At 41.3% G+C, this 143165-nt stretch overlaps 5 protein-coding genes and 1 long non-coding RNA gene across 6 annotated transcripts; 2 read left to right on the forward strand and 4 right to left on the reverse strand.

Annotated features, from left to right (window-relative positions):
• Window positions 1–2299: 2299 nt before the first annotated feature.
• cpb2 (carboxypeptidase B2 (plasma)) lies at window positions 2300–7817 on the reverse strand. The gene is made up of 11 exons (XM_034177963.1): window positions 7672–7817; window positions 7509–7584; window positions 7307–7431; window positions 7114–7222; window positions 5477–5578; window positions 5264–5368; window positions 5069–5179; window positions 4847–4937; window positions 3645–3847; window positions 3481–3565; window positions 2300–3379 (listed from the first exon to the last, which is right to left on the reverse strand). The coding sequence occupies exons 1-11, from the start codon at window positions 7803–7805 to the stop codon at window positions 3156–3158; spliced, it is 1365 nt and encodes a 454-aa protein (XP_034033854.1). The 5' UTR covers window positions 7806–7817; the 3' UTR covers window positions 2300–3155.
• A 249-nt stretch (window positions 7818–8066) lies between these two features.
• Window positions 8067–17939, forward strand: LOC117517054 (GDP-Man:Man(3)GlcNAc(2)-PP-Dol alpha-1,2-mannosyltransferase-like). Its single transcript, XM_034177976.1, has 5 exons — window positions 8067–8156; window positions 11169–11390; window positions 13296–13667; window positions 16668–17227; window positions 17308–17939. The coding sequence occupies exons 1-5, from the start codon at window positions 8110–8112 to the stop codon at window positions 17589–17591; spliced, it is 1485 nt and encodes a 494-aa protein (XP_034033867.1). The 5' UTR covers window positions 8067–8109; the 3' UTR covers window positions 17592–17939.
• Window positions 17940–18824: 885 nt separating this feature from the next.
• Window positions 18825–89699, reverse strand: atp7b (ATPase copper transporting beta). Its single transcript, XM_034177982.1, has 21 exons — window positions 89426–89699; window positions 70408–71194; window positions 69052–69303; window positions 68018–68181; window positions 67772–67933; window positions 67621–67694; window positions 65234–65417; window positions 55360–55593; window positions 48627–48718; window positions 40407–40534; window positions 36062–36216; window positions 32540–32674; window positions 32261–32455; window positions 30627–30809; window positions 30349–30532; window positions 29059–29199; window positions 28826–28968; window positions 27760–27963; window positions 27553–27670; window positions 27338–27440; window positions 18825–19275 (listed from the first exon to the last, which is right to left on the reverse strand). The coding sequence occupies exons 1-21, from the start codon at window positions 89579–89581 to the stop codon at window positions 18996–18998; spliced, it is 4074 nt and encodes a 1357-aa protein (XP_034033873.1). The 5' UTR covers window positions 89582–89699; the 3' UTR covers window positions 18825–18995.
• Window positions 53806–77666, forward strand: LOC117517071. The gene is made up of 4 exons (XR_004562639.1): window positions 53806–53836; window positions 68567–68573; window positions 72464–72636; window positions 77603–77666. It is a non-coding gene; the product is annotated as an uncharacterized LOC117517071 (long non-coding RNA).
• A 2996-nt stretch (window positions 89700–92695) lies between the features above and the next one.
• Window positions 92696–106710, reverse strand: eed (embryonic ectoderm development). The gene is given in 13 exon segments (XM_034177994.1): window positions 92696–93438; window positions 95541–95614; window positions 99408–99566; window positions 99759–99864; window positions 99958–100091; window positions 100176–100267; window positions 101767–101848; window positions 102211–102323; window positions 102326–102335; window positions 102678–102743; window positions 102841–102933; window positions 105968–106120; window positions 106545–106710. Coding segments are annotated over 13 exon segments (1329 nt in total). The 5' UTR covers window positions 106665–106710; the 3' UTR covers window positions 92696–93311.
• Window positions 106711–131073: 24363 nt separating this feature from the next.
• Window positions 131074–132052, reverse strand: LOC117520726 (leucine-rich repeat-containing protein 3-like). Its single transcript, XM_034182030.1, has one exon. It carries the CDS (start codon window positions 131918–131920, stop codon window positions 131138–131140), a length of 783 nt encoding a protein of 260 aa, XP_034037921.1. The 5' UTR covers window positions 131921–132052; the 3' UTR covers window positions 131074–131137.
• Window positions 132053–143165: the final 11113 nt, after the last annotated feature.

Genomic DNA, 143165 nt, shown 5'->3' on the forward strand with positions numbered 1-143165 from the left:
CCTGTTTTCAAGACAGCAAAGGAAAACGGTATTTTGAAGTTGAACAGGTGTGAGTCGTTTCCATCTCTTCAAGGAAAGTATAGTTAAGAGTCATTCACATTAGATCACAAAAATGCAGCTGAAGCAACAAGCTTGGGAAATTCATGCACTGACAATGTTTTTTTCTTGTTATAGCTGTCTCATAAAATATCAGAGTTGAAAGCAAAGCTGTTATAACATTTTTGTCAGTGTTGTTTTAATGTTAAACTCTGTGTGCTTGGAAAGAATCCAAATGACTTTATACAAACACCCAAACACACTAAAGTTTTGGACTTTGGGCTTCGTCAAGCCAGAAGAGCTATTGCGCTAAGTTGGAAAAGTATGGAATCTCCATCACTGATAATGTGGATAAGGAGCTTCCCAGTTGTATTAGATTGGTCAGACGAGGTTAGATTGCAAAGGGCAAGTGGAAAGATTTTTGTACAGCTTTGGGAACCATGCTTGATTATCATTAAAGATGGAAATGTTGGATTTACCTGAAAGGAAATGGAGAAAAGTTGTTGGGAAAAAAATATTTTATTTTTTATTTGTATTTTATGTGTTATCAGTGCAGCTTTAGTGTGTGCGTGTGTGTGTGTGTGTGTGTGTGTGTGTGTGTGTGTGTGTGTGTGTGTGTGTGTGTGTGTGTGTGTGTGTGTGTGTGTCCAAGATCCCAACGTGCTTTATTGTTATTTCATGCTTCTTTGATAGGATATTATTGAATACACTTGGCAAGTGGGAATCGCAGATCAAAATAAGTAAATACTCGTATGAGTTCCAAATGCAGATGCATGTACCTCCTGTTGGGTGTTCTTCATCAGGCTGACTAATGTAAAGAGATGTTATTTTACCAGGGAAAGAATTCTGTCTGTTATCCACATTCTTCAGGGCATTTTGATGTACCCAAGTTATCCAGGGTTTTGTTTGATTTTTACAATGTTTCAAAGGGCAAGTGCACTTTCTTCCACAATAGAAGGTTCTTGGTTCAAGACCACCCGTGCGTCATTCTCCATGTACATCTGGAGTTGTGCCAGGAAGGGCATCTTGTGTAAAACTTGTGCCAAACCAAAGTACCATGCAGATTCATATGGGATCTACTGTGGTGACCCTGAGCAAAAAGGGGAGAACCTAAAAGTAATTACTTACTTACATTACCCAACTATTTGATTTTCTGTTACATATTTTGCAGAGTGTCTGTTTTGTTTTTCAGTTTCATTATGAATTTGTTCTGGCAATTGGAGTGTGTATATGTGTTGGGGAGGTGGGGGGAGGGGTGCAATTATTACCTCCTCCCTTATGACATCATAAGGCAGGTTTCTCTGGAATAATAAAGAAATAGATAAAGCAACTATGCCCAACCCAAAAGCAAGTTTTATTGCATGATAGTTAATGTTACAATCTTCAAATTGATTGTCATAAAATGCACAGTAACACTATTTGATTCAATGTACTTATACTACACCAAATCACAAGTCAATTCAAAGTACTACATACATACAAGAAAGGCTTAGACCATAGAATGTATAGACCTTACCCCTCCCATGTGACCGTGGTAATAAGTATAAACCCATACTATTTAAGAAACATTTGATTGTCTTGTCTGTTTGTTCCCCTGTTCCTCAGTGGCCCTTGATCTGATTTCCACCAAATTTGGTATGAAGGTGAAGCTCAGAATTGTCCTTAAAGGATTTCTTTGGCAAAGATTACAGTTACTGGGGTCAAAGGTCAAAATTCAGGTTTTTCATTCCGATTTGCACTATACTTGCCACACATACCATACTGTGCAAAAGTTTTAGGCATCCAGTCATAATAAAAATAGCTTTTAATGCCTCACCCCCTTTTTTATTGACACGCCAACTCAAAAACAGTTCCAACAAAAGTGAATATGTAAGCTATATATTTTTCCATAATAATAATAATAATAATAATAATAATCATTTATTTGTAACTGCACTGGCCAGTAGAATACCACACAAACACAGCTGCAAACGATCATGCAATATTAAAATGTTTGTTAAACGCAATTATTCATACTTTAAGCCGCATTTTTCTTTGAATAGTTTTTGACATCCTAGCTGCAACTTACACTCTGGTGTGACTCCTATATACCAAAAAAAAAAATCACATGTAAATAGAACCCAATTTTTATACTGATTATCATCAAAGTTGAAATTCATCACGCATTTAATTCATTTATGAATATTTATCAGATTTTTAAAATCATTTTTAATGCTTTTATGATGCAATAAATGTGCCTAAAGTATTTGCACAGTATTGTATGTACATGTGAGTCTGTCCTGGAATTGTCCAGGTGAGATAAAAATTTTTTTTCCAAAGGTCAATCATTGGAGTCAGGGCCATTGGGGTCAAAGTTCAAAATTCAAGTTTTTCACCTTGATTTGTGCCTTACGTGGCACACATTGGAGGTGGGTTACAGAATTGCCAAGCAAGGTCAAATTGGCCAAAGGGCAATCATTGGGGTTAAGATCATGACTGCCTGTCTGTTAGCCTACTCCACCCAAGACCTTCTGCTGACTTATACCAACCTTAATGAGTCATTGAAGGTTGACCCCAAAATTGCCGTTAAAGAATTTACTTCAGCAAAGGTCAAGGAATTTGATTTTTAACCCGATTTGGACTAAATGTGGTGCACATGTAGATGATTTCCCAGAACTGTCCTGGCATGGCCAACCACAGGTCAAACATTTGGATAAAGGTCAGGGCCACTGGAGTCAAATGTCAGACTGCTGTATCTCTTACTGGCTTTACGTCCACGGGTACTATTACATAGTAGAACAAAAGGAAAACACAGGATTGTCAGAACATGCAGTGACAGGAAAGTTGCAGTAAAGCATCTATTGACAGTCCAACATTCACATTGACAGACTGTTGAAAAGACAGCCATGAAGTGAAGATGAGAGTCCCAGTAAAATGGACTACAAATTAATAAGTCAGTGCGTGTACTACAGTGCGAGTTCAGTCACTGAACTCAGACATTCAGTTATCACCCCCAGCCCTGATGCATATCAGCATGTACAACTGATTATTACTGAAACTAAAACATTTGCATTAACATTTTCATCCATACAACAGTTTAAAAATATAAAACTCACAGCGTTACTGGTAGACAATGATGTTTAGATAGTTTGAAGCCCATCAAGAGGGTTTGTTGGATCTCTTGTTTTCTCTATGACACTGAGAGCAATGCTCTTGGCAGCAATCAGAGCTTCTTTGCAGGCTCTGGCAATATGAGACGGGGGCAGGAGGAAGCCATAATGACCGCGGTCCTGGAGCTCAAACGTGAAGGAGTAGTTCATTCCCAGTTTGTAAGCCCAGTCATCAGAAGCACCAGGAGCCAGATCTGCACAACAGAAAACAGCACCACCAAGGCAGGCGATTCAGTCAAAGTCAGATTGTTTTTTGTTAGTTTTTTTTTTTTGCCTGTACAGTAATGACACTTACATATTGTCTTTGCTCCAGCACCATATTTGTAGGTATTTCTATAATACCGTCTGATTTTCAGAGCTGCTTCTTTGGCCATCTCAAGCTTTATAAAAAGTACATTTGCACACATTAATGGTACAGATTTAAACGTATATTATACACACACAGACACACACACTTGCCAGTTCATTGTGGTTGTCCGCCTCCTCAATGGTGCAGGAATAGGGGAAGAGCAGCATTTGCGAATAGGAGTGAATGGTGAGATAGAGCTGAACAGAATCCTTGTGACTGCGCAGAAAGTCGGCCACAGCCTGTGACTCTGGTTCTGACTCTGGGAAAGCGCCACAGTAGATTTCATCGCAGGGTTCATGGGAGGCTCCCTCCGCTGGAAAAAAAATGGGATACCGTGGACTGTAACACCTCACTGACCAACCACATACTATGCTCAAATATTTGTTAAAATGAAAAACAGTCTGTTCAGCAGAAATCAATATTTTTAGGGTACAATTACTTAATTTTTGCAGCATGGCAGCTTAGTGGTTAGCACTGTTGACTCACAGCAACAAGATCATGGGATTGTTTCCTGGTCCTTCTGTGTGGAGTTTGCATGTTTTCCTTGTTTGTGTGGGTTCCCTCTGGGTGCTCAGGCTTCATTCCACATCCAAAGACATGCAGGTTAGGTGAACTGGAAACTTTAAATTGTCCGTAGGTATGCGTGCAGGTGTGAATGTGTTTGTTTGTCTATCATGCCCGATGACTTTTGGGATAGCCCCCCAGTGACCCTTAATTGGAGTAAGCAGGTATAGAGAATGAATGATTGATTACTTAAAATTAAATCACTCCACGACCGATAACCATCTGAGCCATGATCTTGACCTCTGTGGTAACCAATAACATTTGAGACTGGTTTCATGAAGAGCAGGGGGCCGAGGCACAGTTGCCATGCCAATGCCAGTTTTTAACAGGAAACTCTGATGGGTTAAGTACCAACATATCTGTTTGTTTCAGGCATTTACAAAGATGTGGGACTCATACATGAGCAGTGAAGGGTGTGCAGGAGAAATTCGATGTGGCAAAAAGGGGAATAGTGAGATGTGTGGAGTTACAGAGCTAAGTAGAATCAGAGGTACAACAGAAGTAGGGGAATACCTCAAAAGTACAGGTAAGCAATTTTTAACATTTTAATATCCACTAACATTTCTGTGTAGATCTGGATAATGATAAAGATCCAGTGGATCAGAATATATTTTCATGAGGGAGAAATTGTTATGTCCATAAACTGTGTTTTAGCGTATTTCTTGTTGTATTACAGATTCGTTTTTCGGTTTTTACTCCAGGGTGCCTTCACTGTTCCACACTTCTGCTTAGTTTTGGTACGACATACTACACCAGTTGGCATCAAAGTTTCTGTTGAGGTCGACTCCGATGCACGTGCTACCCTTACTCAAGGAGCGATTCTTCCTCCACATCCGGTCCTGAGCCAAATAAATAGATAAATAATTTAGTAAATAAATACTGAAAACAGACAGAAAAACATCCATTTCACTTAAAATGACTTCGAATTGATTTCTTCAGAAATTACTGGTGATGTTTTACGTATTCATACGGTAGTCCACGTGTACTTGTATCCATCAGGGTTCATAACGGGCAGGACATAGATGTCCATGTTGTCCAGTATTTGAGTGATGTCATAGTTTTTCCTGTAAAATGACAAAGACTAAAGGACAAAGGACAAATCTAGTGACTGATGTGACAGACAACATGAAATTCTCACATTACTATTGAAATCAAATGTACTCACATACTGCACAATCCATAAACAGAAAGCAGGGGAGATCCACTCTCGGGCATGGATCCCACAGTCAATCCACATTGCTTTCTTATTGGGTGTTTCGCCCACAGACAGCTGCATGAAGGGTTTAAATCACAGTCTTGATGTTGCTTTGTGGATGCATGCATAAAGTGACTCGTGATCTTAATCATTATTATTTGGTGTTTAGTGGAGGGGCTGCACCTTCAAAGCGTAGAGCGGTCGCTTCTCATACGAGGAGCCGATGAGAAGGACTTTGACCATGCTAGGGTGCTCCTGTGTGGTCCTGTTTATCCAGTAATAGATCTACAGTGGAAACACCTCAATCAAATGCATTATAATACAACAAATTTAGTGAATCTTACTAATTGGTCAGGGCAGATCTGGGAGCATGCACTAGTGCCGCACTTCACCGCATCCATCACATAAAACAACTGCCTTGGATCCTGAATGGCACCCAGGCAGGTAACTAGTCTATTGTTAATACTACAATCATTGTGCAACCATAAGGTGAAAGAAAGAAATGCAAATGGGATCATTATATTAAGCCCATACAAATGCTGATAATACAGAAATGCAAAAAGTCATTTTACTGGGGTGAAAGGTCAAACCAGGCATTTTCAGTTATTTTAAGATAAAAATGTTAAAATGGCACAAATAGAAACTTGGGGTCTGTGAGTATTATAAGATCAATATCTGTTTTCCGGCATCGTGGGTGAATGAGATACAAGGGTAAAAGGTCAAAACAGATGTTTCTGGTTATTTTCTTGAAAAAAAAAAGGTTAAATTAGAGCACATAGAAACTTGAGGTCTCTGAGTAATTTTACGCCAAGATTCATTCCCTAGGCTGAGTGGTTGCTGAGATAGTGCAAGGAGTCATTTAATCAGCGTAAGAGGTTAAAACAGACATTTACAATCATTTTCAAGAAAAACAATGAGTTGTAAAATATAGAAATTGAAGACAAATATCAGCTTTGTAGCATCAGTGGTTACTGAGATACACACACACACACACACACACACACACACACACACACACACACACACACACACACACACACACACACACACAGAACATGAACACAGAACACAGAGAACATGCAAACTCCACACAGAAAGGCCAGAGGTGGGTATCAAACCCTTGACCTTCTTGCTGTGAGGCAACAGTGCTAACCACCCAACCGCTGTGCTGCCACAAAATAGCAGCAACAATCCCATATTAAAATAGAGCACAAACAAACCTTGGGTCTCTGAGTAATTTAAGACCAAGATTTGTTCTCAAGCCCCAGTGGTTACTGAGTCATTTCATTGGGGTCAAAGGTCAAACAGGCATTTCTGGCCATTTTCATGAAAAAAAAAAAAAAAAAAAGAACTGCAACAAATAGAAATGTGAACTCTCTGAGAAATTTGAGACAGATATCACATCTCCAGCATCAGAGGACACAGAGATGCACCAAGTAGTGACCACTGGAGTCAAAGGTCAAAACAGGTGTATCCAGTCATTTTAAGAACCCCCGCCGCACACACATACAACAACAACCCCACGTTATAATGGAGCACATAGAAACTTGGAACCTGTAAGTAAAGAGAATGTTGTTTTTGGCCGTTACCATGGTAACTATACAATTTCTGATAAAATTACCCATTTAGAGCCTCTGGAAAGTTGTTTCCCCCAAATACTTTGACACCAAACACCAAGAATGTACAGCAGTGTCTGTGATATGACATAATGCCCACACAGTTGTGGACAGAATATAATACAATGTGTGCATGCATATTATTTTTGATATGCAGACCAGTTATATAAAGTTAGAAAGTGAAAGATAAAATAAGCAGCTTACGTCCTCCAGACTGTGATATTTCTCATAGTAATTTGAGCTGCTTCGTGGATCTGTGGACTCGTTCCTCATCTGGAGTTCAATCAACTCCTTGGTGTTGGCCAGCAAAACCCTGAAATGGTCATTGTGCCAAATGCATTAATTCCTGCAGGAGCATGAAAATAAAATGATTTTGTCTTTGTTTCCAAAAACATACTCATATGTTATAGCGTCTTTCTGAAGCAAATCTTTGACGGTCTGTGAGCTGTTTGCAGGGACAAACAGGTGGACCTGGTCCTCTTGATTAATGTAACCAGGTGCAACTGGCTGCCATAAGACTGTCTGAAAGAAATAAGGAACGGGCTGTTGAGTCGGAGGAAAACATTCAGAGGTCATCCTTTGAAATATCACATTCCCACCTCAAATTGGGTGGAAATATTCTTCAAGGTCTCCACCTGACCCTGTGTTTTTGGGGTTATGGATAGAATTTGGTCACTGGATGAACAGAAAAGTTATCTGTAAAACAGGCTGTCCAAAACTGGCATAAAACATGTTTCCGTGAAATTAATCAACATGACTTACTGTGTTTCGGTGCAGCACCCCCTTCCCAAAATCATCAAAACCACCAAAAGTGTCTTCATAATGTCTGACTCCAAACCTGGAAATAACAACAGTATGTTCCAGCACAGAGTTAGGAGAACATTATTGATTGGCATGTTGTTTATTTAGTAGTTGAACTTTACTTGTATGACTGAGCTTGGTCATTGATCAGCTGCAGTGGCTGAGAGGGGAAAACGTGAGTATATTATAATCTGAATAATTTAAAATAACTTCAGTTTAACGGCTGGTACCTTTTTTAAAAAAATAATTGGATTGCATTAGGAAAATTTTGCAAAATGAGGATTTTTTTTTGTTGTTATGTGGCGTTACACCTCCAAGCCAGCAGGTGCCGCCAGATAAATATAAATCCCACTGAGGGTGAAAGTTGAACAGTGACGTCATTGTAGTTTGATCTTCAAGATGTCGGCGCACGATCAGCTGGTCCTGTGTTTGTGTGAATTAACCAGGTAAATAAATATCTTCGTAAAATCGTTTAATAAGTAGGTAAATTGGTTATTTAGTGTTTGTACACATTGAGTTTGTGTTCAATGTAAAACTATGGCCTCTGTGTGATTGTGTATCCGGAGGATCCAGAATCTAAAAAGAGCTGACTTTCGTCCTTTGGCGTTCTTATGTATTTTTTTCATGAGGATTCAAGTCGTGAAAACAGCAAAGTGATCGGACCGATATTTTTTGAGAAATTAGTACTTTGTGAAAACAAGTCTGTTTATGTTACACTTCCACAATAAGAGCATGTATTTCAAAATAAAAGCGTGTGAGGTTGCTGCAGACATGACAGAATTTGTCAGTCTTTCCATCCTCTAACATCACAGACAGCAGATTCAAATCTGGACATTCTCTGTTTGCATGTGACCCCAAACCCAGAATTCACATGTTCACGCTCTGGACAAAACAGCAGAATTGTCTCTCAACAGCAGTGGTGGGCACAGTTCTGCTAATCTGCTAATTGTCAAACATTTTTGTTAGCGGATTAGCTTTTCAGATAACGTTGAAAACCATCAGCAGACCAACTGGCTTCTGATAAATTTAGTTCTGATAATTTTTAGACCGCTAACATGTTTTTGCGGGGATAGTAAATAAAGCTTAATAGTTAAAAACATTTGTCAAGTCTGAAATCAAAGATTTTAGTGCCTGTCTGTTATATGTTTGTAGCAGACAGACAGCTATGAGTGGTACAGCTCTAGACAGAAAGAAAAAGTGAGGAAGGGGGGAAAAAAGATCATTTCTCTTCACACCATACAGACTTGCCAGCATGTCGCACAAGTCATGCACAGGCAGACAGTTTTGACTTATTGTATTCACACTGCCATGAACACTGCCATCTGTGGCAGTGTGAATAGCATTTGCCGCCACTCATTTGCTAAAAGAGCGGAATCCACTTAACAAAATGAATTTTCAGTTTTCAAATTGCCTTTATTTTTTACAAATAAAAAAAAAAGACATATTTACAAATACAGATTTATTTGTTAAACCCACCACACGTTTCACTGTGTTATACCGGCCAGCCAACCACTCATGTCAGGAAACTAATTTACCCATAATGCATTGTGACGTGTGTCTAAACACTAAAACCTTCAAAATGAGTGCATTACTTTAAAATTAAAACATATAGCTGATATTTTCAATTTTTAAGACAACAGACATGACGTTAATTTCAGTAACTTGTCCGGAATTAGTTTGTTTAAAATTTTAATCATAAGTCAAAACTGTCTGCCTGTGCATGACTTGTGTGATATGCTGGTGAGTCTGTATGGTATGAAGAGAAATAATTTTTTCCCCTCCTTCTTCCTTTAGTTCTCTCTTTCCTTTCTTTATGGTCACCAGGTTTCTTTTGCTGAGAGAAGGCTGATCTGAGACAGAAGCGCTGGCTTGTTGTTGTGTCAGTAGCTGCTAGTGTACTGAAATCAATACTGAAAGTTATTGGTTTAGTTTTTATCTGTAACTTCCGCTAAATGTTTTAGGGGTTTATTGGTTTAGCTTTATAAAAGCTAACTTTTCAGTTAGTGGATTAACAGTTGTCAAAGGTAAGTTTTTGGTTAGTTGTGCCCACCACTGCTCAACAATGTCTCGCACTGGCCAAGAAAAAAAAAAAGAAAAGTAATTTGATCAAACGTGAACACTGTCACAGTGCAAATACAAAACTTGTGTTATTCGTAATTTCTTTACATGGAATATTGTCCTGGTTAAGCAGCTTCAGAAAAGCTTATTGATGACAAAAATTCATTTTACAAAATTGAACACAACTGAAAACAGATTAAACATTAAACAAAGACATTCATAAAAGCCAATACATTTTTCTATGTGAATACTTAAAAAATGTAGCACAATTGTAAACAGATTTTCCCCAAAAGTCAGCTGTCCACCATATATAGTACAAATGACCACATCTATAACCCGTGGTTCCCCACAGGTCAATGTCCTAGTTCATTTTTACACAGTCAACAGAGTATTTACACATTTTAGGGTGTACTTAAAAACAAACAAACATTTGCAACAGAGTAGACTTTGTGATGTCATAAGGTAAGGTTGTGTGTGTGTGTGTGTGTGTGTGTGTATGTGTATGTGTGTGTGTGTGTGCGGTGGGGGTGAGGTGGGTGATAGATAAAATGATAGTCACTCCTGACATTAAATCAGAATCAAATTTGTTGCCAAGTAAGTTATCACATACTCGTACAAGGAATTTGATCTGGCATCACTGGTGCATAAACAACAATAAAAGAAAGGTGAAAAAATAAGACATAATAAGAAAATAACAGCAGTTCCAGCTCACCACCAAAGTATGACCTACTCAAAAACAATGTCCTCACAAAATGGTAAGAATCATTGGTTATGTTTGAGATATTTTGCCCAAAAAGTCAAAGAGATGAGTGATCAGATAACCTCCTCTAGTTAGAAGAGGTAGTTAAACTCTCTCAGTGTAATAAAATCTCCAGACCTCTCAAAAATAACTTTGTTCTAAAATAATTTCAGGCAATGATTTGTATTAATATTTTTTGATAAAATACTTAAAATGCTGAATGTTTTTTTATTTTTTAAAATAATCTATACATTCCAGTCATAATATGACTCCAGCTTGTCTAGTGACACTTTAAAAAAAATCATTGTAAAATGGATAATTTTAGGTTTTGGAGCTAAATTTGTAAATTATGATGGCTCTGTTTTTATAATGTTTTACAATTTTATAGACTAAATAATGAGTTTGTTGGAAACCAGATGAATTCCCTGTGATCAGCAGGATATACACGGAAATAATAGTCTTTCAGTGGGTTTACAAAATTTCTGTAACTTCATAAAAACTACTGCAGTTCTTAAATTTTGAGTTCTGATGGATATGTGTTTGGACAAAGACTGATAGAAAAATATGAAAAGTTAATACCTGAATAAAATAACACGTAATTGTATGTAAACCTGACCATCAGTGGTTCCTCTTTTTGTGTGAACACGTGTGTGTGTTTCAGGTTGCTGTGGAAGTTGCTGCTGCCTCTGTTGTTTCTGTGTGCGCTGCTGACTGCTGTCCTGGTGCTGTTGGTGCTGGGAGTCCGGTTCTGGCTGCAGAGCAGCAGGAATGCTCGCTGGGCAAGAGACGGTTGTCCCACGGTGGCGTTCTTCCACCCGTACTGTAATGCTGGTGGTGGTGGGGAGAGGGTGTTGTGGTGTGCCATCAGAACACTACAGAACAGGTAAAAACTGATCTCGGACACAGTGAGTATGTGCTGTTTAATGTCAGCATCTGGAATTCAACAACAGCTACTTTAAGTGGATCCGTGCAGAATTAAAAGTTCATCATGTACTTGTTAAACTGAGAAACAACACTTTACAATACTTTGAGACTAAACTGGGTAAATACATTTTAGACTACAAATTAAACATAAGTGTAGTAATGAAATGCACCCAAATTCATAACTTGCACATTTTGATGCCATTTGCCGCACAAGTAATTGTGTAAAAATACATTTTGTTTCAAATCCCGATAGCAATCCAGATGTGTCAAATTGAGGCATTGAACTTTATTGGCCTACTGCTCTAGATTAATGTTATTGAACCTTCGTACGAAAGTAATGATTCAGAAATCAGGTTTAGAAGATGGATGGATGGAAAAAGAAATTTGGTGGATGTGGTTCTCAAGGACTGACTCTGGTATTTGATGTTTTGTTTTCAAGGACATTCCTGTAGGCATGAACATGAAAAAAATCTAAATTTTGGCATTAATAATGTTAGTTACATTCTAATCAGTTGTAATAAGAATAATTCCTTCAAATATCCTCCATTTACACTTATATAGACCTCAGACTTTTCTAACATGCTGTATAACAACAACAACAAGCATTGTCTTATATTATTTTCTTTATTACTAATGAATGTTAATTACAAGAACCTTAATACAAAGTGCCACCCAATATTTTGATGTTATAGTCATTGCAATAAGTGTCAGTTATCTAAGAAGTCCCTCATAAAGTGCTTATTACTATGTGCTAACAAGACTATATAAGTGTTATAACAGCATAATATACATGTTTGTTGAATAATTAGGGGAGGTGATGTTCAAGTGGTTAAGGCATTGAGCTTGAGACCAGAAGCTCCTCTGTTCAAATCCCAGCCTGACTGGAAAATTGCTAAGGGCCCTTGGGCAAGGTCTTTAATCCCTTATTGCTCCCAGTGTGTAGTGGGCGCCTTGTATGGCAGCACCCTCACATTGAAGTGAATGTGAGGCATTATTGTAAAGCGCTTTGTCTGATGCAGATGGAAAAAGCGCTATATAAATGCAGTCCATTTACCATTTGCCTATAAGAAACCTGTTAACACTTTATAGACTGCTTAAGAACATTAATAAAGGCTTGAAGAGTCTCTTGTAAATTTATAATTGCGTTACAAACATTTATTAAGTTTGTTGAAGGTTTTCAGTCATCTGGGTAAGAAATCGGAAAAGTTAAATCAACAGCAACTGGACTTCTTGATATTCACACTATTTTGCCACCTACATGAGTTAACATTTAAATATTTGTTAAATGTAACTGACTTAACATTTGCTGTTTACTAGTTTTGTTTTGTTTTTATTTTTTTGCTTTAAGATTGATGCCCAATTATCTTATTAACAGTAAACTATGCCCTTATTGACATTTAATGTGCAATGTTTTACAATCCAACTTTAAATGTTTATGAAACCAACACTTATATTGTCTTAATAATGAATAATAATGTTAATAAGATTATATAAGGACTGTTGAAGGTCTCACTACTTGATGATGCTAATTCCCTGCACTTAGCAGGGCATGCATAGGACTAATAAGCCCATAAAAAGTACTGCATATTCAGCTGTGAAGTTTTTGGTTCTGGTAAAAAAAAAAAGAGCCTCCTATTTTGGGCTGTGTTAGCACTTTTCAACTTGAGCAATAAAATAAAAGATAGAGAGGCCTATCAAGTTGCTTGTACAGCCTTGTCGCTAGTTGTGTGGTCCTGGTGGCCACTGGAGGCCGCTGTTGTTTGTTATGAGGACTGAACACAAATGTCTCAGATGTTGCTGAATGATAAACAAGTATCTTCTTCTGTCCTGAAACCACATTTTAAGTTAATGCACATCTGCACAGGTATGCAGGCATCAACTTTGTGGTGTACACAGGGGACCTGGGCGTGACCAGCCAGCAGATTCTGCAGGGGGCGCGGCGTCGATTCAACATCATGTTACCCCGACCTGTTCAGTTTGTGTTCCTGAGGCACCGGTTGCTGGTGGAACCAAGTCTGTTTCCTCACTTCACCCTGCTGGGCCAAAGCATGGGCTCCATCTTTCTGGGATGGGAGGCGCTAATGGAATTTGTCCCAGACCTGTACGTTGACACAATGGGCTACGCCTTCACCCTCCCCCTGTTCCGCTACCTGGGAGGCTGTAGCGTGGCCAGTTATGTTCACTACCCCACCATCAGCACCGACATGCTGTCTGTGGTGAGAGAGAGGAACCCCAGGTAAAGCATCGTTAACGTAAATCACGTCAAACTGTGAGCAAATGTGCACTGAATGTGATACAAGCACACTATATACTAACACATGCAGTTAATTGTTAAAATATTTGCAAAAAGATACATTTACAGAAGCAGTGGCACAACCAAATTTTGAGGCAGATTTTCATGAATTACTGAGACACGTTAGCATCTAATCCAAGAAGACATTTGGCAGAAGACAAAGAATACGAAAGAACTTTATTAATCCAGAAGGAATTGTTTTGCCAGAGTGCCGAAACAGTAAACATTGCTTTTTTTTCTTTTTATCTCTTTACAGCAATATCATTGAGTACAACATGTTTATGCAAAATGACTGAGACACTTGCACAAGATGTTTGACAGTATTGCACATAGCTCTGAGTAACTGAAAAACCCTGATCATTATGTATTCATTCTGCAGAAGGGGGAGGAGTTATACAATGTGATTGCCACAGGTAGGAAAGACCTCCTGTGGCATTCTGTGGTGCACCTCGGTGGCCTCATTCTTTGGTTGAAGGTGCTCTGACAAGACATCAGTGTGGCATGCAGGGGGTGGGAAGTGTTGTCACAGATGGTGAGCAGTTTTCTCAACATCCTCCTCTCTGACACCTCCATCACAGACTCCAGCTCCACTCCAGGACAGAGCCAGCTCTCCTGATGAGCTTGTTGAGTTTGTTCCTGTCAGCTGCCTTCAGCCTGCTGTGTGAGCACACTACAGCGTAGAAGATGATGCTGGAGACCACTGAGTGATAAAACATCTGCAACATATTTCTGCAGACATTGAAAGATCTGAGCCTCCTGAGGAAGTACAGTCGGCTCTGACCTTTCTTCTACAGCAGTGGTGTCCAAACTATTCCAGAAAGGGCCGAGAGGGTGCAGGTTTTCTTTGCAGCCACTGACTCCAGCAGGTGATTTCACTGATTAACTTCCTTTTAAGCAGGTGGGATGAGTTCCTTTTTTTTTTTTTTTGCCAGCTTGCACTCGGCCGAGACGGATGCATTTTTCTCTTCTCCCTCCCTCCTTATTTTTCGTGCTTCTGTGGCGTGTTGTCTGTGAGGCTGCAGCTTTGCTCTTCTGGAAAACGACAAAAATGGATCTGTTAAAGTGGTCTCTGAACGCAGTTGACACTATTTTTTCCACAAGACATTCGGGGGTGGAGGACCCGACCTGTCCTGCCGGGACGCATGTGATGGGTTACATGATGGACTCGTGGAGGAGATGGCAGGTCATGTGCCTTTACACGCTTTCTGTGGAGGACGTCGAAGATGTGTATATAGCATTTGGCTTGGTGGTGACCGGCTTTCTGCTGTGTGGAGCGGGCATGGCGCTGGTTTACCAGAAAATTAAGAAGGTGGAAGCAGCAATAATTGGGCCATCCAGGCTGCCCCACATGATTGATTCGATTGGGAAGGCAGTGGCTGTGCAGTCGTCGGGTGTTAACCGCACGCTGGAAAACATCTCGGGCAGGATTGCAGCTCTGGAAAACCGCTTTGACCGTCAGTAATGATCACATCCTACATTCAGATGTATTGAGAGCCACTCTGTTCTCAGAATTGTGGAATCTTTCAGGTGTCTGCTAATCTGGATATTAATTTGGCTTCCCCAAACACAGCTGCACTTCAAGGCTACTGCGATAAAAAACCTCCTCAAGAAGATCAACACTTAAGCCTCACTCCCTGGTCATCCCCCTCACCCCAGCTTCTCCAGCTCTGACGTTGACTGTGGACAGTGGACTGCTCAGGGCTGAGCCCCTCCCCCTTCCAGGATTGTCAGACAAGGCCATTGATGGCGCCTAATAGACTGCCTCCGGAGTGTTCTGATAAACTGGACTTTCAAATCTCGGTTGTCGTCCTGCGTCTTTGTTTGTCTGTGTGATTATTGTTTTTCTGTGCTGATGGGGGTTTTTTCCTCATTGCTGCTGTGTAACGCAGCGGCTATGAGGGTTTTTTTCTCTTCCTTACCTCGTGTGTGCTTTTTCTATGTGTTTATGTACCGGGCCGGCTTATGTGTGTGTCATTTGTTATGGGTCGGTCTTGGTTTGCTCAGCCCTGCTGTTGACCAAGGCAGAGATGTACATCTGGAGCTGGTCCCCGGGTGCCTAATGGCGACTTCTGCTCCTAACTGGCAATTAGGATGGGTTAAATGCAGTAGACACATTTCATTGTGCAGGGAACATGTTCCTTTGTGCATATGACAATAAAATTCTTTTGAATCCTTTGACTCCTTCATCGGTGACATCACCTGCTGGAGTCAGTGGCTGCACTGAAAACCTGCACCCTCTTGGCCCTTTCTGGAATAGTTTGGACACCACTGTTCTACAGCATCTGTGTTTACAGTCCAGTTTGTTGTCTATGTGGACACCCAGGTACTTGTAGTAGTCCACAATGTCTACCTCAGTTCCATCAATGGTAACTGGGTTCGGACGGGTCTTTTGTCGTCTGAAGTCCACCAGCTGCTTCGTCTTAGATACGTTGAGCTGCAGATGGTTGAGTCCACACCACTTCACAAATCTGTCCACCACACTCCTGTACTCAGCCTCCTGGTCACTGCCAATGCAGTCTACAATGGCAGAGTCGTCCGAAAACGTCTGCAGGTGGCAGGACTGTGGCCAGAACCTGAAGTCTGAGGTGTAGAGTGTGAACAGAAAGGGAGACAGGACCATCCCCTGCGGTGCCCCCGTGCATCAGTAGTGAAATACTGAAATGTTAATATGAGAGTTTTTACTTTGTGACTCAGTTTTCAAGAAAATCATGACTGGTGACAGCAAAATGCAATATGTAACATAACCACTCATTGACGCGATATCCCACATACTGTAGCTTTAAGAACTCTTTTTGCTGTGATTTATTTTTATATTTTGCATGAAATTGCAGAGTAGTTGGGGTGATACTGGCCGGACATTATGCACCCTAAGTGTCTCGTTTGTTTCCTCCTTTCGAGAGTTGACAATATCTCTATGTAACAGCGTAACTGTTTATGTTTCAGGTTCAACAACCCACACTTCGTGTCCAACAGCCTGTTCCTGAGTGCCTTTAAGGTGGTCTACTACTGCATGTTCGCCCTGCTTTACGGCATGGCTGGCTCCTGCAGCGACCTCATTATGGTCAACTCCTCCTGGACCCTGGATCACATCCTGTCACTGTGGCGTGCGCCCAATCGCACCACTGTCATCTACCCACCCTGTGACGTTGGCACGTTCTTGGACATCCCCCTAGAAGAGGATAAAGAAAAAAAATGTCACTCCATCATTTCCGTTGGGCAGTTCAGGCCTGAGAAGGACCACCGGCTGCAGATCAGAGCTTTCAAGAAGGTGTTAGACAAGCGAGGGGAGGGTTGCAGGGAGGGGCTGAAGCTGGTTCTCATTGGTGGATGCAGGAACCAGGAGGATGAGGATCGGGTCCTCATGCTGAGGGGTCTGTGCCAGCAGCTGGGTGTGGCTGACAGGGTGGAGTTTAAACTGAACGTACCCTTTGAGGAGCTAAAAAGAGAGATGGGCGAAGCCACAATCGGACTTCATACCATGTGGAATGAACATTTTGGGATCGGTAATATAAAACCTCGAGGTTATTACCCGATTTAGTCTTCTTCCCTGATATGAAATGCACTTCTCTCTGTTTTTCTGCAGGCATTGTGGAGTGCATGGCAGCAGGGAAGGTCATCCTGGCCCATAAATCCGGTGGTCCGAAACTGGATATCGTGGTTCCGTTTGAGGGAGGTCAGACTGGTTTTCTGGCTGATGATGAGGATGGCTACGCGGAAGCCATAGAGAGGATTCTGGCTCTGCCGCCGGCCAGCCAGCTGCAGATCAGACAGAATGCCCGTCAGTCTGTGGCTCGCTTCTCGGATCAAGAGTTTGAAACCTGCTTTCATGCTGCTTTGGAACCGCTGATGAGAACACTGGAACGATGAGGAGGACGGTCTATCCGACACCTTTAGCACTTCTACTCAGACACACTTTGGGAATATCGGCTGCATTTACACTGTAGGACTGGAAACTTTGTTTTAGTTGTGTTACACATTCCATTTTCTTTGTCATCAGTTCCATTTTTTAAATAAAATTATATTTACTGTAAGGTGCAGAAAAGGACTGAATGGGAACAAATGCATCTTTTAGAAACAACCTGACATTATCCCAACTAAGAAGCACTTCAACAAACCCCAAATGTGAAGCATTTTTGATCTGTTGTTGAATGTAATAAATCTGTGTGAGCAACTGTTTAGAAATGTAAATAATAAAATTAGTGTGGCTCTGCATCTGTTTCAAAAGCTCAAACCTGTAACCATCTTCCCGTTATTTTGACCAGCTGCTTTCAATGAATATATTCTCCAAGACAATTTCTTCAAACCGGCATCTGTCAGACAGGATCTGTTTCCTGTGTGAAGTCCTGAGCCTTCAGTCATTCTCTGACATTACCCTACATTTAACCAATGACTTGAACTCGTTTCAAACAGCAAAAAGTACAAATAGAGGTACATTGGCTATTTCATCCTGAATCCTCCTTTGATAAATTCAAGGGTTTTCAATCAAGTAACTGCTTGTGATTTGATGTCTGTCATTTATTTTTTAATCATACTAATCAAACTTTACTACCCCTTTTTGTTCCATCTTTTAATCCTCTTCCTTCTGACTCCTTTAGCAGATTATTTCTCAGTGGTCTAATAAATAAGAAGCTGCAAGCTGATCCTCTCTGAGACCTAAATGAAGAATCACATATTCATAACTGAGCATAAAATACACCCATCAGCCACTTTATTAGGTACAAGGTGCTAATACCAGGTTGGACCCCTTTTCTGTTCATAATATCACAAAAACACAATAGAGCAGCATTTTATTTTATTTTAGTTGTTTTAGATATATCAGGATTATAAAGTAATGAGCAGCGGTGCCCCTCAGTGGCCAGCAGACCAGTGGCTCCTGGAAAGTAAAGGAAGTGACAAGCTCATGTTCTGAAGCCGTCACTGTAATATGGAGCAAACTTTCTGAGGAATGTTTCCAGCACCTTGTTGAATCGATGTTCTGGATATTTAAGACAGATCTGAATGATAAGATAGCTTTTCTTGCCTCTATAGAGTTTTTACTTGATTAGTTGTTATACAGTGGGGGGTTTGAAATCACCATCTCAGTGTAGAAAATGCAGTGTTTGCAGTTTGATGTTGAACCATTTTCCAAAGAAACCAAATGCACAGATGTGACTGAGGGTTCTTCACAGTGCCAATCCAAAGTAAAAAAAAAAAAGCGCATTCACCTTTGTGTCCACAGTCTGTCACAGCTATTTACACAAGAATTGGACACAAACAGGCTTCTCTTCCCATTTAAACATTAAGATTGGTGGCTGTGGTTTGGTGTTTCAGGAGGGAGTTGCGGCCCATCTCCTGGACAGACTTGATGGACAAGTCTTGGCTGATTGGCAGGCTGGAGGTTTTGGGTTGATCAATGTTGTGTTGGCTTTGCTGTTCCTGCGTTCTTGCGAGAGGGGTGGGGCTGTGCCGCCGTCCATCCAGGCCCAAATGTGTGCTGATCTGTGATGACCGCAGGCTCTTCATCTGACCCTGCGCTCGCACCTCGTACAGCTCCGCCGAGGTTTTCTTGTACCTGGACAAAACAGGAAGCATCAATGCCCACCTCTGATTTCAAAATAAAACATACCAGAAATATATACAGACGCCTCTAGCTACGCAGTGTTAACTGAACTACTATAAATTATAGACTTTGGAAAATAAACACGTTTTATTTGCGATCCCTTTATCTCCTTCAAGTATCTGAAAAAAATAATTTAAAGCAGATTACAGCAGAATGAAATGAACCTTAACTTCACAATGTCAGTTTATATGATTTAAAAAACAGGTGTCAGGAAAGCAGCTGGTGTATTTCAAATTACACGATGTGATCCTTTGAGTCTGCAGATATTTGTAGTGACATATAGTTGTTAGGGTTAGAGGTCTGGATGGAACCGGACTGTTACAAAGATGTGGACTCAAACGCTGGGAGGAAGAACCAGAACAGCGTGTGAACGAAAAGAGATTTATTTACAATACTAAATAAATTAACAAAAGTGCTGAGCTGAGAAAGCCTGCTGAGTCTAGACAGGGCCCACATGTAGTGGTGGAAGTTCGGGAACTGCAGTGCACACTGGGACATACTTGGGAATCTGAGAACAACTGGAGTCCTGGAGCATATGGAGCTGGGACAGGAGCCAGGAGGATGCACAAAATTCATGGACTGGCACCTCCCTACATAGCTGACCTAATTAAACCCTACATACCGGCCCAGGCTTTGCGTTCTCAGGGTGCAGCACTACTTTGTGTCCCTAGGGTGAATAAAAAGTCTGCGGGTCACAGAGCTTTCTCTTATTGTGCCCCTGTTCTGTGGAATGATCTCCCTGTGTCAATAAAACAGATTCTGTAGAGATTTTCAAGTCCAGACTTAAGGCGCACTTATTTTCCCTTTTGTATGGCTAGCATACTGGTATAGTATGTTACTATGCTTCCTACCCTTTTAAATTCCTTTTATTAGTAAACAGAGCGGGCCGCGACCTCAACTTAATCTAAAGTCTGGGTCTTTTAGTGAAGCTTAGGGCTAGTGGTCGGCGATCACCTTAGTATTTCTTCTGTTTTTGTTGTTGCTTAATGCTGACAAGTTATACTGTATTTATTGCCTTTCTGCTGCCTGATTCATTTTTTTCTCTGAGGTGCGGCTCCATCCAGTGATGGGAGTGGGTGTCTTCTTCTGCAGGCCTCCCCTCCTGTGCACCAGCATGGACTCCCAAAATTTCCTGTATATTTGTATTGTCAACTGTGTCGGTAGCATAGGCCAAGCAGACGGTCACCCCTTTGAGTCTGGTCTGCTTGAGGTTTCTTCCTCAAATCATCAGAGGTAGTTTTTCCTTACCACTGTTGCCTGTGTGCTTGCTCTCAGGGTTGGTAAGGTTAGACCTTACTTGTGTGAAGGACCTTGAGGCAGCTTTGTTGTGATTTGGCGCTATATAAATGAAATGAAACTGAATTGACCATTTTCAAACACAACTTAAAGTGCACTTTTCCTTATAGCAAAGGGAATTAATACATTGTAAACAAAAATAATCACCTATAGGCATATTATTCTCATCTCTTGTCACCTCCAAGGCAAATCCTGTCACAATTTGGCCCTGATTGGGGCTTTGATTCTATTTTGGCCTCTTTCTTTTCATCACCATCTGCTCCAGCTTTGATTTATTAGTTGTTTTATTTTCATCATGTGTTCATTCTCTGTTCTATTTTGCTATGTCACTTTGTTACTTTTCATATTCTTACCATGATGCAGTTCCATTCTAGTTTTGTTCAGCCGGTTTGGCTCTTGGCACCTGTTCACGTCTTTGTCTTTTCATCACTTCACGTTGTGTTGTCTCCACCTCACTATCTTGCAAAGTGCACAACCTTTGTCCTCCAGCTATCACCCTTTCTAGATCATTTACCTCACGTGCACCTTGTTAACTCCTATTTAAACACCTCCCAGCCACCACACCTCTGCCAGTTTGTTGTCTTTAGTACACATTCCAGCTCCTGTATTCAGTCCTGTTTTTGCCAAGCCGTGTACCGTATCCTGCTCTGTTTTCCTCGACCGCGCCTTTTGCCTCTTCCTGGATGTCTGTGTCTGCTCGTGCCTCTGAACCCTGCTCGACCATGACTGCGTTCTTGCCTAACCCTGATTGTTCCTCTGCTCCGCTGATTGACCACCTGTGTACCATACCTGAGCCTGGAATAAATACCGTGATTTCTCTTACACCTAAGCCTAGTCTGGGAGTCTGCACTGCGGGTCCAGCCGCTTCGGGTGTCTGGCACCCGCCTAGCTTGACAAAACATCAATCACAGATAGCGGATACCTGTATCACTGTTACCAGCATTTGTAAACTGGACCAAATATAATAATGAAATATTACATATTTTTTACAACATTCTTATGAACTATGTTTTCAAATATACTTGACATTGACTTATGGCCTTTTTTATTACTTTAAAGCAATGAATCCTGTTGTTAATTACACTAGGCAATAACGTTCTTTTTATTAGCATACTGAGTCATTGTTTCACTGTCATCATTATGCAGTGTTTGTTTAGACTGTGCTCATATTCTAACCATGACAAATGTAACTTAGATATCCTGTCTGAGAATCGATCAAGAGAAAATCTCCCTCACCACCGAGGGATTGCCACAACGACTATTTTTTGACCAGTGGTGGGCACAGTTCAGCTAATCAGATAGCAGATAATTATCGAAGCTAATGTTTTTGCTATTGGATTAGCTTTTTAGATAAGTTTTAAAACCATCATCGGACCAATTATCTTCCAATAAATTTAATTCCGATAACATTTTTTGCTGGTAAAGTTTAACGGTCAAAAACGTTTGTGAACCCTAAAATCAAACATTTTAGTCCGTCTGTTGTGTTTTTAGCAGACTGGCTGCCTGTCGCTTGCTGATGAGGTCATCATTAAGCGCAAAACGTGATTGGCCGCTCGACGCAGGGAGCATTGTGGGTAGTGTAGTTCAGGTTCACTTTGGACATTACAATAACTTTTCCACTCGACACAAAAACAAAACAGACTAATTTTAACAGTATTTTATTTTATTTCTTTGTGGCTGTAATTTAATTGCCAAGACTCGGTGGGGGAGAGGAGCTCTCACGGCGCAACTGTGTGGACAGAGGGAGAGACTTTTCTTCACGTTTAGACAGTTTTGGATTAAATAAAGGACGCTTTATGTGGATTATTTATTCAGGTGAATCCCACTGAAACTAACAGGTAAGAATTTATATTTACTACATGTATTTTATTCTGTCAATCAATGCATTAATGGATGTATATAATACCGAGATAAACTGTGACTTCTAATACTGTGTTTTACTGCTTTTGAAAGATGATGACAGTGTTTGGGGCTTTATTTTTATTTATTTATTCATTTTTCATGTGTTCTTTGTGTTTGTGATCCTTGAATTTACCCAGCAGCCCCTGTGGCTCTTAAAGTGAAACTGGTTTATCAGAAGCCGACAGTGTAATCTGATGTGACCGCGTCCAAATCAGTACTAATAGTTATGGGTTATAGGTTATCTGTAATAAAGATACATTTTTTTGTTGTGTGGGCCACCAGAAGAGGAGGTACTGCTGGCCCACCACCAGAGGGCGCCCTGCCTGAAGTGAGGGCTTCAGGCACGATAGGGCGCTGCCGCCACGGACACAGCCGGGGGTGACAGCTGTCATTCATTATCTCATGCCAGCTGTCATCCATCTTCACTACATCATTCCACTCCATAAAAACCGGATGTCATCTCCACCTCGTTGCCGAGATATCATCTACCTGTGAAGGTAATTTCTCTGCTGAATTAATCTGAACTGTGTCTTAGTCTGAACTCTTTTTGCAGCCGCTTTCCTGTGGTGTTCCTTATCTGTGAGATTGGCGTTTGGTGTGATCAGCGACGGCTTCGCTTCACACCCCAACCAGATAAGTGGTTAGACAGGAGCTGCACGAGTGTGTGTTAGAGGTGGAGGTGGAATTCCCACAATTGTTGTTACTGGGTGTGCACGCACCCACATCTTACTGTTTTTGCTCCTCGCCAGCAGTACCAGATCTGACATTCGGAGACGGTGGCCACCTGGGGACTCGGAACTTGGCGGCTCCAGTATTCTACAGGTTCGGTGGCGGAGGAAATCGTGTGGTTCCGGTTCTTCTCAGGACAGACGTCTTCTATCCTCGAGCCTGCCCACACGTCACCTTTGTGGATTGACTGTTTGCATCAATTCCGTAATCCTGTGTTTTGGTTGTGCTCTTTCACAACAGTAAAGTGTTCATATTCGACTCTTTCATTGTCCGTTCATTTGCGCCCCCTGTTGTGGGTCCGTGTCACTATACTTTCCCAACAGGATATCTCGGCCAGCGTCATGGATCCTGAGGGTGTCAACCATCTGTTGGACAACCAATGGAAGAGCAGGGTGCACAGGCATCTGCAGGAGGCGTGATTGGTGAGTTGCAGCAAATCCTCACCGCCTTTACCGCTCGGTTGGATCTGATGACCGAGCAAAACGTCATCCTTAATCGCAGGATGGAGGCTCTCACCGTGCAGGTGGAAGCGCGCGCTCAGGGCGCTGCTGCAGCTCCTCCTCCTGCCGACCCGGTGCAGAATCTAGACGTTCCACTGGTCGTTCAACGACCCCCCCCACCATCCCCTGAAGCATACATAAGTCCCCCAGAGCCGTACGGAGGTTGTGTGGAGACGTGCGCGGACTTTCTTATGCAGTGTTCGCTCGTCTTTGCACAACGTCCCGTAATGTACGCGTCTGACGCCAGTAAGGTGGCTTATGTAATTAACTTGCTTCGTGGTGAGGCACGCGCTTGGGCTACGGTGCTTTGGGAGCAAAATTCACGGCTCCTTACCACTTATACTGGGTTTGTGAGGGAGTTCAAAATGGTTTTTGATCACCCTAACAGAGGAGAGACTGCTTCAACAGTGCTGCTGTCAATGAGACAGGGGCGCCAGTGCGCAGCCGAATATGCAGTCGACTTCCGCATCGCGGCTGCGAGGTCCGGCTGGAATAACGTTGCGCTCTGCATCGCCTTCATAAACGGACTGTCGTCGGTCCTGAAGGAGCACCTGGTAGCCAAGGAAGAACCGCGGGATTTAGATGGGCTTATTGATCTTGTTATACGGTTAGACAATCGGTTAGAGGAACGCCGTCGGGAGCGAGACGAAGGACGTGGCTGGGCACGCGCCGTCCCTCTCCCTTCCGGGTCCGAAAAGGTTCCGCCCTCCCCACGCTCTACAGCCTCAACGCTCCGTGTGGCTACAGCTCCCCCTGCTGACAAAGCTATGGACACGAGCAGGGCCACATTTAGACCACCTAACAGACAGAGGAGGCTGGCCCGCGGGGAGTGCTCTGTCTGCGGCTCGAGTGAGCATCAGCTAAGAGACTGCCCCAATCGGTTAAACACCAATGCCCGCCCCTAGAAACTGGGCTTAGGGTGGGCCAAGACATTCACGTGGGACATACACATATTTCCACACGACTCCCAGTTACAATCCTGAGCAGGGATTTAACCCTTCAAGCCCCAGCACTGGTGGACACGGGGTCAGAAGGGAATCTGCTAGACAGCAGATGGGCTAGGGAGGTAGGGCTCCCACTGGTGGCGCTCCCTTCGCCATTGCAGGTACGGGCACTAGATGGCACCCTTCTCCCTTTAATCACGCACAAGACACAACCTGTAACTCTGGTGGTGTCTGGAAATCATCGGGAGGAGATCGAGTTTTTTGTGACTCCTTCTACCTCCCGCGTGATTTTGGGCTTCCCGTGGATGTTGAAACACAATCCCCGGATTGAGTGGCCGTCTGGGGTGGTGGTTCAGTGGAGCGAAACCTGCCATCGGGTATGTTTAGGATCCTCGGTTCCTCCCGGTTTACATGCTAAGGAGGAGGTCAAAGTCCCTCCCAATCTGACGGCAGTGCCGGTTGAGTACCACGATCTTGCTGACGTCTTCAGCAAGGATCTGGCACTCACCCTTCCCCCGCACCGTCCGTACGATTGTGCCATTGATTTGATTCCGGGCGTTGAGTTCCCGTCCAGCAGGCTGTACAACCTCTCACGACCTGAGCGCGAATCAATGGAGACCTACATCCGGGACTCATTAGCTGCCGGGCTGATCCGGAATTCCACCTCCCCGATGGGGGCAGGTTTCTTGTTTGTGGGCAAGAAAGATGGCGGACTCCGTCCATGCATTGATTACAGGGGGCTGAATGAGATTACGGTTCGCAATCGATACCCATTGCCGCTGTTAGATTCAGTGTTCACGCCCCTGCATGGAGCCAAAATCTTCACCAAGTTGGATCTTAGGAATGCGTACCACCTGGTTAGGGTCCGGAAGGGAGACGAGTGGAAGACGGCATTTAACACCCCATTAGGTCATTTTGAGTACCTGGTCATGCCGTTCGGCCTCACTAACGCCCCTGCGATGTTCCAAGCTTTGGTTAATGACGTCTTGCGGGACTTCCTGCACCGATTCGTCTTCGCATATCTGGACGATATACTCATTTTTTCTCTGGACCCTGAGACTCATGTCCAGCATGTACGTCAGGTCCTGCAGCGGTTGTTGGAGAACCGGCTGTTTGTGAAGGGCGAGAAGTGTGAGTTTCACCGCACCTCTTTGTCCTTGCTGGGGTTTATCATCTCCTCCAACTCCGTCGCCCCTGATCCGGCCAAGGTTGCGGCGGTGAGAGATTGGCCCCAACCAACAAGCCGTAGGAAGCTGCAACAGTTCCTCAGCTTTGCAAATTTCTACAGGAGGTTCATTAAGGGCTACAGTCAGGTAGTTAGCCCCCTGACAGCCCTGACCTCTCCAAAAGTCCCCTTCACCTGGTCGGATCGGTGCGAAGCTGCGTTCAGGGAGTTGAAACGACGGTTCTCGACTGCACCAGTTCTGGTGCAGCCCGCCTCTGACTCAGGGATAGGAGCCGTGCTATCCCAGAGTGGAGAGACTGATAAGGTTCTTCACCCGTGTGCCTACTTTTCTCGCAGGTTGACCCCGGCTGAACAGAACTATGACGTCGGCAACCGAGAACTCCTTGCGGTGAAAGAGGCTCTTGAGGAGTGGAGACACCTGTTGGAGGGAGCGTCTGTGCCGTTCACGGTTTTCACTGACCATCGGAACCTGGAGTATATCAGGACCGCCAAGCGGCTGAACCCCAGGCAAGCCCGCTGGTCACTGTTCTTCGGGCGTTTTGACTTCTGGATCACCTATCGCCCGGGACCAAGAACCAAAGATCAGATGCCTTGTCCCGGGTACACGAAGACGAAGTCAAAACAGAGCTGTCGGATCCACCGGAGCCCATCATTCCGGAGTCCACTATCGTGGCTACCCTCACCTGGGACGTGGAGAAGACCGTCCGGGAGGCCCTGGCACGGAGCCCGGACCCCGGAACTGGACCGAAGAATCGTGTGTACGTCCCACCAGAGGCCAGAGCTGCAGTCTTGGATTTCTGTCACGGTTCCAAGCTCTCCTGTCATCTGGGGGTGCGAAGGACCGTGGCATTTTTAGCAGTTTATCATCATAAAAGATAACTTTTCTGTTATCTGATTAATGGTTATCGAAGCTAACTTTTTGGTTAGCTGTGCCCACCACTGTTTTTGACACATTCTCACACCCAACTCCTCACATTTTTACCCTTGGTTCTTGCCAGTTTCTGTCATGATGCATTTCTCTCTGACAGCAGACGGAACAATCTGCTTCACTTCCGCGTCATGAGAGAACATTCATGTTTGTTTTGGTTATGATCATGGTTAAGGTTTGGGCTTGGGTCACAGACTGACGTTCAATCAAATTGAGCTGTTTGCATCAAAATGTCAAGACTTAGGTGCAAGACTGCATTTTATGTTTTCTATGTATTACAATATTTTACTGCATCACTGTTGTCTTTTTGTATTTCCTTTTTACTTATTCTGCATCCTGTTCATTATTTTGTATTGAAAAGACTATCATCAAGACTTATGATCAATACATTGTTATCTGTCTTTGATCACTTTTCAACACAAACTCTGAGGGACTGATGGGATAGGCTCCAGCCCCCCTGTGACCCTTAACTGGAATAAGTGGGTGTGGAAAATGGATGGATGGATCTCTGAGTTTTCTGTAGCCTTACATTCTCAAGAGTAAAGATGACAGAACGACTGAAACAGACGAGGCAGCCATCGCTGCTGAGCCCATCCATGGCTGCAAAACGAGACCAGCAGGCATGAACACGCCTACGACCACAAGACATAACCTGTGAGTAGAAATCTTTACACACTACAATGTACAACATTTAAAAACACAATGGAAGTGACATGAAAGACAATTACAAGTTTGAATCCAAACCTGCAGCGATGGGGATTCCTACAAGGTTGTAAACAAGAGCGAAGATGAAGTTGATGCGGATCCTCTGTACTGTTTTCTTAGACAGCTCCACACTGGCCACCACATCCATCAGATCATTCTAACAGCATAAAAAAAAAAACACCCCGTCAAGCAGATGACATGTGACACTGGCTCTTCACTGACCATCAGACAAAATGTGCCACCTACTCGAATAAGGACAATGTCCGCCGCCTCGATAGCTACGTCTGTGCCAGTACCGATGGCGATACCGACGTCAGCACAGGCGAGGGCAGGTGAGTCATTGACTCCGTCTCCAACCATTGCAACACGCAGGCCTTTTTCCTGAAGCTCCTGCACTTTTGCAACCTTATGTGAAGGCAGCACCTGTGCAAACACCTTTTTGATCCCCACCTGTCAAACAGCCAGATGACTCTTTCATTTCTCTGTTCTTTCAGGAACTTTTAACCCTTTAATCTGCAAAGTAGCTTTCTTATGCCAGAAAACATCCTTATTTACTTTTGTTATTCCTTTTAAGATCACAACATCACCTTCTGAAAGTCTGGAAACATGCCCCTGGGTAACACACAATCAAAACAAACCAGCCCTTCACAGGATACAACACTGTGGAGTGTCTCCAAAATAATAATAAGAAAAGTAATACTCATAAATAATAGTTTATAGGCTGCTCCCTTTCTTCAGTCAGGACCACCACAGCAGTTCCAAGATGGAGCTGCATGATGAATTGGCAGAAGTCCTATGCCAGATGTCCATCCAGACACAACTCCACATTACATGGAGAAATGTAGCAGGGTCAGGGTTTGAACAGATAATCTTCTGCATTGAAACTAAGCACACTACCCACTTGGCCACCACCCGTGCTAACATACATGGCAATAAATTCAATTCTGATTCTGATTTATGTAGCATTTTAAAGAGAAAAATTTACAAAGTGCTGAACATAATAAAACAAGAGCAATTGAGATTTCCGAAGTTCACCAATCCGGATCCGGATCACCTCCAAAATTTAGTGGAGTCTTCCAAGCCATAATATCTATCTGTGGTACAAATCTGGTGAGAATCTGTGAAGTAGATATGACGTAATCCTACAAAGCCTATATAAAGTGAAATCTTGATCCAGAATCTGCATACAGATCCAGATCACGAACAAAATTTCACAGTCAGTTTCAAACAAACTGTGAGAGCGAGTTTTTGGAAATTGTCCCCTGGACGAGCTGTGTCAGATTTGCAGGAATGTTTTTTGTTTTTTTTTTACCTGTGCAGCTATAGCTTTTGCAGTGCGCCTGTTGTCTCCTGTTATCATGGCCACCTCGATGCCCATGCTGTTGAGTGTGTGCACTGCTAGAGCTGACTCTGTTTTGACTGTGTCTGCGATGGCTAACATGGCACACAACGCACCTACAGGGAACACAAGTGAAACACGGGCGTCTTTGAGGTGCTGCAGATTAGAAATAACATCACATCATGGTTTGCATGAATTATACCCACCATCTATTGCTACTAGAATAGCTGTCTGCCCTTTTGCTTCATGGCTGGACATGGCAGCATCAACATCTGCTCCAATGTGATGGCCGTTCCTCCTCATCCATTCTCTGTTTCCAATCAGCACAGTGTAAGACAAGACCTCACCTGAAAGCAAAGATAATTAATCTTGTTTTGACAGAGATGATGCAGCTAAACAACCAAACACTTCTGACCAATCAAGTGGTAAAGATCATGATGAAATGGAACACAATTAAAACCATCATAGTAAGTTGGCAGATCTGTTACTCAGAAACACTCCCCAAAGGTCCATACATATAATTCCCCAGAGTCCTCCAAATGCCCTGGACCTCAACAGTCTCCCTACAACTTCACAGTCCAATGAAGGTATGGCCAATCCATATGATCAATATATCCCAGCATTCCAAAGAGCCAAGGCTTCACGGCATCCCAGCAATGGACAATCCAAGGTGATTCACACTCGGAGAGAGTACAGTATCCAAGGATTGTCCAGAGAGGCCAGGTACACTCTAAAAAATGAACTACTGTCTCAGTGAGAAAAACTGATGTAACAATTTGCATAGACTGCAAATTATTACATCACTTTTTCTCATTGAGACAGCAGTTCATTTTTTTTTAAAGAGTGTACCAAAGACATCCAGTCATCATCTTAGGTCAGTGGTTAGCATTAAGCTCTCACAACCATACAGTCAGATAGGAAGCACCAGCACCCTGAAGACTTGGACTTTCTTTCTCCTGCATCGGTATCGCCATCACTGGAAGCCACATGCGTCTCTGTCTCCGTCTTAAACACTCACGTCTCAGGGACATTCTCAAGGACCACGGATTTGAAAGCTGGCCTTAATACATACAACCCCAGTGGTCTAATGGATAAGACATTGACCTTTTAAGACAGGGATTGTGGGTTCAAGCCTCACCTGGGGTGAGTACTTATATATATTACAGAAATTGACAAATTTATCACCTCCACTGACTGAAAAGGTTCCTCTAAATTAAGCTGCTATGTTTATATTCTGCACACCTTGGCAGAGGTGGGGCGAAGTCACCATCAATTCACTCTCAAGTCATGACTCAGCAAGTCCCAAGTCAAGTCTCAAGTCATAATGACCACCAGTTGTTTGCAAGCTGACTTGAAAATGACGACAGTGGCTTCGTCCCCCTCTGCACCTTGGGGGGTGATTTGCTGAAGTGAAACAACTGAAGTTACTTGTTTTTTTCAAACACATCATTTAGCAGTTAAAGCAACAGACGTCAGACCCACAGATTTGGTCAGACCTGCAGTCGGGTCTTCATCATCAGCCAGCAGGCTGCTTTCATCAGTGGTGGCTCCAGGCAGCAGAAAACGTTCTTCATTTTGCTGCTGTAGCAGATGTTCTACTCCAGAGACCCGGCAACTGATTCCACAGCCAGGAACTGCCTGAAACTCCCGGCAGTAGCCCAGCATATCGGAACCCAACTCCTATAAAGTGCACAAACAGAGAAGTGTGGCCATGGACATTCAGGCTAGAAAGCAAAAAAGAAAAGCTGTGATCTGTGATGTGGGGTTTTCTCACCTCTCTACAGTGCTTAGCGACCGCCATGCCCAGCGGGTGCTCGCTGTTAGCCTCTGCTGTGCCGACCACTGCCAAGATCTTCCTTAGGGGCATGCGGGTCATTTCCCACAAGACCAGAACACGTGTCACCCGCGGCATGCCATTTGTAATCGTACCAGTCTTATCAAACATCACTACACCAATCTGAGCCGTGACAGAGACGAGAAACACACACACCCACACGAAACAAACAAAACAAAAAAAACGGAATCATTGCTCGCACCTGATCATCGATTCAGCCTGATGATAACCGAATACAGGCTTCCAGAAGTCTGTCACAGTACAACTCTACAAAGCTTGAATTACATTGTTCAATATTTGTGATATTAAAAAGAGAGAGAGGGAAACATATACTGTGAGGGGAAAAATGCAGAATCTACATCGGTCCTGCAATGAACAAGAAAATTTCTGGAGTTACACCTAACTCTTAAACAGTCTAAAAGATTTAGTGAAGACTGGTTATAACTTGTTCATAATTAGGCAAATTGTTCCCTGCTCTGGTAATAGTGTGGGGTTTGGGACAGCAAAAATGTAGACAGGTGTGTGAGTGAATTACTCGCAGCCAGCTGTATGTTATCATCTATCATCAGGATGAACCCTATTGCAACTGATTTGACTTTGATGGACCAGATCAATGCAAAAAATAAAAAATAATAAATAAATAAAAAAAAAAAAAGCAACTTTACTTTGACTATATAATATCTCTTAGATTTGTCTGCCACCTGTTGGATGCTTATTTGATGCTGGATAATTTATCAAAACCTATAAACAGCTGTGTTTGAGCTTACATGTACTTTCTCAGCTCCTGAACATGGCACACTGTGTGTTAATCAGTCCACTCCTCCCAGCTATAAATTTAAGCTTTTAAATACCAGGTGAAGTAAACCACAGAATGAAAAAGTAAAATCGGAATTAAAGAATGGATAAAATATGTGGCTGGGAATGCTACAAAAACATTAATTGTGAAGGTCAACTTGTAACACTGATCAGAAATGTTTTAAAACCTCATGTTTCAAAACAATGTTTGGGGTTCCATATCAAAAGCTATGCTAAATTGGGCCTCAATGCATAACCAACCACTTTAACCCCTTAACGCCTGAATTTATATAGCTGTATATAAAAAATGTTTTGTGTGTGTTTTTGCCTTTAAGTAGATGGTAAATAATGTTGAGATTATTAATTTCACTTTTGCACAAAAAATAAATAGTAATTTTGGTATTTTGGTAATGACTTTATGTTATAATGTTATAATAATAATAATGGTATGTTGCAAATTTGCGACAACAGGCATACTGGTCAATTTGGTATGTTGCATATTTGAGTCAAATATTGTAGCATATATGCGACAATAGGCGTTAAGGGGTTAAAACAAATGTTTTGAAACATTACAGTTGATTTGCACCCTCGAGTATTGAAACATCATAAAATTATATATAATTTGTCCACCATCCATGTTTGGATCTGGTTTGAAATCTATGACTGTAATGTTTTTCCCCCCTTTCCTGAGCGTAGGCTGCCAATCCAGGAATTCGCATGTGATGTGCTACTGAAGAACAAGAGTGCAGTCACAATTCAAAATACTAATAGCTCATTGCCTTGTGTGCCATCTCCAGTGGCTCTCCTCCTTTGATGAGGATCCCGTTCTGGGCTCCGACGCCTGTGCCCACCATGACGGCGGTTGGGGTTGCCAGCCCCAGAGAACACGGGCAGGCAATGGACAGAACAGTGATGGAAGTCTGAAAGGCAAAGCGGACGATAACCTCTGCCTTGGAGATGTTGGAGTTGTAACCCTGTGAGGAAGAAGCCAGGTCATAATTTCAATTTTGAGCAAAAACTGTATGTTTGTTTGCTGAAGTTCTGATCTGCACACATACCGGGAAGTTCTCCTTCACAATGTCAAAGTTGACAAACCCGACAGCCAGCCAGACCACTAGGGTCAGCAGAGAAATGAGAATGATGAACGGCACAAAATATCCACTGAGCCGGTCCGCAAACTGCTGGATGGGGGCCTGAGCACACAATATTGTAAAAACTATAACCTTTCTTAATCATTTAGGAAAAATTTACAAGCTTTGAATCAGGACTTCTCGTTTGCAATCAAGATACTTTTTCTTTTTCAGTGTTTTATTCACAAAATTTAAGGCTGAATTTCAAATAATTGTTCTGCTCTCTGACCACTAGGAGGAGCCACGAGTCTTCTAACCAACAGAATCCACCTAAATGCTTCCACCCTTTTACTGTTGTTACTCCTTAGACCAGGGAAATACCAGTATTTCCTCAAATAAACACGGTTGTCTCACACTGAAATCTCCCAGGAGTTGAGTTGTTGCAGGAAGACGATAATATGTTTCTACTTCTTTGACCCAGCATTGACCTCAGTCAATATTGTTTTAAGACTCTTTATTAACTGATGTCATTTTTTTGTCAGTTTTTGTTACACATATTTTATAATTGTTATTCAGTGCATCCGCAAAGTATTCACAGGGCTGCACTTTTTCCACATTTTTTATGTGACAGCTTTATTCAAAAATGGTTGAAATTCATTTTTCCCCTCAAATGACTGCACAGAATACCCCATAATGATTACATGAAAAGTTTTTTTTTTATATTTTTGCAAATGTATTAAAAAACAACAACAACAAACAAAAACAAATCAAAAACAACTAAGAAAACACATGCACATAAGTATTCACCGCCTTTGCCATGAAGCTCAAAATTGAGCTCCTGTTTCCAATGATCATCCTTGAGATGTTTCTACAGCTTAAGTGAAGTCCACCTGGGGTAAATTCATTTGATTGGAGATGAATTGGAAAGACACACACCTGTCTAAATATAAGGTCTCACACTTGGCAGTGCATGTCAGAGCACAAACCAAGCATGAAGTCAAAGGTGTCAATCCTGTCTCGGAGGTCTAGTATTGGCTCCGAGGCACAAATCTGGGAAAGGATACAGCAACATTTCTGCTGCTTTCAAGGTCCCAATGAGCAAAGTGGCCTCCAACATCCATAAATGGAAGAAGTTCAGATCCACCAGGACTTTTCCTAGAGCTGGCCGCCTGTCTAAACTGAGCCATCAGGGAAGAAAGGGCTTAGTCAGGTAACCAAGAACCCAATGGTCACTCTGTCAGAGGTCACTCTGTCAGAGCTCCAATATTCCTCTGTGGAGAGAGGAGAACCTTCCAGAAGGACAACCATCTCTGCAACAATCCACCAATCAGGCCTGTATGGTAGAGTGGCCAAACGGAAGCCATTCCTTAGTAAAAGGCACATGGCAGCCCACCTGAAATTTGCCAAACAAATTTTTAACAAATATTAGCACAAAATCACAAATACATAAAACCGCATTAGCATGAAAACAATACCTATATTCATTTACTAGGCACAGACTACCTGTTTGAGCTGACTAATTCACCTGCCAAGGTTCACGCACTTTCTTCACTGAGTGAAGGGAGTGGTGGCAGCTCCAGCGGGTTTTCTTCTTTTAAGGGTTAAATTAACTTAATAAATGGCTTTTGACTAGTTGACGAATAAATAGTCAACTCGTCGGATGTTAGCTAGTCGTAGTCGACTATTACAAGTCATCATCCCAGTCAATCTAATGCCTTGGGTCTTGGATGGCAATCACCCACACAGACAAGCAGTCCATCCACACCTCTTGAAATTAATTGCTGACCTTCCACAGTCATGTGAAACACGGGTGTCCGCCTGAGCCAAAACCCCCCCCCCCCCCCCCCCCCCCAAAAAAAAAAAAACTGGCATTGAAACTCCCTCGCAATGCAAAGCATACTCCTGATCTTAGTCTCCCTAAGCAGCCACTCATTTGACATAAGGTCATTTCAGCAATACCCAAGGATCATCCGATCATCTGAGACTTGGTACCAAACACATTCAGTTGTTGTCTTAGGTCACTGGTTAGCACAACAAGTATCACAACCATACAGCAAGACAGGATGCACCAAGACCCTAAGGATGTGGATCAACATTCTCCTGCAAAGATATCAACATCACCAAATGAGAGACATGAATGTGACTGCCGAGATAAGTCAATGTCTGCACTTTGGCCATACAGACACGCTTCTGATGGCTGTGTCCAGCTTCCCAAATGTTGCATTGAGAGTAGCCATCGATTATACATAAATCACAGTATCGTCTCACCAAGAAAAGTACTGAAGTCACTGGTTTCACAACCATACCCAACACCTAGCCCTTGCAAGCACTGAAAAGTAAAGGACTCAGCACACATCCCTGAGAAACCTGTTTTCACCGGAGAAAACCGTGCGAGTCTCTGCATCCGCTCCTTACACCACTCATAGCATCTGCGTGTAGGTTGACTATGATGTCCAGCATCTTTCTGGGGAACCCACAAATTTTCAGGATGTCCCAGAGGGTGGTTCTTGTGGTTGTGAGTGTGTGGTTTATGAGTAGTGACAGAGCTAAATTGGGTTCAGTAGTTGACTTCTTGAAGCCAGACTGCTTGTGAGGCACTTGTGAATTGTTTTCATGTTTCATTACAACAAAAGCATGTTTTAGTTGAAATACTGAAAAACTGCAGTGTTTAGACAGAAATTTTTAATTTAGTTTTAGTCATAGAGAAAATTCACAAATGAAGCTTTTCATTACATTTATACTTCTACATCTAAACACTCCCGACATATTGCATGATATTTCAGTATATTCAGTGGCCAAGAGAAGCATTTTACTGCAGTGTTTTGCCCCATACATCTGCTTCTATTTTAACAATCAAACTAAATACTGGACTGATTAACACTGTTTTTATCCCAAGTGAAATGTTTAACCATAATCTAAGTCTGTTTGCTTTTGTTTGCCGAAAGGAAGCGTGAAATTTCATCTCATTTTTTCATCTCATTTCATTGTAATCAGTGATGTAATTATTATTTTTTATTTATGCTGGCATTATAATTAAGCCATGAAATAAGAGGTTGCCAATGAAATATTTTCATTTAAATTATCATTGACAAAATTATTTATTGAAACATTTTGTTTTCCTTTTCTTTTTGCTTTCATGTTATTAATTTAATAAGCTGTCTATTTTTATACAAACTATAATTCACTGTGAATGTTAACATCACTCACTGATGGATGTTACAATAAGGCCCCAAAATGCCCTGTTTCACAATTTTTTTTAAAATCATGAACAGTAATAATCTTAAATTATTATATACTTTTTAACATTAGGATTCCAAAAATAGGATGGGATGGCTTTCTTCTTGTCCTCCATCAAATATTTGTGGAGAAGAATTGAAACAAAATTAAATGAACTGCAGACCTACAAAATTATGCCACACCTTTAAAAAACAAAGGTTTAAACAAAAATTCTAATTTTGAACAACAGATTTTTGCCGAGAAACATCATATAAAGGTTCAAGCGCCTCTTACTTTAGATGTTTGGGCCTCTTCCACCAGTCTGACAATTTGAGACAGAGTTGTGTCTGCTCCCACGTGAGTGGCCTCCACCAGAAGAGAACCATGAGAATTAATGGAGCCGGCGATCACCACACTGCCCACTTTCTTACGAACAGGCATGGGCTCACCTGAGAGGAACAGAATCAAGTTCTCACATTTCTCAGCTCTGACTGATCTGGTTATTCAAACAGTTCAGCCTCAGATGGACTGAGTAAAAAAACGTAACTGCAACAATTTTATTAGGAGTGAGATTGGTGATGCAAGTGAAATCCAGTTTGTTCATCAACACAGCAGAAGATCCTCCATAAAACCATCAAAAATATCAACTCCAAAACAAAAGCATATCATGGTTTTCCCTGAAATAAAAATAAACATTTGGAAAGGGAGGTGTTCCAGGCACATCCATTTGGGAGGAGACTCCGGGGAAGATCCAGGACTAGGTGGAGATATTATATCTCCACACTGGCCTGGGAAAAAAAAGCCTGGGATCCACTGCTGGAGCTCTTGCCCCAATTACCCAATCCCGAAGATGAGTGATGAGTGTAATTTGGAAAGTTACCTCAATCATATCCAGCAAAATGAGCTGCAATTTAAAACAGCAGCAGTTGTTGATGCCAAAAACTTGAAAAATTTTTCCTTAAAAGACCAAAACATTCTTCAAAATGTCTGAAAAACTTTTTAGATCATGACTTGCTTTTTTAAAGAGGTGAGGCTGGTGGTTAAATTTGAGGAAAGGAGAGACAACATTATGATAAGCAGAAAACCCTGAAAGGCAAACTGATGGGACTGGATGGCAGTGTTCATGGCAGTGTGAATACCACTTGCCACACATTCGCTGTTTGTTCTGAATCACATAACAAACAGAATTTTCAGTTTTCAAATTGCCTTTTGTTTTGTTACAAATAAAAAAGGACATATTTAGAAATACAGATTTATTTGTAAAAACCAACACACACGCTACATTAACTTGTGTGTTGGTTTTTACGTATAAACCGACCAACCACAGATGACAATCCCACAATGCCTTTCGGCATGTGTGTCTGTAAACGCAAAAACCTCCCAAATTAGTGCATTACTTTAAAACTAAAACATATAGCCGATATTTTCACTTTGTACAACGACAGAGGTGATATTAATTTCAATAACTTTTCCGGAATGAGTTTGTTTAAAATTTTAACCATACGTCAAAGCTGTCTTGCTGTGCATGACTCCTGTGATACGTCTGTGAGTCTGTATGGCTGTGAAAATAAATGATCTCCCCGCCTTCCTTTCTCTCTGTTAGCCAGCTCTCCTCTGCTGGCATAAGATTGAACTCTGCCTCTCATAGCTGTCTGTCTGCTACAAAACATGTAACAGGCAAACACTAAAATGTATGATTTCAGGCTTTACAAATGGCTTTAACTGTTAAGCTTTATTCACTATGCCTGCAAAAATATGTTAGCAGTCTAAAAGTCATCGGAACTAAATTTAGCGGAAGCTAATTGGTCCGCTGATGGTTTTCAAAGTTAGCTAAAAAGCTAAATCAGCTAACAAAAAGTTAGCTTTGATTATTAGGGGTTAGCAGATTAGCGGAACTGTGCCCACCACTGTGTGACACATGGTGTATTCGGTGTGATTGTGCAATGTTCACATCTAGTGGACATGATGATTGCATGCCGCAGACTATGCACATTACAATATTTCCTTTGTACACTGAAAAGGATGTGGGGAGCGGGGGCCTGGCACATCGGGGGCACAATGAGGACGTGCCTACATGATCAGACGGCTCTGAATGCTGGTGGGTTGCCATTTTGGATGCCAGTTCATATGACAGTTCGAATGCCATTTGAGCTAGCAGTCACTCAGCAGTACGACGACCACGGTATGTATATTCCCCAGTTCGAATGCAGGTTGACAGTAGTGTGCCTGTTCTCTACATTCATGCTGGCCTGCCAATTTGGTGTATTTCCCTCAGTGCCACATGAATGCTATCTGAGGAATTCAAATGTAGCTCGAATGCAGCACGGATTGCATGAATGTCATTCGAATATCAATTCACTGGGGTAAAACATTGAAATGGAAGATTTTCTGCTCCAGTTTACATCAAACCTGACTTATATGTGGAGGCTGGTTCTGAAATTACCAGGAGAGGTCAAATTTGCCAAAGGTCAATCATTTTAGTCAAGGTCACATTTGTTGGCATTCTCCTCCCAAGGTCCTTTTGATGATTTTTAATTTGGTGCGTCATTGAAAATTAAAAAATAGGCATAAACAACTTAAAAATGTGAAATTTGAAAGAAATGCATGAATACTACAGCAAAGCTAGATAACAGGTTTAAACACTGGATAACAAAGGGTATCACCTCCTATTGTATGATATCATCTAATAAATACCCAGACTGCTTTCAATGGTTCAAAGAAACATTCTATTTGGAGAAACAGATCTTTTTAGACATCTCCAACTGAGAAATTATTTCGATACGAATATTAAGACTACCAGAGAGGTGGGCATGAGTCTGATAAAGATATTTGTTGATGCATGTAAGGGTGATAACAAAAGGAAAATAATCTCCAGGATTTACTCATCACTGCAACTGGAGAGAGGTCTCTCCACAACATACATTAAATCTAGATGGGAAAAGGAAATCAACATAAAACTAAATGTCTATTGTGTATTAAATATCTGTAATACACAATCTATAACTACTAGTTCTGATCTTTGGAAGGAGTTTGCCTGGAAGAATATTGTAAGTTTTTTATAACACCCAAAAAAAAAAAAAAAAAATCACAAACCAAAAATCCTGAACATAGGCAGTGTTGGAGAAAATGTGGTAATAAGTCTGCGGGTCACTTCCACATTTTTTGGGAGTGTCCCACTGTAGCTCAGTTCTGGACAGATGTGACAACAGAAATTAGATTAATAACCCGCCTAAAGATTACTTTCGATTTTAGCACCATATACTTGGGTAACCTGCCATCAGGACTGGAAAAACATAACCGATATTTGCTGTAAATATTACTGGTGAGCAGAAAAAATTCTATAACCAGGAAATGGCTGAATAAGGAGCCCCCAACAGTAGTGGAATGGATTGAAATACGAGGTCTGTCCATAAAGTATCGTACCTTTTTATTTTTTTTAAAACTATATGGATTTGATTCATGTGTTTTCACGTCAGACAAGCTTGAACCCTCGTGCGCATGCGTGAGTTTTTCCACGCCTGTCGGTGACGTCATTCGCCTGTGAGCACGCCTTGTGGAAGGAGTGGTCCCGCCCCGTCGTCGGATTTTCATTGTCTGGAAATGGTGGAATGATTTGGGTTTTTTTTCCATCAGAATTTTTTCAGAAGCTGTTAGAGACTGGCACCTGAAAACCATTCGAAAAATTTATCTGGCTTTCGGTGAAAATTTTACGGGCTTCACAGAGAATTCACAGAGCCATTGTGGGCCGTCCTTAAAGCTGTAGTTACAGTCCTTATTCTCTGTGAAGCCCGTAAAATTTTCACCGAAAGCCAGATAAATTTTTCGAATGGTTTCTAGGTGCCAGTCTCTAACAGCTTCTGAAAAAATTCTGACGGAAAAAAAACCAAATCATTCCGCCATTTCCAGACAATGAAAATCCGACGAGGGGGCGGGACCACTCCTTCCACAAGGCGTGCTCACAGGCGAATGACGTCACCGACAGGCGTGGAAAAACTCACGCATGCGCACGAGGGTTCAAGCTTGTCTGACGTGAAAACATATGAATCAAATCCATATAGTTTAAAAAAAAAATAAAAAGGTACGATACTTTATGGACAAACCTTGTAATTAAAGAAATCCACACTATGGAAAGAATGACCCTCTCTAAGGTGTGCTGTTGATAAGTATACAAATTATTGGAGGTATTACTTAAACCTTTCATAATTTTCTTTCCTTTTGTTATTACTAAGCTATATTGTTGTTGTAGTTGTTGTTTATGGTTATGACTGGTGCTCCACGGAGGTCCTCGATGGGGCTGAGGAACACGTGTAGAATTGTGAAGGACTCTCAGACACATTGATACTATTATGGGTAACCTGTGATGTTTTTCTTTTGTTTTTGATATTTGAATGATCTTTTGCTGCATTGCACCACATGTGGAGCCTGAATGTCAAGTTTCCCACCTGACTCCTGTCTGTTGACTTCTTGTTGTTTTTTTGTTTGTACTGTGTCTACTAAAACAAAATAATAAAAAAAGAAAATAAAAAATAAATAAATTTTGGCACTGGTCAAGGTCAAGGAATTTGATTTCCAACCTAGTTTGTTCTAGATGTGGTACCTGTTAGTCTCCTATTCCACCACAGCTGTCACATTCTTGTACCTGTGATGAGCGACTCATCTGCCATTGAGCTTCCTTCGATCACTTTCCCATCAACTGGAAACTTTCCTCCAGGGACGATCTTCACAATGTCACCTCTCTGCACCAGCTCCACCACCACCTGCTCCTCACTGACATACAAAACCAGACTGCTTTTAAAAATGAGATTAAAGCTTCTCTCACTCAGAAAGCACACATGCGATATGTTAGCCGCAATTGGCGTGCCATACATCCCGCAGACATGACTGCATTCACTGCCAAACTCACTGAAACTGCCAGTGTGTGTGAAGTGTGTGACCTCTGTGCGTGCACACTGTGTGATTGCTGCGTGTATGCAGTGTTCAGTAGAGTGTCTTTTGCTACTTCCTGGCCAGTGTTTTATCCCCTTTATCGTTTTTTCTTACATTTTATAGTAAATTTCAATTTTCTGAACAACTTGGTGTTTTCCATCCTGTGTCACAGACGACGTGTGTGTGAAGAGTTAGCAGCGTGTAAGAGGAGACCGCGCAATCAGTGGAGCTAAGTGGTGGCAGTTTTGAACATGGCGTGGTGCAAAATTTGGCTTAGCAATTCAAGTCTGAGAATATGAAAAGATATATGCTTTGCCACACCCACAACATGGAACAGGCTTGAGTCCTGGAGGGCAATCATCCAGGCAGAAAACAGGTCCATCCTCACTTTTTGAAAGTAACCATCTATCAGCTGATCAGTTGCAGCCAGGTGAAACATGGACGTTCCCTTGGCCTCTGCGTGCTGGATCATGCACAGAGAAATGGGCCACATGGCCAAAATGTCATAGTTGATGTCCCCTCATACTGCAAATGATCCTCCTCATCTGTGTCTCCCTAAAGCCTCTGTGCCACAGACACACTCCTTTCCGGTCTTTCTCCAGCTTGATCAGAACACCCCTGTCTAGACCCATGTCAGTGGCCTGGCTCTGGCTACAGCTCAGAGCGCTCACCCCAGTCAGACAAACCACACTGTCCAGACTATGTGTCTATGAGACAAGTATATTGGGGTGTGCATTGTGGACAAACTACAGTATTTCAGGGTGTGTTGCATAGCATTTCCTCTTATTTGCATGGCTGTAGCATGCAAATGTTGACACAGGTACGCATATTTTGAGGCAGACATGTCCTCCTTCCTCTTTGACAAAAAGGATTATGGTTCAGCACCATGGACAGCTCCCAGCAGACTGACAACAAAAAGGATGACAGTCTGATAAGTTTGTGACATAACATACACAACACAACACAACAACACAGCAATGAACTACTTTTTTTTTTTGCCACTGTATTCTTCAGGGGTGGGTGAAAGATGCTGCTGGTAACTCTCCAAAATCACAGACAGTCATATCTGTGTGTGACCCAGGCCTTAGTAACTGTTCAATTGACACAAAGTCATTCCAGCAGCATCCAAAGAGCCCCCAAAGAGACCTCGTACCAAACACATCTACAACCCCTGGCAAAAATTATGGAATCACCGGCCTCAGAGGATGTTCATTCAGTTGTTTAATTTTGTAGAAAAAAAGCAGATCACAGACATGACACAAAACTAAAGTCATTTCAAATGGCAACTTTCTGGCTTTAAGAAACACTACAAGAAATCAGGAAAAAAATTGTGGCAGTCAGTAAAGGTTACTTTTTTAGACCAAGCAGAGGGAAAAAAATATGGAATCACTCAATTCTGAGGAAAAAATTATGGAATCATGAAAAACAAAGAATGCTCCAACACGTCACTAGTATTTTGTTGCACCACCTCTGGCTTTTATAACAGCTTGCAGTCTCTGAGGCATGGACTTAATGAGTGACAAACAGTACTCTTCATCAATCTGGCTCCAGCTTTCTCTGATTGCTGTTGCCAGATCAGCTTTGCAGGTTGGAGTCTTGTCATGGACCATTTTCTTCAGCTTCCACCAAAGATTTTCAATTGGATTAAGATCCGGACTATTTGCAGGCCATGACATTGACCCTATGTGTCTTTTTGCAAGGACTGTTTTCACAGTTTTCGCTCTATGGCAAGATGCATTATCATCTTGAAAAATGATATCATCCCCAAACATCCTTTCAATTGATGGGATAAGAAAAGTGTCCAAAATATCAACGTAAACTTGTGCATTTATTGATTATGTAATGACAGCCATCTCCCCAGTGCCTTTACCTGACATGCAGCCCCATATCATCAATGACTGTGGAAATTTACGTTCTCTTCAGGCAGTCATCTTTATAAATCTCATTGGAACGGCACCAAACAAAAGTTCCAGTATCATCACCTTGCCCAACGCAGATTCGAGATTCATCACTGAATATGACTTTCATCCAGTCAACCACAGTCCACGATTGCTTTTCCTTAGCCCATTGTAACCTTGTTTTTTTCTGTTTAGGTGTTAATGATGGCTTTCGTTTAGCTTTTCTGTATGTAAATCCCATTTCTTTTAGGCGGTTTCTTACAGTTCTGTCACAGACGTTGACTCCAGTTTCCTTCCATTCGTTCCTCATTTGTTTTGTTGTGCATTTTCGATTTTTGAGACATATTGCTTTAAGTTTTCTGTCTTGATGCTTTGATGTCTTCCTCGGTCTACCAGTATGTTTGCCTTTAACAACCTTCCCATGTTGTTTGTATTTGGTCCAGAGTTTAGACACAGCTGACTGTGAACAACCAACATCTTTTGCAACACTGCGTGATGATTTACCCTCTTTTAAGAGTTTGATAATCCTCTCCTTTGTTTCAATTGACATCTCTCGTGTTGGAGCCATGATTCATGTCAGTCCACTTGGTGCAACAGCTCTCCAAGGTGTGATCACTCCTTTTTAGATGCAAACTTACAAGCAGATCTGATTTGATGCAGGTGTTGGTTTTGGGGATGAAAACTTACAGGGTGATTCCATAATTTATTCCGCAGAATTGAGTGAGTCCATTTTTTTTCCCTCTGCTTGGTCTAAAAAGTAACCGTTACTGACTGCCACAATTATTTTTCCTGATTTCTTATAGTGTTTCTTAAAGCCAGAAAGTTGCCATTTGAAATGACTTTAGTTTTGTGTCATGTCTGTGATCTGCTTTTTTTCTACAAAATTAAACAATTGAATGAACATCCTCCGAGGCCGGTGATTCCATAATTATTGCCAGGGGTTGTAATTGTCACCTTAGGTCACTGGTTAATATAAAAGTTTGTCAACCACACAATAAGCACCAGGTGTTATGTGTTGACGCGGGTTGAGGAGCGGACCTGCGTCTGACGGAACCCAGCGCTAAAATAACCAGAAAGCGGTTCCAATAACAAAACAATTTATTTTTTCCACCCTCTGGTGCATAACAAAGTGTATGAACAAAAGATGCGTCAGTCTGGTGGAGTGAAGGCTGGCACGCTCTCCAGCGCCTAAAAGGATTGAAGCCCGGCGCTTCTGGACTCACTTTACCGCCAAACACCCCCCAGGTGGACACGACAAACCGACTCTCTGCGAAGGATAGAAAAGGTGAGGTAAGTCAGCAGCTACAACCAATATCCGTCAAAAGGCACACACTATCAGCAACACATTCAGGTCTGTATTTAAGCTTTATGTAAATGAGCAGCTTCTCACAACAGGTGGAGGATTACCACTCCGCACGCCACGGCAGTGAGAAGCAAGCTGCACAATTCTCATCACAATTCAAATCTACTGCGTAACAAAATACCAAGTTACTATCAACAATTAGTCAAACAATTAATCACCTCAGATGTGTGCTGACAGCATGTGTCCCTCACCCTTCTTCCTTCACAGGCACGATGTGTCAAACCCAGGCGCGGTCCTCAGCGTCTCACAAACGAACATCACAAGGTCGAGTTCCCGGCAATTCTGCTTGAATCACACATGGCTTAAATGTAGAACGCCATCTCATTATCTGCTTCAGCTGAAAGTCTTTAAGGCTGCACGTGAGCACCATCCACAGGTGCTGCACATAACGTTGATGAGGGTGAAGGACTCTTCAGCCAGCACCTTCTCCACAGACAAATCAGTTTTCATACCACCTGGAGAGCAAAGAAAAGAAAAGAACACCAAAATGTCCAGCCACATCCCCCCAACACACAACAGTACCCCCCCTTTAACGGGAAGCCTCCCGGCGACCGAACAGACCGGGTCCGAGAACAGCACCTCCCTCCGGGGTCCTCGTCAGGAAGCAGACAGCATAACGCTCCCAAGGTCCACCACAGACAGCAGGACAGGGCACCGCAGCTGGAAGGCCGGTTGGCATCAACAAAAACCCCAAAACAGTCCCTAATACAATCCAACATACAAGAAAAAACAGAAAACCCACCCAAAACCTCCCCAGGGGACCGTCCCATCCAACCCCGGGAAGAAAAGAAAAACTCCCAAATGCAAAAACCCAACACAGCCCCACAAACACAATACAAACATAAATGCATAAAAGAAAAATAACAAACAACCCCCCCAGAACGACTTGCAGAGCCCAACACCCCCCAGAAGGCCTTTACCGCCGGTTCCAGGAGGAATAGCCAGAACCGGAATCCCACAAAGGTCCCCAGGTACACATGGAGCAAACGGCGCCCCCCAGAGGACCGTACCATCAAACCCCAGGAGGCACCCTCCCCACAACCCCGGAACCCCAGACCCAGCCACACTTGGCTAGTCGGCCCCACAAACCAATTCCCCCCCAGAGGACCGTCCCATCAACCCTGGAGGTGGAACCCGGAAGGAAACAAAACAAAATCAAAGTCCAACCCCCGGAGGACTACCCTAAACAACCCCGGGGGCAAATAAAACAACCGTTAAACCCTGTTACCTTCCCCGGCACCCCGAAAGACCCCAGGTCCCTCCCAGAGCCCCTCGGCGGCTCAATTTTGGCGAACGGCACAAAACATCAAGCCGAGGAAGGGAACAGGAAAAACTAACCCAGCCCCAACCCCTAGGCGCAGCGGAAAACCGGAAATACGTCCGGTGCCCCAACTCGACCATACCCCAGCCTCTCGGGAGGGGTGGAACTACCGAAATGGCGAACGGCAACAGATCGGCCCACCCCTCCTACTGAGGTATGTTCCCGCTGCACCACACCCCAGCAACACCAATGACGAACGGTACAAAGGCCCACCGAGGCTGGAGTGGAACCGGGCCCTAACCAAACCAAGAAAAACGCCCCTAACACCCCCCCCTAGGTGCAGAGGTCTTCTGAGAACGCTCAGCGTGACCAACCTGCACCACCCCACAACCCACAAGACGAACGTCTTGGGGCAAGTGAGGTTGGGGTTAGGGAAGTAGGGAAATAAAAAACAACAAAACAAAATGACCCCAGACCCAAACAGAAAATATCTAAATACACATAAAAAAACAACGATCAAGTGAGTCCAGACGGGCCTCTAACCGCCTATCGTTCACTCCACCAGACACGCCTCTGACTCCCCAAACAAATTATAACCCCTATTCAAAGAAACAAAACATTAGCCCATACAAGTTTTTTTTTTTTTTTTTTTTTTGTGTATTATTTCGCCTGTCCCAGAACACCTGGAGATACGTCACCATTATTTTTCTTGACGCTTATATGTCGGGGCAATACAGCGGTCTCAGCTCGTCCGAGCTGCATGGGCTCGTCTGCAAGAGGAGCCAGAGGTCCCGTCGGAGGAGCCTCAGTGGGGCGAAGAAGAGGCGGCCCAGATCTGTGTCGGGGAAAGCCCCGAGACAAAAAAACCCGTTCTGATGGCCGCCCTCTCTCACGTCCACGCTCCTTCATCCGATCATCTAGACGAATCACCAACGATATTAGCTCATCTAAATCGTTTGGCTCGTCACGGACTGCCAGCTCGTCTTTTAATGACTCATTTAACCCATCTACAAACACTCCTCGTAAAGCTGTGGCATTCCAACCTGACTGAGCAGAAAAAATCCGGAAGTCCACGGAATACTCCGCCGCACTCCGCCTCCCCTGCCTGAGATTCAGCAACCGTTGGGCAACGGTATTCGTTTTCACCGGATGGTCAAAAACCAGTCGGAACTCCCGGGAGAAATCCTTAAAGGATCCTAACAAAGGCGAGTTGTTACTCCACAACGCTGTGACCCAAGATAAGGCTCACCTCGGAGCAAATTTATCACATATGAAACACGGCTCCCATCAGAAGAGAAGGAAGCCGGTCGCTGAGCAAAAACCAGAGAACATTGCATCAAAAACGAAGCACAGGCTTCAACGTCTCCCGCATAAGGCTCCGGATGACAAATAATCGGTTCGGACGCCGAATCTCTGGGTGACGGAGTTATCTGCACCGGTATCGATGGTGCCGCAGCTGGAGCAGCAGGAAGCGGAACGGCTTGCGCTGCAAGCTCCGTAACACGGGCATCTGTTTGTTTAATTTGGTTTGCGAGATACTGTAATTGCTCCCATATTTTCTCCAAGTGTTCTTGAACTTTTTCGGCGAAAGGAACCGCCTCTGCTGCTGGGTCCATTATGGAATGGCCGGGAACTACTGTTATGTGTCGACGCGGGTTGAGGAGCGGACCTGCGTCTGACGGAACCCAGCGCTAAAATAACCAGAAAGCAGTTCCAATAACAAAACAATTTATTTTTTCCACCCTCTGGTGCATAACAAAGTGTATGAACAAAAGATGCGTCAGTCTGGTGGAGTGAAGGCTGGCACGCTCTCCAGCGCCTAAAAGGATCGAAGCCCGGCGCTTCTGGACTCACTTTACCGCCAAACACCCCCCAGGTGGACACGACAAACCGACTCTCTGCGAAGGATAGAAAAGGTGAGGTAAGTCAGCAGCTACAACCAATATCCGTCAAAAAGCACACACTATCAGCAACACATTCAGGTCTGTATTTAAGCTTTATGTAAATGAGCAGCTTCTCACAACAGGTGGAGGATTACCACTCCGCTGCCACGGCAGTGAGAAGCGAGCTGCACAATTCTCATCACAATTCAAATCTACTGCGTAACAAAATACCAAGTTACTATCAACAATTAGTCAAACAATTAATCACCTCAGATGTGTGCTGACAGCATGTGTCCCTCACCCTTCTTCCTTCACAGGCACGATGTGTCAAACCCAGGCGCGGTCCTCAGCGTCTCACAAACGAACATCACAAGGTCGAGTTCCCGGCAATTCTGCTTGAATCACACATGGCTTAAATGCAGAACGCCATCTCATTATCTGCTTCAGCTGAAAGTCTTTAAGGTTGCACGTGAGCACCATCCACAGGTGCTGCACATAACGTTGATGAGGGTGAAGGACTCTTCAGCCAGCACCTTCTCCACAGACAAATCAGTTTTCATACCACCTGGAGAGCAAAGAAAAGAAAAGAACACCAAAATGTCCAGCCACACCCCCCCAACACACAACACCAGGATCCTAAAGATTTGGATCGTAATTCCCCTGCGTGATTATTTGGGTTAAACTACTTTAAAATGGTCTCCTGTTCTGTCCAGACTGTTTGTCTGAGAGTAAATGGGAATTTAAATGAAACCTTCATATATGCAGGTTGAACCTAATCCTACTTGGACTCCATCAGACCAATGCTCACTGGCAAATATGACCCACTGCATAATTTTGATAGATTTCTGGACCATTTTAGAATACCAAAAACCAATGTAGTGGAAATAACTTCACTTCTGGAACCAAGGATTTCATCTTTTACATAAAGCTCGCACAACCTTTTCAACAAGTGGAGATTTTTGGCAGGTGGCAGGGACTTCAGTTTGCATTAAGAGGGACTGATATCATGTTTCCTGATGCTCTAGTCCAGAAGAACTACAAGGTGCTATTGTGTGAATATGGATATGTTCCAGGTGTTATAGGTTGTATGGATGGATGCCATATTCCCAATAAAACTCAGGCCAAAGGAATCTGTTCTACCACATTGAAATGAGGCATAGCTGCCTTGTCATGTCAAAATTGCCTCAGGACAGTGATCGGGCAATCCAAAGCACTGATGCAGAAAATGTGGATACAATGAGGATGGACAAACCGTGTGTACTGTGTAGAATAACAGATAATGGAAGACATGCTGGTCTGCCCCCAACTGCCAGAACCCTGCACCCATGAAGACTTGGATATGTTCAACCCCCAAGCTAGACCCTGCACCCTGCATTGAATTGGCATAGTGTAGTGAGCAGAGATGAAGAACAAATCTCAATTTAAACCCTGTCTACAAGAATGGCCCTCATCATTACATCTTTAGTTTATTTGAAATGGAGCTAGTGTTTACAGAGATTGTGTGACAGATGTGTCCACTGCATCTCACTTTATGATGGAGTGATCAGGTCCTAAAGTGACCACAGTGGCATCGGTGGCTTGCAGTGACATCAACTTGGCCAAAGCTTCTGATGTTTTACTCTGAAGAAATTCAGATACAAAGAAAAAAAAAGGGTAAATTAATACTCTGTAATGAGTCTGTTTGTTCCAGTCGGCTGCCCTACTCAAAAAGTCCTATGAATGAATGAATGATTTCATTGTCATTGCACTGAAAAAATACAACAAAATTTAAAACAGCTCTCCTTTGATTACTCACTCACACATCTCAAACATACACAGATAGTAGTTGATTTAGTATTAATAAGAATCCGGAAGAAAAATAAAGTGTTATAGGATTGCCGTAGGATTCATAATACTACAGAATTCCTTCAGGAATTTCTATTACCACACAATAGCAAAGAACTCTTTTGAAATTCCAAAGGGAATTCCTACTGGGTTCTAAATCCTCTGGAATTCAATCAGGAAATCCTATTGAAATTCCTGTATGAAAAGTCCTGTGGTATTTGGATTCCAACTGGATTTCTATAGGAAGAAAAAATCCTATACAAATTTCTAGCTGTAGGAAGGAGGACTTCAAAATTCCAAAGGTAAATAAACTGCATTTATATAACACTGTTCCATCTGAATTAGAAGGTCAAAGCCAGTGGTGTACAAAGTATTCCAGAAAGAGCCAAAAGGGTGCAGGTTTTCTTTGCAACCACTGAGCCCAGTTGAACTCAACTCAACCCATCTGCTCAAAGTGATGTTAATCAAAGCACTTTAAAGGATGCCTTATATTCACTCATACACATCGATGTCAGAGTGCTGCCGTACAACATGCTCAACTGCACCCCAGGAGCAACTGCAGGATTGAAGGAACTTGCCCCAGTGATTTTCCAGTCTTGCAGGGATTTGAACCGAGGAGTCTCTGACCACAAACCCACTGCTTAACCACTAGACCATCACCTCCCCATAACACCTATAGCAGAGCTCTTCAACTCATTCCAGAAAAGGCCGAGAGGGTGCAGGTTTTCTTTGCAACCACCCACTCCACCAGGTGATTTCACTGATTAACATCACTTTGAGCAAATGGAATCAGTTAATCAGTGAAATCACCTGGGTGGCCCTTTCTGGAATCAGTTGGAGACCTCTGGCCTGCAGGATTCAAAATACTCTCACATTCATATAGGTAATCTTTTAGGCCATTTGTATAGTAAAAGGTCCTTTAGGATTATTAAAGGAATTTCTATAGGATTCTTGTTATCTTTCCTTTTGGGATCCCTGTATGAAAGGTTTCTATCAGATTCCTCTCAGAATCTCTGTAGGATTCCAATGGAAAAGAGATATCATAAGTTCCTGAAAGGAATTCCGATAGAATTCTTACAGTTTTCCTGTAGAATTACCACATACCTTTTTGAGCAGGGTTATTCCACTCAGTCAGTTACCAGTGAAGAGGAGATGATCATATTACTTGATTGGCTGATTCATTCTAGTTTGATAACACAAACTGTTCAGCCTGGTTCATCCTTGCCCATTTATTCCAAAAAGGAGAGAGAACATACTGTATTATTTCTTCTCTTCAGTGGTAGGCACAGCTAGCCAAAAATTAGCTTCGATAACAGATAATCAGCTAACTGAAAAGTTATCTTTTATCAAGCTAAACCGATAAACCACTCAAACATTTATCAGAAGCTACAGATAATAACTTCCAGTATTGTCTCCTGTACACTTGCAACTACTAACACGCTGATTTTGAGTTTTAACACCACAATCGCTTCTGGTAGCATCAAAGGTGACTACAGACCCACACAATGAGTTAGCACTTCTGTCTTTGAGCATCCTGCCCACTACTGGAAGCTCCTGTTTATTACATGGCTTTCAGCAGCGAAGCAGTTGAGAGGAGCAGTGAAGCTCAACTCTCTACTCAATAACAGCGTTGCCGTGAGGCGGAGGTCTTGGAAAATAAAGCATTGACGACTTATGATTTTGATTTATAAATAAAATTAATACTGAAAGAATAACTCCATTAATGTCAATTATGTCATTTGTACAAAGTTAAAATATAACCTATATCTTTTAATGTTGAATAATGCACTAATTCTGAAGTTTTGTAACAAACACAGAGGGTATGGGATTATGGGTAAAATGTGTCTCCACTAACACTGATTGGTTGACTCATTCATTCTATGTAAACCAACACATTAACGTGAGGTGTGTTGGTGTTTACAGATAAATATGCTTTTGTAAAATATGCCATTTTTTTGTTTGTAAAAAAAAAAAAAGGCATTTCAAAAAAAAAAAAAAAAGCCAAGTTGTACTTAGATAACCGTCTGATATAACCAGTGTCAAAATAAATAGAACACAACTACTAGACGCTCAGTACTTGGGCAAATATTGCCATGAACACTACTGGCCAGTAGATGGCAGTAGAGACTGTGAAAACTTGCCAAAACAAAATTCCAGATAATCCGTGTCTGCTACGTTTAAAATGCGTGGAATTTAATAAACGCAAGTTAAATTTCAGACATCTTATATATTACTCTTTAACAAAGATGACAGACAGTGTTTGACATAAGCAGGACTCTAATAGCAAATAGGAATCGATTGCAATGATTCCAACTGAAAATAATGGAGGAGCAACCTGAGCTTCTTCTGGCATTTTTACATAAAACAAACACAATAACAACATCTATAAACCCAGAGAATATATTCATGAGAGTTTAAGGCACAATATATATAGAGTTTAATGCTGTTGTCCGTGTGGAGCCTGATCAGAACGTCTCAAATGCATTTCTTCTGTCGTGAATATACTGAGATACCCATAATGCACCTGTGCACAGCATGTCCACACTAAAACCTTCAAAATTAGTGCAATACTTTAAAACTCAAACATATATCTGATATTTTCACTTCATAAAACTTCAGATGTGACGTTAATTTAAATAACTTGTCCGAAATTAGTTTGGTTAAAATTTTAACCATAAGTTAAAACTGCATGCCTCTGGATGAGTTGGGTGATATTGCCAGCGTATCAGTATGGGGTCAAAAAATAAGCCTTTTTTTCTTTTTTGTGACCAGTTCTCCTTTGCCTGCAGAGAATAGAGCATTTTTTTCTAGAACCAGCACTCCTTTGTTTACGGAGGATAGAACTGAACATATACTATACTATACTATAAAACAATTAACAGGTAGGTGCTTAACTGATTTTAGAGTTCATAGATGTTTGTAACTCTTCAGCTTTGTTTACCACATCTGCAAAAATACATTAGCGGTCTAAAAATTATTGGACCAAAACTTACCCGAAGATAATTAGTCCGATGATGGTTTTCAAAGTTATCTGAAAAGCTAATCCGATAATGAAAACATTATCTTCGATAATTAGCAGTTAGCGGATTAGTAGAACTGTGCCCACCACTGCTTCTCTTTAACTTTTGTCAGGGAATAGCAGACTTCTTTAGTAGGATTACCCTGGAGCATTATTTACCTGTCCTTTGTTAAAAAACAAAAAGAAAAAACAAAACTGATGGGGAATTTTCAAGATATTTATCAATTATTAATGTCTTTGCTTTGATTAATGTCTTTGATTCTGTCTTTGATCCTGTTCTTCATACACACATATATATATACATGTATGTGATTTCACTTAATATTATGTTTTTAGTTAATCACTGAACTGCTAGAACAATCATTAAACTGCTCACACGGGAAGATGAACTTTCGCTCACATGGAAAGCGTGAGCAGTAGCGTAGCCTTGTTTTTCTCTAAGCACAGATGTACATTTTAATTAACAGTCCAGCCTTGAGCAGAGAGCGGTGTGACCTGCACACCAGCTCAGGGTTGATGCTGTTTTCTTCATGTTATGAGAAGACTGTGAGACTGGAGGCGTAAAGCAATAACAATTTTCATATCGATGTGAGAACAGACTTCAGTCGCCACTGTGTTTTTGTATATTGTCTCTTCCATATGTCTGTATGCAACTTTGTTTCAATAAATACAGGAGGCAAGTGGGCGGGACCCTTCAGAGCTGACAGGACAGTTAGTGACGAGGGTCATGTCCGTTTGCTCTCTCCTGATTCAGGAAAAGAAACTCAGTGTCTCCTGCGTGATCATTTTCTGTGTTAACTGAGCTGTTCTCCTTTTCAGGCTCAACTCTGACAAAAACCCTGCATTGAGTACCTGCCCAGTCCAAGTACTGTCAATAAATGAAGCAGTAAACTGTGGGATTACTCTGTGAATGGAAGACATGTCCACCACTCACTTCATGTCCTATCAACCCAACTTGTTCATAATAAATGCTTTAATTCAGACCTCATTATTGCTCAGTTTGTTATCTTGCTTCCGACTCTGATTGCTGACATCCTTGATATTCCTTCTGGATTCCTAGAGGATTAATCCTATTGGATTCTTTGTTTTAGGAATCCTAGACATCTTACAGGATTCCTACTGATGAAACGCTTACAGGATTCCTTTCGGTCATTCTGGACTGGACTTGGCTGTTAATTAAAAATTTGCTACATGTGGCATTGTATACATACAGGTGAAAGATATGAGTTAATTGATGAATTGAGCAAATAAATAAATAAAATTAAAAATTAACAGTTTGAACAAGAAATGTTGTCAAATCCTGTTAAATTTGCATTTGTTCTTACCTAGAATATAATTTACAGGGCCTTAAATCAGATATCAGCCTAATTTGAACTGTTCTAAACATCATTAACTTAATTTTAAAATATCTTAAAATTAAACTTAAACTGTTTTAATCAAAAACAATGGTGTTTACTTGAAAACCTGCTTAAAGTGCTTTAAAAGCTTTCTAGAAATTTACTCAAAAGCAACTTAGTTTAATCCTCAAGACTTTCACTGCTTATCCACCTGACTTTTCCAAATTTTGGTGTTTTCCTGTACATGTGCAGCTCTGAACCAACACCAAATGGGTTTAAACTAGATTTAGGAAACTGATTTTAATGAATATCATTCTTTATGGTAAATATGAAACAGTTAATTTTACAAATTTCTGTTCTTTGATAGACTAAACAATGAAGCATAACACTAAGTGAATAATAATCAACAATGAAATTAAGCACTCTGTGCCGCCTGAGAATTTTTCTGCTTAAGGGATGTAGTAGCAAAATCTATTGGACTTGCCGAAACTTGATTGTACTTGCATTAATGATAAATGTCCACCAGATGGCGATATTGCTCCAATTAAAGAATCTTGAGTATTGGCTGTGGGACATCACCACAAGTGTATGCTTATGATTGCACAGAACAGCAAGATTGAGAGTTACTGAGAGTTACTGAGATTTGTATTGTTTGCAGATACAATTTTTTTTTTTGTTCTGGGGAGAGTTTGCAGCAAACTTTGGAGCTGATCATGACAGAAACAAATAAAGTAAAACTATGGTTTGACAAAAATAAATTATCATTGAATTTAGAGAAAACAACAATGAAGTTGTTTGGAAGAAATTCCACAAATGTTCAAGCAGGCCTGTTTATAAACAATACACACATAGAAAGAGCATATCAAAATAAATTCTACTGTTCATTATTTTTACCATATCTGTCTTACTGTGTGGAAGTATGGGGAAACAACTACAAAAGCACCCTGCAGCCACTATGCATACTACAGAAAAGAGCAATAAGGATAATAAATAAAGTGGGATACAGACAACACACCATTAACTCACTAAATCAAACATCTTCAAATGTATGGATTTGATAAAATTTAAAACATCACAAATCATGTACAAAACCAGAAACAAGTTATTGTTGAAAAATATACAAAATCTATTTGTGGAAAGAGAAGGTGGCTATAATTTGAGAGGAGAATGGTAAAAGAAATTAAAGAGTACCATTACTGGTGATTCATTGTGATTGTTTTCATAAGGTTAGTCCTTACTGGCGTAAAGTGCCTTGATTTGACTTTCTTATGATCTGGTACTATATAAATATAAGTGAATAGTATATTGATGTGTATGTCTGTGTGTCGACATGTAGTAGTGAATTTATATTTATGTAAATATGACTGATTAGAATTGTTGGACTTGTACTAGCAGGGGTGGGCGCTAATAAGCTTTGCTTCAGCCCACACCCTTTCGGACTCACTAGTTTTGTCTGTGTTTGTTTGTGGAATTGTTCATTTTTTTCTATTTGAATATTTTGTGTGCCGAATTAAAAAACTTTGTCACTTTGTCATATTACTGTTTGCAATCTGATAGAAATGTTTTGTTTTTAATATTGACACAGTATAAATGATTTAGGGCATTTAAAGGTGTACATAGCTTCAGCCTTGACCTTTTTTGCTCAGCTGCATGTTTTTTTCAGTATTCTCCTATTTTTGTTTGACTTTATCTATTCATTCATTTATTTTCTATTATTGCATGAGTATGCTGACTGAAATAAATAAAATAAATCCAGTCGAATCAAAAACAAAGGTTGTGCTGTTTTCCCTAAGGAATCATGCAATGCTGACATCATATAACAGACACTTCCACACTGTGTCTATTGTTTATGTGAAAGGTCTGAAGTATTACTCTGGTTTGAATATAAGCTGATGCAGTTAAACATTGACCTGCCATTCCCTGCAATGACCTATAATGACAGTAAAGTTGTTAAAATTCTCACTAATGTCATCTAATGTGTCATGTGTCATATTGCCATAAAAGCCTGAACTCTCCCACAAAAAGAATTGTATCTCTGTAAATGCTGACATTCAGTAAATGGCACCTTTTTAAAATCCTACCTTTGCTATATGCTCCAACCATCTGCCCAAGGCAATGAACACAAAGAGCATGGGCGGAGTGTCAAAAAAGGTCATGGGGCTCTGGCTAGCTCGCTCGGCCATGGCTACGATGAGGACAACACAGGAGTAGACATAAGCGATGGAAGTGGCTAGTACGATTAGCACGTCCATGTTGGCTGTATGGTGCTTTAATGAGCGATAAGCCTGAAGGTAGAAGTATCGGCCTCCAAAGATCTGCAGGAAAAACAGACCACTTGTCAATCAAAGTGCGTGGGCTGCACTCTGGCATCCACACACCAAAGTGTTCTTAATACTTCCAGAAAACCATTTATAAAATAGCATGTGCACACCGGTAAATATTTTTGCCCAGATTCTCCAAATGAGGCAGTTTTCAGAAAAACCGTAGTTGTTGGTTTCCCAGAATATGTCCCAGCAGGCTCACCAATGAAGGAATGGTGTGTGTGTTGTTATTTCGGCTGCTCCCGTCCCAACGGGGTCGCCACAGCGGATACAGCCAGATCTGCATTGGTAATTGGCACACGTTTTACGCCGGATGCCGTAGCAATGAAGGAATGGTGCCATTCTCATTTCAGTCTTTGCCACGCCATTAACTGCAGGTGGCTAGAATTTGCAATACACTGCAAATTTAACAGCTTTACAATTAGAAGTCCCTCTGAAGTGAAAATAATTAAGGTCTCCTTTAATTATCAATTACGTAAACATAAAGAAATTGTGCATTTATGTGTAATTAAAAGTAAAATTTACAGTGAAAGGCTATTTTGAGAAGCACCACCATATAGGCATGGTTTAATTGTGATGATTTCAAGTTATTTTAAAAATGACATCTCAACTCAGAAAGTAGAGTGCAGTAAAAATCATGAGATTAATTTTTTTAAATTAATTCCTGTCATAGTAAGACCACTCTTGGAGACATCAGGGCCCCCAAGAGTGGTCTTACTATGACAGGAATTACACTGCAAAGTTAATGTATAAAAGTTCAATTTAAGGGTGTTTGAGGTTAACATTTGAGGGGATAGAAATAAACTGTCTAAAACAGGCTTCACAACTAAATTAGCGAGCTGTACTGCATAAAGCCTTGGTCCCACCGAGTAATGAAGGATGAATAACGAGCCACGCATTTGCTATGAGAGGATTTATTCAACTATCGTGGGAGAATAGTGGCTCTAAGAGGCTCTTAGAGGCATTATCTTCAGTTAACGAGGCTCATCTCTGAGCATGGCGCTAATTTCAAGATGTTAAAAATTTGGCAACAACAGTGTGGGGCAGGTTGTGTATGAGTTACTATGACAACTAATAAGGATTATAGAGGCATGTTTGTGGTGTGGATGAGGCTGTAAAAGCCCATTATCCCAGCACCTGGCATCTATGAGGGATCAGTAGAGGCTATTTTTGGCTCAGCCCGCTTGCGCACACAATTCCACCTGCTTTTTTCCTCCCTCTCTCCTGCATAATGAAGTGGAGAACGGATTTGAAGCAGCTAAAAGGTTTGTAATGTTTTTATTGTAAGAGCTTGGTAAAACAGTTGGATGTTCATTCATTCTATATAATCAACTGTAAAAGTATGTCTATGATAGATTTAATATCTTGCTCATGGATCAGGAGTTCCGCTGTCTGTCTGAAGCAATGGCACATGATCAAAACGACCATTTAGGCAGAACGGCAGCATGCGCTAAAGAGCGATTTTGCAGACATAAACGGATGAACACAAAGTTAAAAGTGGGATCACGGTGTGAAAATGACTGTGTTAAGCCGCAGAAGAAAAAAAGCCAGCGAGCCGTGAAGGGAACGGAAGCCAGTGAAAAGGATCACAGAGGCAGCTGTCCAGGAATGCAAAACGGCAGTGCGCGTAAAAGAGCGATTTTGCAGACATAAACGGTCGAACACAAAGTTAATAGTGGGATCATGGTGTCAAAACAAATAAAGCCAGCGAGAGGAAGCGCAGAGGCAGCTGTCCAGGAACCTGTGGTTCGGTTCTAGCTGGTCTGGTGCATTTAATGACTCTATGAACAGCAGCCTGACGCACGGCGCACACCCACCGGACTGTACTGGAGAGTCAATTTTTGCACTGCGTTTAAAAAATGTGACAACATAAATGCTGCTGTGAATTGAAAACCAACACTTTAAAGCAGGGTTGCTCAAGTTCGGTCCTCGAGATCTACCTTCCTGACACTCTTAGTTGTCTCCCTGCTCCAACACACCTGAAGTCCAATGAAAAGCTCATTAAAACCTGCTAACGAGTCTTTCATTGAATTCAGTTGTGTTGGAACAGGGAGACAACTAAGAGTGTCAGGAAGGTAGATCTCGAGGACCGAACTTGAGCACCCCTGCTTCAAAGGGACCAAGTGTGGGAGGGCTGGAGGTTTGGACAAAACCCATGCCTAAACGTGCACCAACATCGCGTTATCATGGCACTACACGGATCATATGTGGCTTGACGTGGATCATATGTGGCGACACGAGCCACTTGAAGCTGGATGGGGCTCAAATGACAAGTCAGTCGTGGCTCACTAGAGGCGCATGTAAAGTACAGAGAGGCACATCAAGGCACCTTAGTAGCAGATACGTGACTGCTTAAAACGTGGATCATTCTTCAAATAATTGCTGACACACCCATGTGTGGCTCATTATTCATGGCTTAATATTCGGTGGGACCAAGGCTTAGTCCAATAATTTTGTCAAACAAATAATCCATAATCTTTTAAAATTCTGTTCTACTAAATTATAATCTATGACCAAAAAAAACAAACAACAGTTCAATATTGTTGATGGTCAGCTGTTATTCAAGATAGAAAGTATAAATATGACCCTTTTTAATTGGAAAGTGACCAAGCTAGCAGGCTAAGTAGTTTAGTCCCATTAAAACAATGGATCACTGAACTAGCTAGTTTGTCTTAATATCATTAGCTTATTGCGCTTGATTATGAACAAATGTTGAATTGTACTCATTTGCAGCGGTCAGGCTGCTACAATTACTGATTATACAAAATAACCTGACAGCTGTAAAATTAAATATTTGCAGAAGATGATTCGCTGCACAGTGACAACACAGTATACAGTTAAAACACTCCAACCCAGACTCCTAAAGCAGTAGTTTTCAATGTGTGGGAGTGACCCCACCCAGAGAATAAATGAATACCTGCCCACCCCCCCATGACAAACATACACACAATTTCAACATCTTCATGTGTTTCTTTTTATTCTTGTACATGTCTTAAACACATTTTAAAAGTATTTGTGTTTTTTTAAGGAACTCTCTGTTGTGTGGGCCGCTGAAGAGGAGGTACTGCTGGCCCACCACCACCAGATGGCGCCCTGCTTGGAGTGCGGGCTTCAAGCACAAGAGGGCGCCAGAGCCACTGGGAGTGACAGCTGTCACTCATCCTCAGGACCAGCTGTCACTCATTCAACATCATCACCATCACCATAAAGGCCGGACTGCAACTCCACCTCCTCGCCGAGAAATCAGCTACCATTCAGGTACTTTTCACTGCTGACTCAAAACGTTGAGTAATAATCTGAACTTCTTTTGCAGCCATTATCCTGTGGTGTTTGCCTTATCTGTGGGATTGGCGTTTGGTGTGATCAGCGACAGCTTCGCTTCACACTCCAATCAGATAAGTGGTTAGACAAGAGCTGCACGAGTGTGTGATTGGAGGTGGAGGTTCTCCCTCCTTTACTGAACACTGACTGTGGGATTACTGAGTGTGCGAACTCACACTCATCAGGACTGTCTCTGTTTTCTGCCAGCAGTACCAGGTCTGACTGCTGAAGACAGCGGCCACCTGGGGCACAGGGCTTGGCGGCTCCGGTGTTCTTCAGCTCCGTTGGTGGTGGAAGCTGTGTGGGGATCCAGCTCTTCTCTCGCCAGGCGTCTTCTATCGTCGAGCCTGCCCACACGTCACCTGGTGTATGATTGACAGTCCACCATATTGTTATTGTCTGTACGTCGTTGTGCGAATTCACAACATTAAATTGTTACTTTTGGCTTATCCATTGTCCGTCCATTACTGCCCCCTGTTGTGGGTCCGTGTCACGACACTTTCACAACAGGATTTCTCGGCCAGCGTCATGGATCCCGAGGGGCGTCAACCATCGCTTGAACAGCCAATGGGAGAGCGAGGTGCACAAGCGCCAGCAGGAGGCGTGTTGGGTGAGCTGCAGCACATCTTAACCGCCTTTACCGCTCGGTTGGACTTAGTTACCGAGCAGAGCAGTGTTCTCAATCGTAGGATCGAGGCTCTCACCGCCCAGGTGGAAGCGCGTGCTCAGGGCGCTGCTGCAGCACCTCCTCCTGCTGACCGTGTGCCAGAAACAGACATTCCACTGGTCGTTCAACGAACCCCCCCACCGTCCCCTGAAGCATACATAAGCCCTCCTCAGCTGTACGGAGGCTGTGTGGAGACGTGCGCGGACTTCTTGATGCAGTGCTCGCTTGTCTTTTCACAGCGTCCCGTCATGTACGTGTCAGACGCTAGCCGGGTGGCTTACGTTATAAATTTGCTTCGAGGAGAGGCACGCGCCTGGGCTACGGCGCTTTGTGAGCAGAATTCACGGATCCTAACGGTTTATACTGAGTTTGTGAGGGAGTTCTGACAGGTGTTTGACCACCCTCATAGAGGCGAGACCGCTTCAAGTGTGCTGCTGTCGATACGGCAGGGGCGTCAGAGCGCAGCGAAGTATGCAGTCGACTTCCGCATCGCGGCAGCGCGAGCCGGCTGGAATGCTGTTGCGCTCCGCGCCGCCTTTGTAAACGGACTGTCTCTGGTCCTTAAGGAGCACCTGGTGGCGAAGGACGAGCCGCGGGATTTAGATGGGCTTATCGACCTGGTTATACGGTTAGACAACCGATTAACGGAACACCGACGGCAGCGAGACGAGGGGCGTGGTCAGATACAAGCCGTCCCTCTTCCTCCCGGGTCTGAAAGAAAGCCGACTTCCCCACGCTCCACTGCCAGGGCTCTCCACGTGACAACAGCTCCCCCTGCTGACGTTGCTATGGAAACGAGCAGGGCCAAAAAACGATCAGATCAGAGACAAAGGAGGCTGATCAGTGTGGAGTGTTTTCTCTGCAGCTCTACCGAGCACACACAGAGAGAATGCCCCAAACGGTCAAAACAGCAGCACTCGTCCTTAGAGACTGGGCTAAGGGTGGGTCACAACACCCACGTGGGGAAACCACGACGATCTGCATGAATCCCAGTCACGATCCTGAGTGGGGATCTAACCCTTCATGCCCCAGCACTGGTGGACACGGGGTCGGAGGGGAATCTGCTGGATAGCAGATGGGCAAAGGAGGTTGGGCTCCCTCTAGTGGCCTTACCGTCACCATTGTCGGTGCGGGCACTAGATGGCACCCTTCTTCCACTCATCACACACCAGACACAGCCAGTGATATTGGTGGTGTCTGGGAATCACAGGGAGGAGATTGTGTTTTATGTAACACCTTCTACCTCCCGAGTGATTTTGGGTTTTCCATGGGTGTTAAAACACAATCTCCGGATTGATTGGCCGTCTGGGGTTGTGGTTCAGTGGAGCGAAACCTGCCACCGGGAGTGTTTAGGATCCTCGGTTCCACCCGGTGTGACAGCTAAGGAGGAGGTTTTAGTCCCCCCCAATCTGGCGGCGGTGCCGGCTGAGTACCACGACCTTGCTGACGTCTTCAGCACGGATCTGGCACTCACGCTGCCCCCGCACCGTCCGTACGATTGTGCCATTGATTTGATACCGGGCGCTGAGTACCCGTCCAGCAGGCTGTACAACCTCTCACGTCCGGAACGTGAATCAATGGAGACCTACATCTGGGACTCGTTAGCTGCCGGGTTGATCCGGAACTTCACCTCCCCGATGGGTGCTGGTTTCTTTTTTGTGGGCAAGAAGGATGGCGGACTCCGTCCATGCATTGATTACAGAGGGCTGAACGAGATCACGGTTCGCAACCGATACCCGTTACCTCTGTTGGATTCAGTGTTCACGCCCCTGCATGGAGCCCAAATTTTCAGGAAATTGGATCTTAGGAATGCTTATCACCTGGTTCGGATCCGGGAGGGAGACGAATGGAAGACGACATTTAACACCCCGTTAGGTCACTTTGAGTACCTGGTCATGCCGTTCGGCCTCACCAATGCGCCCGCGACGTTCCAAGCATTGGTTAATGACGTCTTGCGGGACTTCCTGCATCGGTTTGTCTTCGTATATCTAGACGATATACTCAACTTTTCTCCGGATCCTGAGACCCATGTCAAGCATGTACGTCAGGTCCTACAGCGGTTGTTGGAGAACCGGCTGTTTGTGAAGGGCGAGAAGTGTGAGTTCCACCGCACTTCTTTGTCCTTCTTGGGGTTCATAATCTCCTCCAACTCCGTCGCCCCTGATCCGGCCAAGGTTGCGGCGGTGAGAGATTGGCCCCAACCAACAAACCGTAGGAAACTACAACAGTTCCTCGGTTTTGCAAATTTCTACCGGAGGTTCATCAAGGGCTACAGTCAGGTAGTTAGCCCCCTGACAGCCCTGACCTCCACAAAAGTCACCTTCACCTGGTCGGATCGGTGCGAAGCCGCGTTTAGGGAGTTGAAACGCCGGTTCTCGACTGCACCGGTTCTGGTGCAGCCCGATCCCAAGCGCCAGTTTGTTGTTGAAGTGGATGCCTCTGACTCAGGGATAGGAGCCATGCTATCCCAGAGCGGGGAGTCCGATAAGGTTCTCCATCCATGTGCCTACTTTTCCCGCAGGTTGACCCCAACTGAACGGAACTATGACGTCGGCAATCAGGAACTTCTTGCGGTGAAGGAGGCTCTTGAGGAGTGGAGACACCTGTTGGAGGGAGCATCGGTACCATTTACGGTTTTCACGGACCATCGGAACCTGGAGTACATCCGGACCGCGAAGCGTCTGAACCCCAGGCAAGCCCGCTGGTCGCTGTTCTTCGGGCGTTTTGACTTCCGGATCACCTACCGCCCCGGGACTAAGAACCAACGATCCGACGCCCTGTCCCGGGTGCATGAAGAGGAGGTCAAGACCGAGCTGTCAGACCCCCCTGAAACCATCATCCCCGAGTCCACTGTCGTGGCCACCCTTACCTGGGACGTGGAGAAGACCGTCCGGGAGGCCCTGACACGGAGCCCGGACCCGGGGACAGGTCCGAAGGACAGACTGTACGTCCCACCAGAGGCCAGGGCTGCGGTCCTTGACTTCTGTCACGGTTCCAAGCTCTCCTGTCACCCAGGGGTGCGAAGGACCATGGCAGTGGTCCGGCAGCGCTTCTGGTGGGCGTCTATGGAAGCCGACGTCCGGGAGTATGTCCAGGCCTGCACCACCTGTGCCAGGGGCAAAGCCGACCATCACAAGGCCCAAGGCCTCCTCCAGCCTCTGCCTGTGCCTCGTCGCCCCTGGTCTCATATCGGCCTGGACTTTGTCACAGGCCTCCCGCCGTCCCAGGGCAACACCACCATCTTAACGATAGTGGACCGGTTCTCCAAGGCGGCCCACTTCGTGGCCCTCCCGAAGCTCCCGACGGCCCAGGAGACTGCAGACCTCCTGGTCCACCACGTCGTGCGTCTGCATGGGATTCCAGCAGACATTGTCTCAGATCGTGGTCCTCAGTTCTCCTCCCAGGTCTGGAGGAGTTTCTGCAGGGAACTGGGGGCCACCGTCAGTCTCTCGTCTGGGTACCACCCCCAGACGAACGGGCATGCAGAGTGGACGAACCAGGAACTGGAGCAGGCACTCCGCTGCGTGACCTCCGCGCACCCGACGGCCTGGAGTGACCATCTGGCCTGGATCGAGTACGCTCATAATAGCCAAGTTTCATCTGCCACCGGCCTCTCCCCGTTTGATGTGTGTTTGGGGTACCAGCCCCCATTGTTTCCGCTAGTGGAGGGAGAGGTTGGGGTGCCCTCGGTCCAGGCCCATCTGAGGAAGTGCCGTCGGGTGTGGCGTACCGCCCGCTCTGCCCTGCTCAGAGCCCGGACGAGGGCTAAGGCCCATGCAGACTGCCGGCGTTCCCCGGCCCCTGCATACCAGCCCGGGCAGGCGGTTTGGTTATCCACAAAGGACATACCTCTGCAAACGGAATCCCAAAAGCTGAAGGACAGATTTATAGGACCCTTCACCATCGTGAAGGTCCTCAGTCCAGCCGCAGTGAAGCTGAAGCTGCCAGCTTCACTGCGGATACATCTGGTATTCCATGTCTCCAGACTCAAACCCTGCCACACCTCTCCCCTCTGTGCCCCCGGACCGGCGCAGCCGCCTGCCCGAATCATCGACGGGGAGCCGGCTTGGACGGTGCGCCGACTCCTGGACGTTCGTCGAAAGGGCCAGGGGTTCCAGTATTTGGTGGACTGGGAAGGATATGGACCCGAAGAACGCTCCTGGGTGAAGAGGAGCTTCATCCTGGACCCGGCCCTCGTGGCCGAATTCTACGCCCGGCACCCGGACAAGCCTGGTCGGGCGCCAGGAGGCGCCCGTTGAGGGGGGGGTCCTGTTGTGTGGGCCGCTGAAGAGGAGGTACTGCTGGCCCACCACCACCAGATGGCGCCCTGCTTGGAGTGCGGGCTTCAAGCACGAGAGGGCGCCAGAGCCACTGGGAGTGACAGCTGTCACTCATCCTCAGGACCAGCTGTCACTCATTCATCATCATCACCATCACCATAAAGGCTGCTGAACTTCATTTGCAGCCGTTATCCTGTGGTGTTTGCCTTATCTGTGGGATTGGCGTTTGGTGTGATCAGTGATATCAGTGCCATTATCAATTCTGCTTATAGATCTAATTCCTTATCGATTACCTCCTGTGAATTTTCTGTGTACTAAAAAGTAGGCTTTACGGGTTTTCTATGTCAACAACATTTTATTGAATCTTAAAGTAAATAAATATGTAATTAGTCACTGCATCCTTGATATCTGGAGATAAATAAAAATAAACTAAATCTGTAGTTTTTCTCAAAAGTATTTCCTTTCAGACATTAATAGCATGAATGTCACTTCATACCTCTGAGCTGAGCTCTTCCAGCTGGCTGTGCCGCAAGTCAACATTAGTGTAATTCATAAAGAATGCAGGACGTCTCATTTTGGGAGGAAAAAAGTTTTAGTCTGTTGTAGTTTGTTGTCTGTGTTACAACGTTTGGAAAGAGGTGTCATTTGATTTAAAACGGTGATTCGCGTTGAAGTTATTAATTCCAGCTGGACTCTAACTTGACTCGGCAGAGAGCGGCGCAGTGTTTGGAGCTGTGGGAACGGAAGGGAGGACGATTCTCGTTTCTTCCCTGCAACAAGACAAGAGTCCCAGTTTGTGACTTTAATCAGCACAAAAGTGACTCATGATTGACAATGTTAAATGGCTTTGAGAGGGGTTAAGAAGCAGACTGCTGCTTCTGAAAAGCAGCGAAGCAATGAACCAGTGAGTCGGAGCACTGCATCGTTGGTTCTAGCTTCAAGAACAGCCACTGCAGAAGTGGCTGATTACAGACCCGCTGCAGGGTCTGCAATCAACATAAAGAAATGATAATTTTCCTGATAAAACACCCTCAAAAACCATGGGCGCTCTGAAGGACTGATAACGGAATGGTTAAGCAAAAAGGCTATTGATGTCGGTGGATCAAATCATTTCTTAATGATTCTCGAAAAACAACCGGTTCTCGATACCCATACCTTTGCACCCCCACCCCCACCCCCCGAAGAACTTTGGCGCCCCTCAGGGAGGCCGCGCCTCACAGTTTGAAAACCACTGTCCTAAAGCATTATAAAAACACAACACATTACACAGTTTAAAAATAATGCAACACAAGTTCTATAAGTGAGTCCTTTGAGGTGAATGAAAAAGCCTATGACTTGACAGACAACCCACGACGTGTCTCCTTACCTGCACAGGTGTACACAGCAGGAAAAAGACCAGGTTGAGGATGGAGAGACCGGGCAGCAGGTTTTGTCCCTCTGGCATAGAACCTCCATGTTCTTGGTGTTGACTGTCCATTACCATCATATAGATCATGAGGCCCATCACTGGTAGGCCAAAAACAAGACTCAAGAGGAACGAGTTCTTCCACCTGAAACGCAAATACTTCAAAAAGTGAAGGCAAAAAACAAACAAACAAGCAAACAAACAAACAAACAAACAAACAAAAAAACAGAAATGCTTTTTTGAGATGTTAATGTTTGCTTTTATAGTGACACCCATTTATATTTAAAGTCTAGGTCATTTCCAAAGAAATGTTTTGTCTTAAGAGACTAAATGCCAAAAGAGAGAAGGTTCTAGAAAGATATACCGTCAGAATTCCAGGCTAATGTGTAAAGAAGGCCCTGAAACACCATGACTCATGCAAACTTTACAATTTACTGCTAACATGTAGTAAACATGCACCAAACAACCCCAGTGACCCGTGCCTGAGGGAATCAAAGGTTTTAGAGCTGTCCCACTGTCAAATCATCAAGCCCTTTATACCCACTTTTCTTAAGTCAGCAGACTTTGGCTCAAGGAATGAAATGAAATTAAATCACAATCCAGGTGGTACTGCTAGTGTGTGAGGGTTCAGGGCTTTTGGGGGCCTTTAGATTCAACCTCTGTGTTCCAAAAGCTGCAATGCAAGCAGTGCTTAAATGACTTTGTAGCAGAGTTTAGACGCAGAACACTTTCAGTCCATAACCACAAATTTTTAGTTGAGGTCGGCCAAAATGCACTTGACTCCTGAGGTCAGTGTATAAACATTAAAGAATTAGAATAGACCATTTTTATTTTATTTCTATAATTTTGTACTTATTCTAATGGACTACATATTTACTCATTTGAGAAAAATGGACTTAGAGCATTTTGCATCTAAATACTAAGAAATCACAAGCACATAAGTATTCACAGCCTTTGCCATGACGCTCAAATTGAGCTCAGGTTCATCCTGTTTCCACTGATCATCCTAGAGATGTTTCTACAGCTTAATTGGAGTCCACCTGAGGTAAATTCAGTTGATTGGACATGATTTGGAAAGACACACACCTGTCTACATATAAGGTCCCACAGTTGACAGTGCATGTAAGAGCACAAACCAAGCATGAAGTCAAAGGAATTGTCTGTAGGCCTCTGAGACAAGATTGTCTTGAGGCACAAATCTGGGGAAGGGTACAGAAACATTTCTGCTGCTTTGAAGGTCTCAGTGAGCACAGTGGACTCCGTCATCTGTAAATGGAAGAAGTTGGGATCTACCAGAACTCTTCCTAGAGCTGGCCACCCATCTAAACTGAGTGATCAGGGGAGAAGGACATTAGTCAGGGAGGTGACCAAGAACCTATTGGTCAATCAGTCAGGCCTGTATGGTAGAGTGGCCAGATTGAAGCCACTCCTTAGTAAAAGGCACATGGCAGCCCGCCTGGAATTTGCCAAAAAGCACCTGAAGGACTCTCAGACTATTATTTTATTATCATAGTCAGGATGTGTTAAAGAGGCACTATGCAACTCTGGTCAGTTTTTCACTGTTTTGCCACATTTTTTTGTCGCATTCATCTTGACAGAGCTCATCCTACAAATCGAGAGTACATACGCCACAAAACTTTCATAAAAACTCACTGCGGGCCCTCCCCTCTTCCCCCATTCTTCATGTGCATTTGTTGTCAATGGAGCTGGTGAACACAATCCATGGAGTCATGTCAAAGAAGCAACAATACACAGAAATACAAAGAAAACAGAGTTTATCAATTACAAGTGAAGCAGCAAGAATGCCAAGTCTGCATCCGTTTTGCATGATTTTGTATCTTTCATGTCTTGCTATTCCAAGAAAGCCCGATCGTGTTTGATTGGTGCGTGACCCCTCACTCAGTCACACACTCTTTTTCGCTTCCTCACTTCCTCTGAATTTTTTTTTTTTTTGCTTTTCCACTAGCTCTGCCATGATGATGAACATAAAAGAAATTAAGCCTTGATTAGCTTGTTCTTATAGCTGTGAGCATGCCGGCCCCTCAATAGGGGGTAGTGTATGTGTTGTTGTAGTACTGTAAAACAGTGTATGTTTCTCGCCAGACGCAAGACTCCCACGTTGGCATCCCTAAAGTTACAAGGCTGGTTTTCCACTACAAGATGCTTGGTGGGGGAGAGAGAGCCCCATTCTCCCCAAAACAAGTCATTTAGTGATTACAGGCACCAGAAACTCAGAAACTGTAAAACTGTACTCAGAAACTGTAAAATTAATGTAAAAAAGTTGCATAGTCCCTCTTTAAAGTTTAAAGCATAATCCTATAAAAGGTCAGTTTTGATCAGATACTTGCTGTTGAATCTCTTCCGTGTGGTCGAGGTTATTTTTGAAGTTTTCCTTCACCAGACTGGCTCCAAAGCCAAGATTCTAGAAAAATAGTAGAATTTAAAACAGATATTTATGCAAAGGCTGGTTAACTATTACATTTTAAATGAAATCATTACCTCGATGATCTTGATAACATCTCGAGGACCAACCTCCTCTGGATCAAAATGGATCTGAGCCTTTTTGGTCGACAGCGCCACTGAGGCCGAGAGGATCCCTTTGGTGGCAGTAAGCTTGGACTCAATATTATGAACACATGATGCACATGTCATACCTGTTACCTGGAAGGGGGGAGGGTAACAAAGGAACTTTATATAAAAAAAATACTACTATTATAGTTTTCTCATGTTGCTTCCACAACTTACAGTGAGGCTCATCTTCCCACAGGTTACTGTGTTATCTTCAATCAGTTTGGCATCAAATCCAATGTCTTCTATGAGCCAACAGACATCAGCAGCACTTTTGACCCTTGCATCATATTTCACTTCTGCCTTTCCACCCATAAGCGACACCAACACCGAGATGATTCCTAATCATAAATGCCACAGCAAAATGCAGTAATTTCTTGCTTTCATGAAAGCTTGTATCTGCCATTTTAAGTGGGAATTGTATAGTTTACAGTGACACCTATTGGTGAGGATTGGGTCTCGTACATTTATGCGTGCTCCTGAGTGGCTTGCCCTCTATAGTAGGGTTGCCAAGTCCACTTATAAGACGTGACTTTGGACTTTTTGACTTTATTCAATTACTTGCCAAAAAAGAAGAGAAGAAAAAGAAAAAAAGGAGTGTTATTTATGGATTTTGGGCTCATTTTATAAGTTGCAGATTTTGTTTAATGAGTTCTTAATATGTTAATGATATGAATGAGACTCCAACAGTCTACATCCATATTGGGCTTGTTTTTCAAGCCGCAGCTACTGTGTGCGTTGACAGCATGTCAGTATTGTGTGATTTTGCTTTCGTCAGCTCAGATAGGTAACATTAGCATGCCTACTAATCAACCGCTAATCAGCAGCTAGCTTACACCGATGTAAGATCTTCTGAAAAAGTTTATAGTTAGTGTAACAGTATCAGGGTGTGTTCATACAGCAGTTTTTCTTTTTTGTTTTTGTTGTGAGAGAAAAGTGCTGGCATGGCGCAGGGAAGCGCTTTTTCCTAGCAGGTGGCCTAAAAAGCGCTGGGTGTTGGTTTTTTCTATGACAGCAGTACACAGCTAACAAGCTTCCAATGTGCACTGTAATAAAAGCAGAACAGCTTTTCTGTCTCAACTGTGATCATTTTCATCCGATATATTGTACAGAATTGTTGACAATATGAAATCTCATTACTAGATGTCACTATAAAGGACATACTTCCCCTTTGAAGGCAGGACAAATATATTCTGATTAATCAAACCCACCCTTGTGCGTCAGCAGGTACTTCTCAATATGAGCCACACAGGAGGCACAAGTCATTCCTGTAATGCAAATGAAGCATTTTTGTACGTTAATCTCAGCAGAGTTGGTTCGAAGGCCAGCGGCAGTCAGCTGTGATCCAGTGCCATTGCTGACTGCCACCTTACAGGGTGACCGCCTCTTGGAGGGGTCAGAAGTCTTTGACATGACAGGCCTGGATTTTTCATGACTCTGGATGCTCTCATCAGCAGCAGGTTCTGAAGGGAAAAGAGAAACCAGCAGCATGGTCAGAAGTAAAAAATGCTTCTAGGAAGGAACACTTTTTACTTGTCTCAGACAATCAGACAAGTGTTCATGTAGAGGGATGTCGTGTGGTTATTTTTGTAAGCTGTGGCACAGAGAATTTTTAGACTGAAAGCTGAAAACTTCATCTCAGCTACAAAAACAAGCTCAACCCAGTTTAAATGCAATCTGCTCAGACTCTGTCTGAGTTAATTTCACATCTTGGCATATTCTAGTGTCACTAAATCCAACAAGAAAGTCCTGGCCGTTGAAGAGCCCTCTGCATTGACCTGAAGAGCATACTTTCCTGGTTGCTATGGTGACCAGTAGTAACTACGGCAAGACGAGTAAGATGTGTCTCATGCAAGCAACACAAGAACTTAATGAAAGTCTTTGTTTGCACAGTGCACTGGGGTCGTCATCACTAGGTTTGTGTATGCATTGTCTCCTCTACAGTCTTTCGACTAAATCTTACAAAAAAGTCTTCACACACCTCCAGACTGTAACTGAAGATTTTTTTTTAATCACAAGGAACATACTTTCTGCTGTACACAGCTTAAATATGTCCATAACAGGAAATATCAAATGGTGAAGCTGCTGTGGAGTGATGTTTTAATGGTCAGTCTTGGCCTGAAGGCACCTCCTGAAAGCCTTTTTCCCAAGGTCTTGGCCTGGAGGGGTCAAAGACATGGCCTTGGTCTGGGTCTTGGGGGCCAAAGCCTTCAATTCAATTTATTCATTCACTTTCTATACCCACTTACTCTATTCAAGGGTCGTAGGGGGGCGAGAGCCTATTTGTAAACGTGATAGGGTGAGAGGCGGTGCACACCCTGGAGAGGACACCAGTCTATCGCAATCAATTAAATTCCATTATTTATATAGCACCATATTGCAATATAAGTAACCCCAACACGCTTCACAGGGGTAAGGTTTAACCTTATTAACACCCTTGAGCAAAGGCATAGGCAACAGTATTAGTGTCTTGGAGGCACTCTAAGACAGAACTACAGTACTCTAAGACACAACTACCCTATATAAGATGAGTCTGCATTTGGGGTTGTGGAAAATAAGCATCTTACTTTCAAGTGAAGTTTCAAATCCCATGTCTTCAACAGCCGCCCTGAGCTGTTCTGGCTCTGTGAGGCTGGGGTCAAAGGTAATTGTTCCCTTTTCCTCCTTCAGTGACACCACCACTGAATGCACACCTGTCATTTGAGAGATCTTCCCTTCAATGGAATGCACACAAGAGTTGCAAGTCATCCCTGCAATCCAAATAGTTACAGTCTGGACTGATGAGTTCAGTGTGGGTGCTTGGCGGTCCCTCTGCCAGTAGCTTATGTCCTTTCCAGATGGATCTTCAGCTGAGAAAGTGGCACTGAATCCCATATCCTCAATCTTATCTCTCAGCTCCTGTTGTGTAACTACAAGAGGCTGGAATATAATCAGTGCAACACCATCTTGAAGGAATACCTGAATATATGAAACTCCTGGAAACACTCCAATCTGCCCCTCGATGGTTTGCACACAGGATTGGCAGTGCATACCATCTACCCTGATGTACACTGCTGCCTCTACATCATATGCCATTGCATGGAGCTCCAGGGCAATTTCTTTCTCTGTGGTAATTGAGGCATCATAGTCCACCTTGGCCAAGTTGCTGGCCGCAGAGAAGCTGGCAGCGAGCACACCATGTAGGTTGAAGATTCTGCTTTCAATTTCTGGGAATTCATGCTCAGGACTGAGTCCCAGCTTGACTGTGAAGGTCTCTGTGGAAGTAGATTTGGGTGGAGGACAACACACACTCTGGCTGCCATCCTCATAGGCCAAGTTGTCAATACCTTCGAGTACAGTGGCAGATCCATTCCCCTGAAGAAATAAAGAGTGAGAAAATAAAAATTACATATTCACTGAGTTCAACAATGGTGAACTCTCTCTCTCTCTCTATCTCTGACTACGTTTATATGCCGTCAATATTACGGTTAAGGTCAATATTCCGGTTTCTGAGTCATTAGGAATAACCCGTTTACATGCTTAAGCAGACAGAGTTACTCCTGTATACATGGTCAATATCTCCATCTAAACAGCGACGCATGGACAACGTCCAGACGCACGGAGAACGTCATGACGCAAATATGCATCACTTCCCTTTCTTCTTCCTCTTTCTACCGTCAATAAAATACATTATAGTCATGTCTTTCATGATACTAATGAAGTACTTGGTTTCCTCCTCGCTCCAAAAGTGTGGTGCTGTGCTGCTGCGTCTAGATTTTGCCATACTTGTTTACCTCTGCTTCTGTGGTTTCCGGTGGGTTGCACGCGCTGCATACAAGTAGTTGCCGTACTCAAAAGACCAAGATTCCTTACAGATAGGACATGTGCAGAACACAAAATAATGTTTCTTTCTATGGGGATATTTCGATGTGCGTTTATATGACCTGATATTCCGGTTAGAAAAGGAGTAACCCAGGGGTCATATTCGGGTTTTTAAAAACCGGAATATGAGCATATTCGGGTTTTTGCGGGTGTTTACATGGCCATGTGCAACCGGGTTCTCACACACACACACACACACACACACACACACACACACACACACACACCCACACACACACACACACACACACACACACACACACACACACACACACACACACACACACACACACACACATCGCTTATCCAAGATCGGGTCATGGGGGACTGGAGCCTATTCCAGCACTGTGACATGATAATTTGCTTTCACACTTTATGAAAAGATGTTGCTGATGTTTGAGGAGATTAACACAAACTAGAGTTTTTACATAAACATACCCCTCCCTCTGACTTTGCCGTACTACTTGCTTGAAATGCATTGCAGTTAGCTGCAAGATGAGACTTAAGACTTAAATGCACCAACTTCAAGTAATTAAATCATTATTTTGGAAGTAACCGTTACACATGGCTAGCTAGTTACAGTCTCCATGTCTGGACAACACTAAAGCACATCATTGAATTTGGCTAGTTAAGGTGTAGCTTGTTGAGCTAATTTGTTAGTGTATCGGTCGGATATCATGCATTCATTCGCTAACATTAATTAGGTTACGCATACTATCCAGATACTACGTTTACTCAAATATTTGCAGTAATGTTACACAGCCGGAATAGATAGTGTGCGGTGATGTCACACGCAACACGCGGTTTTATTTACGCAGCCATACTGGATGGTAAGCTCTGTGTACACACAGCACGGCCAATGCTGGATCGTCGGTGGACGGCCAAGCTAATTTGTCCGACATAGCTAAAGCACTCGATCCTGAACATCAGAAGAGGTTAGAGACCGACTGATATGGATTTTTTGAGGCAGATGCCAATAACGATATTTGGATGAAAAAAATGCCGATAATCGATAAATCGGCTGATTTGCCGATAGCTGATAAATCAGCCGATATTATTATTACTTTTGAAAAAATGAATAAAATGTTCTTTTTTGGACCCTTAACAAAAAAGGTATGAGCTAAAAGCTGAAGCTTTGTCCTCAAATTGATTAACTTTATAACAGAAGAATGTTCAAGTTCAAAAAATGCAATCAAGAATTAAACCTTTGTGAAATTAGCAAATACATATCCTTAAAAAGAGTTATAAAAGAGAAATACATCTATCTTGTACCTCTTGCTACTGCAACCTACATATAAGTTCAGGATAAGGATAGAGATCCTTATAAACATACTTGTATGCTTTTGTCCAGTGGTGGGCACAGATAACCAAAAAATTAACTTCGATAACAGATAATAAGATAACTGAAAAGTTATCTCTGATAAAGATAAACCGATAAACCACCCAAAAATGTATCGGAAGTTACAGATAATTGATAACCGATAAATTCCAGTGTTGGCTATAGGACATTTGCAGTTACTAAAGAGCTAAAATTGATTTTTAACACTACTGCTTTTGAAAGCATCAAAAGCGGTAAAAGACCTAAAGAATAAGTAAGAATGTTTGACCATGCTGCCCCCTGCAGGAAGCAACACAGACAAATCCTGAGAGCACCCACGAAATCAACTCTTTACTAATCATAATCATTTTTCTTTCAACATTCTGCCCCTGCTGGAAGCGCTTGTTTACAACAGCACTCCCCCCACAGAGGCACACCAAGAACAGTCATAAGGCCAGCTCCCTATCAATTTCAACAATCCGGTCAGGCGGAGGTCTTGAAAAATAAAGTCATACTAACTTATGGTTTTTTGAAAATACTGATAGAATAACTCCATTAATGTCAATTCTGTTTGTACAAAGTTAAAATATAACATATCTTTTAATGTTGAATAAGGCACTAATTCTGAGGTTTTGTAACAAACACAGACCGCAAAGCATTCTGGGTAAAAGTGCTAAACAGTGATTGGTTCAGTAATCCATTATGTAAACCAACACGTTAATGTGACGTGTGTTGGTTTAAAATGTGCTTTTGTAAAATATTCCATTTTTATTTGTAAAAACAGGCATTTTTACGGAGCTCCTGGAAGTGTCATCGCAACTGCATGTTTTAAAACTTTTATGATGTTGTAAAACGTGCACTCAATATTAGTAAGTAAGTAAGTAAATTTATTTATATAGTGCCTTTCACAGACATAAGGCCATGTACACACGTTGTCGGTTATTTCCGTTGTCGGTATAAAACCGAATATCTTACCCTTTCAGTTTGGGGAAAAAAACCATCCACACTACGTCATTTAAAAAAAAAAATCCATCCACATCAAACCGTATAAATGTGTTGTAATTAGTCTGCCAAACCTTTGGGTGGCGGTACTGATTAAAATTCTATCCAATCAGAAGCCTTATTCTCTTGTCGTCACTTCCACAAAAACTAAAAACATGGCGCCAACCTCGTTCGTGTGGACCGATAAGGAGTCGGAATTACTTCTAACCGTAGTTTTAGAATACAAAGTTAACATATATGCACACAAAAAGCGCCTGGACAATGGACAATACCAACACTTTGAGAGCAGCCATGTACCCAGACGTTTAATACTGCCATGAACACTCCTGGCAGTAGATGGCAGTAGCGGCCTTGAAAAAATGTCAAACAAAATTCCAGATAATCCGTGTCTGCTACATTTAAGATGCGTGGAATTTAACAAATGCAAATACACTAATGTCTATAAACCCAGAGATTATATTCACGAGAGTTTTAGGCACTAAAGTTTAATGCTGTTATCTGTGGACCCTGAACAGAGTGTCTGAAATGCATTTGTTCTGTCGTGAACGTCTGAGATTACCTTATGCTACCCATAATGCATAGCTGCTTGGCACAGCATGTGCTCACAAAACCTTAAAAATTAGCACATTACTTTAAAACGAAAACATATACAAGGTCTATTAGAAAAGTATCCGACCTTATTTTTTTCAAAAACCATATGGATTTGAATCACGTGTGATTACATCAGACATGCTTGAACCCTCGTGGGCATGCAAGAGTTTTTTTCACGCCTGTCGGTTACGTCATTCGCCTGTGGGCAGTCTTTGAGTGAGGAGTCGCCCACCCTCTCGTCGATTTTTTCATTGTTTAGGAATGGCTCAGAGACTGCTGCTTTGTTTGATCAAAATTTTTTCAAAACTGTAAGGCACAACTGAGTGGACACCATTCGATAAATTCAGCTGGTTTTTGGTAAAATTTTAACGGCTGATGAGAGATTTTGGTCTGGTAGTGTCACCGTAAGGACGGCCCACGGCGCCTGACGGCAATCTGTGCTTCGAGGCAGCAGCGTCTCGCCGTTTCAAGTTGAAAACTTCCACATTTCAGGCTCTGTTGACCCAGGAAGTCGTCGGAGAAAAGAGAACTTTCAGAAGAAGTCGGCATGAGGAGTTTATTTGGACATTCCATTGTTAACGGACATTTTGTAATGAAAGAACGTGCGGGCAGAGTCGCATGTCGGGCCGGACCCGACCGCGGGGGGTCGCGACAGGAAAAACACCTCCGTTGGAAACCTTAACGGGCAAGTTGGAACATGCCCAAGCTGTTAAACAATTTCTCAGTTACTCACTTGTTGAAAGCCATCAAAAGCTGCCTGAATTTTACAAATGGTTTTCAACACGGAGGTGTTTTTCCTGTCGCGGCGCACACAGATTTGCCGAGTCGTCACGGAAACGACTCAGCGAATTTCCGCGCACGTCTTTCATTACAAAATGTCCTTAAACAGTGGAATGTCCGCATAAAGCCCTCATGCCGGCCTCTTCTGAATCTTATCTGTTCTCTCACGACATCCTGGGTGAATTAAGCCTTAAATTAGGATGTTTTCAGGTCGAAACAGGCCGACGACGACGCCTGGAAGTGCTGCACGACGTCCCGCTCTGTGGGAAGTCCTTACACCGACAGAAACACCCCATAATCTCTCATCAGCTGTTAAACTTTTCACCGAAAACCAGCTTAATTTCTCGAATAGTGTCCACTCGGATATTCCTCACAGGTCCAGAAAAAATTTTGATAAAGCAACACGCGCCGTCTCGAGCAGCGTGTGAAACAAAGGCATTCAGCCGAGAGGGCGGGACCACATCTCACTCAAGGCCTGCCCACAGGGAAATGACATCACCGACACGCGTGAAAAAACTCACGCATGCGCACGAGGGTTCAAGCATGATTGGTGTAATCGCACGTCATTCAAATCCATATAGTTAAAAAAAATAAATAAAAGGGTCGGTTTATTATCTAATAGACCTCGTATCTGATATTTTCACTTTATAAACTTCAGACATGACAATAATTTTAAATAACTTGTCTAAAATGAGTGGTTAAAATTTGAACCATAAGTTAAACATGTATGCCTCTGGATGACTTGGTGACATTGCGATTATATTAGTATGGTGTTAAAGGAAATTACTTTTTTTTTTTGGTCACCAGTTCTCCTTTGCTTACAGACGATACAGTGGTTTCTGATTGCAGAGGGTAGAACAACATGCCTATTAGGAAACTTTTAACAGGTAGGTCTCAACAGCTTTAACAGTTTTAAAAATGTTTTTCACTGTTCAGCTTAGTTTAGTACGTTATCAGTCTAAAAGTTATTGGACAGTAATTCATCGGAAGATAATTAGTCCGATGATGGTTTTTAAATTTATCTAAAAAGATAATCCAATAATGAAAACATTATCTTCGATAATTATCTGTTATCGGATTATCGGAAGTGTGCCCACCACTGCTTTTGTCAGCCGATCAGTGCAGTGTGACGGCGAACTACAGGGGCCGGTGATGAACACATTTAAGCAGCGGTGTAAGCAGCTCTCAGATGAATGGAGTCAGAGCTCCATCTACTGGACAAACAGTGCATTTTACATTGCCGACACAAACATTATTGTTGTGAAAAGTGTGATGACACGGACCCACAACAGGGGGCGTAAATGAATGGTCAATGGAAATACGAAGTAACAATTTAATGTTGTGAAATGTGCACAACGGATACAGATACAATTCAATACTACGGTCAATTATAAAGTTGGTGTCGTGTGGGCAGGCTCAAGGATAGGAGACGCCCGTCCAGAGAAGAGTCGGAACCCACACGATTTCCACCACCAATGGTTCTGGAACACCCCGGAGCCGCCAAGTCCTGAGTCCCCAGGTGGCCACCGTCTCCAGCTGTCAGATCAGGTACTGCTGGCAGGAAACAGATACAGTCAAGTGTGGGTGCGTGTGCACACACCCAGTAAAACAGTCAGCAGATTATTCCTGATGGAGGGAGAAAACACCACCTCCTTATTTCACTACTTCCTCCGGTTATCCGTGCAGACTCCACGTAACGAGCGTAAGAGTGAAGAGTGGAGAACGCCAACTCTTACCACTCCCTCCAACTCGGCAGTCAGTGGAGAAGCTGCAAACTCAAAAGGTACAAAAGCTACGAGCTCAGATGTGAAAGACGTCACAACTTAACTTTAGCTGAGTCAAAGATTACGGCTGAGTGTCTACCTGAATGGTTTAGACGATTTCTCGGCAGAGATGTGGTGTCTTCTCCCGGCCTTTATGGGTGAGGTGTGATGAAGGTGATGAGTGACAGCTGTCAATTCCAGTTCCTGGTGGCGACTGCGCCCTCTGGTGCCTGAAGCCCGCCTACAGGCAGGGCGCCCTCTGGCGTTGGGCCAGCAGTACCTCCTCTTCGGGCGGCCCACACAACAATTATTTCAGTAACTGTTCTGTTTATGAGAAATTATCAGTGTTCTATCGGCAACATTTCAGCCGATAGTGAGTACTTTGAAAAGGGCTTATATCGGCCGATAATATCGGCCGGCCGATATATCGGTCGGGCTGTAGAAGAGGTATTTAGAGAAAATACAGAGAATCACTGTGGATCCTGACAATATTTCCCACAGAAGTTCACCAGTTTGATCAATTTTGAGCTGTTAATGGGTACTGGCTTTAGCTGGTGGAAGTAAACTGTGACAGACTGGCACTCTTAGATTGTCATTAGTTTTACGTGATGGAATCCAGGGACAACCACAGACACCCTGAGGCCTCAGATCTGATATAGAAAAAATACACATATGTGAAATGTTGCTCTTATCATGTGTGTTCTTGCAGCTTGACTGCCAAAAGAAAGAAAGAAAGAAAGACATGATATACTGGGTTAATGTAACAGTTGAGAGGAGTCTCTGTCCTCAGAGCAATAAAGGAAAAGCACAGCAGTCCAAGGGTGTACTTCAGTCTTAAAAACCACATGACTAAATGTTCTCATAAGCCTCCTGGCATGACTCTGCTTAAAGTCAAAACTCACTGGCAACTCGGTGAACAGTGAGGAGGAGTAAGCACCAAATGAAGACCTGTATTATGGAAAAGTTATACCATACACAAATTAAGTTATAACTGTTGTCAAAATCTTCAATATCACACCAGAGGGCACCTAAATGCCTGGATCAGTCTGAAGGACATTAACCTCCCAAATATGACAATAGATATGTCCTAACACGTCTCTGCAGGAAGTCTGAATTTGCAACAAACTGCACCAAGTTGCACTCAATATGTAAAAACGGTGATAAAAATCACTAGTCTTGGTAAGTATAATGTATCCCTGACAGAAAAAAAAAAAAAAAATCTGGTGCCCTCTTCCACAAACCAAGCCACATGGAGCTTGAACACACAACACCAGATTGCCTGCACGTTCTATTCAGCAACTGCAACCGCAGAACATCAGCAGCAGAACAGCAGATGGGGTCCAGCAGTCACAGAAAAACAGTCAGACTACAACAGCCAGGGAACAGCAGTTGCAATAAAGCAGACACGAAAAGTGGCCAAAATACAGCAGCCACAGTATGGCAGGCGCACAGTCTTACAATGTTGGGTTATGGTTAACTTGTGCGCAAACTGTGTTCATTTTGGATTTAAGATCTTTGTGTAATTACATCTGTAAACCTCAGTGACACGTGAAAAACCGCACTGATGACAGAACATATTTGTAGTGTTATTAAAAATTTACATATCTTTCGTGTACACCACCTTTGGCTTAAGCATTAGACAGTGGGGCTATGTAGTTATAAGACAGACTGACAAAATAAAATCTGACTGATAAATAGACTACGGTATGTGTGCAGGTGCCTCTTTGCATCACAGTATCAACAATGATATGTTGTCTTTGGGAGTGCTGTTCAAATGTTCAAAGTGCAGCAGGGGCCCAATAAAACAGGCCGCAGTGCCGCATGTGAACACAAACATTTCTCTGGAAAATCAAACATCTGGACTGTACGTATATGTAAAAACAGACTGTCAAAATGACAAAGTAAACATGTACATCACATTCTTTGTCATATTAATATTCGTTTGATGATTTATTTGATGCGGCCACGAATAGAGTCAGGAACCGAGACTCATACAAACCTGTCAGGACACATTAATAAAAATAAAAAAAACCCACATAGCCTGAAAGAAAATGCAAACTTCATACAACCCCAATTCCAATGAAGTTGCAACGTTGTGTAAAATGTAAATAAAAACAGAATACAATGATGTGCAAATCCTCTTCAACCTATATTCAATTGAATACACCACGAAGACAAGATATTTAATGTTCAAACCGATAAACTTCATTGTTTTCGTACAAATACGAGGTCTGTTAGAAAAGTATCCGACCTTTTTATTTTTTCCAAAAACCTGATGGATTTGAATCACGTGTGCTTGCATGAGCCAACCTTGAACCTTCGTGCGCATGCGTGAATTTTTTTCACGCCTGTCGATTGCGTCATTTCCTGGTAAGCAGCCTTTGTGTGAGGTGTGTGTCGTGCGCTTGCGTTTTTTCATTCCAAGGAAAAAGACGAAACAACTGGAGCAGCGCGACTGCATCAGATTTTGCCAGAAACTGGGCGACAGCCAGGTGGAAACCATCCAGATTATTCAGACGGCTTTCAGTGACAATCCTATAGGCATCACACAGATTAAGGAGCGGTACAACTGGTTTAAAGACGGCCGCACAACGGTGGAGAGCGAGCAGTACTCCGGGCGGCCATCAACATGCTGAAATGACCAGATCATTTCCAAAGTGAACGCTTTGGTGATGCGGACCGTCGTGTGACTATCCGAGAAATTGCGGAAGAGGTGGACATCAGCACTTTTTTGGCACATTCCACTGTGACAGAAGATTTGGCCATGAAAAGAGCTGTAGCGAAATACATGCCGATGGCTTCGCATGAAGCTGCTGACGGAGCAAAAGCGCCTTCGTGTTGAAGCCTCACAGGACATGTTGTGACATGCTCACCTCTTCCACAATTTCTCGGTTAAGCCGTGGTCACAACCCGCCGTACTTGCACGTGCGTGCAGTCTACTTGCAAAAACGTGAGCTAAATTTGGAGATCCGTACATCGTAAGTACTGCCTCAGTACGAATTTAGGAGCATGCATACACACGCAGACACGTCGTAAAGGTTTTAGTGCATGCAGAACTTTCGCTGCGGTATGGCTGCGGATTCACCAGCAGTACAGATGACGCACGTTGTGAGTACTGCCTCAGTACGGATTCAAAGCAGCACATTTTCGTTCAATTACTATTGAATTAACCAAATCTGTACATAGGCAGTACGGATTATGGCACTCACCACATACTATGGAGGCCGACAGACTTGCATGAACGACGCAGCTTCTCACTTGAACTTGGACTTTATTTCCAAACGTCAGCAACACAGACACTCCACAACTTCAGTCTGATAACTAGCTGTAACTTTTCGAGGCAAGTAAACACTAGTACAACTGACCGCTGCAGGCTGGACGTGCTCATGCATTGCCGATGCTGAAAAACACCTGCCGCTCCGGTCCGCTCATAAAAAAGAAAAGCCGACCCCCCCAACACACACACTGCTTTATTGTCAACTCTCTTTATCGTTACACTCCTAGAGACGTGCGTTGAATGTACTCCCTCCCTCCTCTTGCTACTACCTCCGTACGTTTTCACAAAAACGTAGTGGCCGTGGCATCCGCAGAAAACGTACAGCGAAAAAAAAAACGCACGGTGGGTTGTGACCGGCGCTATAGTCACACGACTGAAAAGCCACCGAAAGCCGTCTGAATCTTCCGAATGGTGGAAGAGGTGGGCATCATTTTTTGGAGTCCAGCATGTCCTGTGAGACTTCAACACGTGGCGCTTTTGCTCCGTCAGCAGCTTCGTGCCGAAGCCATCGGCATGAATTTGGCTGCAGCTCTTTTCATGGCCAAATCTTCTGTCACAGTGGAATGTGCCAAAAAAGTGCTGATGTCCACCTCTTCCGCAATTTCTCGGATAGTCACACGACGGTCCCGCATCACCACAGCGTTCACTTTGGAAATGATCTGGTCATTTCAGCATGTTGATGGCCGCCCGGAGCCCGGCTCACTCTCCACCGTTGTGCGGCTGTCTTTAAACTGGTTGTACCGCTCCTTAATCTGTGTGATGCCCATGGGATCGTCACCGAAAGCCGTCTGAATAATCCGAATGGTTTCCACCTGGCTGTCACCCAGTTTCTGGCAAAATTTGATGCAGTTCCGTCTTTTTGCTTGGAATGAAAAAACGCAGAGCACACGACACACACCTCACACAAAGGCTGCTTACCAGGAAATGACGCAATCGACAGGCGTGAAAAAATTCACGCATGCGCACGAAGGTTCAAGGTTGGCTCATGCAAGCACACGTGATTCAAATCCATCAGGTTTTTGAAAAAAATAAAAAGGTCGGATACTTTTCTAACTGACCTTGTATTTGCTCATTTTGAAATGGATGCCTGCAACACGTTTCAAAAAAGCTGGGACAGTGGCATGTTTACCACTGTGTTACATCACCTTTCCTTCTAACAACACTCAATAAGTGTTTGGGAACTGAGGACACTAATTGTTGAAGCTTTGTAGGTGGAATTCTTTCCTATTCTTGCTTGAGGTACAACTTCAGTTGTTCAACAGTTCCGGGTCTCTGTTGTCATATTACGCGCTTCATAATGCGCCACACATTTTCAATGGGCGACAGGTCTGGACTGTAGGCAGGCCAGTTTAGTACCTGCACTCTTTTACTATGAAGCCACGCTGTTGTAACAAGTGTAGAATATGGCTTGGCATTGTCTTGCTGAAATATGCAGGGACGTCCCTGAAAACGACGTTGCTTGGATGGCAGCATGTGTTGCTCCAAAACCTGGATGTACCCTTCAGCATTGATGGTGCCATCACAGTTGCCCATGCCATGGGCACTAACACACCCCCATACCATCACAGATGCTGGCTTTTGAACTTTGCGCTGGTAACAATCTGGATGGTAGTCTTCCTCTTTTGTCCGGAGGACACGACGTCAATTTGAGACTATTTGAGATGTGGACTCATCAGACCACAGCACACCTTTCCACTTTGCGTCTGTCCATTTCAAATAAGCTCAGGCCCAGAGAAGGCGGTGGCGTTTCTGGATGTTGTTGATGTATGGCTTTCGCTTTGCATGGTAGAGTTTTAACTTGCACGTGTAGATGTAGCGACAAACTGTGCTAACTGGCAATCCTTTTCTGAAGTGTTCCTGAGCCCACACTGTAAGATTCTTTACACAATGATGCTGGTTTTTAATGCAGTGCCGCCTGAGGGATCGAAGGTCACGGGCATTCAATGCTGGTTTTCGGCCTTGCTGATTACATGTGGAAAATTCTCCAGAGTCTCTGAATCTTCTGATTATATTATGGACTGTAGATGATGGAATCCCTAGATTTCTTGCAGTTGAATGTTGAAAGACATTGCTCTTAAACTGTTGGACTATTTTTTTTCATGAAGTTGTTCACAAAGTGGTGATCCTCGCCCCATCTTTACTTGTGAACAGCTGAGCCTTTTGGGAATGCTCCTTTTATACCCAATCATGACACTCACCTGTTTCCAATTAACTTGTTCACCTGTGAAATGTTCCAAACAGTTGTTGTTTGAGAATTCATCAACTTTCCCAGTCTTTTGTTGCCACTGTCCCAACTTTTTTGAAACATGTTGCAGGCATCCATTTCAAAATGAGCAAATATCTGCACAAAAACAATAAAGTTTATCAGTTTGAACATTAAATATCTTGTCTGTGTGGTGTATTCAATCTGTCTCCCAAAATTAGTGGTCACTCTTTGACCTAATTATTCATAACTCCATGGCTTAATATAGTTAAACTGACGATTTATATAACCACCCCTTCCCCTAACCCACACACACACACACACACACACACACACACACACACACACACACACACACACACACACACACACACACACACACACACACATGCACGCACGCGGCCCCACAGATGTCATGAACAGGTTGTAAACACATTCATCTTCATTTGTGGTCTAAAGTTTACATGGGTGTCAGTGGGAAGTGAGCATAAAGTGTATATCAATTCATTTCAATTAAGCCTTTATTGCCGTTGTATACTGCCTACACCGAAACTGCACATCTTCCATGGTGCTACAAAATATATATAGGCTACTGGACACACCCTTCATGACATCACTGACAGGTTTTCTGAAGAGATCTGGAACAGCCATTTTGACGGCGAAAAAAAGTGCTACTCTGTGCGTCGCCGTTACAGCCAGACCATAAATGGGTACAGTGGTAAAGCATAGGTAAGACTGTGCGTGACATGGGTGGGGGTGGGGGGGCGAATAAAGCCCTAACACACGCCCCTATCTCAGGGTTACTGAACTAACAAGCTAAAAGGCTAACCTTAGTTTGGGGTGCTATTAAAACATATTTTGGGGGGACAGAGTGGTGGTTTTCATAAAAAGTGGCTTGTCTCCAAGTATTAAAAAAATATGACACCCCCCCACCTGTACTTCCTCAGTGGTGGTTTTATATTTGGCTGCTTGAGAGCTTGCTGCATGTAAGTGACTTACTTTGACTTAATTTTCAAGGTCGGTGCTACATCACTTCGGCAAACTGGCCAATCTGAAGGCGAGAATTTGTGCTTCCGTGACTGGCCGCTCGGTGAAAACACGCTCGGTCTGTATGCTGTTTTATTGAAATCAGCCTGTTTTTATTGTCTCTAACTTGCTTATAACGGCCAGGTGACAGAACAATCAGATTTATACACCAAGCTCACCTGAAATGAACCATTTTACATTTAACTGACCTTATTGATGAGTCTTACCCATTTGAAAAGTGACCAAATTACATGTATTTGTTCAGCGATGTTTTCACCAAGAAAACCTGCCCCTGCAGGTTAAATGCCCGGATGACTCCCTTGAGAATTGTTGGTTGCTGCTTCGTTACCGGCTATACTAAAATACACTCAACAAAAATATAAACGCAACACTTTTGGTTTTGTTCCCATTTTGTATGAGATGAACTCAAAGATCTAAAACTTTTTCCACATACACAATATCACCATTTCCCTCAAATATTGTTCACAAACCAGTCTAAATCCGTGATAGTGAGCACTTCTCCTTTGCTGAGATAATCCATCCCACCTCACAGGTGTGCCATATCAAGATGCTGATTAGACACCATGATTAGTGCACAGGTGTGCCTTAGACTGCCCACAATAAAAGGCCACTCTGAAAGGTGCAGTTTTATCACACAGCACAATGCCACAGATGTCGCAAGATTTGAGGGAGCGTGCAATTGGCATGCTGACAGCAGGAATGTCAACCAGAGCTGCTGCTCGTGTATTGAATGTTCATTTCTCTACCATAAGCCGTCTCCAAAGGCGTTTCAGAGAATCTGGCAGTACATCCAACCAGCCTCACAACCGCAGACCACGTGTAACCACACCAGCCCAGGACCTCCACATCCAGCATGTTCACATCCAAGATCGTCATGAGACCAGCCACTCGGACAGAAGCTGAAACAATCGGTTTGCATAACCAAAGACTTTGTGCACAAACTGTCAGAAACCGTCTCAGGGAAGCTCATCTGCATGCTCGTTGTCCTCATCGGGGTCTCGACCTGACTCCAGTTCGTCGTCGCAACCGACTTGAGTGGGTAAATGCTCACATTCGCTGGCGTTTGGCACGCTGGAGAGGTGTTCTCTTCACGGATGAATCCCGGTTCACACTGTTCAGGGCAGATGGCAGACAGCGTGTGTGGCATTGTGTGGGTGAGCGGTTTTCTGATGTCAATGTTGTGGATCGAGTGGCCCATGGTGGCGGTGGGGTTATGGTATGAGCAGGCGTCTATTATGGATGAAGAACACAGGTGCATTTTATTGATGGCATTTTGAATGCAGAGAGATACCGTGACGAGATCCTGAGGCCCATTGTTGTGCCATACATCCAAGAACATCACCTCATGTTGCAGCAGGATAATGCACGGCCCCATGTTACAAGGATCTGTATACAATTCTTGGAAGCTGAAAATGTCCCAGTTCTTGCATGGCCGGCATACTCACCGGACATGTCACCCATTGAGCATGTTTGGGATTCTCTGGACCGGCGTATACGACAGCGTGTACCAGTTCCTGCCAATATCCAGCAACTTCGCACAGCCATTGAAGAGGAGTGGACCAACATTCCACAGGCCACAATTGACAACCTGATCAACTCTACGCGAAGGAGATGTGTTGCACTGCATGAGGCAAATGGTGGTCACACCAGATACTGACTGGTATCCCCCCCCAATAAAACAAAACTGCACCTTTCAGAGTGGCCTTTTATTGTGGACAGTCTAAGGCACACCTGTGCACTAATCATGGTGTCTAATCAGCATCTTGATATGGCACACCTGTGAGGTGGGATGGATTATCTCAGCAAAGGAGAAGTGCTCACTATCACAGATTTAGACTGGTTTGTGAACAGTATTTGAGGGAAATGGAGATATTGTGTATGTGGAAAAAGTTTTAGATCTTTGAGTTCATCTCATACAAAATGGGAGCAAAACAAAAAGTGTTGCGTTTATATTTTTGTTGAGTGTATGAAATGGAGCCTAATAATCACAAAATGAGGATAAGAAGTAACGAAACGGAGCAGACGGACTCACACTGACTCCAAATATGATTAAATATGATTCAATTTATTACTTTTATTTAATTATTTTTAAACAAAATGGGGACTGATAATAACGAAACGGGGGTAAAACGTAACTAAATGAAGCAGACAGACCCAGACTGACTCCAAATATGATTAAATATGATTAAATTAATTACTTTTATTTAATAATTTTTAAGTGAAATGGCGCAAAATGGGGACTGATAATAACGAAACGGGGGTAAAACGTAACGAAATGGAGCAGACAGACCCAGACTGACTCCAAATATGATTAAATATGATTAAATTAATTACTTTTATTTAATTATTTTTAAACTAAATGGGGACTGATAATAACAAAAACGGGTAAAACATAACGAAATGGAGCAGACGGACCCAGACTGACTCCAAATATAATTAAATATGATTCAATTAATTACTATTATTTAATAATTTTTAAGCGAAATGGCGCAAAATGGGGACTGATAATAACAAAATGGGGGTAAAACGTAACGAAATCGAGCAGACGGACCCAGACTGACTCCAAATATGATCAAATATGATTCAATTAATTTCTTTTATTTAATTATTTTTAAACAAAATGGGGACTGATAATAAAAAAACAGGGGTAAAACATAACGAAATGGAGCAGACGGACCCAGACTGACTCCAAATATAATTAAATATGATTTTTTTAAATTGAGGATTTATTTCATTCATTTAAAAGAAAAACAGAAAAGCAAAATTAACAAAACATTACAAACCATTGAATGAAAAGGAGCAGTTTGGAAGAACAAGTCTTACATATTCTGCCCCTTTTTTTTACAATACAATCTTGCAAAGCATCATCAATCAACATCATTGCATTTCTATGACTATGTCACATGCCACCGACTTCTTTCCTAATTTTAACCATTATTTAAAAGACTACATCCCTAACAGATTACATTTTAAACTTCAAACATTCTAAACATTATTAACAGATTACATTTTTGGCTTTGTCACAGCCCACTGACTTATTTCATAGTTTCATACTTACAAAATACATCAAGTTTAATACGTTTTTAAAATAATTTATGCGACCTTGATTCTTTGATTTCTTTGTTGAGGTTGTTCCATAATTTTACACCATTCACTGCAATACTCTGTTCCTTTATCTTGGTTCTGAATCTTGGTTTTTAAAGACTTCTATGCCCTTCAAATTATAACTACTTACTGTTTTTTTCAAACAGATTTTGAATGTTTATTGGTAAGGTATTGTTATTTGCTTGGTACATTATTTGTAGTAATTTCAAATCAACTAAATCATGAAATTTAAGTACCCTATACTTAATGAACAATGGATTAGATGGATCTCTAAATCGACTGTTGCCAGTCACTTTTAAAGCTCTTTTCTGCAAAATAAATAAAGGTTGTGTATAAGTTGTACATGTTGATCCCCAGATTTCTACACAATAAGTCAAATATGGAACAATCAATGAATTGCACAATGTTAATAATCCATAACTTTTTAATTAATATTTAACTTTATGCAAAACAGCAATGGCTTTCGCTATCTTTCCTTTTATGTAATTTATGTGTGACTTCCATGTAAAATCTTCATCAATCATACTCCTAAAAATTTCGTTTCTTTTACCCTTTGAATGTCCATTCCATCTATTTTTAATGACACATCATTTTTTTTAACGCTGTCATTAAACAATATGAAATTTGTTTTATTAAGATTAAGTGACAATCTGTTTATATCAAACCAATATTTCACTTTTTCCAACTCTGTATTTATCACTTGTGCTACTTCCTGTATATCTGATCCAGAGTAAAATAATGTTGTATCATCAGCAAATAAAATGCTACCAAGTACATTAGATATATTCACAAAATCATTGATATACAAAATAAACAGTTTGGGTCCAAGTACCGACCCTTGTGGTATTCCACACATAATATTACACAATTCTGAATTAGTATTATTTATCTGAACAAACTGTTTTCTATTTTCTAAGTAGCTTTTTACCCACTGATGTGCAATCCCTCTTATTCCGTATTGTTGTAACTTGTGAAGCAATCTTGAATGATCGATAACATCAAAAGCTTTTTTCAAGTCAATAAAAACACTTACCATATAATCCTTATTATCTATTGCTGTTGATATTTTCTCTGTTAATTCCATAATTGCCATAGCTGTCGAATGTTTTATTCTAAATCCATACTGAGCATTATTTAAAATATGATGTTTCTCAATAAATTTATCCAACCTTGTCACAAAAACCTTTTCCATAATTTTAGAAATCTGTGGAAGCAATGACACTGGCCTGTAATTTGAAACGTTATGTTTGTCTCCATTTTTATATAATGGGACTACCTTGGCAATTTTCATTTCATCTGGGAAAATTCCTGTTGACAGAGACAGATTACAAATGTAAGTGAATGGTTCAATAACAGTTTCTATTAAATATGATTCAATTAATTACTATTATTTAATGATTTTTAAGCGAAATGGCGCAAAATGGGGACTGATAACGAAACGGGGGTAAAACGTAACGAAATGGAGCAGACAGACCCAGACTGACTCCAAATATGATTCAATTAATTACTTTTATTTAATTATTTTTAAGCAAAACGGGGATATAATAACGAAATGGGGGTTAAACGTAGCGAAATGGAGCAGACTGACTCCAAATATGATTCAATTAAGTACTTTTATTTATTTTTTAGCTAAATGGGATGAAATGGGGGTAAAACTTAAGGAAATGGAGCAGACTGACCCACTGATTGAAGTTTCATCTCTCGAACGCCAGATGGTGCACCTGCCCCTACTACATGTACTGAGCGCTAAAGGTGGGTGATACCGGGAATTTTGGTATTGATCCAATACCAAGTAAATACAGGCTCAGTATCACCGATATCGACACTGATACCGATACTTTTGCATATTTAAGCTTCATAGATCCAAAGGATCCAAAAGACATAGGATAGAATTTTGCCAAACATTGTACGTGACAACAAAATACTTTATTATCACAATCAACATTTTTGTTTAAAAAAAAAAAAAATATATCACTCAACAACTTAAAACAAGAGGGCTGACAAACCACAATACAAGGGTGCGCTGCTCCGTGTTGTGTGACAGCGCAGCGCTGCTCTTACAGAGAGTAGACTTTGATGAATCTGCGTGCGCAGCAGTCAGTGCGTACGGGAGAGAAAAAAAAGCTTGAGTATCGATCTTTTTACACGAGGACTGTTCAATATCAATACCAGCGCTGGTATCGATATTAGGATCGACCCGCCCACCTCTACTGAGCGTATCTTACACAAAAAAGCTAAACAATTAAATAAAAGTAATTATTTGAAGTCAATCTGGTTCACGCTGCTCCATTTCATCACATTTTACCCCCATTTCGTGATTATCAGTCCCCACTGCGTATTTTAGTATGGCCCCTTAGTTACTACTGTACCGGTCTCCCCTATTACACCTCGCCAGTAAGCGCTGCCTCTTAAAACCAAACAGCGCCCAAGAAGCTCCAATTAATCTGCTCAAATGATAAAAGTGAGTTTTAAAGTCGGAAACTGTAATGTTTTGTTAATTTCTGCCTGTCTTAACAAAAATCTTAAGCCTGTATGAAGCAATAGTGCGTTTACAAAAACTCCGGTCGCTGCTTTGATTAAGGTATTTGGTTTTGAAAGTCTTATCAGAGTATTGATTAGGCTCTGGCGTGAAGCCTACCTTTAACGGAGCCGCACAGTGTTTGCGGCTGGCGCTCGCGCACTGCACGTCACAGTCCGGTTTACACTCCACCATACAAATCTGTTCCCGTGAAGCGTCACTCGGCCACCTGGACGCAGACTTGGACGGAGTTCCCGGAGACTTCGATGAGAACATGTTCCAGTTGCTCCTTGCCGCCACTTTTTTCCCCCTGTCGTCCGTCAGAAAGTCGGAGGGCAAAAGTCCGCTGCGGCACTACCGCTGGGCGCGCGCCCGCACCTCACGCGCCACAAGTGAAAATGGTCTATCTTTGACCCACGCGGACTTATTCTCAATTATTTTGGGGTAGAATCCCGTTTTTTTTTTTGCATCAAGGAAAAGTTAAAGCTCTTGTGTGCAGTCTATTAACCGCTGCATCTTGGGCTCCGTTATCACTTGATAAGTTTTTATTCGTTCACTTCAGTCACGTGACTTTCTGCACAGATGCCAGAAGTACGCAAATGCGCAATAAAGCACAGTGGAACGAACAAAACTCCCAAAATGTATTGAAACGAGCCACGTGGGCGGAGAAACGATAAGGTGTGAGGGTGGTGGTGCAACTTTAACTCGATCAAACAATACAAGTTTTATTTTGTATTGCGTAGGGATAAAAAGTTCTTGTTTCTTCTGTAGCATTTTTTCCCCATTGGCTACTAAATGTTAAATCCAATTATGGGGAGTTAAACTGCAATAAATGCACGTTTCCATTCTAAACAGTGATAAATGAAGCTCATCAACTCAGAGTACGTTTATACCGTGACAGAGTGCATTCATCTTCAGCCACTTATCCGGCCCAGGTTGCTGTGGCCGCAGCACAAGTAAGCACCTCTTCCTATAGTGCAGTGGACAACTGAAAAAAAAATGCTTCAAATGGTGATGCAAGCACCAAATTTGGCACACATACTCCTTAGAAATTACTTTTAAAAATTCCAGGTACCCACGTGAACTTTCAGTAGGCGGCCAAGGAGTCAATTGAAGTATTACACAGGGGTCAAAATTTAAAAATGCTCCAATCAAATTGAAAGGTATTCCATATTATTTGTCTGATCATAAAGATTCCAAAAAGGTATAGTTTGGACTATCTGTGAATGAATGGTCTGGAGTTATGGGGTAAAAACAGCAAGAACACTGAGAAAGATCAATTTCAGTTTGTACAGGGGTCAAAAGTTAAAGTTGCTCCAGTTTTGGTAAAAAGTGGTGCAAATTACTGGTTGAGCTAATAGGAATAATAAATGGAATAGTTTTGACTGTGTTGCGTGCTTGGTTTGCAAAGTAAAGGTTAAACAATATCAGCATCCACTGGATTCTATGACATGTGACATATGCTACCCTGTAACATGATAACTAAGCATGATACATGATGCAAACTATTCCTTTTTAAAACCGTATTCACCCAACTAATAATTTGCATCACTTTTTACCAAAATTGGAGCAACTTTAACTTTTGATCCCTGTACAAATTGAAATTGACCTTTGTCACTGTTCTTGCTGTTTTTACCCCATAACTCCAGAACATTCATTCACAGATAGTCCAAACTATATGTTTTTGGAATCTTTATGATCAGACAAATAATATGGAATACGTTTCAATATGATTGGAGCATTTTTAAATTTTGACCCCTGTGTAATACTTCAATTGACCCCTTCTTGGCCGCTTATTTAAAGTTCACATGGGTACCCGGCTTTTTTAAAAGAGTAACATCTAAGGAGTATGTGTGCCAAATTTGGTGCTTGCATCACCATTTGAAGGATCCCTCAGTAAATATTCATTTATCTGCTGCACTACGCTTCCCTAACCTTGGCCAAGTCCTGTAACTCAGGGGAATCCCAAGGCATTCCCAAGCCAGCTGGGAAATTAAATTTCTCCAGCACATCCTGGGTCTTCCCCAGAGCCTTTTCCTGGTTGGATGTGCTTGGAAGACTTCACTTTGGAGATGACCAGGAGGCATCCTCACCAGGTGTTCAAACCAACTCAGCTGGCTTCTTTCAATGTAAAGCAGCAACAGCTCTACTCCGAGTCCCTCCCGGATAGTCGAGCTTCTCACCCTGTCCAGGAGTGTGTAAGCCAAGATACTCAACGGAGGAATCTCATTTCTGATGGTTGGATCTGTGATTTTCCAGTCATTACCCAAAATTCATATAGGCGAGGATAGGAACATAAATCGACAGACAAATTGAGTGTCTCCTCTTCTGGCTCAGCTCCTTCTTCACCACGATGGTCTGGTAGTGTCCGTAAAACATCACACGCTGCCCCAATTCATCTATCGATCTCACACTCCAACTTACCCTCACTAGTGAACAAGACAGATACTAAACTCCTCCACTTGGGGCAGTAACTCTCTCTTGACCCAGAGGGAACAATCAGTTTTCCAACAGAGAACCCTGGTCTCAGATTTGGAGGTGCCGATTCTCATCCCAGGTGCTTCATACTGTGCTTCAAACCTGCTCAGTGTGCACTGGAGGTCACAGCCTGATGAAGCCAACAGAACCACATCATCTGCAAAAAGCAGAGATGCAACTGTGAGGTCACCAAACTGTACACCCTCTGGTCCCTGACTGCGCCTTGAAATCCTGACCATGAACATCACAAACAGGATTGGTGACAGAGTTGATATAACACCATTTTGAATGGGACGGATGCACTTAATGAAAAATCAGTTCCACTCTATAAAATGTACTGTGCGAGGGGTTATGCTAAAATTCCATGTGTTGTTAACAGCATAGGGCTTAGAAAGTAAAGATATAGTACACCAGTCTATCCCAGCCAGCTAGCTTGTGCTGACAATAATAAAAAGAAACAATAAATATCATGACTTTATAATTCAACAAATTAAAAAGGCCTCTAGTAAATCCTTCTCTCCTAAAAGTAACCAATTTATCTATCGCAGTCTTGGTATGTGAAGAAAATTTTCAAGATTTGAGCATAAATCCTGACAGCTGCTCCCTTTTCACATCACCACAGCAGATCTGGCACAAATTTTACAGCAGATGCCCTTCCTGACACAACTCCATAATACATGGAGAATAGGTCTGGTCTGCAGAAATCTACCCACGGGTCGACAGTTCATGCAGCTTGAAACCACATGAGGCTGCAGATTGGTGTAGCGTCATGATGTCATCCCAAGATAATGTGAGAGTGTAATCAATCCCCCATGCCGACAAAAAAAAAAAAAAAAAAAAAAAATCCAAATGCTAGGTATCCCAATGTCAACTGTTAAAACTGCTGCCTCCAGAAAATGACTGTGCACACATCAAATTTACAAAAAAAAAAAAGAAAACATTTTACTAATTGTACTCAAAGGAAAACGTGACTGTTGCTGATCATGAACAAAATGATGACAGAGCATATGTATTCAAAACATTACAAAGAAATGTTTGAAATGTTAACTGAAGACCAACGCATAACACAGTAAGTGAATAAAAAACATAAAATAAAAATCCACACATCCTGTCATCTGTAGTATCTAAAAATGCTTCTTTTAACAAATGAGCTAATATGCAATTTGATTGAGATGACAGGTTGACTTATCTTGATTATTTGACATATTAGTGTCATTTTCCCCTGATAGATTGCTGGAGTGATGCTACAACACCTATGTGAGAGACAGCAACCAGAGCCTCTCTCTCTCTCAAAAAAGACAGAAGCAGAGCAGCCACTGTGGTTAGGTGGGGGGGATTCCTACCCGCATGGTAGCATTCCTCACTTGTTTTGGGAAATATCTTCCGATATTTCAAATATTTTCAGACTGTGAAACAAAATGAAATACTGTTTTTGCAGCACTGATCAGTCCGGCCCTTTCAGTCAAAGCAGTAAAATCTCATGTGTAAAAGCAAAAGGAAAAACCTAACATCTAACTGCCAAAGCTATTCAGCGTTGTCGATCCCAGCGCCAGATCGAAGCATCGTCACACACGGCTATTAAAATGCTGCTGTCACGGCTGAAGCTGGTCTGCCTGATGGCCGAGGTGCATTTGGGGAGGGTCAACGTAGTGCACCTGCAACACAGAGGGAAAATGAATGTATCAAACAATAATACAAACCCAGGAACACTTATAACATGACAATCACCTTGTGTACTAAGTTCTTATAGTGTAAAGTCAAAATGAATATTAATGTTGTTGTCAAACATATTTTTCACAGATCAACAGCCACAAAAATACAGTTGTATGCAAAAGTTTGGGCACCCCTGATAATTTCCATGATTTTCTTTTATAAATCAGTGGTTGTCTGGATCAAATATTTCAGTTAAATATTTCATGCACCCCAACAACAAAAAAATACATCAATATTTAGCAGATCCTCCTTTTGCAGAAATAACAGCCTCTAAACGCTTCCTATAGCTTCCAATGAGAGTCTGGATTCTGGTTGAAGGTATTTTACCATTCTTCTTTACAAAGCATCACAGGTTTACTGGTTTCCGGGCACGGACAGCCCGCTTAAAATCATGTTATTGTTTCTATTATGTAACAGAAACAATAACCCCACCACCAAGTTAAAACAAGCCACCTCCCCACCTTCTGTGCACTTTACAGTGATGCCTCACATTCACTCATACACCACACAAGGCTCTCAGAACACACCGGGAGCAACTTGGGGATTTTCCAGTTTGACAGAGGTCGCAAGCAAACCACTTTAACCACTTGACCATCGCCTTAAAAATGAAGTCTGTTATCCCGAAACCAATTTTGACCTATTCTTTTCCTACTTTCTTTTCTTCTTTTTAGGGGGCTAAATGACACAATCCAGCAAAAGTATTCATGGCCAACAAAAATGTAGTGTGGCCATCCCAACTACAACCAGGTAGAGGTCAATGAAGGATTACACAGAGGTCAACATTTAAATATGGTCCAATCATATACCACCATATTTTCTGATCATAAGGTCACCCCCCCAAAGTATAGTTTGGACTATCTGTGACTGTTATCAAATTCTATTTATTAATCCTCAAACAATATATGGATCTTTTTTCAAACCAAAACTGGAGCAAATTTACCTTTTGATCCTTGCACAAACTGAAAATGACTTTTGTCACCATTTCTGCTCTTTTTTTAAACTATATAATTACATAACATTTATTCAGAGTGTCCAAAGGTGTCCTGAATAACATTTACACATCGAACACTATTTTATGAGGAAGGATTAACTGATGCATCAACAATCTATACACAGGGTGAAGAAACACTCCCTCTGTTTGTTGTTGCCTGAGCTTCTCTGCCGTTTACATTCCTCAGTCTGAGACTTTACAAGAACTAGAATCAACACAGGACTAGTTTTTCCTAGATGGAGCGCTCCAATTTGACGTTTCTTCACCTCGATGCGTAAGTAACATTTCTGTTTTGTGATATTAGTAACTAGGATACTGCTAAAACGTGTGTACTTTCAGTTGCTACTACAATGTTATTTTATGTTTAGACATTTTAAGAGAGGTGGCGATTCAATTGGGGACCGCAGTCTCGTTTGAGGACAGGAGATAAAGGAGTAAAATATTTGTGGAAATGCATTGCAGTTTATGACCCAGAGCACAAATGTGTCAAGGCAGTTTTGCAGGCGAGAGAACGGAGCTACTCTGTTTAGCTGTGTAGACTAATACTTACCGACACAACGTCTCCCATCTTTTCTTCTCCACTGGGAACCAAAAGAACAACCCCCCCCCCAAAAACCATTTTCTTGACTGCTTTGGTGATTGCAGCCGAAAACAAAAAAGTTCACCATTTTTTTGTGTGAAATTTTGTGTGAAATGTTAATCAGTTTGCCATTTGAGACGGTGTACCGCCTATTTCAAACAAGACGTCTCAGCTGTGCATCGTGGCACCATTTCTGAACGACTGTGTCTCATGCATGTGGTGCGTAAAGCTACCCCGTGTAATTCAACCTGTTTTAAGCAGATGTGTAATTTGTGCACGAGACACTTAGGTGTTGAAGATCATTTAAAAATTGTCAAACACAAATTCGAAGTTTAATTATGAGATTCATGACACCAAATAAGTCTTGACTTCAGAGATGAGTGAACCAACATTCTTCATTAGTGGATTCTGCTGAGGGTGTGTTGATGCAGGGGATTAAACTCTCACTGAACAAAATCTCTTCCTGAACTTACTTGGCTTTGTGTGGATCTTCTACTTCAAGGTCCCAAACATACAACTTGCCCACTTGGTTTCCCAGAGCCAACATCTGAAAAATCATGTAAACAGAAGACACAAATTCACACAAAGAGTTAAAGACAATGCAGAGATGCAACCCTTTGAACTTTGTAGAATTACATGCACTGTAAGAATTTACTATAACATCTTTGGCTGAAGATGTTGTGATTCTTCTTGGGAGTGATGAGGAAGAACAGGATTGGGAATAAACATAACAGAAGGACAGTTCAGGTGGGACGGTTTGGAGAAAAAGTCAGAGGCAAGATTGAGATGGTTTGGACATGTGCAGAGGAGGGACCCAGGGTATATAAGGAGTAGGATGCTGAGAATGGAGCCACCAGGCAGGAGGAGAAAAGGGAGGCCAAAGAGGAGGTTTATGGATGTCCTGAGGGAGAACATGCAAGTAGTTGGTGTGACAGAGGAAGTTAGAGAGGACAGGGCGAGATGGAAACGACTGATCTGCTGTGGAAACCCCTAACGGAAGAAGTTATCAATGATGAGGTGTACAAACATCTACAAACCCAATTTTGAAGATAAAAGACAGGAAGTAACGCTCAGGTCTGTTTCAATTCAACCGTTATTTCAGCAATAAAAAAGAAAAACAGTATAAAGCCACATAAATTAATCCTTCAAATGGAAACACCTCACATATTTGCTGGTATTTTCTCTAAGTTAATTGTATTTTTTTTTTGCCAAGTACTTTTTGGTTTTCTTTGGTTTGTTAATACTCCTTTCATGATCAACACTTAAGGTTGTTTAAAATTAGTAATTTTGAAATGTTAATGTTGCACAACATGAAGGAGTTAAAAACTACTTTTCTAACATTGAGCTAAGGTCTGACAACATGTGCTGGTGCCACATATTGCCACACCAAGGAAACATGTTGGGTTCTGAACAGCAACCACCAAGCTATGCAATGGCTCATCCCCACCTCCATCTGGAACATGGACATCCCTATGACCGTCTTCAGTTTGTGGGTCCTCAACACTGAGGCACCTGCGTGCTGGATTGTGCCCAAAGAAATACAGGACATGTCCAAAATGTCATAGCTGGTGTTCTTTCACAATGCAGGTGATACTCCTCATAAGATAAGATAAAATAAGATAAGATTAACTTTATTTATCCCGAAGGAAAATATTTTGCATCAAAGTCTCCCTAATTAACTGCTCATTTGACACAAAGTCATTCCAGAGGTAACCAAGGATCCTCCATAGAGTCCTGATACCAAAGATATTCAGTTATCTCTGCATGTCGCTGTTTAGCATCCAAGTCTCATAACAACATATTAAGAGAGGAAGTACCAGGATGCTAAATACTTGGACCTTCTATAAAGATATTAGCATCATTAAACACCTCTAGCCATAGATCTCATACCACCATGAAATCCTCAGTTTCTCTTTATTTTAAAGGTTGAGGACCCAGAGACTACAATCTCAAGGTCATGATTTCCAGCATTTCATGACTGGCAATTTATTTTGTGTCAATAACTCAATAAATATTTTGATACAAACTGGAATTCCTGTGTGTTGCTAATGTAACTAATGACAAATGCTGTATGGCTCAGCTGTGATAGACAGACTAAGGATGCACACATAAGAATATTGGCATTGGCGTTGTTGATGCTGACTTTAATACATCCATAGCATTATTATCACTACCTACAAGATGCATATTTTTTCATAACTGACCTCCAGTCATGTTGTTCTCTTTGTCAGCATGAAGGGCTGGGAGGAAACACTTAACTCCCGATACTAAAAGTATCATGATACATGGATGCTGATATGATACATATTGCGATACTTGAGAAATGCATTTCATAAGTATTGCAATGTGACATGACAATATACTGTAAGGCTGGATCACGGACGAAAGTACACTATAACACTATAAACACACACAAGTGTGTAACCTGCACTGCTCCATCCCACACTCAGCTCGAACGCGTGACCTCCAGGATGGAAGGCAGGCACCAGCCACGAGGTTAAAACCCACAGGCTCTTGCGCCCTAGGGAAGTGATGTTTATTTTAGTTTTTTCTGCACACACACACACACACGTGTATGTGTTTTAGACATCTCCTTTTCTGTATTATTTGTATTCTGCGTGCTTACCTTTTTACTACACTGTTGTAAGAAGTGTATCTTTTAAGATAAGATTTTATTGACCCCTAGCATGAGATTAATAAAATCTTATCTCTCTATAATACACTTCTAAAACTGTATATCATAAACATTTTTTTGCTGTTGTAAATTGTCTGCCTATGCAGTTTTAACCACATTTGACTACATGAAGTATGGTTTAAAAAACTAGTTCATTAGGACAGGGCAATGTCTAATTAGTGGCCATGTGATGGCGTGTGTCAAATCATGTTATCTTGTGGAATCACTGCTCAAAGAAGAAATAAGACACCATTTTGTTCCTCCGTGCAGTTGCAGCCTGCCCACAAAGCAGAATGTTTGTCCTCAATACTCTGCCAACTGCACTGCTGATCTGACTCCCCACTTCACACACTAAGCTCGCAAAATGGTCCGTGCAATTCAATATTTATTTATTTTTTTTTTAACCAAACAAGTAAAGACTCAGGCCTTTCCTTAATTTTTGCACTCTTTTGCTGGCGCTCCTTGAAGTGAATTATCGTCAGTGCTCAATTTGATGTCTGAAGAAATATTCCACGATCCTCTTATAATTTTTCTTAAGTCTACTTGAAATGGAGGTGGTCGTCGAAGAAGTAAACTTCAATGGCGTCAGATGAGGCCCTCTTGGAATATAGTTCCTTGACTGGCCGCTTCAGGCTGGCTCCAAAAGAGAGCACTTTCCCATAGGACTCAATGCTAAAATGTCCAACTTTAGAGCGGAAATAAATATGTTTAATAATGTTTACAGCGTTGTACAAAAATGGCTTTGGCCTATATAGATAGTGTCCTCCTCCATGTCAATTGCATGGGGGAGGGGATTCTAACTTCTCAGTTTAAGATGTTTTAAGAAATAAAATTCTGTAAATTTGGGGGCGTGGTCAGTCTGAGTGACAACAGCTGAGCCCAGTGTCTCTGCCTCTCATAGCAACTTCAGCTCAGTGCCTGCCCGATGTGGCTGGTGGTGAAGGGCTGTGTCTGTTTATTTGGAGTATCATGCAAACAGTTCAGACTGTTTCAAAAATTAAAACCATTCATACACAGAATAAAGTCTTAATCTTTCCTGTTCATTTCAGTCAGATTCATCATCACAGCCTGACAAAAATGTATTCGCATAAAGCGTCCTGATTTTGGAAAACAACATCTGAAAATGCTTTAATTCAGGGGTGCCCAAGTTCGGTCCTCGAGATCTACCTTCCTGACAGTCTTAGTTGTCTCCCTTCTCCAACACACCTGAATCCAATGAAAGACTCGTTAGCAGGCTTTTAAGGAGCCTTTCATTGGATTCAGGTGTGTCAACTAAGAGTGTCAAGGAAGGTAGATTTCAAGGACCAAACTTGAGAAACGCCTGATTTAATTCCTCTCCACCCGTAAAAATTAAGTCCTATATTGGCCCTGAGGCCCACTGATGCAGATACTTAACTCTGGATTCCGTAGTGCGAATCGGATGAGTCTATGACTACCCTGGGACGGTAGTCTGACACAGGTTACTTCCCCAGCCAAGGCTGGTACTCATTTACAGCTGACTGAATTGAGACAATGGAGATTAATGTTTTATCTAGCCCTGGTCTACATATTAGCAGGCCAGCTCCTTATCCACTGAGCTACCTGCCCTAATTTATTAAGATGAGATGTATTAGAATAAATTACTGCAATGTACAGCTAGAAAAAGTGTACAAATCAAAAATTTTACCTTCTGCCAGAAATCCATGGAGAAGCGCATGTACCAAATATCACACTGACTATAGTCAAAGCGTCCAAGGATTGTCACGTTAGACTCATTTGGTTTAATGTGGTCGATGTCGTCCTCCATTTTTCCTGGTTTCCAGCAAACAATGGCATTTTCACACGACTACAGTGAGAGACATAAAGAAAACACCCGATCAGAGAAAAAAACTGAGTAAAACAACAACTGCTAATTTTAATCAGAAAGCTATGACAACTCACAGTGAAACTGTGAACATCATCTGCTTTATTTTACAAGAGAACCTGTTTATTTACAACATGATTTTATTGCCATTTTCTTCCATAACAATAACATCACCTTGGAAAGAATCAGATCACCGAGCCACCTCACACAGTCCACGTAGTTTCTGTGGATGTCACGTGTTGAGAAGTCGGGAAAGTGAATCTTCTCAGAAACAAACGGCCTGAAGAAAATATACACAGAATACAGAAGAGAAAAAGCTGTCACAACATGCTTGAGAAAATGTAACACAATAACAATAACATTTCCACTTTACCTGTTGGTCTTTGAGGGATTGTACTCATAAGATCCACGAATTGCTTTCTGCATTCTCTCAGAGTTGATTCGCCAAAGTTTTAAAGAGTGATCCATCCCACACGACATTATCTTTTCACCCAAGAGGTCGAAATCCTACAGTGAGATTTAAAACGAACACAAGAACATGTTTTGTGGGGTTTTTGTTCATCTCTAACCATATGACTTTATGGTACTCACAGCACTAAGAACTTCATCTCGATGCCCTTCAACACCGCCAAATATCGCCACTAATGTGTCCGTCTGAATGTTCCACAGACGAAGGGCATGATCTGAGAAAACAGACACAGTTTTGACATTCCTGTATCACTGTACAAAATATAAGAAGCTGTCAGTCTTCTAAGTAATTCCAAATAGAGATTAGTCGGTGTGATTTTTGGGTGGCCGAGGTGACACCTCCTTCGTTACACTGATCAAACAGCAAAGTGAGGTAGTGGATACGTACCTGCAGAAGTAGATCTGGCACAGATTCATACGGGCATCTGGTGCTGGGGACATGTGGTGAAACCCAAAACTCAAATATATCCAAACAACCCCCCAATTCCAAGAAGAGACCAGAATAGCTATATCATTTCTACAGGTGATGTTTGTTGTATCAAAAAAGAAAAAAGTTTCACTTGGACTTTACTGGCTCAGGACAAAATGTGGTTCTGCCTTAAAGACAGAAGCAAGAAGTCAAGACTGATAAATATTCAGTGTGGCAACGAGTTCAATAAAATCATAAAAGTGACTACACCTAGAATTAGTGTTTTTAAACCAGTGCACTTATTTAGCTGTTTGGTAGCAAAGTGTAAATGCACATTAACAAAAAAATTGTCTTTTTTAGATAAATAAAAAAATACAGGTAAGCCTCGTTAACTCGCGCAAGTTGGGGTCCACAAAATTGGACTGCGAGCTATCTGAAATCGTGTTGACCCCCCCCCCCCCCCCCAAAAAAACATTTAAAATCAGCTTACCATGCCACATTACAATAGTTTCGACCATCTGAAGTGGGATTCCTTCCTGGATGGTGATTTCTTGATCTGAAGTGGGTTCGGGATCTTTTTCTTCCTTCTCGGGCTGCGGTGCTTCAGTGATGAGGGCTTCGTCAGTGCAGATGATAGAGTTTTTGGATGTGACCTTCCTCTTTATATCCTTCCCACAGGTTCAGACTGGGCTGGAATTTATACACGCACCTGCCCCTCGCACTCCATTTCGTGACACCATCACAAAAATGCTTTTTGTAACGGGAGCACGAAATGTCGGGTGATGCGCGCGCGTGCGGGGTGTGTGTGTGTGCTTAATCAAAATTGACTTTTATGCAGTATTCTAAATTTTCACAAAACAAGTCCACAAATCAACCACAAGTAAAGCAAAAATGTGAGTTACGTGAACGTGGTTTACCTGTACTTTATGTTCTGACAACCAAACAAATTCTGAATCAAAATGTTACAATTTACTCATCTCATTCTCAAAGCAGTACTTTCTTTTCAATCATTATTTTAATTTAGACATGACAAACTGTTTTCTCCCCAAAAGAAACCATAATGTTGTGGTAATATGATTATTGGTTTTCAGTCATTCTCACCTTTGTGCAGCATTGTGGCAAAGCCGGTAATGCACCTGTATCCAGAGCACCCCTACACATTCTCCATGTAATGTAGAATAGCATCACAAAAGGCACCCAGCATAAAACCTGTGCCAAATCAACATGCAGATCCATTTTGGATCTGCTGTGGCAACCCAGAGTGAAATCGGGACATACCGAAAGAATTCTTTAAATCATTCTCACCTTTGCTGACAGACAGGAGGAGATTTGGATCCCTCGGGTGAAACTTGAGCTCGTTGATGGCATTCCCATGGCCGACATAATGCTGGACTCAAAGAGGAAGCTTACTTTACAATTTTGATGTGAAAACAAAACATTTTGAAAGACAAACAAAAAACTGAATTTCTAGAATCAGAATTCGTCAGGTGTCCTGTGGACAAACCCAACCTGCACCCACGACTGGGTCTGATAAATGTTAATTACTACATGTAGCCTCCTACAAAAAAGCAACAGCAGGAAGGAATACTCATCCATGCAAATTACCTTGAAATATTATTGTTTCCATCAATAACTTTATTCAAAGAACCACAACTTGTAGCGTCAACTGGCTACAAATACCCTGTAGTTTGTGTTTCGCTGATACAGAATAAGTATACGAGTATGTAGGCAGTAGCAGAGTAAATGTACCTTGATGCACTGCATTGTGATGTGGTTGATCACTCGAATGATTCCACGAGATCCGGCAACGGCCAGCAGGGGATGACTCGTGTTGGTATCGTAGGTCCAAGCACACGTGTAAAGTTCTCATCTGCCTTCCAGTCAGTCAAGAAAGTTGAAAATTCCAGATATTTAGACAGAGCTATGGAGGGTTTCATTTTTTTTTTAAGTTTGTTTCAGCCTGACATTTCATACACAGGCAGATCATTTGCACTGACTGTGGTTTGTAATAAAGATTATTAGGAGTTTTTCCCTTTATGGTGTCAGTGGTCTGACGACATTTAATGAATGTGACTGTATTGATGCTGAGTTATCAATTTCATGTTTTTACAAAAAGGAAAAACATTTAATAATACTCATAAACAATTAAGTAGGAGGTGCTGGCTTCTATATGTGTCTGTGTAAGAAAGAGGCTTCTTAGACAAATGAAAAGATACGTCTGCATCCACATATGACTGCAAGAGTCTGATTTCTCCCTGAGAATGGCATTCATACAGAGTTACCTGGTGAAGGTGAGAGAGCACTGATTAGTTACACAACAAATAAGTTCCAGAAATGACCAAAAAATGCAACATCCAATCAAACAATCATATCCTTTACCCTGTTACTCCCAACTGTGGCGAACACCAACGGGTCTCCCTCCTTACTGTGCCAGTTAAACTGGACTCCAAACAGCGGCTGGCCATGGTCCTCCTGCCGAAATTTTTCATGGATTAATGGTTAAATCTGGAGGGTGAATTGAAGATAACACCCAGAAACCTGGTATGTCTTCTGGCAGAAGGTTCTGCAACAGAAAATATTTCTAATAGCTTCAACAGGAGTCATTTTTGGCTGATGCTGATTGTCATTCATGTGTGAAACAGTCACAGCAAATGTCATTCATCATCCTTTGGAGATCCATAAAAGCAGACAGTTTATGCGGTAGACAGGTGATGGGGAAACCCCCCAACAACTACAAATCTTACTGTGTAATTGGTAATGAAAACAATAGACAGACTAATTACAGGGCAGGCCTCCACTTAGATATATATTCTGCCAGGTCTGGATCTGCTCTAAATTATGTTTGTGGAAGGTCAATCCCATCTGCATATTATGTCTGCAGTTATTGAAAAAACATGAAAGAAAGCAGGCAGATAGAACAGCGTAAGCATAAGATGTACAGTAAAGCAATGATAATAATTATTAGCTTGAGGTCTATATAAGCCTGTTGTGATAATTACTATATCAGCTTATTATTTGATATATCAAGATGAACACAATCATTTTGTTGGCCTCAATATATTGCCCTTTACATGTGCATTTGTTTTTATAAGTCACCAAAATTTCAGTGAGTTGCACTGCTTTTGCCCCTCTTGTCTCTTGCTCTCTGCAGGACGCAGGGTCAGCCCTGTTCTGTCACGTGCTCATGCAGCAGAACCAGCAAGGTAAAGTGAAGTGACTGCCTTGTTCCATCCAGAAAGTTTAGAATAATAAATGGAACTGGTTAACTTAAGTTTTTCATCAGAAATATGAACCAACAAGCCAAAGCATACCGATCCACATTTTTGTTGAGTCACTGTCTCCCCATGAGATCAGACCGCTGCATGAGTACAGGCCGCTGCCACCAAGTTATTTCAAAAGTTGATGTTTTAAATAAGCATGTAAGATTTCACAGACAGAATGGTTGCTGAGCAGCGATGCTGCCTGTGATGATTTTAAATCTGTAGAGAGTGAGGTTTTATGAGATTCCATCATCTGCGCAAAATCAAAAAACTTAAAATAGACAAAATACTGAAGGCGGTTTGGCGCGACATGTCGCACGACATCAAAAACTACTTAACACACTGCACAGTAAATTCAAGTTCACAGTAAATGAAAGTTTACATTTACACTCTGCCTCAAGCTGCTGCAGTGCCCGATGGCAGCTGTCTGTCTAATAAGATTAAATCTACTGTATGTTAGTGTATGTTAGGACATTTTATTTTTTCACATTTTAATTACAATGTTGAATATTGTTGAGAAACTGCAGCAAAGTCTGGTGTCCAAAACTGAGCTACCCTTATGTCTGTGGAATTCATTTTGTAACAGGTAACGTTTTTAGAAAATTTTATGTGACTTAAGTAAAAAAAAAAGATCATTAATACATGTACTAGACTTTCAATCATAACCCTTTAATGATCCATGCTTCAAAGTAAAAATACACTAATCCTGAATGTGCTGTGTAAGTTATTATTAAGTAGTGCTGTGTAAGTTATTAAGCAGTGATAATCCTGTAAAAGTGTACATTTGCAAATGTTTTTATTAGGGCTGAAACGATTGAGTAACTTGAATAATTCGATTACAAAAAATGTTTGAGGCAAATTCTTTGCCTCTACTTTCTTTAACACTGTAGTACATATGCCAGGCCTGTATGTGGAGCTGTAACATTCCCACAAAAAATGGAGAAGACCATAGAGCATGCATAACTAACGTAGGAGCTAATCATAGTAGCAGGCGATGCTACAAGCTTACAAAGCTGCACACCGAGTAAAATAAAGCCTTATAAGAGAAAGGGTCGACACTGATCGTCTGAAATGGACTTATTGCACATTTAAAGTGAAGCAGTGTTTGTATTTTTTTTTTTTTTTTAAACATGGTTTGGTCCACTGGCTGCTCTCCACCTCCACAGATGAAGTGAAAGGATGCACACTTTTAGTGAATCATGCTTAAATATTCAAAATAAATAAATAAATGCCTTTATTCAGATTTGAAAGATTTTTAAATCAACAGGCCTGGACCATAATGGAATTGGGCATTTCTTGCTCTCTTGTGCTATCCGTGCATTTTAACGGGCAATTACATATGTATTTTGTACATTATTTTATTAAATAAATTCAATCAATCAATAAGGCCGTACAGTTCATTTATCAGTGCAGCTTTTGTGGAAAAGCTGCCCTCCACAGCTGTTTTTCAAAGGCTGTGTTATTTGCCAAGTATCCACAGAAAACAAAGACTGACTTAGGTTTGAGCTGTACTCTGTACGGCATGTATAAATATACACTAAACACTGAATAAATCACAACAATAAAAAGTGCAAATGAAATGTGCAATGAGAGAGAGAGAGAGAGAGAGAGAGAGAGAATGTCCTGTCTGCAGACTGAAGATTTCACAGACCACCTGGGGTTATGGTTTAGCAAAGCTCCAAAACTCAACAATGTAAAAAAAATAAATTGCCCGGGAAAACAGAGAAGAGAGGGAACACCTTAAACTTAAAAATCTGCATGATGCCACAGCAACATTGTGCCATTGCTTAAGGAGAGCCCTGCCACTACTGATATTGTTTAAAAACACAAAAGTACTTTTTATCTGTTTACTCGATTAATCGATAAAATAATCAATAGAATATTTGATTCCAAAAATATTCGATAGCTGCAACCCTACTTTTTATTATGTGTTTGAATCTGTGTGGTACAGTATATTTGGGCTGATTTTAAGAACACTCCCTGGGGAAGGCTGTTAATATTATGAGAATAATTTATGGCAAAGCCTGTTCATACTCGTAAGACGCCTCTTGCAGATGATGTCTCAAAACTGAATTTCTTCTAACATATTACTTAAATGCACGATTCCGGTCAATCACTCATATGAACACAAAATAATTATTGCCAAAGCTGTGGTTTGCTGAAGTGAAAGCAGCATAATGTCATGCCAGCCTGGAGAACAGAAAAAAATAAATGAAATGTGAGATCACATTGGTGAATGTACGCACCCTCAAGTTGTTGACACATTTGAAGGAGTATCTGCACTTTTTGGATTTCCACTTGCCCTTGCCCCAGCTCTTCCTACCAGGGGCGTTGGCAGTGTTTGTGGGCGTGTCTGGGCGCTCTGCATTGTTGCCACTCTCCACGCTGACAGCATCATCCTACCAAAGAGAAGGTGCAGCTGCTGTCACAAACCTACACGACCGTTTGGTTTATTTTTAAAGCTTTAGGGTCATATTCCATGAATATAAAGGGTCCAAAAGCACCAATTAAAACTATATCAAACTTAAGATGCTGGAACAAGTCAAAATAAGGATATTTGTATTGAACAATAAACAGCCGCCCAAATAAACCAAAAACTTACAACTACCTCAGGTCTAGCTTTACATGTGTGACGATGTCTAACCACATGAAGTCATGTTCCGCAGCTAATCTAAGCAAAACTAGCACACAAAAGTTTTACCGTTAGCCAAAGATACTATTAGCCACTTTAGCTGTTTTTTTTTGTTTTTTTTTAGCACGGTGCTAACTCGGCTAGCAGCGGCTGATTGCTGGCTGAATAAATCACACAGTTGAGCTCCTTACATTCTCATCTCCTGATAAATCAGGATTACTGTTCTCGTCACTGCTTAGCTTTTGTTTTTTCGCTGGTATTTCTTTTCCTACTTGAGAAGGAGACTCGGACAGATTTTTATTTTCCCTCATTTTGGCTCAAAAGTCCGCGGACGGAAGCACTGCCGGGTCAGCCGATCCTTTGAGTTACCCTAAACATCGCCCCCTAGTGTACAGGAGTGGAATAAGTAATCCCGTGCAGTGCAGCATTTCCATCAATTTATTTCCCTTATGACAACATTCAATGAAAAAAGTAAATAGGTGCAAAATTGAGCAATTCTTTTAAAACAATAATAAACCAAATTGTTTGTCTTAACAGAGGAAAATACACACATATGCTGCAGTCTTTAATGTTACTTTATTTGACAATTTCATCAAATTTTCATATGCTGATCCCCTTAATGAACATTTTAAGCATTTATTGGACCAATGTAATTCATGTATTTATCTATATACGGTGCACCCGGAAAGTATTCACAGTGCTTCATTTTTTCCACATTTTGTTATGTTACAGCCTTATTCCAAAATGGAGTAAATTTTGCCTCCTCAAACTTCTACTCACAACACCCCATAATGACAACATGAAAAAAGTTTTTTGAAATTTTTGCAAATTTATCGAAGAAGAAGAAGAAGAAGAAAAAGAGAAATCATATGTACCTAAGTATTCACACCCTTTGCCCAATACTTTGTTGATGCACCTTTGGCAGCAATTACAGCCTCAAGTTCCGCCTGGCCACTCTAGCATACAGGCCTCATTGGTGGATTGCTGCAGAAATGGTTGTCCTTCTGGTAGGTTCTCCTCTCTCCACAGAGGAATGCTGGAGCTCTGACAGAGTGACCATTGAGTTCTTGGTCACCTCCCTGACTAAAGCCCTTCTCCACTGATTGCTCCATTTAGACGGGCAGCCAGCTCTAGGAAGAGTCTCCAATTTTGGTAAAAAGTGGTGCACATTATTGGGTGAGCCAACAGGATTAATAAATGGAATAGTTTTGACTGTGTTGAATGTTTTGGTCTCCAAAGTAAAGGTCAAACAATGTCAATGTTCGGTGGATTCAATGACATGTGACATGTTACCCTGTAACATGATAACTAAGCATGACAGATGGTGTAAACTATTCCTTTTTACAACCTGATTAACCCAAACAATAATTTGCATAATTTTTAGCAACATTTGACCCCTGTACAAACTGAAACTGACCTTTGTTACCATTTGTGTTGTTTTTAACCCCATAACTCCAGAACACTCAGTCATAGTCCAAACTATATCATTTTAGAATTGTTATGATTAGACAAATAATGTGGTATAATTTTCAACATGATTGGAGCATTTTTACATTTTGACCTCTGCGTAATTCTTCATTGACCTCTACCTAGCTACAGCTACCACCCTGAGATGGCTGCACTACATTTTTGTGTAGGTCACACTGAGGCTGGATTCTAAGTGTTGTTTCGTCACCTTAAGTGGTACCGAAAACCTGCTTGGCCCAGGATCTACTTGAATCATTTAGAGTTTTTAACATTTGCTTTATCTTCTTTTATTCGTTTATTTGTAAAGGGACCATGTACAAAACAAAAAAAAAATAAATCTGCAGTCCCTTATTGGCCTTTATCTGCACCACAGTAAAAATATAATAATAGTTAGTGTGAGCAAATGTCACTGTTTTCAGGCGACAGTCCGTGTTTTTGGTCTGACTGTGCCTGAAAATGTGAATTTAAACAAAAACAGAAAAGCCAAGCAGTTTGTTGTGCTTCTTTTGCCCAGCGGAGGGCGCTAGCTGCTCGCTAAAGCCGCTTCATATCACCGCAGTGTAAAACTTAAAGAGAAACTAAAAAATGTCAAGAGATTCAAAACAGTGTCTGACTTCCTCCACTGTTCACCTAATTTGGATGGAAATATCCTCAAATATAGAAATATTTATAAACCTAACCCTGATTTTGTCAAATAACGTGTGTTTTTGTATGTGTGTGTGCAGGTTGTCCAGTCTGCAGCTGGTCACAGGCAGGAGGAGGTTGGATCCATTATTCATGTTTATTCACACACACACATACACTCAAAATTTACATGGTGTACTCTTAAAAAACAAAACAAATAACAAAAAAAAAAAAAAAAAACAAAAAAAAAAAACAATGAGCATAAAACCCTTAACATTATTTACATATAAAACAGAGGAGTTTCGCCAACAACTGGAATAGTCTGTTCATACTTGTTATAAAAACACCTTTTAAAATCAGAGTAATGAAAATTTAGTAAATCATCTGCACCACAGTCAACTGATTTTGCTATAACAGACAGATTTAAATTTAATATAATCTTACTGTCTATTAAAGCCTTACTTGCCATGGCATTCACATTGACATTGTCCGAGTTTAACATCAAAGTGACTATTTAAAAAAATCAGCAAAATATTTGCTCAAGAGCACTGTCTGTGAACAAGACCTGGTAACAAAATGCTATGTGTTGTATATGGAAGATCTAAAATTCTTCTGAGACATCTATTCCACAATGTTTGAAACTGAACACCATTCCTATCACTCAGGTTCCATGCTTGAGCTCCATAAAAATGACATTTTGTATTGAAGATGTTGACAATTATGTCCTTACTACATTTGCCCAATGTAACAACTGTATTATTTCTTCTTACTATCAGTTTGACAACATGGAGGGTCTCCAAGCAGCAAGTGCTAGATCAAATGTTGAGCAGTGCACCATGTTCACAGGCTGTGGGAGCAACATGATGAGTGCTGAACATCTGTGAACCAATCTGGTGAAGACAAGCTCCTTCGTCCAGTATGCATGTGGCCGCAGACCTCTTCAGGAGGAATCGTGGGATCCTGTGGAGCATGAAGTTGAGGAGCATGTCAGGCTCACAAAGTTGGAGCAAAGCAAGAAAGCTCTGCAGCTGTGGTCTGACATGCTGATGAAGGGAGGCCAGAAGAAGGCAAAATGTCTGGCTGAGAAGATCCAGAAGGAGCTGTGAGCTATGAAGGAGAGCTTCAGAGAAGGCATGAGTTCTTCCAGGAGCTCAGCAATGCTCAGCAAAGATCAGCAATGACACAACCCAGTCTCAAACATGTGTGACTTCCATGTGACACTGAGTCATGAAAATAAATTCTTTGTGATTCAATAATGTCTGGCTCTGTGTGGCCTTGACATGTGATTAGTTCTGTCCAATGCTGCACTGATATTAGAGCAACAATATCAACAAACATACAACCTGGAGCCTGTCCCAGCAGTGCACTTTGAAACAGTACCTTAAAATCATTTGGTAACACTTTATATTAGCTGCACACTATAAAGCATTAGTAAAGCATTTATAAAGTGTAAGTAAATGCTTAGGTAACTACTTGTAAAACATTTACAAAGCATTCTTTTGTATTTGCTACTCATTGGTAAGAACATAAATAGATGACTTAATAATTATTAATAACAAAATATGTAATGTCTTTATAAAACATTTATAAATATTTTTTTAATTCTCTATAAACCATTCAAGAAAAGTTGATCATTAATAGTTTACCATTTACAAACATAAAATCAGACACTATTCATTAGTGATAAAAATACTTTACAAATCATATTTTTATTGTCTTTACATTTCCTGAGGCAACTCTTTTGTATTTGTATTGCATTTTATTCATGAACAGGTGTTTATAAATCAGGAACCCTTCATAATTTCAATACTGAATCTTTGCTGTGATGCATTTTGTTGGTTGCCAAGAAAAAACAACAACAAAAAAAACAACAAAACAAAGGAGAATCAAAAGTGAATTCAAACAAACTGAAATCTAACCCCAAAGCAAATCCAGTAATGTCTCAACTGAAAATTTGTAAGTATAGCAGACAAGTTGTAATGGGAAACAAACCCATTGCAGTTAAAATCATGAAAGTGAAACATTACGTAGATTCTGAAAATAGTCAATAGCAGTATCTTTACTGTAGCTCTAAGATACAACCTTGTCAAATGAAATCCACACGCATTCATTAGTCTCTTTACAAATAAATTCTTTGTGGCCTTAATTTGTGCTTGTCTCCTTTATTTGCGTGGCTCCTTTAAAGGTGTATGGGCTTTGTTTTTTTTTTCACTATTTAAGTCACGAAAATAATTTTCTTTGGCACCACTATAATTTTATTTACTAGCCTTTAAAGGGGATCCATAATATGACACTAGTGGTGGGCACAATTCCACTAACCTGCAAACTGCTAATTAGCGCGGCTAACTTTTTTGTTAGAGGATTAGCTTTTTAGCTACCTTTGAAAACCATCAGTGGACCAATTAGATTCTTAGCTTCCGCTAAATTTAGTTCCACTATCTTTTCATTTGCTAACATTTTTTTTTTGTTGTTGGTAAAGTGAGAAAAGTTTAACTGTCAAAAACATTTACCTGAAAATAACACGTTAGTTCCTGTCTGTTGTGTGTCTGCAACAGTCTGTTCTGTCGAGATAAGCTCCTGTAGCGTAAATCGACAGGTAGTGTGTCTGCTTTAAAGACAGCATGTACATGCAAATCTTTACTTTTTTAAAGTGAAAAGACACTTATTGCTGTATTTTATGTAAAGACAAAACTTAAGTGGGCTTCCTTCGTGGGGAATCTCAATGCGATGGATGAGGTGTAAATTTTACCAGCTGCGTTGAAGGCAACACAGGTGAGCCGTTCTTGTGTTTATAAATATAAACTGTGAGTACTGTGATTTTCTGTTTTTTACGACCATGTTTGGGATTACATTTTTTTTAAAATTATTTTTCGTGCATTTGTTTTGTGTGTTGTGATCGTAACTCCGTTAACGGTTTATAAATATATAATATAGAGGTAAACTGTGACTTCTAATGCTGTGATTTACTGCTTCTGATAAAGATGATGACAGTGTTGGGGTTTTCATTTTTTATTTATTTATTTTTCATGTGTTCGTTTTGTTTGTGATCGTGAATTTACCCAGCAGCTCCTGCAGCACTTAAACTCAAAACTGGTTTATCAGTTGCGGACAGATGTGGCCGTGACCGAGTCAATACTAAGTTGGCGGTAACCTACACTAAATTTTTTATCGGCTTAGCGTTATAAAAGTTAACTTTTCAGTTAGCGGATTAATGGTTATCAAAGCTAAGTTTTTGGTTAGCTGTGACCACTGGACATTGACAATATGATCAAAATTCAGATTGTCAGGAAAATATTAATAAATAGTTCCCCTGAAGGGGGAAAAACCTTCTAACCAATAGATGGCCTTAAACTAAGTTCTGTTGTATTTAGACAGTTATTTGAAATTATTTAAAGCATAACCCAGTGACCTCAGAGCCAAAGTAGGTTTAGTGTGAGGTTGATTCAGAATTCAAGCAGTGAAATAACGCGTGAAAGAGCGGCGGCTTTGTCTGCGGTTCACTCTGAATGCTGCATCAAAATGCCTTCATTCATTTTGTTTCTTCTGGCTCGGCCTACATTGCTTGTCTTCACACTCCCTTCATGCATCAGATTCATGAAGTCTCGCACAATGGCAACAAATAATTGCTTGCGCTCACTTTCTCAAAAACCCTCCATCTTCAAAAAATGCATCCAAAATTGGGAATTTGGAAACGCTTCTGTTCTTTGTGTAACAGCAGTTTATCATTTCAAGCCTTTTCTCATTTTCTTTTTTGGACTTATTCCTTAGAAATGCATTCAAAACACTGAAATCTAGTCAGAACACAGATCTGAAAATGAAATGTGGAGTGACAGTTTCTCTTGTGCTGTGTCATACTTATTCTCTCTCGTTAACACAAATTCACATTATAAAGGTGCTCTGTGCTTAAAAAAGTATTGTGGTTATACTTCCAGGGATTTTATATTTTAACTGCAGACGGTGGCATATGATCAGTTTTTCACTGTTGTACTTAGGGGGCTGGATTCATTGGATTTGCATGAAATTTGAATTTCTCATAAACATGGATGAACTTGAGTTACAACATCACAAACTGAACAGGACAATCACAGCCAAGTCCAAATTTGTGAAGCCAGTGTGCAGCTCCTAAATTAACCAGTGGATTAAAAAAAAATGATTCACTGCTTTGAAATGCACAAAACAGAAAATTAAACACTTAATTCAGGCATTCATCCCCTATTTTGAAATACAACATCACCAATAAATAATAATAAATCAACTGATTCCTAACTTTTTCAGAATGGGTTCAAACATTAAATGTAACAAGATGATCACTTCGAACTGTAGAAAACAATTCAACGAAGGTTTAAGTCAGAGCTGACTGTACTTCCTTAGCAGGCTCAGATTTTTCAATGTCTGCAAAAATATGTTGCAGATGTTTAATCACTCGGTGGTCTCCAGCGTCATCTTCTACGCTGTAGTGTGCTGCAGTAGCAGGCTGAAGGCAGCTGACATAAACAGACTCAACAAGCTCATCAGGAGAGCTGGCTCTGTCCTGGGGGTTGAGCCGGAGTCTGTGGTAGAGGTGTCAGAGAGGAGGATGTTGAGGAAACTGCTCAGCAAGGTGGACAACACCTCCCACCCCCAGCACGCTACACTGACATCCTGTCACAGCACCTTCAGCCATAGACTGATACCACCGAGGTACACCACAGAACGCCACAGTATGTCTTTCCTACCTGTGGCAATTAGGTAGGCAATCAGGTAACTCCTCCCCCTTCTGCAGGATGAATACATAATTGAACAGAGTTATTCAGTTATTTCTCAGTGTTATGTGCAATATTGTTGAACATCTTGTGCAAAGACAACATAATCATTGAAAAACACAAAGTATAAACTGGCTAAAAGTATAAAATAGCTAAACTGTGTTGTTAAAATGCATCTCACTTTAAGGATGAAATGAGATTATACTCACAAAAATGAACGGAAAACGTCGTGTTTGACAAAGTCCTCAAGCATCTCACATCTGACACCTTTTAAAAGAGATTCCTCTGTAATGGGGTCACAGCTGAGCAGTCAGGACTCCATTAGACTTATGACCATCTTAAAATGTCACAAAGGCTTTTAAGAAGTTGTTTTAACCGCATTTAAACACATTTAACCACAAGGTGATTGACACTAAATGTATTGGTGTCCTGTGCTGTGTACACCCTGCTAATGTATCAGCTAGCATGCATTGGCTAGTTCATTTTTAAGACAACCTAGTTTGTGGAAGAGATTTTTAATAGGACATGTTTCATTGATTTTGTCTAGATGCTAAGCAATAAATTGCCATGATAAGATAATGTGTGAAATAACTGTAGAAACCCAATTCCAATGAAGTTGGGATGTTGTGTAAAATGTAAATAATAACAGAATACAATGATTTGCTAATCCTCTTCAACCTATATTCAATTGAATACACCACAAAGACAAGATATTTAATGTTCAAACTGATAAACTTTATTGTTTTTGTGCAAATATTTGCTCAATTTGAAATAGATGCCTGCAACACATTTCAAAAAAGCTGGGACAGCAGCAACAAAAGACTGGGAAAGTTGATGAATGCTCAAAGAACACCTGTTTGGAACATTCTACAGGTGAACAGGGTAATTGAAAACAGGTGAGTGTCATGATTGGGTATAAAAGGAGCATCACCAACAGGCTCAGCTGCTCACAAGCAAAGAAGCGGCGAAGAGTACCACTTTGTGAACAACTGCGTGAAAAGTCTAACAGTTTAAGAACAATGTTTCTCAACGTTCAGTTGCAAGGAATTTAGGGATTCCATCATCTACAGTCCATAATATAATCAACACTCAATAAGTGTTTGGGAACTGACCATACTAATTGTTGAAGCTTTGTAGGTAGAATTCTTTCCCATTCTTGCTTGATGTACGACTTCAATCATTCAACAGTCTGGGGTCACCGTTGTCGTATTTTGCACTTCACAATGTGCCACACATTTTCAATGGGCGACAGGTCTGGACTGCAGACAGGCCAGTCTAGTACCCGCACTCTTTTACTACGAAGCCACACTGTTGTAACACGTCCAGAATGTGGCTTGGCATTGTCTTGCTGAAATAAGCAGGGACGTCCCTGAAAAAGATGTTGCTTGGATGGCAGCAAGTGTTGCTCCAAAACCTGGATGTACCTTCCAGCATTGATGGTGCCATCACAGATGTGTAGATTGCCCATGCCATGGGTACTAACACACCCCCATACCATCACAGATGCTGGCTTTTGAACTTTGCGCTGGTAACAATCTGGATGGTCTTTTTCCTCTTTTTTCTGGAGGACATGACGTCCATGATTTCCAAAAACAATTTGAAATGTGGACTCATCAGACCACAGCACACTTTTCCACTTTGTGTCTGTCCATTTCAGATGAGCCTGGGCCCAGAGAAGGCGGCGGCATTTCTGGATGTTGTTGATGTATGGCTTTCGCTTTGCATGGTAGAGTTTTAACTTGCACTTGCAGATGTAGCGATGAACTGTGTTAACTGACAATGGTTTTCTGAAGTGTTCCTGAGCCCACTCGGTAAGATCCTTTACACAATGATGTCAGTTTTTAATGCAGTGCCACCTGAGGGATCGAAGGTCAAGGGCATTCAATGTTGGTTTTCAGCCTTGCTGCTTACATGTAGAAAGTTATCCAGATTCTCTGAATCTTCTGATTATATTATAGACTGTAGATAATGGAATCCCTAAATTCCTTGCAATTGAATGTTGAGAAACATTGTTCTTAAACTGTTGGACTATTTTTTCACGCATTTGTTCACAAAGTGGTGATCCTTGCCCCATCTTTGCTTGTGAACAGCTGAGACTTTTGGAGATGCTCCTTTTATACTTATTCATGACACTCACCCATTTCCATTTAACCTGTTCACCTGTAGAATGTTCCAAACAGGTGTTCTTTGAGCATTCATCAACTTTCCCAGTCTTTTGTTGTCCCTGTCCTAGCTTTTTTGTGTTGCAGGCATCTATTTCAAAATAAGCAAATATTTGCACAAAAACAAAAAAGTTTAACAGTTTGAACATTAAATATCTTGTCTTTATGGTGTATTCAATTGAATATAGGTTGAAGAGGATTTGCAGATCACTGTATGCTGCCCCCCCCCCCCCCGCCGTTTTAAGCATTTTTCTTTATTTGCCTGTCACATGCCTGGAAAAGCTCCTCGCCACCTAACCGTGTCCTTTAGGTCCTTCAGACTTTTTCAGTAAAAGTGTTCTTGGGAGCATGAGCATGACTAAAACCTTTCAGCTTCTGGGGGCTCTACCCCCTATACTCTTTTTAAGCATTTTTCTTTTTTGCTTTTCAGCTGACCCCCTAATTACAGCCCTCTTAACCCCCTGCCACTTTAAGCATTTTTGTTTATTGTAGATGGAAATTAATATTCAACGTTTTCAGCTAGTTGACAGTAGGGCTGTACAATATGGCCAAATTATCATATCTCAATATTGTCATATAAATTGTCATGTAAATGTTACTTATATACATGATGCTCATATTCTTGAGCTGCTTAGGTGGGTAGGGAGAGATCCCATGGGATAAAAAAGCTTTTCAACCTGCCATCCCTGGTTCTCAAGACCGGGCACCTAAGTGGCTCTACTCTTTTTTCATTTAATAGATATTAATGTGTACCTTAGTAAACACTAGTAGAGTTCCACTTTAGATATGGAATGTATAATAGAAGATATACCTTACTGAATTTTCATATCAGTATGATATATGATATGACTATGATTTGACACCAAGTGCAGCAACAGTGAAAATTAAACATTCTTAAACAAAACAGTAATAATACCACACTCATTTTGCACTCATCATAAGGTTAGGATACTGTGCCCTCCAAAAGTATTGGAACACTTGGAATTTCACACATTTTAATGACATACAAAAAACAAACAAACAAACAAAAAAAATTTAAATTTCTAAAATTATCTTCCTCAAACTCAAACTGAAAGCAAATCTCTAAAACTTGATAAAACCTGTAAATAATAATATTCAGTTTTACTGTCAGTTTTCTTCAGACAAGTCAGGGGATGGAAACATGAACAATTCCAAGTCACTGAATATGTATTGGACTTTATTTACATCAATTATGAAGAAACACAAAAGTTTCTATCACCAAAACATCAACTCTAAGCTTTCATCTCAAATGTACTTTCTGTCAAATTGTAGCTGAACTTTCAGTTCTTCTTTTTAAGAAAATCCTCCTCTTCACCACTTCATCAGGTAGCTGGATTTTAGATTTTTAATTAATTTATATCAAGCTGTAGAGATTTGCTTTCAGTTTGAGTTAAGGAAGATAATTTTAGAAAAAAAGTATTTGAAATAGAATAAACAAATTTAAATGTGTGAAATACCAAGTGTTCCAATACTTTTGAGGGCAAATGAGAAACACTGAGAAGCAGCATCTTATTTTTTATATATACTGCAGCAGATAAGAGAATATTTACCCTTAGCAAAAAGTAGTATACTTAAAGTTCATTTTATTAAGTATGCTTCAGTATAAGTATAGCAAGTATACTACAGACCGTGTACTGTTAGTATACTGGAAAGTACACAAATGTAATACTTTTTCGGACTAAATTGGAACATTTCAAGTTTATAAAAGTATATTTTAAAGTTCATTTTAAGTTTGCAAAAGTACACTTTAAAGTATACAACAAGTAGACTCATGTATACTCGTATACTATCAATGTATTTGGCATATCCCTCTTGTATGCTTAAAGTATACCACACGTACACTTATCAATGTACTTGATATATCCCTCTCCTATGCTTAAAGTATACCACAAGTGCACTTATCGATATACTGCCATTGTACTAGTTTCATACTTGGAGTCCCTATTTTTAGGTTATTATCGTATACTTAAAGTATAGTTATACACATTGGTTATTCCACTATTTTACTTTTTATACTTTAATTTTGCTTGGCATATTACTTGTAGCTTACTATTTATCCATCCATCCATCCATTTTCTTCCGCTTTATCCGGAGTCGGGTCGCGGGGGCAGCAGCTCAAGCAAAGCCGCCCAGACCTCCCGATCCACACACACCTCCCCCAGCTCCTCTGGGGGAACTCCAAGGTGTTCCCAAGCCAGCCGAGAGATGCAATCCCTCCAGCGCGTCCTGGGTCCCCCCCGGGGCCTCCTCCCAATGGGACGCGCCCGGAACACCACTACTTACTATTTATATACTGAAAATATACTCCTTAAAGTATTCTTAAAGTTTACTCATACTGTATGTACACAAGAGTGTGATGCATTTAAAAAAATCACAAGACAGAATGTTGAAAACAAGTTTGATATATCTTCAAACATTTCAAAAACAAACACCTATGAAATCAAGTCCTTCCTTTGTGGAGAAAATTAAAGGAAAAAGTGCATGCAAAATGTAAACATAATGGTCTCTCCAAGATCAAGTCCTTATTTGTAAAAATGTAAACATAGCGTCTTCAACTGAGAACTAAAGTCCTTCCTTGTCAAAAAAGGTAAAAGAAAAGTGCGAACCTTTGGAACCAAAAATAAATAACTACATAGAAAAAAAATCTGTACTTTTATGACATCTTTTCAGTTACTTGAGTCAATGAGCGTGGACATGTGATTTTGAAGCGGTTTACACTGCTAGCTGTTAGAAAAACCAAAGTATACAAAGCCATCTTTTTCATTTCATTTTCATTTAACCTTTATTTAACCAGATGAGAAAACCCACTGAAATCAAGACCTCTTTCACAGGGGCGATCTGGCCAAGAAGGCAGCAGCATACACTAATTAATATGCCATTAATATGTCCACATACCATGTGGAATAACAACTCGTTTACAAATCCCAGCACTAATGTGACCTTACCAAACCTAAACTCCATTTCACATATTGGAAAGAAGATGCTCCTATCTCCTATCTCCTTTTCAATCCCAATCATGTTTATATATATATCAATCAATCAATCAATCAATCAATCAATCAATTTTTTTATATAGCGCCAAATCACAACAAACAGTTGCCCCAAGGCGCTTTATATGCATATGTATATGTGTATAGGTATGTGTGTGCATATGGGTATGCTTGTATGGGTGTATATGTATGTGTATGTATATGCATATATATATAGGTATGTACGTGGGTGTGTATGTATGTATCTATATATATATTCTATTTCTACCTCACTTCTTATGTCTTGTACTGTTACTAGTATTATTATCATTGCTTGTCTTGCACACGCTGTTTGATGAACATTTTTCTCTACTTGCACCCACCCTGTGTGTTTTCTTAAGAGCTGACGTAACGTGAATTTCTCCTCTGTGAGATCAATAAAGTTTACCTTATCTTACACCAAAACAAGCGAAAGCAATAATAACACAACGCAGTCACCATAAAATACAAACACAAGCAACTAACCAGTGGACACAATAATTATTTTACAATAATTACAACACAAGCGCTAACACAATAAAACTCATGGTCTAAGACATGGTTTAAGACATACACACTGATCAAAGGATTTCCGTTGTCGGTTTTCTAATATTGATCAGAAAGCTGTCAGAGAAATCAGCCCAGGCAGTTTCAGTTCCATTTGAAGGGCATTCCAAGAAGAGGGGGAGATAAAACTAAAAGCTTTCCTTCCCCTTTCCATTTCAACGTGGGGAACAGAAAAATAAAAAATGTCATTCGAATGTAAGGCATAACAGCTTACCGTTCTCCACAGAAAACTGGACAGATAGGTAGGAACCAGCCCAACAAGAGCCTTACATACCAAAGTAATCCAGCGCGGGAGCCGCCTTGCTTCCAAAGAAGACATGCCAGCCTTGGCATAAAGTTCACAATGATGGGTAAGGCTGCTACTACCAGTGATGAATCTGAGAGCACAAAGATACAATGGAGACAAGGACTGCAAACACGTGCTAGAAGCACGTAAATACACTTCATCATTCGTCCAATACAGGCATGAAAGTAGCATTTATCAAATGCTTCCGAGCTTTGAGGAAGAAACAGGACTTGTTTCTATACCCAAGATTCACCCTCATTTTAGAAATTAAATGTCTAATATGAGCCTTAAAGGAGAGCTCTGTGCAGTAAGAAACAGCATCGGACAGCTGGACAACATTCTCTGTGTCTGCGGTGTACCGCTTCAGGTGAAATAAAATCAGTGGGATGCAGTTGTTTGCAAGGTATGTATTTATTATTTGCTACTTAGTTTGTCCAGTCCTCGTGACCCGGTCCCAGATGAGTGGTTGAAGATGAGTGAGTTTGTCCAATCTGGTTTACACTTATTGGATGTATTTTTAACACTGACTGCATCAGTTAAAGTGCAACCAGAAGAATGGCTGACTGTAAATGTCTTCAAAATAAGGGACATAATAATAATCCACCTTCTATGGTTAGGAGACTTAACTGATAGAAACCGGAAATCAATTTTAATGTAAAAGTTATGACTATGGTACATTGACACATGGATCCCTGACTCAATCTGAATGTGCAAAGAATTGGTTGATGCTTTGATTTTAACATTATAAATCAGTTGAGACATGCTGCTCATTCTGCATCTTCAAACTTTCATAAAATGTCAAAAAAAAAAAAAATCAACATGTCAAACTGTGGTAGTTATATTTGGAAATTGCACCCATTTGAACTTTGCATTTGGTTCAAAATCTGTTATACCAGTTCAGAATGGAAAAATTATACAATGCTGCTTGTGTTACTTCTTCATCTGGGCTTCTTCTCGGCTGCACTTTCTGCTGTATGCCCTCAGTGATGAACAAAAGGAGAGCAGAGGCAACACAGATGTGCTACATCATCACAGTAGTAAAAACCAAAAGAGGGCCACTGGTTTTTCATGAAATACTGTATTTGAAGTTAAGCAAACACCCCTTTTGGCTTATTGTAATTTTTCATGGAAAATAAATGTCAATATTGAACAAAGAATTGTATTAGATTGCATCATATCACACAATAGGCTATGTATATAGATGCACATTGGATCATTTTACGAGGGGTACGGTTCATACGGAAAATATTCACAGCACTTCACTTTTTACACATTTTGTTACGTTACAGCCTGATTCCAAAATGGAGTAAATTCATTTTTTTCCCCTCAAACTTCTACTCACAACACCCCATAATGGCAACATGAAAAAAAAATTTTTTAATTGCAAATTTATTAAAAATGAAAAACTAAGAAATCACAAGTACATAAGCATTCACACCGTTTGCTAAATTTTTGTTGATGCATCTTTGGCAGCCTTTACAGCCTTATGTCTTCTTGAATATGATGCCACAAGCTTGGCACACCTATTTTTGTGCAGTTTTGTCCATTCCTCTTTGCAGCACCTCTCAAACTCCAACAGGTTGAATGGGGAGCGTCAGTGCACAGCCATTTTCAGATCTCTCCAGAGATGTTCAGTTGGATTCAGGTCTGAGCTCTGGCTGGACCACTCAGGACATTCACAGAGTTGTCCTGAAACCACTCCTTTGATATCTTGGCTGTGTGCTTAGGGTCATTGTCCTGCTGAAAGATAAACCGTTGCCCCAGTCTGAGGTCAAGAGCGCTCTGGAGCAGGTTTTCATCCAGGATGTCTCTGTACATTGCTGGACTCATCTTTCCCTCAATCCTGACTAGTCTCCCAGTTCCTGCCACTGAAAAACATCCCCACAGCATGATGCTGCCACCACCATGCTTCATTGTAGGGATGGTGCATGGTTTCCTTCAAACATGATGCCTGGCATTCATGCCAAAGAATTCAATTTTTGTCTCTCCAGACCAGAGAATTTTGTTTCTCATGGTCTGAAAGTCCTTCAGGTGCCTTTTGGCAAACTCCAGGTGGGCTGCCATGTGCCTTTTACTAAGGAGTGGCCACTCCAGTTCCGTCTGGCCACTCTACCATACAGGCCAGATTGGTGGATTGATACAGAGATGTTGTCCACCTGGAAGGTTCTCCTCTCTCCACAGAGCTGGAGCTCTGACAGAGTGACCATCGGGTTCTCGGTCACCTCCCTGGTTAAGGTGCTTCCGCAGTTTAGATGGGCAACCAGCCCTAGGAAGAGTCCTGGTGGCTCCAAACTTCTTCCATTTACAGATGATGGAGGCCACTGTGCTCATTGGGACCTTCAAAGCAGCAGAAATGTTTCTGTTCCCTTCCCCAGATTTGTGCCTTGAGACAATCCTGTCTCAGAGGTCTACAGACAATTTGTTTGACCTCATGCTTGGTTTGTGCTCTGACATGCACTGACAACTGTGGGAAGTTATATATAGACACGTGTGTGTCTTTCCAAATCATGTCCAATCAACTGAATTTACCCCAGGTGGACTCCAATTAAGGTGTCACCCTAACTCAGTTTTGAGCTTCCTGGCAAAGGCTGTGAATACTTATGTACACAGGATTTCTTAGGTTTTTTATTTTTAATAAATTTGCAAAAATTTAAAAAAGAGAACTTTTTCACATTGTCATTATGGGGTATTGTGTGTAGAATTTTGAGGACAAAAATAATTTCATCCATTTTGGAATAAGGCTGTAACATAACAAAATGTGGAAAAAGTGAAGTGCTTGTGAATACTTTCTGGATGCACAGTATGCACACCCACAGTACCACAGGATTAGTTTGGAACTACCTGATACAGAAAGTCAGAATGTCATCACGTTTAATCACTGATCCATTGTTCCCTTGTAAAAATACACCTGACCTCTCTGCTACACTGATGTAAAGCAGGAGAAGGATGAAAGGGAATAAAATCAATTTTTGGTGTGTGTACATATCTGCATATCTGTTTTGCTTGTTCACCAGTACAGATAGATTATTCGGCAGCTGTGAGGAATCTGATTTGTGGTTAGTTTGAGGAACAGCTCATTTACGCATGAACACCCATAATTTTAAAGTATAAAGTTCCCTTTGACCTCAACCACAGTATATCTGCCACCAATCCTGCACCTAAAGGTTCCTAAGAGAATAATGAACGAGTGTCAATACTGAACAGAGAATGAATAAAAGGTGCAAAGGTTCTTTTTCCTTTTATGCAGTTTTGTTTCCAGCACAGGAAAGCGTCAGCGGATCATCTGTCATGTCTTCAAACAAAAAAGTTAAATCTCCATAACAATTGCAGTTTAAGTTGGATGATGTATTAGCCAAAGCGGAACAGGTGCCAAGATGAATGCGAGGTGGTTGTGACAGACGGAAATTGATTGGATCCTAAAAGGAAGCCATCATGCAGATACAAGGCGTTTGTCCTGATTTAGCTCTTACGGAATGGTAATGATGTGCCGTTCATTTGTCTGAACTCAGAGAGACACTGTGACCTCGTCTATTTCTAGCTAATTAATAATTCTCCATTCATTACACCGAATGCCACAGACCTTGAGGGTTCCAGTGACAAAGTATTACTGCCCATAATTAATGTTGTGACACTTTGAGAGGACCATGTGTTTAGTTTCAGAGACTGTGAGAGCTGAAATAAATACTATAAATGTGCCACCACAAAGACTGTAAACTCAGTATGTAGGTACATCATTCTGAGAGGCTGCACATTTATGTAAATAAAAAGAACAAACTGAATCCCACTCCAACTGCCACACGATTATATACAATAAATCACACTTGTATACAAAAACACCTTCTATGATCCTTGAATACGTTTATGGATTTAAACCGTTATAATGTTAGTCTGTTTTAGGGTTTGAACATGTATATTAACATTAACTCTCATCCAGTTATTCAGAGGATGATATATTGGTTCCATATTTGGAGCAGTGGACATTTGTCATACAGATCTGAAGATCTATAGGCTCTATAGATATGTATCATTTCATTGTGATAAATAAGGTTGCTGCAGATAATTTGAGAGTTTAACATGGAAAAAATTGTAAATGTGGCTGCAGAGTAGAACAAAAGTAATTATTTAAAACAGACCAAGATCACTCATTTAGTAAAAAAAGATTTATCTCACTGATATTGCTATTTGCAGCCTTGATGGATTTTGATCATTTTCATTTTGGGTGTATTTTTATGTCATAAAACAGATTTGTGACTTAGCATCTTCTAATTAACATAATATTTAATGAAGAAGAAAGTTGTATACAGTCCCTGAAACTCTCTGGCGCTGGTACTTATCCCTTGATCTTAAACCAGGTCAAAATCTATGATCCCCCACTGGATGGGATGCTGGTCCATCTCAGGTTACTGGATCCAGTGTTATATGGCTGGGGGGGCCTGGCTGCCGGTTTGTTTGTCTTTTTGTTTTCCTCCCAGGTGGCGTGCATTTGGGACTGAGTGGCTGTGTTGCTGAGGCTGTCAGGACCTCACCCTGATCACCTGCGACTCGTCAGGACTCACAGCTGAGGTGCATCTGGCTGGATTGGAGCATGTTGGCATTTAAGACTGGAGTGCACAGTGTGTATTTGCCAGAGACTCGACCTTGTGACCAGACGGGTGAGATCGTCGTCTCGGGAGCCATCTCATCAGCAGCGGATGCTGAGAAACGTCCAGGTTTGATGCACAGTCTGTGAAAGAGGAGGGGGTGAGGTCTCACGCTCGTCAGCACACTTCCTGAGGTACGTTAGATTTTGTGACTAACAGTTATACAGTCAGTAAATGTGGTGTCCCTCACACCTTATTGTATTGAGCTGTTTGTTAGTCATGTATCAGCTTCCACTGCGGTGGAGTTTTGTGAACTGGATGTTCCATGCCTGCAGGTTGGAAGCTGATCAGCAATCAAGCCAGGAAGTGTTTGCTGTTTGTACACCTTTAAGTGTTCTGTGTGTAGAGTGTGGACTCACATAATGGTTCCTTCTTTCACAGACTCGGTTGTTGCGGCCACCTGGGGGGTGTCGGCGGGGTCCTTGGGTCCGAAACAGCTTCTGGCTCCGGACCGTTAGCGCTGCTGGGAGCGCACCACGCCAGGCCGCACCTTTCTGTTCTTACATTTTCACTGTTATGTATTCAATTCAGTTAGCCTTTGTACCGTGCTCTGCTTATTTCATACTGGGTCCTTCAAACGCTGGTCGGTTCTCCGAGCTGCGTCCGACACATAACATCCAGATCTGGATTTTGGATCAAGATAACACTTTATATACGTTTTGAAGGATTACGTCAAAACCACGTCATGGATTCTCACTAAATTTGCACCCCAGATATGTATTAGGGCATGGAAGACTCCAATAATTTTGGAGGTAATCTGGATCCGGATCCAGATTCTGGATCAAGATTCACTTGATATAAGCTTTGAAGGATTACATCAAAACTACTTCACGGATTCTCACCAAATTTGCACCACAGATAGATATTAAGGCATGGAAGACTGCACTTAATTTTGGAGGTGATCCAGATTCGGACTGGCAGATGTCAGAAATCTCTGATTGCTCTTAAAGTTATATTGTATTCTGCTCCTGACAACTACATGTTGGTAATGTTATTTAATTATGTGGTAAGAGAGTACAGAAGTAAACAATCCTGTCTTGTTAGTGTCAGTAATGTGCCAACAAGTTACCAGCTGACAACAAACTGTGGAAGACAGGAATGAAAAGGTAGCAGAAGAAGATAAAACTGGATCAGTAAAAATCTAAAGTGAGTCTACAATCAATCAATCAATCAATCAATCAATCAATCAATTTTTTCTATAGCGCCAAATCACAACAAACAGTTGCCCCAAGGCGTCTACAAACTAAAAGTAGTGAAGCAAATTGTGAAAAGCAGCCTGATCATGGATGCTTTGAAGCCAGAGGAAAATGTAAAGCTAATAGGGAATGTTGACAGTAATTTATACTTTCCAGCAGCAGTGTGGACGATGCATTTTGGACATGAGATTCAACTTGAAGACTTAAACATCTGAGGGCGTGTCTTTTCTGAAATGGACCATAGATTGATTAGGGTGGGACTTGTGTTTAATAAAGCAGATACTATTACTCAAAAGAAGTTTTGAATGCACACAATAGCAAGCTTTGATAACGAATTAGGACATCTGTAGTTCAAAGTTAAGGTTGCAGGAAAATTTCAAAATTTGAGCCCAATGCTTTTTGTTTTGGAGATTTTCTTTTTTAAATGGCTGTTTCTTGGAATACCTCTAGTTACTATGAAACACTGAGTGGTGCTTCCTGTGCTTGTTTTGCTTTTTCCAACAAACTTCTTGTTCTTGTTTTGTCATTCCAGTGCACGGGTACAGTGTTTTCATTTGGGCAGACAAGGTTATTTGGTCAGTTTCTGAGAACAGCAATTTCTCTTTTAAAAAGGTCAAAATGTTTTCAAGCAAATCACTGAGAGAAACATGTTGAATTATGACATTTAATTCATATCTGCAAAATATGATGTGTTGGAAAACTAAACAAAGTGTCCATTGAAAATCACTGACAGTTACTTACAGTTGTATGCAAAGGTTTGGGCACCACTGATAATTTTCATGATTTTCCTTTATAAATCATTGGTTGTCTGGATCAGAAATTTCAGTTAAATATATCATATAGCAGACGGACACACTGATATTTGAGAAGTGAAATGAAGTTTCTAGTATTTACAGAAAGTGTGCAGTAATTATTTAAACAAAATTAGGCAGGTGCATAAATTTGGGCACCCTTGTCATTTTATTGATTTTAATACATTTAACACTAATTATTGGAACACAAAATTGATTTGGTAAGCTCATTGACCCTTGACCTCCTTACACAGGTGAATCTAAACAAGAGAAAGGGTATTTAAGGTGGCCATTTGCAAATGTTTCCCCTCTTTGCATCTCTTCTAATGAGTGGCAACATGGGAGCCTCTAAACAACTCTCAAATGACCTGAAAACAAAGATTGTTCAACATCATGGTTTAGGGGAAGGATACAAAAAGCTATCTCAGATATCTCAGCTGTCAGTTTCCACTGTGAGGAACATAGTAAGGAAATGGAAGACCACAGACACAGTACTAGTTAAGGCCCAAAGTGGCAGGACAAGAAAAATCTCAGATAAGCTGAAGTGAAGGATGGTGAGAACAGTCATAGTCAACCCACAGACCTGCTCCAAAGACCTACAACATGATCTTGCTGCAGATAGTGTCTCTGTGCATCGTTCAACTATACAGCGCACTTTGCACAAAGAGATGCTGTATGATGCTGTAATGCAGAGGAAGCCTTTTCTGCGTACATGCCACAAACAGAGTCGCTTGAGGTATGCTAAAGCACATTAGAAAAAGCCAGCTTCATTTTGGAATAAGGTGCTGTGGACTGGTGAAACTAAAATTGAGTTATTTGGACATAACAAGGGGCGGTATGCATGGCTGAAAAAGAACACAGCATTCCAAGAAAAACACTTGCTACCTACAGTAAAATTTGGCTCCATCATGCTGTGTGGCTGTGTGGCCAGTGCAGGTTCTGGGAATCTTGTTAAAGTTGAGGGTCACATGGATTCCAGTCAATATCAGCAGATTCTTGAGAACAATGTTCAAGAATCAGTGACAAAGCTGAAGTTGCACTGGGGCTGGATCTTTCAACAAGACAATGACCCTAAACACTGTTCAAAATCTACTAAGGCAGTCATGCAGATGAACAAGTACAACATTCTGGAATGGCCATCTCAGTCTCCAGACCTGAATATTATTGAAAATCTGTGGTGTGATTTTAAGCGGGCTGTCCATGCTCAGAAACCAGCAAACCTGAGACGTTTTGTTAAGAAGAATGGTCCAAAATACCTTCAACCAGAATCCAGACTCTCATTGGAAGCTATAGGAAGCGTTTAGAGGCTGTCATTTCTGCAAAAGAAGGATCTACTAAATATTGATGTATTTTTTTCTGTTGGGGTGCCTAAATTTATGCACCTGCCTAATTTTGTTTAAAGAATTATTGCACACTTTCTGTAAGTCCTAGAAACTTCATTTCACTTCTCAAATATCACTGTGTTTGTCTGTTATATGATATATTTAACTGAAATTGCTGATCCAAACAACCAATGATTAATAATGATGATTATTTTGATTCCTTGGTCTCCAAAGTAACAGGCAAGAAAGGTCAATGTCCAACACGTAAACACAACACAACACATGATACAATATTCCTATTACTACAACTAGATATTTGCGTCACTTTTTAGTAAAATTGGAGCAACTTTAACTTTTGAACCATGTATAAAGTGAAGGGTTTCAGTTTGTCACCAGCCTTCAGTCTTTGTCCAACCTGGTTTCACGGCAAGTTATGATTCAGCAGCATGAAATATACATTAATTTACTGGTTTGTGATATTGTGACGAAAAGCGCCTCATTTTCGTCACGGCAGCACAAATTCATTTTAATAAATTATGAAATTAAAAGTGAAGCGGGGGGAGGGGCAGGTGTTGAGTGGTTATGGTTAGGGTTGGGGGAAGGAGTAGGGTTAGGTTATGATTAAGGTTAGGGTTGGGAGTAGGAGCAGGGTTAGTAATAGCACGAAAAAAAAAGTGAGACTGGGCTGCTTTGTCACCATTTTTGCTGTTTTTACCCCATAACTCCATAACATTCAGTCACAGACAGTCCAAACTGTACATTTTCTTAAAATTCATATTTCAGATAAATATGTGGTGTACTTTTCAATATGATTGAAGCATTGTCAAAATTCGTCCCACGTGTAATCATTGACCCCTACCTATACCATTCTGGGATGGTTATCATATGTTTTTGTGTAGGCTATGATATACTGATGCTGGATTATAATGTTTAATCTTCTTAGCTGCTATGAAAAGCCCACTTGGCAGACTGACCACAAGTGCTGTGGGCAACCAAGAGGGAAAATGCTGCAGACTAGGCAGAAGTAAAGTACAAAATGTTTGTGGTTATCATAATCGTTATCACTCTGATATTATAAAATTATATCTGACTGAAGTATAATCTGTTCTAAAAATATATCAGCACATTTTCCAGTCAGTTCTATTTCAACAATGGATAATACAAATACAAGACCTTCACTTAATTAACTTGGCTAGCAGCCGCACTTGCTAGCTGGCGCCTCTGACCTAATCATAACAGTGGAATTTGTGCAAGGGAATGGCAAAGCTGTTTTATAAACCTTTGCCCCATTGAAGAACAAACCATTCTAAAAATATTGAGATACAGATATAATTTGTCAGTTGTAAAACAAAACTGGATAGCACAAATGTGTTCCCTTTAAATAAGTGTTAATTTTTAGCTGGCTAGCCACTGCACTACTAGCTAGATTAGCTTTTAGCTGAGAAGAAAGTTAGTGTGATAACCTTGTTTGTCAGAGAATAACGTATTTTGTCTGTGTTCACTAGGTATTGTCAGGCTGTTGTCTATTTAGTTATTTCTATTAGTTTTCTAGTTTAACATTTCTGTCATAACATGTATGAATAGGGTTGCCAACTCTCTGAAAAATAAATAAGGGACACCTCACCACCAGGGCCGACCGGCCGACTGACCATTGCCTTCACCCTTCCCAGCGTCTGTGTGAAATGATTTTTAACCATTTGACTGTTGACTTGACCCTGAATTTAGGTAGATGCATACATGCATTTGTTCTGATATGAACACATGGAAAACAAATTATTATTTAGCAATTTATTTTTAGTGCAAAATAAATTTTCACTCACAATTTCAATATGAGCATTCTGTATTCTTTAAAAATAACTCTCTGTAGTGCTATTGCTTAACTTAAAATTGTATAAATTAACAAACAAAAAAAAAACAATAGAAAATTTGCATCATCCAAAACAATGTAACAGTGCAAAACAATGTAACAGTGCACATTTACACATTTAGTGTAATAAAAAGTGCAAAAAATAAAGTCTGAAAAGTAAACAATACTGTTGTCGCGCACCTTTTCCACCCAGCCATTTTCCTTTTCTCATTCTCCCCTGTATTTTTGCATTCTTTTTTGTTTGTTTTTTTGTTTTTTTTTAGGAGGAGTAACGACGTTACAGACATTGCTGTCCGTAGGCATATCTGCAGTGTCGGTGTCGGTGTCTGTATCGATATCAGCCATGCTGATTTGTTATTGTCGTCCAGCGACCGTCGTGGGCTCATGACGTCGGTATCTTCTTACGAGCAGATGTCCCTCGACCAACGAGATAAGAGTGATTCTGTATTGTCAACTCGTGTCTGTCAGCTCATTGGTGAAAAGCAGGAGAGAGGCTGGGATCAAATTTACCGTAAGTTTCCATATAAAGCGCCAGTCTATTCCATTGACATTTTACAGACTTTTTGATTCTCACAGAAATACGGGACAAACTGCGTCCCGTTTCAGGTCAATACGGAACGCACACTTTTATTTCCAAATAAGGGACGATTCCGTTTTTCAAGGGACGGTTGGCAACCCTATGTATGAAAAAGATATAGCAAGACAGATTAGCATTGTCAGTCTTTACTGATTCTTCAGTATGACTCCAATAACAAATTCACTGAAGGAATGTTATTAAAAATATTTTTTTGTTTAAGTTTTCCCCTATTAGTGGTTTAAGCATATTCTAAAAATATTTAAACACCTTAAAATTAAGTTTGCAGAAGTTATGTTTTCGCCCGTTTGGTTGTGAATAGCCTGGAACCTACAATTTTTCATGTATTGTTATGAAATATCGATACATATCCTGATAGGCAAGAACTGATTCAGTTTTCAAGGTCAAATGTCAAACTCAGGAAAAATCTTGGAAAAAATCCCTATCCTTTAACACTGAATGAAATTTCAAAGATTCGTAACTCTCAAAAAAGACAAAAAATTCTTTCATATTGCAGAGTGCTATGTAGGATGATATCCTTTACTGACTGACAAAATTTGATCCGGATTACAGATTTTGTGCCCATTTAAATTTAACTTTGAAAACCCCACTTAATGTATATTTTATATTATATCTTAATCAAACATGCCCCAATCACCCTCATATTTGAAAGTGAGGTGCAGACTGACACTCATTATCGCCTAACAACTTTTGATCCAGATCTGATCCAGATTGTAGATTTTGTGGAGATTTTATTTTAATATTGAAAAGCCCATCTGGTGTACATTTTGCATTATGTCTCAATCAAAAGTGCCTCAATCACTATCATTTTTTGTTATACATCTACCTACACCACCAAAATTGGGTGGAGGGTAAATTTGATGCCTGTTTGTCTATCTTCCAGTTATCAGTCAGAAACCAAGCCAAAAAGCAGTGACAAATTGTGCATAGCAAAGATAATGAATGCTGCCTGAAAACTGAGAAAGTATTCAGAAACTGAAAAAGTTGATAAAAAAACCCCCTGAAAATACCACAAAAAAGTGCATGAACTAAATATATACTGCTGACATTTGAGCACATCTAATTTAGCTTATGAAAAGCCATTTCTAAGAGGACTTCGACCTTGAAAAAATTTTCCAAGGTAAAAATTTGTGGAATTGGGAAGTAGCATTGGCGGAGGTTTGCGCTCTATGAGCGTGCTGCTCTAGTACATTATGTTTCTGCACAACTCTTTCTCATTTAAATAGGAACCACTTCACTAAATAATGTTACATACATTCTTTTGAAAGCTAATCAGTGGTACTATTTAAAGGCTCCTCATGTTTCCATAGATGATGGTTTTTGGAGTGAGGAAGTTAAAAGTAAGTGGAGTATCTCATTGTTCTTGTTTTATGTGTAGCTTCATGTGCTAGTGCTAAGATCAAAAGCTCCATTTGAGATTGGACTTCATGAGTAGTGTGAGTTTTAAAGCTTTGTTTCTCTGCAAAAAGATGAATTATTGGTTTCTATAAAAACTCTTAGAAGACGCTGCTTGCTGTATCATAGTCCTTGCTGATGTGTGAAGTGCTGGGCAGGGACTTGAGGTACTCCATGTGCCTCCTGGCATCCTCCTGGTTGTGCCTGATGTAGTAAATGATGTAAGCCGTCACCATGGAGAACCAGCAGAACATGGCCACAAACATGGCCACATCTGTCGTCTTCTGGTGGAAGTTACAAAAGTTCATTCCCGAGTCCAGGACTTGGATCACTGGTTGTCCTACATACTCCTCCTGCACCGACGTGTAGCAGAATACCTCATTTACTGTCTCGGGGTCCAACCTCAGCTCCCTCAGCACCTCCTGCAAAGAGCACTCACAGTGCCACGGGTTGTGGGATAGGCGGATGCGGGCGTGCAGCTTGGCGAAGGTGTCCATTGGGAGGCTGCTGAGGTGGTTGTTCGAGAGGTCCAGAGTTTGTAGGCCCTCAGAAACCCCTTGAAAGGCACCAGCCTCTACAGTCTCAATGGAATTATGGGATAGATCCAGTTCCCTGAGGCGATGTAGGTCTGCGAAGGCCTGTTTGGGGATGTGTTTGATGTGGTTAGACGATAGGAGGAGAACAACGGTGTCCTTGGGCAAGTTAAGCGGGACATTTTCCAAGTTGCGTGAGGTGCACTGCACCACCACACCGTTCCTTTCAGAGCAGTGACAGTTCTTGGGGCAGGCGTGCGCTGTCATAATCATCAACAGCAACAGTGCAAAAATGGAAGGGAGTTTAAAGGATGACCCACACCTTTGAGAAGTCCCCATTAGTCTGGGCATTAACGGCTAAAGTACCATTTTCAGGCTCCTTTTAAACATTCATCTGGACAATTATTCATCATGTTACCTTGACAGTTATAGATAATCAAGCCCTGATCCAAAAGAAAAGTAGAAGGTGCCCAAAGGTTCCATACAGGCAAAATGAGACGTCAGAGTATTAAACAGCTGATGTGGCACAGTGAGGACACAAGGGACACAAACTTTTTCACAGTCCACGTCATACATTAGGATCCAGGGAGGGTGAGAGAAGGCGGCTCCTTTCCACGTGAGAAGAAAGCTGTGAGAATGAGCAAAAGTGAGATAAAAAGAGACAAAAAGTCAAGTTTTCCCCCTCTCACATAGCCAAGCTTTCTGTTGTTTTGGCATCTGCTCCTTTTCTAAAGGTTTGAGAGGCATCAGGTGCATATTGTGGCTCTACAGTCTGACTACACCTTTGAAGTGATGCAAATAAAGTTAACAATTTTCATAAAAATGGCATGCTTCTGTGGGTCTAACGTACTCATGACTTTCAAAACAGCAATGTCAGTGTGTTTAAGCAAACTTAAAAAAAATGCCTATAACATTAGTGGTGATGGTCAGAATGTGAATTAAAATTACTACACAACAAGACAATATTACAATTAGTGTCAAATATTTTCTGATATACTAAGGAATTGTTTTATTTTAATGTGGATACAGTAATTACAAAACTGCAATATTATAAACTATTTAATTATTGGACAAACTGCAGAAAACTCAGAAAAATTAAAGTGAACGCAAAAACCTGCACGTTTTCTTCGCTATGCTGTTATAGAAATTACACATAGAAATTATAGAAATGCAGAGCTTCATTTTTTCATTTTTTTTCTTGTTCGTGATAACCCAAAGTTAACATAATAACCACTTAATTCAGTCTTCGCATTTCGTCTTTAAAATGTGCCTGCTGGTTCGCCCGGATGCGTAAAAAGTAAGTTTAGGTCCTACCTGGTGCTCTGTCCGGCTCAGATAATCAGATTCTTTTATTTGAGACATGCGAGGAAAAAAAATAACTTCACCATCTGTGGATGAATAGATGTCGCAGCGCAGATGTAAGGTCCGTTAAACGGCAGTTTACTGGTTTGCAGCAGTTCTGTTTCAGTTTGTGCGCAAAGGCGCAGCGGCGCTCAGGTCCACATGTGCCGGATCGACGTGTCTACCCCCCCTCCCCCCAAACACACACACACACACACACACACACACACACACACACACACACACACACACACACACACACACACACACACACACACACACACACACACACACACACACCAAATTAACAAATGTTTGAAGATCATTTTTCAACAGGAATATCAATACCAATGGTTAATATATGGAAGATCAGTCAGATCGAACAAAAATTAACAGAAATAAAATTGTTAAAAACTGAAATACAACTGGCCAATAATTTCCTTTGGTGAGGCAGAAAGTATATAATAATAATAATAATAATAATAATAATAATAATAATAATAATAATAATAATAATAATAATAATCACACTGAAGTGAAAAAAATGTATTTTCAAGTAAAATAGTAAGTCCTTTCAGCTGCTAAAAAGTGCCTTCTATGTGCAGTTCCACATGTGTCTAGTTTAAAAACACACAACAGAATAGAACAGTTTCTCATTTAATTGTTGTTGGATCCACAAGTTGGTTGTGATTCCGGCATTGCCAGTCAAATGTGAAATTAATATTTCATCAGCCTTTTGGGAACACAGAAGTCTGTTGGCTGTATCCAGATGAATAACACGACTGCCTTCTCGTTACACAACACAGATTTGCACAAGAGAAATCAATAACAAAGGTAGTAAAAAAAACATCAATAAGTAAAATAAAGTAAATTCTAATAATCCTGATCCTGATCTTTGCTCCCAGTTTCTCATCTTTGATTCATTTTCTTTGATCTTGATAAGTAATCCAGATCACTGGCCTTTGATCGTGATTGCAGATATGTGATCCTGACAGCTCATCTTTGATCTTCATTATAATGGGTGGAATTTGATCCTGATCTTTGATCACAATCTTAGATCCTGATTGCTGAACTTCCTCCTGATATATAATCCCAATTACTGAGCTTTGATCCTGATCACTTGTCTTTGATCTGATCTTAGATCCTCATTGCTGACATTTTATCCAGATCTTTGATACTTAATAATGAATTGTTTTCTTGATCTCTCATCATTGATCCCGATCGTAGACCCTCACAGCTGAAATTTGATCGTGCTCATTGATCCTGACCACTTATCTTTGATCCTAATCGATGATCTATCAACCCTTCCAAGAAGATTGTATTTTTGTTGCCAGTTGTATGTCTGTATTGCCTTTATTTAGTAATTATGATCAGGGGTCAGATCCTGACCTTTGCAATGACAATTAAAGAATAAAGATCAAATGGATGATCAGGATCAAAGGAAACTGTGTTGGATATGAATCATCAAGGTTCATCAATAAAAGGCAAAATCCACCATTTGATCTAGGCAAACGTCAAAATTGGTTTGGTCTTATTTAATCAGAGGTCTACCATTCCCCAAAATGAACTGAAATCAGTTCTTACGCTTTTGCAATATCTTGCCGACAGACAGACAGACTACCAATTGATCTGCACTAACTGAAAGTGAAAGAGATGTGTATCTTTATTATGTTGTTCAAAGACACAATGGAGCCAATCTAGGGACCTCTGCAGGTCCCTGAACCCTATTTGAGAACAAAGCTGCAGCCTTTTCCTCTTTATCCTCTTGTTAATGATTGTGTGCCCAATGTGCCACATTCTGTCATTCCTCATAAACATTCATTACAGTGGTCCTGCTTTGATGGAGAACCTCAATAGTGAACTTGTCACACTGACCATGACAAACACCTTTAAGCCCTTCCCACCTGTAATCTCTGTGGCACAAAGTCCACCTGAAAGTAATCACACACTTTGCAATAGACACATTGCAAAGTGTGTGATTAAAAGGCGACTATGTGCAAAGTTCAGCTCTGCCAATTTGTCAGAACTGCTGATTTTTACTGAAGCACTTCAGTTGGTGTATGTGTGCTTTACCCTTATTCAAAAATAATTGTAGGATGAACTCATTAGTGTCGGAAGAGCTAAGCATCAGTTTGTGATGAAAGATTAAGTTCAGTCTCTAATGCAGTTTAACATGAGCCAAAGCAATTTGTTTCACTCATTTTGTCAGAGAAATTGTTACTGGTTAACCATTTACAAGAGCTCGTGAAGTTTGTTGAGTTAACATAACATCTCAATTAAGTCAGAATGTAAGGCAGATGAATAGTTCTATCTGGAAAGGTGTTAAATTTTAAAGTCCTTCACTACGTGTAATTCAGCTGTAGACTTGCAGAGAGACTGATGTCAGCTTTTTGTACAGACAGCCACAGTTTAATGTGCATAAAATGTGTGAAATGTTTGGACCGTCTGTGGGAGAAACAGCTGTGTGGAATGGAAAAGGTCAAAGGTGAAGAGAAAGAAGCTTTTAACAACAACAGGGGAGGAGATGGTCTAGTAAGCGTGGGGTTAAAGACCAGCGGATCCTCCGTTCAAAACCCAGCCAGACCGTAAAATCACTAAAGGCCCTTGGGCAAGGTAGTTGCTCCCAGTGTGTAGTGAGTGCCTTACGTTGGTGTGCGTTTGTGTGAATGGGTGAATGTGAGGCATAACTATAAAGCCCTTGAACTTCTGATACAGATGGAATTGAATGCAATCCATTTAGCAATTACTAATACAAGCAAAAACCTGGGAGATGCAGTCATTATAGTAAGATTATTATTATAATTGAGAGATTTATGTATATTTATTATTATTAGGGTGATTCTTAGACTATGGGCACTTATTATGTACTTTGATCATATTGTATGAAAAACAGAAAAAAGGGGAAATTTCACACTTTTATAGTTATCTTTACAATGAAAGTGTGTTAAGAAATTTGTTCTAGTAGTCTATGATGACTTTTTCCACCTTTTTTCAGCATCATTATATGCAAATATTGCCGTTTTGTGCTTGTCCCACACCCAGACTTTTGATCTTCAATGATAAAAATGAATGGTAAAGAAACGTTTTTTCTAATGTTTTAAAATATCTCTGAATAAAATATCAGTAAAATAATCAAAACATAATTGGGGTATTCAATGTCACACAACTGTTGTGATTTTTTTAAACAAAATGTAGTTGTCCCACACTATTGCCGTAATTTCCACCACAACACTAATGTCCCTTTAAATAGTTTGTATGAAAGATTGTTTGGGTAGTTTCTATGGAGATAAACAGTGACATCAGAGCACATGTATATAGCGCCAAATTACAACAAACAGTTGCCCCAAGGCGCTTTATATTGTAAGGCAATGGTGTGGTGGAAATTACATTTACAAGGCCAATAGTGCCCGTAGTTAAAGAATCACCCATTAATGAGCCTCCAACAGATTGGCGTCCTGTCCAGAGTGTACCCCGCCTCACGTCCTATGACTGCTGGGATACGCTCCAGCCGCCCGTGACTCTTAATTGGAATGAGTGTGTGTAGAAAATGAATAAATGAATTATTAATAGGCACAAGTTTGTTTTGTGGCAAAAAATACAACAGTGCCAAATACCATGAGTACTTTTCAGTTTGTTAAAAAAAAAAAAATCACAAGTTTTTCTGCAGTTGGAGCTCACATACGAGTATTTTGCAACATCAGGAACATTAATCCAAGCAGCTGGTTTGTTGGGATCCTGAAGTAATCATTTTGAAAGATGTACAACTTGAAATAAAATCCTCTTTTTGCTTGTACCTTTTAGTGTTTTCACCATCATTGCTGAACATGAGAGTGTCTAAACTTGTCGCCTTGTTTTCCTGAAAATCTTAACCATTTTTTTGTCAGGTGGTGAAAAGTAAATGACTCTTTTGTCAAAGTTTGAGGATTAATAACACTTTATGATTTGGTATATCATTTAGACATAAATTGCTCAAAACAAATTATACAGTAGGACACAAAGCTTTAAATTAAACCACATAGTTAAATTTAATGACAATTATGTTAGCACAGAATCACATGACATCATGTCAAAATCATTTTGTCCCATCTGCACTTTCAGGGTTTGTTGTAGATGACATTGTGAAGTTACTGTGTGAAAGCAGTACTGTGCCGGCGTGCAGTACTTACTGACCTCTCCGCTGTCACACGTGGTACAGCTGATAATTCTCTGCTGCTGCAGAGGCTGTCTGACATTGGATGCTGCTCATTCTGGCTGCAGTTGCTTTCAGAATCACTTACAGAGAAGGATAGAGAATATTCTTTATCGATGTGATCCCCACAGCCAACGTCAGAATCTAAAGAACGAAGCTGACCATATCTATTGAGAAAAGACTCCACTCATCTTTGTACACAAAGATGGTTTTAGTTTTCTTGTCATCTTTGTCATTGCTTTGACATCAGTCCTTTATGTTATAGAGAAGGCTGTCTGTAAGCAGTTTACAAGTTGAGTGATGGCTTGGACACACTCCAACTGTCAGTGCGAGCCAATGGAGGGGTGGAGAATGGTTTTATGTTCTGACAGCCCAGTCAGACAAACCCTTATTGAACTGTTATTGAAGGTAAATTGACTGAGGAGAACAGCTTTCTCTGCCCAGCAGCACAGTGTGTTGGCCATTTGACTTGCTAATTTACTTTTTGCTATTATTGCAGAGCAGGTAGCTCAGGGCATAGGAGTTTGGCTACCAATATGTAAACCTGGGTTCGAGTCCTAGACATGCTATCTGTCTGTGTCATTGGACAAAGCATTTAATCTTCATCCCCCCCAGTCCACCCAGTTGTAAATGGGTACTGACCTTGGTTGGAGATGTAACTTGTGGACTAGTGTCAAATCCAGGGTAAGACACAGAGACTCTTATCTGCTCCATGTTTTGGAACCTAGGTGGGTTTCCTTTACCCTTCAAACTGAGCAAATTGAAATATGCTTCATAAAAATGTGTATTTTGAAAAAAAAAAAATCAAATTTTTAGGCTTGAATGAGGTGCTTTTTTTCTCCTGCAAATATTTGCTCATATTGAAATGGATGCCTGCAACACGTTTCAAAAAAGCTGGGACAGTGGTATGTTTATCACTGTGTTACATCACTTTTCCTTCTAACAACACTCAATAAGCATTTGGGAACTGAGGACACTAATTGTGAGTGTCATGATTGGGTATAAAAGGAGCATTCTCAAAAGTCTCAGCCGTTCACACACACACACACACACACACACACACACACACACACACACACACACACACACACACACACACACACACACACATATATATATATATATATATATATATATATATATAAATCTTGTGTGTTCTCCACATGGTGGTCTGAGTTCCTCACTAGAGGAGCCAAAATCCACTTGAGGTGCTTGGCCAAACTGTAAGTGATTGAATCCATGCTACATACAATAGGCCTGAGTGGCACATCCTGTTTGTGGATTTTGGGCAGCCCATAGATGCATGGAGAGGCGTCCCCAGGGTACAGTCTGTAGTACGCCTGCCTGTCGATGAGTGCCTCTTTCTCCAGGTTTTGGAGGTAGTTAATGATTTTCTTCTTATAGCCACTTGTGGGGTCTCTCTTCAGACGCTCGTACGTATTGGAGTCACTGAGCAAGTTGTTGACCTTGGCCTCGTAGTCCGATGTGTTCAGGACCACCGTGCATCTGCAGGATAAGGATGCTTTGGCCCTTCTGATTTTGTGAACAAGATCAAGGACCTTCAGCTGGAGGCAGATGAATCTATGGTGTCATTTGATGTGACTTCGTTGTTCACCTGCATCCCCACTGCTGAGGCTGTCACAGCTGCGAGGCAGAGACTGCTGGTGGATGCGTCTCTACTTGAAAGGGTCAAACTTACACCAGACCACATCGGCCAACTCTTGGAGATCTGTCTTAACACCACGTATTCCCTGCTCAGGGGGAATTACTACAGGCAGATGCATGGTTGTGCAATGGGGGTCTCCGGTATTCCGCATTGTGGCCAATCTGTACATGGAGCTAGTGGAGAAGAGAGCCTTGGCATCATGCATGGGCATCTCTCCCAATCACTGGGTCAGATATGTCAATGACACATGGGTTAAAACCAAGAAACAGGAAGTGGATGCCTTTACAGAGCACATCAACTCGGTGGACTCCAATAGCAAGTTCACACGTGAGGATGCCAGAAACAACCACTTAGCTTTCTTGGACTGTGATGTTACAATTGGAGAGAACAGGCAGCTCCAGACAGGGGTTTACAGAAAACCCACTCACACTGACCAATATCTGCTCTTTGGCTCAAACCACCCCCTTGAACACAAGCTCGGTGTGATCAGGACTCTTCAACACAGAGCCCTACAGGTGCCCACAACTACAGAGGGAAGGACTAAAGAACAACAACATGTAAGGAAAGCCCTCACAGTTTGTGGGTACCCACGATGGTCCCTGGACAAAGTGCAGAAGTCCCAAAGAACAAAGAGACCAGAGAGACAGGAGACAGAGCCAAGAAGAAGAGGAGTGTCTTTCCCTTATTTAACAGGAGTAGGGAAAAAACTACAGAGGATCTTCAGACAGCACAAAATCCCAGTTTACTTTAAACCTGTTAACACCTTGAGACAGAAATTAGTTCACCCTACGGACAGGATCCCTAGTTACAAACAGAGCAATGTGCTGTATTCTATGTCAGGAAAACTGTAATGAACACAACATAGGTGAGACTAAGCAGCCGTTACACAAAAGGTTATACCACCACTGCAGAGAGGGCGCCGGTGGACCTCAGTTTGCAGTTCATCTCCACCTTAAAGACACTAACCACACTTATGAGGACAAGGAAGTTAAAATCTTAGCCAGAGAAAAGAAATAGTTTGAGAGGGGAGTGAAAGAAGCATTGTATGTGAAACAGTTGAAGCCCAGCCTTAACCAGGGAGGCGGTCTGAGACACGCTTTGTCCCCTGTTTACAATGAGGTACTCAGGTCAAAGCAGTCTCAGCCTTTTGTTCATGGTAATGAGTCAGCATCCTTCTCCCTATATACCCTGTGTCCCTCCTCTGTACATGTCACAAACCATCTCAATCTCACCTCTCTCACTTTGTCTCCAAACCGTCCCACCTCAGCTGTCCCTCTGATATGTTCATTCCTAATCCTGTCCATTCTTGTCACTCCCAAAGGCAATCGCAACATCTTCAGCTCTGCCACCTCCAGCTCTGTCTCCTGTCTTTTTGTTAGTGCCACCATCTTTAACCATACAATATAGCTGGTCTCACTACTGTCTTGTAAACTTTCCGCTTCACTCTTGCAGATACAGTTGTGCTCAAAAGTTTACATACCCTGGCAGAATTTCTTTGTTTCTTTTTTTTTGGCCATTTTCCAGAGAATATAAATGATAGCACAAAACCTTTTTTCATTCATTGTTAGTGGTTGCGTGAAGCCATTCATGGTCAAACAACTGTGTTTACTCTTTTTGAATCATAATTACAACAGAAACTACCCAACTGACCCTCACGACACATCACAATGTGGGATTGTTTTTAGGAATTAGTAAATCAATCAATCAATCAATCAATCAATCAATCAATCAATCAATCAATCAATCAATCAATCAGTTTTATTTATATAGCGCCAAATCACAACAAACAGTTGCCCCAAGGCGCTTTATATTGTAAGGCAAGGCCATACAATAATTACGTAAAAACCCCAATGGTCAAAACGACCCCCTGTGAGCAAGCACTTGGCGACAGTGGGAAGGAAAAACTCCCTTTTAACAGGAAGAAACCTCCAGCAGAACCAGGCTCAGGGAGGGGCAGTCTTCTGCTGGGACTGGTTGGGGTTGAGGGAGAGAACCAGGAAAAAGACATGCTGTGGAGGGGAGCAGAGATCAATCACTAATGATTAAATGCAGAGTGGTGCATACAGAGCAAAAAGAGAAAGAAACACTCAGTGCATTATGGGAACCCCCCAGCAGTCTAAGTCTATAGCAGCATAACTAAGGGATGGTTCAGGGTCACCTGATCCAGCCCTAACTATAAGCTTTAGCAAAAAGGAAAGTTTTAAGCCTAATCTTAAAAGTAGAGAGGGTGTCTGTCTCCCTGATCCGAATTGGGAGCTGGTTCCACAGGAGAGGAGCCTGAAAGCTGAAGGCTCTGCCTCCCATTCTACTCTTACAAACCCTAGGAACTACAAGTAAGCCTGCAGTCTGAGAGCGAAGCGCTCTATTGGGGTGATATGGTACTATGAGGTCCCTAAGATAAGATGGGACCTGATTATTCAAAACCTTATAAGTAAGAAGAAGAATTTTAAATTCTATTCTAGAATTAACAGGAAGCCAATGAAGAGAGGCCAATATGGGTGAGATATGCTCTCTCCTTCTAGTCCCTGCTAGTACTCTAGCTGCAGCATTTTGAATTAACTGAAGGCTTTTCAGGGAACTTTTAGGACAGCCTGATAATAATGAATTACAATAGTCCAGCCTAGAGGAAATAAATGCATGAATTAGTTTTTCAGCATCACTCTGAGACAAGACCTTTCTAATTTTAGAGATATTGCGTAAATGCAAAAAAGCAGTCCTACATATTTGTTTAATATGCGCTTTGAATGACATATCCTGATCAAAAATGACTCAAAGATTTCTCACAGTATTACTAGAGGTAAGGGTAATGCCATCCAGAGTAAGGATCTGGTTAGACACCATGTTTCTAAGATTTGTGGGGCCAAGTACAATAACTTCAGTTTTATCTGAGTTTAAAAGCAGGAAATTAGAGGTCATCCATGTCTTTATGTCTGTAAGACAATCCTGCAGTTTAGCTAATTGGTGTGTGTCCTCTGGCTTCATGGATAGATAAAGCTGGGTATCATCTGCGTAACAGTGAAAATTTAAGCAATGCCGTCTAATAATACTTCCTAAGGGAAGCATGTATAAAGTGAATAAAATTGGTCCTAGCACAGAACCTTGTGGAACTCCATAATTAACCTTAGTCTGTGAAGAAGATTCCCCATTTACATGAACAAATTGTAATCTATTAGATAAATATGATTCAAACCACCGCAGCGCAGTGCCTTTAATACCTACGGCATGCTCTAATCTCTGTAATAAAATTTTATGGTCAACAGTATCAAAAGCAGCACTGAGGTCTAACAGAACAAGCACAGAGATGAGTCCACTGTCTGAGGCCATAAGAAGATCATTTGTAACCTTCACTAATGCTGTTTCTGTACTATGATGAATTCTAAAACCTGACTGAAACTCTTCAAATAGACCATTCCTCTGCAGATGATGAGTTAGCTGTTTTACAACTACCCTTTCAAGAATTTTTGAGAGAAAAGGAAGGTTGGAGATTGGCCTATAATTAGCTAAGATAGCTGGGGCAAGTGATGGCTTTTTAAGTAATGGTTTACTTACTGCCACCTTAAAAGTGTAGAAGAATTTTTAGGTCCTTATTTGAACTATGATGAACTATCAAGTGTCCTGATCTGAACTGTATGTCCTCTGGCTGAACTAGCAGGTGTTCAACCCAAAAAAGGGGCTCTATTAGTCATTCGGTCTGTCAGGGGCTTTCCAAGGCCTTTTAGGTGCTTTCCCGCAGGCCACGTGCAGGGGGCCTCAGGCCAGCTGCACCTGTGGCCGAAGGTCTTTTTAAAAAATCAGTTGTAAATCCTTCAAGTTTTAATGGGAGCGTTTGTCACATTGAAATAATGGCCTAACACCTGCTTAGGGTTCACTAGAGGACGCTTCCAATAGAAAACCATGTTTTGGGAATAAAATAAATAAAAAAGTCGAAGGAGGAGCGATGCCCGCGGGTCTCCAATAAATAGATGAGCGCGGTCGTCACATATTCAGTCTCTGTAGAGGACTCAGTTTGTATAAGTTCTGTGTCGAAGGCTTAAATAAACTTAAAAACTCTGTGCATTTTATCTTGCTTAAGGCTGAATTATTCCAAAGTGTTGTGTCCTTTTCTAGCAAATCACTTGCAATTAGTTTGTGTTATCTAAAAGAAGACATCCTGAGACGACCAAAAAGAGGACCACGACAAAAGCCTGTGGTACATAGCCAACTAATAAAGATAGATTGATCATATTTAAAATCGAAGCATTAAATAAAAGGATTAAAGCAGCAGCATGTCAAACCTGTAAATTTTATTCTGAAATCACCTTAAATCCACAATATCCTGATATTTAACAACAAATCAAATGTTTTCAGTGGCAGTTCAAGGCCATTTCAACTGGGGCAGGGGTGGGGGCACAAATTTGTCA

Source organism: Thalassophryne amazonica, chromosome 1 (genome assembly GCF_902500255.1).
Source record: "Thalassophryne amazonica chromosome 1, fThaAma1.1, whole genome shotgun sequence".
Lineage (NCBI taxonomy): Eukaryota > Metazoa > Chordata > Actinopteri > Batrachoidiformes > Batrachoididae > Thalassophryne > Thalassophryne amazonica.

Coding starts and splice junctions, on each gene's coding strand:
- cpb2 (XM_034177963.1), bottom strand. CDS start 7,805: ATGCCAATCAATAATGTTCTCCTAACTCTGTGCTGGAACATACTGTTG. Junction 5,579..7,113: donor AATATCACAGTCTGGAGGAC/GTAAGCTGCTTA, acceptor TTTCCACTGTAG/ATCTATTACTGGATAAACAG. Junction 5,369..5,476: donor GACCGCTCTACGCTTTGAAG/GTGCAGCCCCTC, acceptor CCCTTCATGCAG/CTGTCTGTGGGCGAAACACC.
- LOC117517054 (XM_034177976.1), top strand. CDS start 8,110: ATGTCGGCGCACGATCAGCTGGTCCTGTGTTTGTGTGAATTAACCAG. Junction 8,157..11,168: donor TGTTTGTGTGAATTAACCAG/GTAAATAAATAT, acceptor TGTGTGTTTCAG/GTTGCTGTGGAAGTTGCTGC. Junction 13,668..16,667: donor GTGAGAGAGAGGAACCCCAG/GTAAAGCATCGT, acceptor TTTATGTTTCAG/GTTCAACAACCCACACTTCG.
- atp7b (XM_034177982.1), bottom strand. CDS start 89,581: ATGTTCTCATCGAAGTCTCCGGGAACTCCGTCCAAGTCTGCGTCCAGG. Junction 67,934..68,017: donor GTGGGAAGATGAGCCTCACT/GTAAGTTGTGGA, acceptor CCCCCCTTCCAG/GTAACAGGTATGACATGTGC. Junction 30,533..30,626: donor TCGCTAAGCACTGTAGAGAG/GTGAGAAAACCC, acceptor TGCACTTTATAG/GAGTTGGGTTCCGATATGCT.
- LOC117520726 (XM_034182030.1), bottom strand. CDS start 131,920: ATGCCCAGACTAATGGGGACTTCTCAAAGGTGTGGGTCATCCTTTAAA.